This window comes from Eumetopias jubatus, unplaced genomic scaffold (assembly GCF_037043125.1).
Source record: "Eumetopias jubatus isolate StellerSeaLion01/CBP00866 unplaced genomic scaffold, mEumJub1_p1.0 scaffold_14, whole genome shotgun sequence".
NCBI lineage: Eukaryota > Metazoa > Chordata > Mammalia > Carnivora > Otariidae > Eumetopias > Eumetopias jubatus.
The window spans coordinates 35,457,397-35,586,195 of record NW_028274820.1 but is presented as its reverse complement, the minus strand read 5'-3'; the positions used below and the strand labels follow the sequence as shown (position 1 = coordinate 35,586,195).

The 128,799-nt window shown below is 37.2% G+C and overlaps 3 protein-coding genes across 5 annotated transcripts; 1 reads left to right on the top strand and 2 right to left on the bottom strand.

The window, feature by feature from the left end:
- The first annotated feature begins 36,898 nt into the window (after positions 1-36,898).
- On the top strand, positions 36,899-37,747 carry FAM237B (family with sequence similarity 237 member B). Its single transcript, XM_088018694.1, has 2 exons — positions 36,899-37,289; positions 37,713-37,747. Exons 1-2 carry the CDS (start codon positions 36,899-36,901, stop codon positions 37,745-37,747), a joined length of 426 nt encoding a protein of 141 aa, XP_087874820.1.
- Positions 37,748-44,359: 6,612 nt separating this feature from the next.
- CFAP69 (cilia and flagella associated protein 69) lies at positions 44,360-98,305 on the bottom strand. 3 transcript variants are annotated; one of them, XM_028120110.1, is made up of 23 exons: positions 98,186-98,305; positions 84,055-84,114; positions 82,196-82,261; positions 79,487-79,596; positions 77,129-77,205; positions 74,607-74,705; positions 73,482-73,631; positions 73,205-73,382; positions 71,436-71,559; positions 68,798-68,846; positions 68,579-68,700; positions 66,204-66,420; positions 63,301-63,465; positions 61,355-61,473; positions 59,530-59,648; positions 55,683-55,764; positions 52,618-52,810; positions 50,334-50,471; positions 49,770-49,846; positions 48,248-48,445; positions 46,279-46,365; positions 44,852-44,956; positions 44,360-44,530 (listed from the first exon to the last, which is right to left on the bottom strand). In XM_028120110.1, exons 1-23 carry the CDS (start codon positions 98,303-98,305, stop codon positions 44,360-44,362), a joined length of 2,826 nt encoding a protein of 941 aa, XP_027975911.1. The 3 variants fall into 3 exon arrangements, with proteins under 3 accessions (XP_027975911.1, XP_027975921.1, XP_027975928.1); XM_028120120.1 differs by having other exon boundaries at positions 74,661-74,705; XM_028120127.1 differs by lacking the exon at positions 48,248-48,445.
- Positions 98,306-110,330: 12,025 nt separating this feature from the next.
- Positions 110,331-119,097, bottom strand: STEAP2 (STEAP2 metalloreductase). Its single transcript, XM_028119891.2, has 4 exons — positions 118,606-119,097; positions 115,368-115,895; positions 112,770-112,934; positions 110,331-110,845 (listed from the first exon to the last, which is right to left on the bottom strand). Exons 1-4 carry the CDS (start codon positions 119,095-119,097, stop codon positions 110,558-110,560), a joined length of 1,473 nt encoding a protein of 490 aa, XP_027975692.1. The 3' UTR covers positions 110,331-110,557.
- Between the last annotated feature and the right edge of the window lie 9,702 nt (positions 119,098-128,799).

Here is a 128,799-nt window from a genome sequence, read left to right as displayed (position 1 = left end):
CCCCAACAACAAAATGTTGAAATGATAGTTTGTTTTTAGTGTTCTTAAGCTTCCTTTTCTGCATCTGCACACTGTAATTACTTTTGCTATAGGTACTAAGTACCCTTCTGCTTTCCTCTCACAGTGCCCATCAAAACTTGATCTCAGGCATGAATACGATACCTGTATTTTACAAGCTGACATGATTTTAACTCGGTGCATTAATTCCTTGGGGCATTTACTTTTAGTTTTTATCTCTATTTGTGAAATGAACAAAAGGTCCTAACTTCTAAAAGAATTTCAAGCTTTAGTGTGGGAGATCCTCCAGTGGGGGAATATGTGGAAAAAGGAAGGTTTCTTGGTGTCCTCAGTGTAACAGAAGGTGGGAGCTTACACTGCTTCTCTAAGATTCATTCTAATCTTAATTATTTTGTTGATTCTATAATGCATTATCATCAGGCTTCACTAGTTTTCATATACAGAGAAAATAATGTAACCCAAAGGTCTTCTTCACTGTAACCATTTATCCATTGATCTCCAGATGTGTTTTTTTCCCTCTTAAACTTATGCATTTGATCATATCAGTGTATTCAAGATCCCCTTATGCTCTCAGAATGACTGCTGTATTTCCAGCCATCATATCCATGTTCCAGGTGGGAACATAAAGTTGCTTTCTTGGAAGTTTCATTCTTACGTCTCATTGCCACCTCAATCTTGAAATGATTTTTTAAAAAAATAAACTGGCTACATTGTCATCTCCAACTATTTAGATGTCTACATCTTATACTTTTTAATATTTCCTAACAGGGTCCATCTGGCTTAGGCCTCAGACTCAATATATACTCCCTGAATATTTGTAATTAATTTATTCTTAAGAAAGACAGTGGCTAGATTTCTAACTCCTATGATATATGAATCACCTGAAGTGGGGCACGGAGTTATTCTCACTTGTTAGCCTTATAATCTCCAAAATTAACATAAATTCTTTTAGTTTCTTGCAGTTAAAAATATTGTTACTCTGAAAATGATTATTAATTGGGGTCTTACACTCAGTGATTAAATCAAGTTCTCCTAGGTAATAAAGGTAAATAGATTGAACAAATTAGAGCCATATACCTGCTAAACTTTATCTCTCTAGATTAAAATGTCGCATTATCAAAGTGAGGGCCTCAGGCCATATAATTGTTACCCTGAAACAAAACCTATGTGAAGAAAAACAGTAGATTTATTGCCTTTCTTCCTAGGGATTTATGGTTTGTTCATTCCTTCATTCATTTAACAATTACTGAGTTCCTAATTTATCCTACATACTCAGATATGGGCTAAGACACTGCCATAGTTACTGGAATAACTAAGCAAGAATAATTAAGCAGAGTAGTTGTGTTAATGAAAGCAAGGAATAAATTCTATTATTTCTGATACCTGAACTCATAGTGAGTGGAGAAACTTACTCCTAATGAGCATGGTTTTGCTTTGCTTTTCATGCACCCTGTTTTTAATTTGAGGAATGTCATCAAAAAGGTTATTTTCTGAGAAATATTTATAGAAATCCTAAGAATTGGTTGAATCATGTTTTTAAGACCCCCATTGTCAACTACTTGTACTAGAGGGACAAAAGTATTTTAAGGGGCTTCTACTATACTATGAGTCATTGCTCTCTTTTTAATATTTTCCTTTAATCATCTACAGCTATAAGAATGGTGGTGGAATTATCAGAAGGACCTTTGATAATGCTGCTTCCTGCCTGTCCAAAACAAGAGTGAGCACTCTTACAGCAGGAAATTCAGTAATGTATTCGGGATTCTCATTTACCTAACCCATTTTCTTGGTTGCTTGTTACTGATACTCCATAAAGCAAACTCCACCCACAATAAAATAGAATTCTTAGATAATTTGAATAATAATTCCAGATAAGGAAATGAATGTTTATATTAACATATTCATGTATTATTTTAAGTCTTTATTACTACTTCATCATAAATTAATCATCTAAAATATTCTCTCCTAGAAGTGGTATTGTAAGAACATGTAAGTCATTGTCCTATTGTTACCGAAACCCCAAGTTTGGCTGCCTGTCACTCAAAAGGCCACTACTCAAGAGATGAGTTTTGATTGGAAAGGAATATGAACTTTATTCAGGAAGCCAGCTGCCTGGGGAGAAGGGGGACTCTTGTCCAAAGGCCAACTCCGAGGTTTCTGCCTGGCCCAGATATTTATTTTTTTATTTTTTTTAAGATTTTATTTATTATTTGAGAGAGAATGAGAGAGCGAGAGAGCCCGAGAGGGGGGAGGATCAGAGGGAGAAGCAGACTCCCCACCGAGCAGGGAGCCTGATGCAGGACTCGATCCTGGGACTCCAGGATCATGACCTGAGCTGAAGCCAGTCGCTTATTAACCAACTGAGCCACCCAGGCACCTGGCCCAGAGATTTTTAAGTGGTTTTAATTGGTTAAAGGAGTACAGTGGTCTGTGACACTTCTTGATCACATGGAGACTCGATGATGCCAGCTACAGAGTTACCTTGGTAATCAGAAATTGTGCAAGAAGGTCTGGTTCCTTGGTACCAGGGGGTGGTTGTGCAGGAGTACTCTGTTCTTTCTGCAAAGGAGGGTAAGCGCTATAGATGTGCAGAGGTCAGTAAAGTCATTTGTGTGACCTTAAAAAGAAAAAAAATTTTGCTAGAAGATTGCTGGGCTAATCAGAAAGCCAAGGTGGCTTCAAGCCGACTTGCTGGCCTCTGTGGCTTGGGAGTTTTGGTCCCTTATTCCCCAAGGTCAGTGATCTACAAATCTCAAAGAAGGCAAATTAGTTCTGTTACAGATCAAGGACCTTAAGTGAGCAGGCAAGGAGCATGTTAACTTGAAGCAAGTTAGCCCTTAAGACCAGCTGGAGCGCTGTCACACTACGCATGTGTGTGTTAGACTATCACTCCATACACAGTAAGCTACAGCTTTAGAGTGGAAAAGCATTTGTGTACATTGCACCCATTATGTAGTCTGCATAGGACACATGGCAGAGATTATACTCTGAGAAGGTGAAGAACACACAACTTACTAGAGGATATGGTTGTGTGAACAGAAGTGAAATTAAGAACTTATTTTGTTCAAGAGTTGTAGAGAACATAAAAAATATATAGTTTTTTTTAATCTTTCCTAAGGACCCAATACACTTCAAAGAGATAATTTTAAAAAATTGGATTTGTAATAATTCTGGTTGGATTTTAAATTTATTTATTCATTCCATCTAACTCTCCCAACAGCACTAAATTTCTCACTTATTTATTTTTTTAAAGATTTTATTTATTTATTTGACAGAGAGAGACAGAGCAAGAACAGGAACACAAGCAGGGGGAGTGGGAGAAGGAGAAACAGGCTCCCTGCAGAGCAGGGAGCCCGATGTGGGGCTCAATCCCAGGACCTGAGCTCAATCATGACCTGAGCTGAAGGCAGACGCTTAACGACTGAGCCACCCAGGTGCCCCTAAATTTCTCGTTTAGTTATGTAGAGCTCCCAGAAATTTTGGTATTCATTTTTTTTTTAAGATTTTATTTATTTATTTGACAGAGAGAGACACAGCGAGAGAGGGACCACAAGCAGGCGGAGGGGCAGAGGGAAAGGGAGAAACAGACTCTTTGCTGAGCAGGGAGCCTGATGTGGGGCCCGATCCCAGGACCCTGAGATCATGACCTGAGCCGAAGGCAGACGCTTAAGGACTGAGCCACCCAGGCGCCCCTTGGTATTCATTTCTGGTATCAGTTTCCCTATCTCTCTTTGACTCTTCAACCTACTAGAGCTTTATTACTGTTGTTAGTATTTCATTAAAATTATACTCATTAGGTCCTTTTCTCAGTACGTATTTTATTTGATCTGGAAATGTCTATTGGTGAGGCAATTACAGTTATGGGATATTCTCCCATTTTTTGTTGACAAAACTGAATGCTAACAGACAGGAGAGGGAAAAAAATGTAGCTACCAAAAGGTAATCTGGAACTGATTTTATGTAATTCTTTTATATAATTATTAGTAAGAAAAAGTAGGCTTAAACCCCAGTGTGTAGCAAAACTAAGTGGAAAAAAAACCCACAAAGTTTGGCAATTATACATTGGCTCCCCTGAATGCTAAGAAAGTTTCTGATGAGTCAAAAAGAGGTGGCAGTAATTGAACAATGGAAAGGATGAGTCTCTATCTAGGGCAAGTAAACAATAAGTTGTTTACACAGGAGCCTTATAGGGTGGAATTGGTATAAGGCTTATGTGTGAGTGATTTTTTTTAAATTACTTTTACATTGAACAAGCCCTAAGCATAAGACCTAATAAAACACATTTTTTTTTTTTTTTTTTTTTGCTTCCCATTATCTCTTTAAATCTTTCCAATGGTGGGAGTTTTCCCCCACTATTGAATTAGAGTTCCAAGCTTTTCTTTTCTTTCTTTCTTTCTTTTTTTTTAAGATTCACTTATTTTAGAGGGAGAGAGAGAGCACGAGTCAGGGGAGGTGCATAGGGAGAGAGAGAAGGGGAAGCGGACTCCCACAGAGCAAAGAACCCTATGCAGGGCTTGATATCAAAACCCTGAGATCATGACCTGAGCTGAAACCAAGAGTTGAAGGCTTAACCAACTGAGCCACCCAGGCACCCCCCCCAACACCCCAAGGTTTTCTACTCACTCTTAGGTGATAAACATACCTTAAAAACATTTTAAGGCCCCAAACAGTCTGGATTCATAAATTAGGAGTGTTGGTTCTTGTATAATAATCTAAATTCTGCTTTTAACTGAAAGTTACATCTTTCACCCCTTCTTTCAGGTTGTGCTGATTTTAGGTGCCATTTTGCTAACCTTGGCTTCAGGTCGTTCTAGATTTGGAGCATGAGAAGCAGGAAGAAAAAGATGATAAGTGTATTTTTACTTGAACTTGACTTTGGCGGGCTAGATTTGAGTTCCTGGGATTGGCAGATATTTAGGGCTAACTCTTTTATGGATGCTTTTGTGGGTACTTGAAAGAGTCCCACCACTGGGGTCTCTCACCTCTGGTTCCCTGATAGATAAATTTGTGTTTGAATGCTGCCTTGATCTTTCCACCCTTGCTACCTCTAGACATAAGGGATTCACTTAGATCCTATCCTTGTGGATAGACCCCTTGATCCCTTTCAGTAGCTCCATCGAACTGAATCCAAGGTGAGCTCTTCTTCATATATGGCCCACATCCAGCTATGGGAAACCCTCATGTACGGCAAATTTGAGAGTGCAGGCCAATCTCCAAACAATAGAACCTCTTCTCCTTTAGCACCACAGCATTTGGTAAGCTGATCTCTTGACTTCTTAATTTCTCTGGATGGGAATCAGACTAGTCATAAGCCTCACCACTGCAGGGATAAGACAGTGTGCTTTCTCAGTAGGCTTTTTGGAGGCCCCTGCATATCCAAATGAAAGTGAGGAGAGGGAACAGGCGTCTCCTATTCCCTACCGTTTGGGGATGGAGGACCTGAGAGGTCCAAGAGTTTTGTTATCATTTCCTTTAAAATCTGAACTTGTTCACTGAATTGTGCACCTAAAACTAATATAACACTGTATGTTAATTATACTGGAATTAAAAATCATAATAAAAATGTCTGAATTTGGCTCTGGAGCCTTACTTTAGTATGAAGCTTCCACTTTGTCTTGATGTGTCAGCTATAACTTGTCAATGTCCCGAGATATTCCTTTTTTGGGAAATATGAAATTTGGGGCTAGAACTGAATTTGACTAAGACATGAATATATTATTTTCAATTCCTCTCTGCATGAACTTTGGTCATTTCTCAGTTCATTAATAATTTAGCTATGGGGAACTGAAGACTGTGTTAATATGAATTTTTTTCTCTTTATAACTTTTCTATTATAATAACTGATATTTATTTGGGGATGATATTTACCTCCTCTTTTATCATTTTGCCCCCCCTTCTGAAATGTAAAGGAATTAACAATCCTTCAAGTAAACCTCTATGGGCTGATCTTGGACAGTGAGAACTGCTCTCTTGTATGCCATTAATTTCAAATTTGGACTTCTCTTTGCCTACTGTGTAAATTATGTCTCCAACAGTTAGGAATGATTGCATCTCTTCATTAAGGAAATCATCTCTCATATGAAAAGTCATCTTAGAAAAAAATTTCAATATTGTCATTTGTCTTGCCATGTAAGATTTCTGACAGAAAATTCTCTCATAGATAAAAGGTACTTTATTTTTTTATCAAAGAAAAATGGTGTCTTATAGCTGATAAACACATTTCTTTCTAAAGATTTTATTTTTTTATTTATTTGAGAGAGAGAGGGAGAGCAGAGAGGAAGAGTGAGAGGGTAAGGCAGACTCGCCCTGAGCAGAGAGCCCAATATGGGACTTGATCAAAGGACCCTGAGATCATGACCTGAGCCAAAGGCAGACGCTTAAACAACTGAGCCACCCAGGCGCCTAAACACATTTTTAAAAATTCATTTTTGAGAGGGAGAGAGAGCACGAGTACCTGAGCAGGGGGAGGGGCAGAGGGAGACGCAGACTTCTGATGAGCAGGGAGCCTGATGCGGGACTTGATCCCAGGACCCTGATATTATGATCTGAGTCCAAGGCAAACACTTAACCTACTGAGCCACCCAGGCGCCCCAAACACATTTTGTTAAAAGAAGATGAGATCTGTCATGTTTGGAAATTATGGCTCAAAGGGGAAAGAAAACAATAAGTACATCAATTTCCTATTACTTCCTTATAAGACATTGAAGTGTTGCAACAAGAAAGCAAAGATTACTATTTATAAAACATTACCCTGAAGCCAGATATAAAAGGCTGTAGCAGAATTAGAGAGGACATGAAATTGAGTAATCTTGACCCATTTTATTTACATAGGCACATAGGAATTATGACTGAGTCAAAGCTGTGAGCCACCCAGGCCAACATTTTACTAACAACAGTAGCCCAAATTTATGAAAACTGTTATGCAAGTGCTAGTCCTAATGTCTGAGAATTTCAGATGAAATGGTAGGGTGGCTAGGACAAGAAAGTTGAGTTCATTGAATTATTTTGTCCCATCACATTTTGTAAGTTTTAAATACATCCAGCCTCACTCCATGCCATGATTGGGGTTGAGGTGAATTACTGTCTTCTTTCTCATGGTATTTTGGTGAACAGCACGACTGATAATTTCATAGTGTGTCAATTCAGCTGTAACTATGGTTTCTAGAATTTCTTTCCCGTTAGTAGTTTCAGTTTAGAGCTGGCCGTTAGAGAAATTTGCATGAGATTTGGAAGGGAGAAACAGCAGCCATTATGTTCAGAGGGTTGATGCCGGGCCTCAGGCACACTGCTCAGTACACGCTTGTGTCCTCACACATGCACGAGCTTGTGTGTGTGTGTGTGTGTGTGTGTGTGTGTGTGTGTGTGTGTGTGTGTGTGTGTGTGTGGTTACTGATGTTCTGGCTCACCTTGTTCACATGGATGAGCACCCAGGCCCACAGCTTCTCTAGCTCCCATCAGGCAGCACTGCTCAGTACACGCTTGTGTCCTTGCACATGCACGAGCTTGTGTGTGTGTGTGTGTGTGTGGTTACTGATGTTCTGGCTCACCTTGTTCATATGGATTAGCACCCAGGCCCACAGCTTCTCTAGCTCCCATAAGGTCACCTCCTTTAACTTTTCCAGTTCCTGGGCCTGTAGCATGTATTGCAAGATGGTCAAAGGCAGCAACTTTTTCTGTGGGCCCAAGGCCTGCTTCCTTGGAGTTTGACATAATGAGTGACCAGTACATGTTCCAGTTCGTACTTGTGGAAGAAAAACGTGTCCTTGCTTTACCCTAATGTCTGTCCAGCTTCTCTTCCTGATTCTTCCTGACCTGCTGATTTACAATAACTTCAGGCCCACCACTAGATACAAAGGCAGCAGCCTTCCACAGAGTCTTTCACAAGTCCTTTTGTGGTCCTTTGTAAGTGATTTTTCTCTAATCCTCCAACTATTCACATTCAGATCTTTCTGTCCTCAGCTTCTCTCACAATTGTGTTAATTCTTTTTTTCTTTTTTAGATTTTTTTTTTAAAGATTTTATTTATTTATTTGACAGAGACAGCGAGAGAGGGAACACAAGCAGGGGGAGTGGGAGAGGCAGAAGCGGGCTTCTTGCAGAGCAGAGAGCCCGATGTGGGGCTCGATCCCAGGACCCTGGGATCATGACCTGAGCTGAAAGCAGATGCTTAACGACTGAGCCACCCAGGAGCCCCCTTTTTAAAGATTTTATTTATTTATTTGACAGAGAGAGAGAGAGAGCACAAGCAGGCAAAGCAGCAGGCAGAGGGAGAGGGAGAAGCAGTCTTCTCACTGAGTGGGGAGCTCAACATGGGCTCGATCCCAGGATCCTGAGATCATGGCCTGAGTTGAAGGCTTAACCGAGTCACCCAGGTGCCCCAATTGTATTGATTCTAATACCTATAATAAGTCCCTTATTCCATACTATTCATAGTGTTCTGTTTTCTTGATTCAACCCAACTAATGTAATGCCTATTTATAGAAAGGATTATAAGAGATACTCTCAGTTATACCTCAGTGGGAGAGCTCAAAAAACCCGAGGTAAAAAATATCCCTTGGACATGGCAAAGAAAATGTATGTTTAGGGGAGACCAGGAAGGCCAGAGCATAGCCTATTCCAAGGAATGCCAAAAGATCTTGAATATACAAGGAAATTAAAGAGGAATCCAGAAGTATTTTTAGGTCTATCCTGTATATATTTATATTCTCAATGAAGTAAAAAAGACCAACTCTCAAAATGTGTCCTTTTCTTTACATATATTTTAAATTCTCTAATAACAACTTTGATCTTTCTTGTCTACTTTCACATAATTGTAAACACAAAGGAAAGGAAAAAGAAAAAGAAAAGCCAAAAGGCAAGATGTTAAGAAGTGCCTGTCTTTACTTTCCAAAGTTAACTTTTCAAATTCTCTTAAGAATATAACGAAACTTTTGCATATTCCCCCTTAAAGTCCGTGTGAACATATCCACAAAATTTTCATTCCATTTAAGGATATTCAAGGATCTTTCTGCAAAGCCCATCCATGTAAGTATAGGGAGTTTTTGTACCCCCTTCCTATTACTTCTGTGACATCATCTTTTCTCAGTCATCCCTTTCTTGGTTATTAGCATAATCATTCACATAACTGATAAAACCAAAAACCTCAGTCAATCTTGTTTCCACTCTTCCTGGCTTCTCACATCCAATCCATCAGTGAATCTATTTGACCAAACCTCCTAAATATTTCCCAATTCCAGTAACCTCTCACCACCTTCACTCTTACCCTTATTTAACTTCTTGGACTGTAGTAAAAGCCTCCTAATTGATAACCCTACTTCTACTCTTGGCCCCTTTGGTCCATCTTCCACAGAGTGGTCTATGGGAGCCTTTGAAAATGTAAATCAGATCATTTTCTTTTCTAGCTTAAAATTCGCCAGTATCTGCCCATTGTAATGAGAGTAAAATCCAAAGTTTTAAGGTCCCACATGACTTGGCCACTAACAATTTGTTTATGATACTCTCTTGAACACACTCAACATGTACCCAAATTAAGGCCATTTTGCTAGCTGTCCCTCTGTTTGGCATGTTCTAAAATAGTCAGTTCTTATCTTCTTGGCCAACTCTATCATTTCAGTACCAGCATAAAATGTCATCTTTTCAAAATGAAACAAGACGAAACCAGAGAGGGAGACAAACCATAAGAGACTCTTAATCTTGGGAAAAAAACTGAGGGTTGCTGGAGTGGAGGGGGGTGGGAGGGATGGAGTAGCTGGGTGATAGACATTGGGTAGGGTATGTGTTGTGGTGAGGGCTGTGTATTGTGTAAGACTGATGAATCACAGACCTGTACCCCTGAAACAAATAATACATTATATGTTAATATTTTAAAAATTTTTAAAAATGTCATCTTTTCAGAGATATCTTCTGAAACCACCATCTCCAAGATAGCACTCACCTCTCAGTCCCTTTCTATTTTATTATCTTTATAACACTTGCCACTATCCACAACAATCCCTTTTATTTATACATTTGTTTACCTGTTTGTTGTCTGTCTCCCTCCTCTAGGGCCTTGTTTACTTGTTTACCGCTGCAACTCCAAAACTTAGCTCAGCACCTGACAACAAGTGCTCATCAAATGACAAGAAGTGCTCATCAAATACTTGTTGAATGAAGAGTGTGGTGATTTTCCTTTATAAAAAATTATGAAATGTGTTGATATTGTCACAGTTATAGTCCTAGTTTTTATAACATATACTTGTAGAAACTTACAGAAACCTATACGTATTTACTGTGAAGACCTATATTACCTGACTAGATTGTAATGTGAATCTGGATTGTTTAGAATCACAGTGATTACAAATGACAATAATCTGTAATTCCCTTTTCCAACTGCTCTCTTAGTGTCTCCTATACCAGCATTCATTCCTTCTGTAATTGTCCTCTTCAGTAAGCTGGTCCATCATTATGGTAAACATCTAAACCCTTGAACCCTAAAACTGTCCTTTAGCTTTTCTTTTTTTAAAAAAAGATTTTATTTATTTATTTGACAGAGAGAGAGAGCACAAGTAGGCAGAGCGGCAGACAGAGGGAAAGGGAGAAGCAGACTCCCTGCCGAGTAGGGGGAGCCTGATGTGGGGCTTGATCCCAGAACCCTGGGATCATGACCTGAGCCAAAGGCAGCCACTTAACCAAGCCACCCAGGCACCCCTGTTCTTTAGTTTTTCTACCCTTAAATTCACCATGGTGTTGCCTGGCCCATAGTAATCCCCGATTAGTCATGCTTTATTTTTTACTGCCTGTGTTCTTGATGATGTCCAATCTGCTTTGGGTCTTTTAAATGGTAACACTCCCAAACAACTAGATATAGGGAGCTGAATGTGCTACATTACTCATGGATTCTAGCTAAAAATTAACATAAGATATGGGTTTTAAAACATATTTCCTCTAATCTAAAAAGGGCTAGGCATCAAGTTGTTCTCTATCTCCACCCAGCAGAGTTTAGAGGAACTCAATAGTTGTAGTCTATAAAATAGTTCCAGAAAGCTTCTCTGTATCTATTTCAGAATTTACAAATGGATCTAGATCCCAATCACCCCTAACAAAATCTGCCACATCTAATAGGGAAACTCCAAAATACAGTGTACTCTTCTTATTATTTGTAATAGAGATAAAATTATTAATTGTATGGGGTAGTCATAATTACCGATTTGTGAACATTCATGGTCTCTCTCTTCTCCTTGAACATCCCCTACACATAAGAGAAAGGATTTTTTTTTTTTTGGTCCCTTGGGGCTATCATTTGGTCTCCTAAATTCAAGTGTGGGTCTAAATAAATACACAAGGTAAAACAAATGAAACCAGAAAAGCTATGTGAAGCTACATAATAAAAAGCTACAGAAGAAAGAAAGAGAGAAGGTGGAAAGAAAAGACATATGAAGAAGTTGTCAGAGAAGTTTTGGGGGGCAGGGAGCTCAGAATGGAGAAGAATTAGAGTTTCTGGGAATAGCTACAGTGTTAGAGAATAGTAAAAGGAATGATGATGGGCTAAGAAGGTAGTTTATTAAGGTGTGTTGTTTATTAAGAAAGCACTCCCTCCCTTTGGCATTTCCTGTCAGAAGACCTACAATACTGGCCACTGAATGTGTATCTTAGTCTGGGTTGGGTGGAGTGCCAGATGACCTAATCCAACCTCAATAAAGTTGTATTCATGTTATGCTGGTTTGCCTTTTGACTTTGTAGAACAGTTTTTCTTTATGCCTGGCATCTTCTTCTGGTCTGGGCCTTGTTTTTTAGTATTTTGCATTCTTCTTCCTTCTCTCTGGTTTCTGGTATACAGCCTTCTCTTGCTTCTGCACTGTGGACCTATGCAGAGTGTGCACAAAGGGAGCTGTAACCCTCAGAGTACAGAAGCTTCACATCCTAGAATACTGGTTGATGCACTCTATTTTCAACCTCTAGAATTCTAAAGAGATTTAGCAGCAGTGTGGCTCAGAAGATTGTTTTATTCTTGTACAGTATTTGTACTTTCTTAGACATTTTGCCTGATAATCCCATCTACTTCTTATTATGTTTCTTGTTTTTAGTTAAAATAATTATGTTTCAACTACATTTTATAAATGAGCCCTTTACTGCCCAGAATTCTATATCCAATCATGTTGGGAAATAATCCAAATTTCTGATTTTCTTTAAATATGGGCATAAATTTACTTGTTTCATACTGAACCTAGCACTGAGTTGAATTTTCCAGTAGAAAGGAAATTTCATAATTGTGATAAATATGGAGATGTAGCACCAGGAGCCCTTCAAGGAAGAACATGTTGCCTCACCTGCTGAGAATGATGTCCACAAATAGCCTTTGGCTGTAAGCCCCTTCAAGGATTGTTTAAGCTGCAAAAGCCATTTTGGCCAAGGTTGTATCCATTCAGGCATGGTCTTCCAATGACTAACGGCTGGGGGCGGTGCAGGGGGTACTTAAAAAGGCTGACCAGTTTGACTCAACAGGGTAACTTTGATGGGCAATTTCACCTTCAGCACTTCCCATGGAGTTCACTGATAACTTCATTGAAAATGCATTACAGCTCAACTTCTCCCTCTGCCCAATCCTGCTTCCTTTCCCTCCATCCTACAGGTGTTGATCCCAAAAGCACTCCCTAACAAACATCCTGCCTCCAAAATGCTATCACAGCACCTGCTTCCTGGAGAAGCCAAACTGTGACAGTAATTCTTCTTTTTTTAAGATTTATTTTTATTTTTAAGTAATCTCTACACCCAATGTGGGGCTCGAACTTACATGTGACGGTTGTTCTTAAAGCTCAAAAAATATTCTCCTCATTGGGAAGAAATGTAAAGCTTAAATTTTTCTTCAAAATCTAGAAATCTTTGTTAACTTTTAAGTACAAGTAGAAGGTTAAAAGTTTACTACTAATGCAGATCTTTGCTTTCAAAACATCTGCTTGGGATGCTTGAGTGGCTCAGTTGGTTGAGTCTTCCTTCGGCTTAGGTCATGATCCCAGGATCCTGCATCAGGCTCCTTGCTCAGCAGGGAGCCTGCTTCTCCCTCTGCCTGCCTCTCCCCCTGCTAGTGCTCTCTCTGTTTCTCTCTTTCTCTGCTTATGTTTACATTATCATGAATATTTTTCTTACATATAACAATTTTTCCTTTAAAAATTAAGCATTTTAATCCTTTCACTAAAAAATTTTATGGTATAAGGACATAAGTTTATGAGGAAATTAATTGCAAATAACTCAGATATTTGCTTTTATTTTAGTATAATATTCAGTGGAGCCCATGCTAATTTAGAATTTCTAGTGATATGGATGCAGCATTAATTGCACAGTCTATGAGAAAAGCATGGATAGAATTTTAAAATGCTTTAGGGGCATTTGGTTGGTTCAGTCAGTACAGCATGCAATTCTTGATCCTGAGGTTGTGAGTTCAAGCCCAATGTTGAGCAAGAAGCCTACTTAAAAAAAAAATAAATAAGAATTTTAAAATGCTTTATTATGAATAAAATTTAGAATGTATTCCATTTTAAAAATCACTTTTTTTCTGATTACAAAGCAATATAGCTCAAAATATTACAAACAAAAGGAAAAAATACTCTAAATTCTATAATCCAGAAAAGTAAGAATAATTGTTTATTTTTTTAAAGATTTTATTTATATATTTGAGAGAGAAAGACAGGGGGAGGGGCAGAGGGAAAGGGAGAAGCAGACTCCCCGCTAAGCAGGGAGTCTGACACGGGACTCCATTCCAGGACCCTGGGATCATGACCTGAGCCGAAGGCTGGTGCTTAATCAACTGAGCCACCCAGGCTGTATATGTTATGCTACTTTAACTTTTGAAATAAACATTCATATTAGGTGATCTGTTTGCATATATATAGGTATGCTAATTTCAGTTTTAGGATACTTAATAAATCATTATCTTTTAAGAACCTCCACTTTTAGCACTTTGCTAGCAAATTCCTTAAAATATAATGAAAAGTCAAAGCATTTCTTTTACATTATTTTATAATACAGAATTTTGACTAACACTGGGTGTCACTCCAATGAATTCAAACTAGTGGTATTTATTACACTTAAGGAAATTGCCCTATAACCTCTATCTTACTACAACTCCACTCTCATGGTGACAAACCCCAATTCCAGTGAACAAGGAAACACCTCTGTTTCTGTTTTCATAACCTACAAAGTAAGCGCCATAGAGGAGTGCTGGCATGAGTTGTTCTTGTGAGACTAATCCTCCTACACATAACAAAGATAAACTCTAAGCGAAAGATAAAGAACAAATAACTTGAAGACACTGGCATTGGAGAATAACCAAAAGGGCAGTTGACATTTGTAAGAAGAGAGGTACTCAGAATTCTGTTTTCACAGTTTCTGACATAAGGGCAGGCCTCAATTTGCTCCCTGCAAGTTGGCGAAAAGTCATACAAAACATGTTTTATGGGGGCACCTGGGTGGCTCAGTCGTTAAGCATCTGCCTTTGGCTCAGGTCATGATCCCGGGGTCCTGGGATCGAGCCCCACATCGGGCTCCCTGCCTGGCAGGAAGCCTGCTTCTCCCTCTCCCACTCCCCCTGTTTGTGTTCCCTCTCTCTCTGTGTCTCTCTCTCTCTGTCAAATAAATAAAATCTTAAAAACAAACAAACAAATATGTTTTATGGCTTCAAGTTTTTCTGGCTTGAAGAGTAAGAGAACAGAGTTTGGGGTAAGTACAATTGCTAGAAAGTAAAAGGGAAATCAAAGGAAAAAGGGAGCCAGAGAAGGGATTCTTTAAATTCTTTTTATAAATCTCTTGTTGACTCCCGAACAGTGCCTGAATAGGACAAATTTCAGGAAGTCAAGCCCTGTCTAAAAGAACTAACCTGATATTTGAGCCCAGTCAATTCAGTTGCATGCTAACCAAACAAAACAAACAAAAAACCTAACATTCTTTAGGTATTGAAAGTATGAAAATGTAACTCATTTTTGAGAGAAAAAACAATCAACAGAGATCAACTCAGAAATGCCCCAGATGTTGGAATTAGCAGACAAAGATTGAAAGTATTTATTATCAATGTATTTAAGGACATAAAAGAAAATATATGCATCATGAATTAAATACATGAAATATAGCAGAGAAATAGAAACTTTCAAAAAGAAACAGAAATTCTAGAACTAAAAAAATGTAATACCTGAAATGAAAATTCACCAGTTGAACTTAACAGCAGAATGCAGATGACAAAACAGTCAGCAATCTTGAAGATAAGTCAAGAGAACCTGACTCTAATCTGAAGAACACAAAAAATGTTGAAAATAAACAAGGCCTCGAGGACCATATAAAAAAAGTCTAAGATAGGGCGCCTGGGTAGCTCAGTCGGTTAAGCATCTGCCTTTCGCTCAGGTCATGATCCCAGGGTCCTGGGATGGAGTCCGACATTGGGGTCCTTGCTCAGTGGGGGGCCTGCTTCTCCCTCTGCCTGCCGCTCCCCCTGCTTGTGCTCTCATGCTCTCTCTCTCTCTGACAAATAAAAAATAAAATCTTTAAGGAAAACACTAAGATATATGTAATTAGAGTCCCAGAAGAGATGAGAGAGGGGAAGAATGGGGAGAAACACTATCTAAGGAAAACATGGCTGAATAGTTTCTAAATTTGGTGAAAGATATAAATTTACACATTCAAGGAACACAACAAACCCAAATAGTATAGATACAAAGAAAACCACACTGTTATAAAGAATTGACTGGCCTTTGTCCCTAGTTTCTAGGAGATAACCTCTAAATCTTTGGAATTTCTTGGAATGACAGGAATATCTTCATTATTTATAATGGGACCCTGGGACCATACCTGAGTTTATGCTAATAAGATGACTCAGGATGGGGGCTGGCCACCCCAGAATGACTAACCATGTAATTTATGGGGTTGGGGCTTTGAGTTATGTGATGTGAGCCCAGCATCTGGAGAGGGCAGGGTCGACTGGAAATTGAATTCAATCATGTGGCCAGTGATTCAATCACTCATGCTTATATAATGAAACTCCAGTAAAAATTCTGGGGACTAAGGTGAGATTCCCTGGTTGGTAATTAGACATAGTGTACCTGGAAGGTGAGGTGTTCAGAGGACACAAAAACTTTGCTTTGGGGACCCTCTGAGACCTTACTCTTTGGATCTCTGGTTAGTCCTTTATAATAAAACTACAATTATAGAGCTTTCCTGAGTTCTATGAGTCATTCTAGTGAATTATAGAATTTTAGGGGGTAATGGGAACCCTTGAATTTAGAGCTAGTTATTCGGAAGCATCGGTGGCCTAGGAACCCTGGAATTGTACCTAATTTCTGAAGTGAGGGGAGGATTGTGCCCTTAACTTGTGAAATCTGACCTAAATCTGGCTAGTTACCATCAGAGTTGCATTACACACACCTGGGTACATTATCATCAAATTTCAGAGAAGTAACAATATTTTGCAGGCTGACAGAAAACAATGATGCATTGCATATCAGGGATCTATGATCTGAATGATTGTCAACGTCTCATCATAGAAACAATAGAGACCAGAAGACAGTAGAACAACATCTTTAAAGTGCTGGAGGGGCGAAGTAAACAAAACCATATCAACTCAGAATTTCTACATCCAGTGAAAATGATCTTACAAGAATAAAGGTGAAATAAAATACATCTTCAGATAAAGAAAACTAAAAGAATATGTTGACAGTGGGCATGTTCTACAAGAAATATTAAGGAAGGAAGAGTCCAAGATGGTGGAGGAGTAGGAGACCTTAGTTTTGTCTGGTCCCAGAAATTTAGCAAGATAGTTATGAAATCATTCTGAATGCCTGCGAACTCAACTGGAGATCTAAGAAACCAATTGCTGCTATCCTACAAATAGAAAAGCAACCACTTTCTGCAAGAAATGCAACATGAAAAAACTCACCTCAAAAAAGAGAAAGAGGTAGTACTGACTGCCGGGGACCTAATCAGTGCAGACATAAGTAAGATGTCAGAAATAGAGTTCAGAATAATGATTCCAAACATACTAGCTGGGCTTGAAAGAAGTATAGAAGACACTAGTGAATCCCTTTCTGGAGAAATAAAAGAACCAAATCCGAATCAAGTTGAAATTTAAAAGGCTATTAATGAGATGCAATAAAAAATGGAGGCTCTAACTGCTAGGATAAATGAGGCAAAAGAGAGAATTAGTGATATAGAAGACAAAATGATGGAGAATAAGGAAGCTGTGAAAAAGAGAGATAAACTGGATCATGAGAGGAGAATTGGAGAGATAAATGATACCATAAAGTGAAAGAATATTAGAATAATTGGGATCCCAGAACAAGAGGAAAGAGTAAGAGGGGCAGAAGGTATAATGGAGCAAATTATACCTGAGAACTTCCCTAATCTGGGGAAGTCCTGGGTATTTATTACACTTAAGGAAATTGCCCTATAACCTCTATCTTACTACAACTCCACTCTCATGGTGACAAACCCCAATTCCAGTGAACAAGGAAACACCTCTGTTTCTGTTTTCATAACCTACAAAGTAAGCGCCATAGAGGAGTGCTGGCATGAGTTGTTCTTGTGAGACTAATCCTCCTACACATAACAAAGATAAACTCTAAGCGAAAGATAAAGAACAAATAACTTGAAGACACTGGCATTGGAGAATAACCAAAAGGGCAGTTGACATTTGTAAGAAGAGAGGTACTCAGAATTCTGTTTTCACAGTTTCTGACATAAGGGCAGGCCTCAATTTGCTCCCTGCAAGTTGGCGAAAAGTCATACAAAACATGTTTTATGGGGGCACCTGGGTGGCTCAGTCGTTAAGCATCTGCCTTTGGCTCAGGTCATGATCCCGGGGTCCTGGGATCGAGCCCCACATTGGGCTCCCTGCTCGGCAGAAGCCTGCTTCTCCCTCTCCCACTCCCCCTGCTTGTGTTCCCTCTCTCACTGTGTCTTTCTCTGTCAAATAAATAAAATCTTTAAAAAAAAATAGGTCAACACCTCGACATATAATAGTGAAGCTTGCAAATCTCAAAGACAAAGAGAAAATACTGAAAGCAGCTCAGGACAAGAGGTCTGTAACGTACAGGGGTGGAAACATTAGAATGGCAGAAGACCTATCCACAGAGACCTGGCAGGCCAGAAAAGACTGGCATGATACATTCAGGGTGCTAAATGAGAAAAATATGCAGCCAAAAATGCTTTATCCAGCAAGGCTGTCATTCAAAATACATGGAGAGATAAAAAGCTTCCATGACAAACAGAACCTAAAAGAATTTGTGATCACTAAACTAGCCCGGCAAGAAATATTAAAAGGGTTCCTTTGAGTGAAGAGAGAGCCCAAAAGTAACATAGATCAGAAAGGAACAGAGACAATATAAAGTAACAGTGACTTTACAGGTAATACAATGGCACTAAATTCATATCTTAGAATTTCTAGTGATATGGATGCAGCATGTCTATAGTTACTCTGAATGTAAATGGACTAAATGCCCCAATCAAAAGACACAGAGTAACAGACCCATTGATATGCTGTCTGCAAGAGACTTGTTTTAGACCCAAAGTCACCTCCAGATTTAACGTGAGGGGGTGGAGAACCATTTATCATGCTAATGGACACCAAAAAAAGCTGGGGTGGCAATCTTTTTATCAGATAAATTAGATTTTAAACCAAAGACTGTATTTAGAGATGAGGAAGGACACTCTATCATAATTAAAGTGTCTGTACAACAAGAAGATCTAACAATTGTAAATATTTATGCCCCTAATATGGGAGAGGCCAGTTATATAAACCAATTACTAACAAAATTAAAGAAGCACATCAATAATAATACAGTAATAGTAGGGGACTTTATCACCCCCCTCACTGCAATGGACAGATCATCCAAGCTGAAGATCAACAAGGAAGCTAAGGCTTTCAATGACACACAGGACCAGATGGGCTTCACAGATACATTCAGAGCATTCCATCCTAAAGAAACAGAATACACATTCTTCTTGAGAGTACAGAAAACATCCTCCAGAATGGATCACATCCTGGGTCACAAATCCAGTCTCAGTTGGTACCAAAAGATTAGGATCATTCTTTGCATATTTTCAGACCACAGTGCTTTGAAACTTGAACTTAATCACAAGAGGAAATTTGGAAAGTACTCAAATACAAGGAGGTTAAAGAGCATCCTACTAAAGAATGAATGGGTCACCCAGGAAATTAAAGAAGAATTTTAAAAATTCATGGAAACAAATGAAAAGGAAAACAGAACTATTCAAAACCTTTGGGATGCAGCAAAGGCGGTCCTAAGAAGGAAGTATATAGCAATACAGACCTTTCTCAAGAAACAAGAAAAGTCTCAAATACACAAGCTAACCTTATACCTAAAGGAGCTGGAGAAAGAATAGCAAATAAAGCCTAAACCCAGCAGGAGAAGAGAATTAATAAAGATTAGAACAGGAATCAGTGAAATAGAAACCAAAGGAACAATAGAACAGATCAATGAAACTAGGAGCTGGTTCTTTGAAAGAATTAAGACTGATAAACCTCTAGCCAGACTTATCCAAAAGAAAAAAGACCCAAATTAATAAAATCATAAATGAAACCAACATTGAAGAAATAGAAACAATTATAAGAACATATTATGAGCAACCATATGCCAATAAATTAGGCAATCTGAAAGAAATAGATGCATTCCTAGGGATGTATAAAGTACCAGAACTGAACCAGGAAGAAATAAAAAACCTGAACAGATGGATAACAAGCAAGGAAATTGAAGCAGTAATCAAAAATCTCCCAACAAACAAGAGCCCAGGGCCAGATGGCTTCCCAGGGAAATTCTACCAAACAATTAAAGAAGAATTAATACTATTCTGCTGAAACTGTTTCAAAAAATAGAAATGGAAGGAAAACTTCCAAACTCTTTCTATGAGGCCAGCATTACCTTGATCCCAAAACCAAAGACTCCACCCAAAAGGGGAACTACAGACCAGTATCTATGATGAACATGAATGCCAAAATTCTCACCAAGATATTAGCCAATATAATCCAACAGTACATGAAAAGAATTATTCACCACAACCAAGTGGGATTTTTTCCTGTGCTGCAAGGATGGTTCAACATCTGCAAATCAAACATTGTGATACTCTACATTAATAAAAGGAAGGGCAAGAACCAAATGATCCTCTTAATAGACGTAGAAAAAGCATTTGATAAAGTACAGAATTCTTTCTTGATTGAAACTCTTTACAGTACAGGGATAGAGGGAACATACCTCAATATCATAATAGCCATCTATGAAAAGCCCTCAGCGAATATCATACTCAATGGGGAAAAACTGAGAGCTTTTCCCCTAAGGTCAGGAACACAACAGGCATGTCCACTCTCATCACTGTTGTTCAAAATAGTACTGGAAGTTCTAGCTGCAGCAATTGGACAACAAAAAGAAATAAAAGGCATCCGAATTGGCAAAGAAATGAAACTCTCCCTCTTGCAATGACATGATACTTTATGTGGGAAAACCCAAAAGACTCCACCCCAAAATTGCTAGAACTCATACAGGAATTCAGCAAAGTGGCAAGATATAAAATCAATGCACAGAAATCTGTTGCATTTCTATACACTAATAATGAGACAGAAGAAAGAGAAATTAAGGAGTCAATCCCATTTACAATTGCACCAAAAACCATAAGATACCTAGGGATAAACCTAACCAAAGAGGCAAAGGATCTGTACTCAGAAAACTGTAGAACACTCATGAAAGAAATTGAAGATGAAAGAAAGAAATGGAAAAACATTCCATGCTCATGAATTGGAAGAACAAATATTATTAAAATGTCTATGCCACCTAAAGCAATCTATACATTCAATACAATCCCTATCAAAATACCATCAGTTTTCACAGAACTGGAACAAATAATCCTAAAATTTGTAGGGAACCAGAAAAGACCCTACAGAGCCAGAAGAATGTTGAAAAAGCAAAGCAAAGCTGGTGGCATCACAATTCCAGACTTCAAGCTCTATTACAAAGCTGTAATCATCAAGACAATATGGTACTGGCACAAAAACAGACACATAGATCAATGGAACAGAATAGAGAGCCCAGAAATGGACCCTCAACTCTGGTCAATGAATCTTTGACAAAGCAGGAAAGAATATCCAGTGGAAAAAAGACAGTCTCCTCAACAAATGGTGTTGGAAAATTGGACAGCCACATGTAGAAGAATGAAACTAGACCATTTTCTTACACCATACACAAAAATAGACTCAAAATGGATGAAAGACCTAAATGTGAGACAGGAATCCATGAAAATCCTAGAGACGAATACAGGCAGCAACCTCTGTGACCTCGGCCACAGCAACTTCTTGTTGGACATGTCTCTAAAGGCAAGGGAGGCAAGGGCAAAAATGAACTATTGGGACTTCATCAAGATAAAGAGCTTTTGCACAGCAAACAGTCAACAGAACCCAAAGACAACTAACAGAATGGGAGAAGATATTTGCAAATGTCTTATTGGATAAAGGGCTATTATCCAAAATCTATAAAGAACTTATCAAACTCAACACCCAAAGAACAAATAATCCAGTCAAGAAATGGGCAGAAGACATGAACAGGTATCTCTCCAAAGAAGACATCTAAATGGCCAACAGACACATGAAAAAATGCTCAACATCACTGGGCATCAGGGAAATCCAAATCAAAACTACAATGAGATACCACCTCACACCAGTCAGAATGGCTAAAATTAATAAGTCAGGAAATGACAGATGTTGGCGAGGGTGCAGAGAAAGGGAACCCCTCTTACACTGTGGGTGGAAATGCAAGCTGGTGCAGCCACTCTGGAAATCAGTATGGAGGTTCCTCAAAAAGTTGAAAATAGAGCTACCCTATGACCCAGCAATTGGACTACTAGGTATTTACCCCAAAGATACAAATGTAGTGATCCAAAGGGGCACCTGTACCCCAAAGTTTATAGCAGCAATGTCCACATTAGCGAAACTATGGAAAGAGCCCAGATGTCCACAGACAGATGAATAGATAAAGAAGATGTGGTGTATATATATATACAATGTAATACTACTCAGCCATCAAAAAAATATGAAATTTTGTCCTTTGCAATGATGTGGATGGAACTATAGGGTATTATGCTAAGTGAAATAAGTCAGTCAGAGAAAGATAATTATCATATGATCTCACTGATATGAGGAATCTGAGAAACAAGACAGAGGATCATAGGGGAAGGGAGGGAAAAAATGAACAAGATGAAATCAGAGAGGGAGACAAACCATAAGAGACTCTTAACCGGAGGAAACAAACTGAGGGTTGCTGGAGGGGAGAGGGGTGGGGGGGATGGGGTAACTGAGTGATGGACATTAAGGAGGGCACATGATATAATGAGCACTGGGCATTATATAAGACTGGTAAATCACTGAACTCTACCTCTGAAACTAATAATACACTATATGTTAATTAATTGAATTTAAATTTAAAAATTTGAAAAAATAAATATTAAGAAAGTTCTTCAGGGTTAAGAGAAATAAAAACATGGAAATTCAGATCTTGGTAGAGGGAGGAGGAATGAAGAACAATGGAAATTATAATATATCATCTAATGTATGTAGATATAATACCTTTGACAACTTCAGCAAAAAGGATGCAAAGGTGAGTAAGTGAACTCATAGTTTGCAAGATTTCTACATTTTACATGAATCGATTCAACATTAACCCTAACTTTCCTGTGAAAAGTTAAGATTATATATTGTGATCCTTAAAGCAACCAGGACAAAATAATACAAAGAGGTACAATTAGGATCCTGGAATACATGATATTTATACACTTTCTATGTTTTGGCTAAACTTAAGATAAAGTAAACCTAAGATACACTTTTATTTCTTGTTCCTCTTAAACAATGTCAAGAAAATATTTTCTACTAATTTTTTGGCAAGGGTAAGGATTAACGATCTTTTTTCAACTTCTCTCCTGAACTTTTTCTTTTTCTCTTGTCTCCAGAGACATTTTGTTCATCTTTGTCTCGGTATTCCTGAAAAAGTTATGCCTTCTTTCCCTTCAATTAGTCACAGTCAAGCAGTGCTTGTTTTCTCTGCAGGGTACTTACTTGTTTCAACTTCATTTCCTGCTCTTTCTCCCCAAGGTCATTGAATCACATTTTGATAAATACGTTGTTATTAAGGTTTACTAGAGGCAATTGCAATTGTAGATGTTTCAAATTGTCTTTCACTATAATGAGTCAGAAAATCAATGAATTGAAAAATTATTCTTTTTGTAGGTATTCAGCATTAGTCAGTCACCATGTCCTTGCCATGTGTGGAGTGCTCTTCTAAATTCTGTGGGTTGTGATGATGGCAGTGTTTCTTGGAGAAGCATGCTGTATAAAATAGAAACAGGATAACCCAAGTGTGACAGAACTGCAACTCAGTGATTGGAAGGTAGGAAGAAGCACGGTGGTGTTGGGGGGAATGAATAGGCCACTGGCCTGACTCAACCAGGCAATCCTCACAGACAACACTAGAGTTCTGAAATACTTAGTGTGCCTTGTGGAAAAGCTGACACATCTTCCTACATGGATGGAATATTATGGATATGAAGAAGAAATCAGCTAAAAATATTTCTTGAGTGCCCATTGTATCATATGCCAGTCACTAGGAAAAAAAAACATGAAATATAGTATTTTTATAAACTAGTAGGGAAGATAACACATTTTCATAGAAAAAAGATGACATAGGTAATATAGGTGCCAAATACAAATATGAATAGATGCCAAGTAATGTAGTGAAAATGATCACCTAATTGCAGAAGTAAGACTGAATTAAGTAGAAGGGACTTTGAAGTAGGTTAGGACCTAAAGTGACAGAAAGGGAGAGATGCTTTCAATACAACTCAGAGATGGAGTTTCTGAATGATGGGGATATGCCAGCAACAGGATGCTCATGATAGGATGGCGATGAATATACTGCTGGAAGTAACAATGATTTTAATTAAAATAATGCCTGCTGGGAAAACATATCTGCTTAGTTAGAGGTTTTATTTTAGATATAATGATAACTTAGGTGATTAGTTGACTTGGCATTACAGACATTGACTGTTAAATCTAAACTTCTTGCATGAATTTATCATAGCTATTTTAAAATGTATTTGTGTGGTTTTGAGTTTCACCACTGCACCTTCTTTTTGCCAGATGAAAAATGGTATTTCAAGACCCAGTTCTAGCCTTCTCTAAAGTGTTTGACCTACTGCAGCCTTCTGATTCTTGAAATATATCCTCGGGGCGCCTGGGTAGCTCAGATAGTTAAGCGTCTGCCTTCGGCTTGGGTCATGATCTCAGGGTCCTGGGATTGAGTCCTGCGTTGGGCTTCTTGCTCGGCGGGAAGCCTGCTTCTCCCTCTGCCTGCCACTCCCCCTGCTTGTACTCCCTCTCTCTCTCTCTCTCTGGCAAATAAATAAATAAAACTTAAAAAAGAAAAAAGAAATATATCCTCTGTTTTAGTCTGTTTGGGATGCTATAATAAAATACAAAAGACTGGGTAATTTATAAACAACAGAAATTTATTTCTCACAGTTCTGAAGATTGAAGTCCAAGATCAGGGTGCTAGCATAGTTGGGTTCTAGTGAAGGCTCTCTTCTGGGTTGCAGACTGCCTAATTCTTAACTGTGTCCTCACGTGGTAGAAGGCACTAGGGATCTCTCTGGAACCTGTTTTATAAAACACTAATCCCATTCATAAGGGTTCGACCCTCAATGACTTAAGCATTCCTCCAAATCTCTACTTTCTAATGCCATCACGTTTAGGGAGTTAGGTGTTCAACAGATAAATTTTGGGAGGGACACAGACATTCAGACGGTAAAATCCTCCCTTTGGTTCTGTGACATTATACTACCCTAGAGCTTGTATAGACTGAATATTCTTTCTCTCCTTCCTTCATTGATTACATTTGCAACTCAAGGACCCCTAAATTTAGGCATAGTCCTCCATCTTCATCTCAGCTGTATTTTATCATTGTATATTCTCAAAGCAGTAATTAGTTTTATGTCAAAATAGAGACCTCTCAACTTAGTTATATTTCTAGCTAAATGTTAGATACTCTGGAAAATTCAAAGTCAATTCTAATGCAGTAAATACTAAATCAAATCCATCCTCCCCACTAATCATCTTCCTTTCCGTTTTTCATATTTATTATTGTCACCCCCATAAGCAGGTAAGCTAAAAACATGAGTTCTCTTTTATTTCCATTTCAAATCATTGTGACCAGTCAGCCAGCTTTGTCTTTCTGTATTTGAAATATATTATTCTGTACTATCCTAACACTTTTATTATGCATTTTCCATAGTAGGAAAGAACATACCTAACATATATATGTTGGAAACCATAATCATAAATGACTAGTGAATCCACCATTCATTGAAGTTCTTTATACATTCTTTCTAGATCTCATTCCCTTGTATACCCAAACCTAACCATTCTCCTGAATTTCATGCTAATCACTTTCTTACTATTAAAATTATTTTATCATATATATGTATTTGTAAAGAACATATGGTTTCATTTTGCTTGTCTTTGAAATTTATAAAAATGGTATTTTCTGCAAATTGCTTTTTTTCATCTATAAAGAGTATAGCTGGAGCCTATTCATTTTCTTTTTTTTTTAAGATTTTATTTATTTATTTGAGAGAGCTTGAGAGAGAGAGCATGAGAGAGAGAGAGAGAGAGAGAGCACAAGACGGGGGCAGAGGGAGAGGGAGAAGCAGACTCCCCACTGAGCAGGGAGCCCAGTGCAGGGTTCGATCCCAGGACCCTGGGATCATGACCTGAGCAGAAGGCAGATGCTTAACGACTGAGCCACCCAGGCGCCCCTGGAGTCCATTCATTTTCACTACTGAATAACATCCCAGTATGAGAACATATCAGTTAATTTATCCATTCTCCTGTTAATGGTCATTTTGATTATTTCCACGTTTTCTGCGTTTATGAACGGTGCTAACAACATTCCATTCTAGTGTAAGTTTCTTGGTGCCCACATGTAAGACTTTCTTCAAGATATACTCTTGGAGTGAAAAGATTTTAAATTATGTGCTTGTTCAAATTTAGAAGATAGTACCAGTTTGTGTTCTAGACTAATTGAATGAATTTGTGCTCCTCTTAGCTGTGTAAGGGTCCCTGTTGCTACATGTGATGGTTAACTATATGAGTAAGCTTGACTGGGACATTGGGTACCCAGAAATTTGGTCAAATGGAATTTCTGGGTGAGTCTATTAGGGTGTTCTTAGATGAGATAAACATTTGACTTGGTAAACTGAGCAGAGAAGGTTGCCTTCTCCAGAGTGGGTGGAGATCTCTTGGGGACCTAAATAGAACAAAAAGGCCTGGTGAGGGAGAATTTACTCTCTCTGCCTGACTTATTGAGATGAGACATCGGTTTTTTTCTTTCCCTTGGACTGGGGCTTACCCACATTGGCTCTCCTGGTTCTCAGGCCTCTGGACTTGGACTGAAACTACATCACCAGATTTCCTGGGTCACCAGCTTGTAGACAGCAGGTCAAGAGACTTCCAACCCTCCATAATCACATGAGCTAATTCCTTATAATAAATTTTTAAATATGTAAAGTTACACACACACACACACACATATCTCTTTTTTCCCATGTTTTGCTGGAGGACCCTGACTAAGATATTTTATATGATTACCGGTACTTGATGTTGCTAGACTTCTTTAGGTTCTATAGGTATTAGTTCATATCTGATTGTGGTCTTAATTTGCACTTCCCTGCTTGTATTGAGGTTATGAGTATATTTATGCATTCATTCATTATGCTTTCTTATTTATGAAATGCCTCTTTATGCCTTTTGCTAGGTTTTCTATTATGGTATTTGTACTTATTGATTTCATGGAAGACTCTTAGATCTTGGATCCTATTTCTAATCTATTTGTAGTTTTATGTAGTGTAATTATCTTCTCCTGATTATAGTTATCTTTTATCTTTGCTTATGATGTGTTGTGATTAACAGAACAGTAATTTTAATGTAGTTAAATGTATTAATTTTTTTATGGTTAGCACTACTTGTATTTTGTATAAGAAATCCTTGCCAACCTCAAGATCAGAAAGATACTCTTCTGAATTTCTCTTAAAGTTAGAATGCTTTGCTTTTCACACTTGAATTCTTAATTTACCTGGGATTAATTTTTGTGATAAAATGAGGTAGGAATCCACTTTTATTTTTTCCATATGGATAACCAACTGTCCTAGCCTTATTTACTGGAAAAGCCACTGTTTTCCTACAGATCTACAAAACTGATTATGTTACATACGCAGTCTCATAAATGTGTAGGGTCTGTTTTGAGGCTCTTTAATCTACTCCACTGGTTGATTTATTTATTCCTGAGCCAGGAACACCCTGTTTAATTACTAGTGAGTCTCTCTCCTTCTTGTGGTTCTTTAGGAAAATCTTAGTTATCTTGGATCTTTGCATTATCATACAACTTTCAGAATAACTTTTCATTAACCTTGTTGATTTTGATTGAATTTTATATATTACTCAGGGAAGATGGATATCTTTATACACCATATATTAGCATTATTTTTATTTAGATTCTTCAATATCTTTCAAATTTTTAAAAATTTCCATAAACGGGGCGCCTGGGTGGCTCAGTTGGTTAAGCGACTGCCTTCGGCTTGGGTCATGATCCTGGAGTCCCGGGATCGAGTCCCACATCGGGCTCCCTGCTCGGCGGGGAGTCTGCTTCTCCCTCTGACCCTCTTCCCTCTCGTGCTCTCTATCTCTCATTCTCTCTCTCTCAGATAGATAAATAAAATCTTAAAAAAAAAATTTCCATAAACGATGTATATGCCCTTGTTAAATTTATTTCTAAATGCCTTATATTTTTGTTGCTATTGTAAATAGCACCTGTTTTTCTAATTTATATATATATTTTTTAAAGATTTTATTTATTTATTTGACAGAGAGAGACACAGCTAGAGAGGGAACACAAGCAGGGGGAGTGGGAGAGGGAGAAGCAGGCTTCCTGCTGAGCAGGGAGCACGATGCGGGGCTCGATCCCAGGACCCTGAGATCACGACCTGAGCCGAAGGCAGACGCTTAACAACTGAGCCACCCAGGCACCCCTCTATCTGATTTATATTTTCTGTGTGTTGCTCATATATTGAGATGCATTGGATTTTTGTAGATTGATCCTATATCCAGCAATCTTACAGAACCTTACAAAATTCTCTTGTTAATTTAATTTGTCTGTGGATATAATTTATTATTTTTTTAAACAAAAGCTTATATATAGCGTGGTTACTATGTGCTAGGCACTGTTCCAAACACTTTATAAATATTTAATTATCTAAACAGCCCTATGAAGCAGGTTTGTTTTACATCCCCGTTTTACAAATAAGGAAACAGTGTCACAAAGACATTAAGTAACTTGCCCAAGCCACAAATTGTCATTTTAACCTAGAAGGTGGGATTTTTATTAAATTTTTTATTGTTTTATTAATCACCATACATTACATCGTTAGTTTTTGATGTAGTGTTCAATGATTCATTGTTTGTATATAACACCCAGTGCTCCATGCAGAACGTGCCCTCTTTAATACCCATCACCAGGCTAACCCATCCCCCCACCCCCCTCCCTTCTAGAACCCTCAGTTTGTTTTTCAGAGTCCATTGTCTCTCATGGTTTGTATCCCCCTCCGATTTCCCCCCCTTCATTCTGCCCCTCCTGCTATCTTCTTTTATTTTTTTATGTATATTGTATTATTTCTTTGTCTAGTTCCTAATTTTTTTTCTAAAGATTTTATTATTTATTTGACAGAGAGAGAGAGATAGCGAGAGCAGGAACACAAGCAGGGGGAGTGGGAGAGGGAGAAGCAGGCTTCCTGCTGAGCAGTAAGCCCGATGCAGGGCTCGATCCCAGGATTCTGGGATCATGACCTGAGCCGAAGGCAGATGCTTAATGACTGAGCCGCCCAGGCGCCCCTAGTTCCGAATTTTTTTTAAAGATTTATTTATTTCAGTGAGAGAGAGAGAGAGGGCGAGCACAGGGGGAGGGGCAAAGGAAGAGGGAGAGAGAAACCCAAGCAGACTCCACACTGAGGGAGGAGCCCCATGGGCTTGATCTCACAACCCTGAGCTTAGACTTTAGCCCAAACTAGACCCTTAACCGACTGTGCCCCCAGGTGCCCCTAATTCCTGCTTTAAAAGAGAATGTTTTTAATGTTTTACCGTAAGAAAGATACTTGTTTTAGGGTTTTGGTGGATATGAGGTTAAGGAAATTTCCTTCTATTCTTAGTTTGCTAAGAGTTATTTCATTTCATTTTGTTTTGTTTTTTAATCTTGAATGTGTGTTGAATTTTATCAAGTGGTTTCTTCCTTTAATTTGTTTATATGGTGAATACAGTAATTGATTTTTCATATGTGGAATTACTTTTGCAACCCTAGGATAATCCTAGCTTGATACTGGTACGTGTCTTTATAAATCCTGCTGAATTTGGTTTGCTAGTATTTTGTTTAGGATTTTTTCTTTTTAAGAGTTTTAAGTAATCTCTGTACCCAATGTGGGGCTCAAACTTATAACCCAGGATATCAAGATTCCCATGCTGTACCAACTGAGGCAACGAGGGGTTTCTGGGATTTTTTATCTATACTTATTGGTGAGATGGGCTTGTGCCTTTACTCTTGTTCACACAATGTTCTCACTTTGGTATATTAAAATGAATTTAGCGGTTTTATCATTTTTTTAATTTTCGGGAAATATTTGATCCTTGAAAGTTGAGTGTAAAATCATATGGGCTTGATTTTTTTTTTCCAATGGGAAGATTCAAGGTCTTTAAATGTCATTGACTATTCAGGTTTTGCATTCTTTTTTTAATTATTATTTTTTTCATTATTATGTTATGTTAATCACCATACATCACATCATTAGTTTTTGATGTAGTGTTCCACAATTCATTATTTGCATATAACACCCAGTGCTCCATGCAGAATGTGCCCTCTTTAATACCCATCACCAGGCTAACCCATCCTTCCACGCCCTCCCCTCTAGAACCCTCAGTTTGTTTTTCAGAGTCCATCGTCTCTCATGGTTCATCTCTCCCTCTGATTTCTCCCCCTTCATTCTTCCCCTCCTGCTATCTTCTTCTTTTTTTTTTTTAACATATAATGTATTATTTGTTTCAGAGGCACAGGTCTGTGATTCAACAGTCTTGCACAATTCACAGCGCTCACCATAGCACATACCCTCCCCAATGTCTATCACCCAGCCGCCCCATCCCTCCCACCCCTCTCAGGTTTTGCATTCTTATATGAATTTTACAAATATATTTTTCTAAGGATATATTAATTTCATTTATGTTTTCAAATTTATGGTATATCATGTTTCTTCATGGTCACATATCTTTTTAATCCCTTTTTATATGTATAGATAAGATATATACCATTTTTCTCCCAATATTATTCGTACCTTCTTTCATTTTTTTCTTGATCAGTCTCAACAGAGGTTGTCTATTTTATTATTCTTTCTAAAAAGAATCAACTGTTTTTTTCCCTAGCTCATTAATGTGTAGTTTTATAAAATCTCTTATCCTTTGGGGGTCTTTATTCTGTTATTTCTCTTAGAACTGTTAAATTTAGTTCCTTGTATCATCAATTCACAGCCTGTTTTCCTTTTTTGCCACAAGAATTTAAAGATGTAAATTTCCTTCTAAGGATGATTTTAATGACTTCTCACAGGTTTTGATATGCCATATTTTTATTATTATACAGTTCTAAATATTTTATGGTTGCCATTATAATTTATTTTTATTTTTTAAAGATTTATTTATTTTAAAGAGAAAGAGAGTGCAAGAGTAGGGGGAAGTGTAGAGGGAGAGGGAAAGAATCTTGAAGCAGACTGCTTCCTGAATGCAGAGCTGTATGCAGAGCTTGATCCCAGGACCCTGAACTGAAATCAAAAGCCATCTAGGCACCCCTGTAATTTATTTTAAAATTTATTATTAAATAAGATTATTGTATAAATAAAAACATTGTTGTCTAAATTTCTAAACATATGGAAATTTATGTTTTTGCTTTTATTTGTAAACTTTCTATATCATGATCAGGTAACAAAATTTGAATGATAACAGTTTTTGAAATCTGTTGAGACTTGCTTTATGTCCATGAGACTTACTTTATTTTCTATTGAGAGTGTTCTCTAACTGTATGTTTCATGGTTCTATATAAAATTGTTAACTGTGTTGTTCAAATCATCTATACTTTTAGTAATTATTTGTTTTTCTAACCTAAAGTTTGTTGAATTTTTCATTATGATGGTGAGTTTCTCCAATTTTCCCTCTACTTCTGTCAATTTTTGCATTATGTATTTTGTGGCTATGTTGAACTGTATGTAAATTTAGAATATTTGTATCTTCTTCCTGAATTGCATCTTCTATCATTATACAGTATTCCTTTTTTCTCCTTTATCATTTCTTTTATTTTTTTTAATAAAATTGTATCAGTTAAAAAAATTAACATTTGCATGGTATATCTATTTCTGTTCTTTTCAAGTTTCCCTGTCCTTATTTTTTTGTGTATCTTGTCTTAACAGCATATAGCAGAATTTTAAAATCTAACCATATTGTTCCTCTTTTAATTGACAAGTTCAGACCATGTGAATTTATTGTGATTATTGATTTAGTTCTTCTATCTTAAATATGCTTTCTACTTGTCATTTTTCTCTATGCTTTCCCCCCCTCTGTTCTTGCCTTCTGAATTGAGTTCCTATTTGCTAATCCCTTTTTCTTTCTTTTTAAAAAATATATATTCAATTTTATTTCACGAGAAAAATTCATTTACGCCACACAGTAGCCATCATTCCATGTCCTGAGCAGGCTTTGCTGTTCTATTGCCCCCTTCAGACCAATATATGCACATATACACTATGTTGAAGAAAGGACTTTGACATGTGAAACATAAGAATTGCATACTAACTACTCCATCATACCCCTTTCTACAGCCAACCTACACATTGCTTCAACTGTTATCTGCACACAGACAAGTTCTCATGGAAGAGACGCTGAACACCAAATAAAGTGACAATAAGACACCCAAGTATGAAGGAACTCTTGGCAGATGTTGAGGAAGCAAGGATGAAAATGACACCATCTTCCAGCAGCTAAACGTGAAGCACAAACCCCCATCTAAGAGCCAAGACATCAGAGCCAACGTCCAGTTGCCAAGGACAGCAAAGCATACAGCAGAACCTAAGGAGAAGAGTGACATCACTCCATCCCGCAGTTATAGGCAACCCACTCACATGTGTGTATTAAACAGGCTCTTCATCCAGGACAAGGAACATCCAGATGGAGAAGACCTTCAAGTTCTGATAACACTTACGCTCTGAATTTGCCTGCCCAGGATTCTGACACCTGGCTGGACATGCTTAGTGCCGTGTTCCAAGGTTATAGCTGGTGGAGGGAGATCTTATCCACACCCTTCTAGATGGATGGTCTGGAAGGTGTTTGGGGGCTCTGCGCTAGCCAGTTGACTTTTGGTGGTCCAGGAGCTCCCAGGCAATGGGCTCTCCACTAAGCCCCCCAGGGACTCCGTCAGTCTAATAAAGACAAGAGAGCAGAGTCAGCACCATACCTAAGGGGTAGGGGTTCAACAATAGGCTTTGTGGCTGAAAAGATCCCACTCCTCTGTAGAGCAGTAGAGCTGCCTTCTACGTCTGGAAGTTCTCTGGATCCTCCAGGAGGAAGGGCCCGGAGTGGCCAGCTCACTGTAACAGTGGGCTGTGTTAGAATCAGGAGAAGAATCATCCAACCCCACATGACTCAGAGGACAAAATTGCAGCCTGCAGCGAAGCACAGAGCAAGACCACCTACACTGCTCACATATCAATCTGTTTTTCTTATTCAGTTTTTATTTTCTACCTGTTCAAAAGTTGTGTTCCTTATTTCTGTCATTTAGAAATTACCCAAGAAATTTTACCATACATATTGAACAACTTTACAAAGTGTAAATTCAATATCTATTATCTCACTTTTTACCATATGTATTTATCAATTAACAAATTCCAAGTTTACTATCCATATCTCACTTTTTTAGGCTCCTGTTTTTCTCCTCTTTCCCCTTTTCCTTACTCTGATTCTTCTTCTTTCTCCTCTCTTACCTTCTTTCCTTGGAGGTTTCATTTTCTGGATTTAAATCATTTTTAAATCATTTAAACCATTTAAAATGATTTAAAGAATACATTTGTCATCATTTAGACAGGTTCTATTTATAATGTAGCAGTGGACCCTGGAGAGAAATCAATCGTATAGTGGATATTTTCTGTCATTGACTTGATGGTAGACACTAAGAGTGGAATTTCTGGATCATTTTCAGATTGAAAAAAGTATGCCAGTTTTCTTCCATGGTGATTATACTCACTAGCTGACACTCTTCTCAAAAGCATATGAAAGTGTTCATTTTCTCAAAAATTTGCTAATGTATAATATCAAATGCTTCAATTTTTGTTAAACTTTAATTAGAGAAAACAATGTATTATTTCCTTGAAGGCAAACATCTTTTCTCATATATACTGGATTTTGGTTATTACTCTTCTATGAATTACTAGTTTGTGTCCTTTGCTTGTTTTATAGGAATGGAGTGCCCAAGGTCAAGTCAAATTGGACAACAGCTTTGGTGGGTGGGGAATTCTTTGGGAGAGGGAGGGGTTCAAGTTTCAGATGGGATGTTGGATGTTGGATTAGGTCATTTTTAATGTCTCTGCTAATTTTAAGAGTCCATGATTAATAGTGGACTGAAATGCCTGGAAACCTAGAGCTGAAGAAAATCTGCTGTGAGATGGATTTGTGTGCATTCTACCTAATCAGGGTAAATGAATCACTTCTCAGTTCTGTTTTGTGGAAGAGCTGGTCCTGATGTTGGGAGGGACATGAAAAGGCATTCAGGGCAGGACTAATGATGGCTGCACTGATGATGAGGAGGGCAGGGTGGAGCTTTGAATAGCTGTAGGGCTGGGAGAAGTGGACTTTAGGGAGGACAGCTGCTGGGAGATGGGGCTGTTGGGTTTGACCACAGTCTCACCATCCCTGCTGAAGAACCCATGAGGAAAGGGTGACCTGCCTAAGGGTAAGTGGGGATAAGGCAACTAGCTTTGGGTTGATTTCCCATACAGCTCCTGTGATGATTGCTATTGGGATTTGGGCACAGACTTAAACACAGAGGTAGTCCAAATGATGTGTCAAGGCTGAGACTGATGCACAATATACAGATAGATATTTAAGGGACTTGAGCCGAGTCTTCATTCTACCAAAGGTTAAGGAAAACTCTCTTCTCAGCGTTAAACACTAGTTAGGTAGAAGGGAAGATACGTTGCAACTGTGTATGTGTTAGTATTACTAATTTAAATGGCACTTAGCTAGAGGTTAGAACTCATCAAGGAGGTTAATTTTAATAGAGTCCATAGCCTTAGGAAAGTTCTTCTCTGGATAGCAGAATTGGGAGGAAGGCTGGGTGGGTGGAGGGAGGAAATACCCTTGGTATGTAGTAGACTGACTGCTGTGCTGGATTTTCTCACAGAAAGGCAGAAAGAGGAAGGGAAAGAGCGAGGAATACCTGAGCCGCTGTAATTTCGAGAAATTCGGAGGAGTACAAGACGGGAGCAGCGACCCAGTGCAGGGCGTGGCGGGCCCAGTGGGTCTCCAGTCAGGGAAGGTGGGCGAGACGAGGGCTGGGTCTCGGGAGCGTGGCCACCCACTCTTTGCCGCCTCTTTCTCTAGAAAAGGAGCGTGGTTCGGGCTGCGGGGCTGACCACCGCGCCACTCGCGAGGTTCGCTGCAGAGCCCGAAGCTCCGCCCTCGGCGAGCCTCCCAGCCCCGGAGCGCCGCGGGGCCGACACACTTCAGCAGGGCGAGTTCGAGGCGCTCTGGGCGCCCGCGGAGGACGGCTTCCCGCCTTTCGACTGCCGCCGGGGGTGGGTCCGGCTGGGCTGGGGGTTGGGGCCGGAAGGTCCGGGAGTCGTCCGGTGCCCGCGCTGAGACCTCTTGTTCCTCCCAGGTAGGAGCCGCCCGAGACCCCGAGCGAGCTGAGCGCACGGGAGCACCGCGCTGGACGCGCGCCTCGGCGCGGAAGAGAGGTACTCCATTAGCGCTCGCGTTCCCTCTCCCGAGCCCGGACGACCGACCCGGAGGAGGGCACTGGTCAGGAGTGTAACCTGAAATTCTTGTGGAAGAAAATTCTCAGGCCCCACCCAGTCCTTTTCTTTTAGAACTCGTATCATAAATTGGCAGTCTCAGCTCATTTGGGGGAATCTGCAGTTTTCGACAATGTGAAACGACCGGAATAACCTAAGTTTAAATGTGTTTCTTTTGATTTGTTTCTTTATCCTAACTTATTTTAAGGGAGGTGTCAGACAGCGGTATATCAGTAAGGAGGTGGTGAGTCTTCTGGATCTGTCACATCCCACCCCCCCCCCGGCTGTCAAGGTTGTGTCAGGGACATTTCCAATGTTAGCCTGGAATAGTAGCTCCGTGGCAATTCAAAGCCAATTTAGCCCTCGATGTCCACTTATGTAGCCAATTTACTGAGTGATCAGTTGGCAGGGAAACTTGAGCAAAGAACCATTAGAAAATGCCAAGATTTTGCCGAATGTCATTGACCCTGCACTATATCATATTAGATCATATTACCTTTACTGTCTTCGTGCTCCTTCAGGTGTGTATGTTAATCTTCTCCAAACAGATCCTGAACAACCTGAGAGAAGCCAGGGATGTACCAGGCATCAGTGCATAACAAATATTTTTCGATGAATAAATGTAAGAAGCATCAGTAACTTTGAAAATTGGTGCTTGAGCATCCAACACCATTTGGGTTAATAGACTGGTGACATCTAAATTAAATAAATAAATGAACACCTTTTTCTCATGGCTCCACATAGAATGGACGGTATTCTGATCCCCTTAGTTGGAATGTGTTGTGGTAGGAGTCTTGGATAGGGTGACCGGAGACCTGAGAACTTGCTGAGACATATCAGGGGAATTTTTCTAATTTGTAAAGGGAGAAGGTTGGAGCACGTGCTTTTAAAGATTTCTTTCAGCTCTAAAAGTCTGTGATGAAATGAATCCATCACATCTTCATAAACATGTTTTGGATTTCAGTGGCTCCTGAAGACTTTATCAGAAGGTTGGTAAACAAATTGTAACTATTTTTTTCAAAGGAAGGTCCCAGAGTCGGCAACTTAGAGGAAAACCAACAAATACATAGAAGGCAAATTTGGCTTGATCAAAACCAAATACGTATGTATTTACAAATTTTTAGGTTTAAACAGATCATTAAGTAATTGAATAAATTTTTTATTTTTATTTATTTTTTTAAAGATTTTATTTATTTATTTGTCAGAGAGAGAGCACAAACAAGGGGAGCGGCAGGCAGAGAGAGAAGCAGGCTCCCCGCTGAGCAAGGAGCCTGAAGCGGGACTCGATCCCAGGACTCTGGGATCATGACCTGAGCCAAAGGCAGACACTTAATAGACTGAGCCACCCAAGCGTCCCGAATAATTTTCTTTTTAACTTAAAAATATATTCCCTCTTTTTTTTTTTTAGAGAAACAAAATAGATGAACATTGGGGAGGGAAAGGAAAAATAAAATAAAATAAAAACAGAGAGAGAGGCAAACCATAAGAGACTCTTAAATACAGAGAACAAACCGAAGGTTGCTGGTGGGCAGGTGGGTAGGAGGATGGGCTAAATGGGTGATGGACAATAAGGAGGGCACTTGTTGGGACGAGCAACGTCTGGGTGATGAATCACTGGGTTCTGCTCCTGAAACCGGTGTAGCATTGTATGTTAACTAACTTGAATTTAAATATAAAAATAAAAACTTAAAAAAATATATTCCTTGTTTTTTTTTCCCCCTTCTGTATAGAATATGGGTTTTGTCACAAGAAGATGGTTCTGCCTACCACTGGGCTGCATGATGCTAATCAATCTGATTAATGCTGATTTTGAATTCCAAAAGGGGGTGCTTGCCAGCATCAGCCCAGGCATCACAGAAGATATTGATTTCCAGTGTTGGAATGCTTGCTCTTTGACCATGATAGATCTCAAGGAACTCAAGATACAGCACAATGTGGATGCTTTCTGGAATTTCATGTTGTTCTTGCAAAAATCTCAGCGGCCCAAACATTACAATGTCTTCTTAAGTATAGCTCAGGATTTCTGGGACATGTATGTAGACTGCTTGCTTTCACGATCTCATGGAATGGGCAGAAGACAGGTGATGCCTCCCAAGTATGATTTTCCACAGAAGATAACAGGAGGTAATTTAAATGTGTACTTATGAGAACAGCAGTTTAGTGGTCTTAAAAATTCAATATTTAATCCTTATTTGCCAAAAAGCTAGCAAATTTGCCTTATTTTTTCCTAATATGATTGACTTTGATTTTCATTTTTACTAATTTTGTATTTAGAACCTGCGGGAGCTCTGATATGCAGAGATCTGAATGACCTTGAGACATAATACATTTGGTAGACCATTAAAATTATTACCTTATTTTCCCCATGAATAGTTCATAAGAAAGCTATTTAACACTATAATTATTCCTATTACATTTATTGAAGAAATTTTAAACATAGGACATGTAGTTAGGTTTTAAAAGTTTTTTCAATAGGGTTATTTGAAAGTAAGAAATCTTAAGAGTCACATTAGAGTGACAATTAACTTCTCCTCTCTAATATTATAGGACTGGATTTTACAAAACATGAGTTTTACGTATAAGAGAAAGAACATGGAAAAGACCTCAAGCAAGGTGACATCAACCTGAAAGTTTAATTCTGTCAGTATTTCTGAGGTCAAATATTTCCTGTAGTATTTATCAAAATTGTTATTTCTGATTCTTTAATATTTATGAAAGTTGTATTTTTGTTGATGTGTAAATGCTCTAGGGCTATTGAATTAGCATTTCTGTGTTTTCAGGTAACTTGTCAATAATTTTTTATTTGGAAGGCATCTTTGTAAAGCATCTTTATCTTAAAGAAAACATTTAAAATTCAAATGCAATATATTTTTAAATACAGCAGTCAATGGAGTAATGCTGTAACTAATTTTATAAGGTATCTTATACATAATGTTGACTTTAAAACTGTGCCAAAATTAATACCAGTATTGTCCTAAAAAATAATATTTAATCTTGATGTAGTGTACTGAGTGGCTTCTGAAATGTGCATTTCATCACCAAGCCATCCTATATATTAAAGTGTTTTTCCATGCATTAAGGACTAACTTTTTTTTATGTTCTCACTTTTATTGTCTTCATTTTTTAAAAAAAGAATAACAAACAGAAAGGTAATGAGAAATTTTGTTTTAGTAAAGTGAAGTCTGGTAGAATTTTTGTCTTTAGTTATAAGCTCGGTTTTCTTCTTTTTTAAATATATTTCCTATTTACATCTCACATCTTATTCCAAAAAGGATATGAACTTTTAAAAATATATACCAAACAATAGGATAACATGAAGTAGATGAGAAAATTGAGATGATGGGAAATGAAGACAGGAAACTAATAATATGTAGTTGTAGTTTAGATTAATACTTTCAAATGCATGTTGCAAAAGCCTATACATTTGATAAAAGGGTAGCTGTAAATTGGTCTGAGTTTCCTACTTCTCAAGGTGAAGAACTCATGAGCAGTTTCAAGATTCACACCGTTGATAAGAAAAACCAAACAACATGTTTAGGAGAAGCCCAGTCTTTGCTAGGACTAAGAACCAATAAAAATCATAGGTTTTTATAATGGCTACCATGGTATACAGCACTGTGTTTTCAAGTTCCTGGCAATGTCAGATTCCCTTCAATGCAAGCTGATGCCTGCAGACCCAAACTCAATTACATATAATTTTAAAAGCCCCCCAAATAATACTCAACAAATGTGTAACTGTCTGATGGTTTGACTTGATTCAAGAATAAACTTTAAAGGGTGGAATGGGGGCTGACATTCTTTGAGTTATGGACCACTTTGAAATTCTGATGAAGCTATAGACACTTTACTAAGAGTTGTATGTACAGAGTGTCCAACATTTGTGTATGATTTTGGGGGGAGGGGTCATGAACCCCAAGTTAATCTCCAATATATTTTTTAATTTTAATTTTTTGCTTCATTTTTTAAAAGAATCCCCAATATTAAAGAATAAATGGATCACATAGCTTTCAAGTTTTATTTTACCAATATTTCACATAACCCAGTTTTATATAATAACTGGTTGCAGATAATATGAGGTTTTAAGTCTAATGAATTTCTACATTGAAAATATTTTATCTTGCCAATTAAGGACAGATCGCTAAGCTCATAAAATCAACTGGTTGGAGGGTTGGTCTTACTTTCTCTTATTCAAATGACCAGAAAGATACACAAGAAGTTGCCTAATTAATTTCCTACAGGTAGAGGCACAGGGTCATGATTTTCCTTAGAGATTATCTCTCTTTTACCTGTGAGCAAATTTTTGAAGCTCAAAAGTTCAATGGCATAAAGCAAAACCAGATTAATTTTAGCCTAAAAAATGGTTCAACCAGTTTTCATCACCATAGTTGTCATAAAAATTTCTATTGCAGCAATGATGAACTTTTTAGTGTTAATTAAACTTGTTAGCCTTCCAAAATAGGTCAATTGCAAATTGGTTTCTAGTTCTCCTAATTGAATTTACAGGCTACATTGGATTATTAAACATAGGAAAAATAAGGACATTTGCCAAAATGGGTATTCTGGTTTTAGAGCAGTTCATCTTAAGCCTTTTTCCTGGCACTTAGATATCATGTTCTGTTAAAAATCCCCTCCCCACCCCGCAATTTTTGGTACAAATCATGTCATTTGTATATAGAAAAATTTATTATTTTTTTCATCATTCATTCATTCAATAAAAACTCATTGAGCTTAGAAGTACGCTGCTAAATAATCCTTGACTCACAGAGCTGTCACTGCAGTGGGACAAAGGTAGAGTAGGAAATAATACAATAATTCAGAAGTAGTTTTATGATACCAAAATATAAGTTAAAAAAAAGAGAAATGGTGGTCGAAATGTGGTTGAGTGGGGAATAATGTGTATTTCTCTTTTGCCCTATTCAATCATCTGACTAGATGAGTCAAAAGATCATTTTTTAAACTTTAAATACAATTTTTATTTTAGAATAGTTTTAAGTTTGCAGAAAATTTGCAAGGATGGTACAGAGAAATCGTGTATACTCCACCAATTTTTTCCTGTTGTTAACATCTTACATTAGTATGGTATGTTTGTCATAACTAATGATCTACTAGTGATAAATTATTAACCATACTTCATATTTTATTTGGATTTTACTAGTTTTTCCCTGATGTCTTTTTCTGTTCCAGGATCCCATCCAGGACACCATCTTACATTGAGTTATCTTGTCTCCTTAGGTCTAAGAAGATGTTTTCAATGACCTTGACAATTTTGAGCACTGGTCAGGTATGTTGCAGAATATCTAATTTGGGTTTGCCTGATTGTATTTCTCATGGTTAGACTGACTTTATAGATTTTATGGATGAAGACCTCAAAAGTATTATTCTCAATACTTCAGATCAAGGGTATATGCCATCAACATGAGTTATCACCGATGTTTAACCTTGGCTACATTAGTATATACCAGGTTTCTCCACTGTAATGTTATTTTCTCTTTTCTTTCTATACTGTATTCTTCAGAAGCAAGTCACTAAGCATAACCCACACCTAAGGGAATGGGCAGTTATGTCCCACCTACTGGAGGAGGGAATATCTACATAAATTATCTGGAATTCTTTATATTGGGAGATTTGTCTACCCTCACTCCCTCCCCCTCTTCCGCTTTCTTCATTCCTGTTCTTTCATTATTTACTTCTATCAGTAGGGACTTATAGACTTTTACTTATACTTTGGGTTATAATCCAGCACTACTACATTATTTATTTTGTTGCTGAAATTGTTCCAGCTTTGGTCATTAGGAACTCTATAGGATGCTCCAGACTCATCTTGTGTATTTCCACCCATCCCTGGAACCGGCCATTTCTTCAAAGAGACCTGGTTTCTTTTATTGGAGAATATTAATTAGAAATCAAGATCTGGGCAATGGGTTTTTCTGTAGAATTTTGACCTGATAGTATTGGGCCAGTTCCTGAATGTCAGGGGCTGCCTTTTTCTTTCTCAAAAAGCATCCTTGACTGGAAAGTTAATACAAGCAGTTATGAAACATAATTGCTAATGAAACTAACGTAAGCGTAGGCTATGTTGGCAGAAAGTGTGCAAAAATGAGGAAGACTAGTTTCAGTATATCCTTCATGGGTCCTACTACACCTGGAAATCTTTTTCAGTTTGGTCACAGTTTAGAGGAATATTAACAAATTGTGGCCCTTCAGAAGGGGCTGGCCAGATATAATGTCTGGAATGATTAAGTAAGAATGATTACAGAAAATGGATATTTGACCTGAAAAGATTTAGGCTGAACATGAAAGGTTTTTTTCCTGTGACATAAAATGTACCTTGTGTTCCAGAGGATGAGATGAATGAGTTATTCACCTGATTATTCACTGGTTTTCCTCCAATATAAGCAACAACTGGCTAACAGTTTAACCAAGGAATGAGCTCCCTCATGTGGTAAACATCTCATTACTGAAGTGTGTCGAAACCACTTCATCTGTATGCATTAAACTCCATTTTTATTCTTTTGACTCTATTTGCATTTAGCTTATTAGCAGAAGTTTCAATTTGAGAGCTTGAAATTTTGTCTCAACTGACTCGTGGAAGGGAAATATATTGTCTGCATTTCAGTCAGACTGGTTAGGCTAAGTGGACTCAGGGGTGCCTTGGAAGCACTGGATGTGAGGAGAGACAGAGACCTATTATAGTTAGTGATATCATCAGACCGATTCACTTGCTCACTGCAAGGGTGGCTGGAATTGTAATCTGCAAACTTGATGCATGTCTGTCTACCAAGGGCAAGTGTCTGGATTAAGCAACGCTACGCTTCATCCACCTACATTTCTTCAGCTGTTAAATTTGCTGCCAGGTAACAACCTGCCCTATTTTAACTTTCCTCTTCCTGATGGGTAAGATCTACACAGCAAGGGGGAAAGGTCCACAGATATCACAGATTATTTTGATTGTAGTCAGTCCTAATTAGTTTGGAGATACCAAGTTGTACTACATACAAAAATTATATCCAACCAAGTGATATCAGTTCTATTTCTACACATTGGTTGTGTCATAGTATCGGTTAATGGAATAGTATTTCTGTCTCATCATTTTAGAGAAAGTCTATCACTGTTAGGGAGTAAATGCATTTGAACTACTTTAATAATGTTTGTGGTTAGCCTTGCGTGTATAGTATTTTATTGGATGAATTTTCCTTTTGAGCTCAGGACTTTGTTGCCCTTGCGGAGCTCAAGCGAAAGGCTGCCAGGAGCTGAGGCCGCCATCACACTTATTTAGCAATTTACTTACTGATGTGTTTCAATGATGAATGAAATGTGGTTTCTACCTTGTCCTTAGGGAGCTTAGCACCTGAGAAAGGAGCTTATGGTCTACAAAATGAGGTAGAGATTTATTGTTCTTAGCCGTGGGCTCTTCATCTTGGTTTTGTATCTGATATACTTGAGGTATATCTGTGCTTTCCGTATGGTCATCTCATCATTGCATGTCCTGTCTATGTCCGTTCTTGTCTCAGGATCCCAGTAACTACTCTTTGATGGAATCTTTGTGCTTAGGGCTTCCTGTGTGAAGAGGAGGAACAAATTATGCCTTCTAATATCTTGTTGTTGGTGGTGATAATAGAAAAAAGGATTCAGGAGAGGCAAAGTTCTCTGGTAAGCTGATGTACATTATCTACTCTTATGGGCCACAAGAATGGGCAGCTGGGCCAGGATGAGAAGCTGCTGGCTAATGGTGTACTATCAACTCATTCGAATTAGAACATTAACAACAGTTGCAGTTTCTCCCTTCATTGCAGATTCTACTAACTTCACAGATGGGGATAATGGAAAATTCCTGGAGGAATGTGAGTTGGGGGAAGAAGGGGAGGATGAAGGAGGAAGTAGGAGAAGGTGAGCCCAAGGGGGCGATGGAGCCCTCTCTTATTTGATAAAGTAGATTTTATGCAGGTCTTCCCAACTTTGCATTCAGTAGGATCATGTTAGTAGCTTGTAATTGGTCACAGTGGGAGTATTTACACCATCCAAATTGGCAAACACTACAAATTAGGGCCTTTTCCCCCTTGAAGAGCTGATTGTTACACATTTACCAGTACACTGCTGAGTGTGCCTATGGGCCTAGAATTTAGACTCAAATTCCAGTGTATTTCCCAATTTAAGAAAAGAGGTTCTTGTCTCTCCCAGTGCTGGACATGATTTTGTGGCTTCTTGGGTGGGGTTGATGGGCATGGAGACAGGCTATGGAAATCTTTTAATAGCATACGGGGGCACTTTGCTCTACACCCAGCATTAAGGCATCTATCTCCTATTTTTTGGCAAAACACCTTCACCACCAAAGGAGGGAAAACATTTCCTCACTCTCCCCTTCCCTTCCCCATTAAAGAAGAAAAGTAGTAGCTTTAGAGTTTGCTTCGCATATTTATATATTAAGAGTAAAGCCGTCTATATTTTTATTTTTTATTTTTATTGTTTAGCTGATGACTGATATTTACTTTTTATAACAGAGATAACTTATTTTACTTTGACCAACAAATTTGTTGCAAATGTTTTTGCTGCCCGGTATTTATATATACGTAGGATAACAATATCCTGATTCCCCACTCCATCCATATATTTTGGTTGGAGTTGGCCTACTTTTGGTTCTGGGACTAGGCATTACCCAGATCTGGCCAAAGTCATGGTGAATGGCTCAGCAGTGGGCATGTGGCCAATCAAGGGTCCCAAGATGCAGAGGCAGTTGCAGACTGTTGAAAAACAGGCATGTATTCTTCTCTACTGGGTATCAACTCGGGAGAATATAATCCAGGAACTGCTAGGGAAGGAGAAGATCCTACTCACAGAATTTCAGTCCCTAGATCCAACAATGCCTGCAGTCTTAATTACTCCTACATTTGATGGCTACAGAGCCTGTAAAAGTTTTTATTGGCTTAAACCAGATGGAGTAGTTCACATGCAACCAAAGGAGTTGAACTGACACAGCATGTTTTACAATTTCAGTTAAGGGAATTAGTGATCTATCCAAAGAAATTAAAGACAGCTCTTCTGATGCTATAGGTAGATATTTTCCATACAAACAAATTACATGTGCTTACTTATATTTTTTCATAGTATTTTACTAAATTATTTGCTTTATGTTTATAAAGATATATATAACTAAAAAATTATAAGCAAACTTTTTTTCAAAATGTCTGTAGATTATTTTATGTAGGAACACTCTTCTTTGACTCATTCACAGTTTTCACTGCTTTCACCTTTTGTAGGGCTCCTCCTCGAATAGGCAGTTTTTTAAGAGCAATATCTGTATCAGCCAGAGGTCCTCCCAATAATCGGGCAGGAGTGCTTTCCACTGTTACTACCAGACCGGAAGGCACCTGACAAAGCAAAAGGTATATATAAGAGTTCATTGACAAAATTTTTCAATAAGAGAAAAACCCATTCATCCTTCAGCTGACTTTAGAAAAGATACAAACTTATAGCTGTTTCTTGGGAATCCTGGAGGGCTGATCGGGTCTAAACCAGTACTGGGTGAGAGTAAAGGTATGTTGAATATAAATATGGCTTAACTATGTGAAATTTGACCAAAGAAAAAGAAGAAATATGAGGAAAAACCCCCATGGAAATAACATTCTATGGAGACTAAATTCAGTATCTACTAAGAAAAATTATGAAGCAAAACAAACAAAAAAACTTACCGTTGTGTTAAGGCCTTTAATATCTGTCCTGTGAAATATTGCGTTTGGTGGATGCTCACCATATCTAGAGGATTCTATAGCTTTTTCCTGAAGTCTTTTTGCTTTCTGAAGATTTTTAAATTAGAAAGAAAGTAATATGAATTGCTATTAAAGCATTAACTATCATACTTGCAATGAAGCATGTGAAGTACATTTAATTGTGCCCGATTTCTACTTGAACTGTTTATTAAGTAGCACTGTAACCTGTACTTACTCACTTAGGCTATGAAGATAGTTATTAGTAAGTTACATCTTTTATACATTGCAGAAGACACCAGTCACCTGAGAACATTACTGAGATTTCCAGAGGTATCACTCATATATGACTAAGGAATAAAGCAGGTCCTATGGAAATCACATTTTAGCCCATAATTTAATAAAATTACTAAATTTACCTCAGGTGATACATGTTTTCAAAATATTTTGCATAAATACTAATTCAGAACACTTAATTATTTTCAGAGTAATATAAATTGTATAATTTGTTGCACTTTTGTTCAAACTCAGTAGTTGAGGCACGTTTAGAACATGTAAAATTTGCGGTAACAATCTGCATGGAATGGCTGATTTTCATTAGTTATTCCTTCAAAGTACAGGCAGTTGTGAGGATATTTTTTAAGCAGAGATGGGAAGAATTTTTAGTGAGAAGGGGGAGACACAGTACCTCAAGTGAGCTTTTGTTCTTAACTTTGGTTTCACTACCTTAATGTGGTTTCACTGTTTTCATGGACTAATTTAACATTCAACAATTTCATATCTAGCCAAAGAATTGTAACATTACATAAAAACATATCCAAATTATTAGTGGAAAAAGTGGGAAAAGCAATGAGGTTTTGAAAATACATGGTGCTTCTCACATATTTCTAGTGAACAATCAACATTATAAAATTTGTAGATGAGTTTCCAGCTTATTCCTCAAGCAGCTTATCACCTTTTCCCAAAGGGATGTTTATCCCCAGTTCTCATTTAAGTGTTAATATAATGTTTCTTTTGGTGGTCACAGAGGGGAAATACCCTTGGGGGAGAGGGTAACCCAGACAGTTGTTTTTTCTGTTCTTCACTCTGCTTCTTACAGAAATGATCAATGACACAAAGTGGAAAGTAGGAGCACATTTCTCCTGCTTATTCCTGGCTAATGATCATCTCCTTTAGGCAAGCCAGGAACATCACCCTTGCTTCCCACTGCTAGAGCAAAAAAACTCAAAGTAGCATCTTCTGAAACTACAAAAATGCATAGTTATCATCCTACATTACTTATAAGGATCTAACAGTGTTGGTATTCTATAGAAAGGTCAGCAGAAAAGGTGACTGAATATTTATTCCTGAAAAAATCTTCCTGTCAGAATTGTCTATTTGTTGTGGATACCACAATATTTTTAAAATCCTACCTTTAAAGTTTTAGCATTTGATGTTCTGGCCAAGAAATTTTCCCATGATTTATTAGCCAATTCTCTTTGCTTGTGTGTGGCTTGTATCTGAAATGAGAAAGATAATTAAGGGTTCTAGTTCCTATGAAAGGATAACAAAGGGCGTTTTTAAAGCCCTTATTTTGAAGGAAGACCTAGATTTTACCAATGTTAATTTTAGGGCTGACTAGCAAAAGGATTAGAGTAAAATCCTTCCTGCATTATGTGGCTAAGATTTGAACTGCGCTCCATTAAATGTGATGTAAAACTGTTGTTATGAAAATATTAAAAATAAAAATAACAATAATCATTCTCAGCAAGACTGATTGCTTTGTGATTATCACTTGTGAAGACAGATTATAATCCAGAACAAGCTATATAAATGACCCAACAGCAAATTCACAGGAGAAAATAAAGAGATTCCTGCTGCCACTGATAATAGTTTATGGAAGGTTATATTGGTAAAACTACTAATTTATGACTGTAGCAGTTTAAGATAAGCAGTTTTGTGAGAGTGCTGAGTTGGTTGTGGTGATGCAGTCTAGGGAGATAACCGCTAACAAACTGCAAAGACTATATAGTTCTCTAAATATATAATCAGAGAACACATGCCCTTGGTTAGTAAATAATATGTTATTAAATATAGATTATGAACCTAAGAGTATTTAATTAAACAACTGCTTAAAAATAAGTGGGGTCAAAGCCATACAAATCAACGAAAACCAACAAATCAACAATAGCTCGTCCACACAGCAGACATTCTGCCGTTCAACAGACTAATGAGGCAGAACTTCCAATAGGGCTATCCCACTTGAAAACAAATAAATTACTTAAATGGCAGCATCTATGCAATAAAAACTCTTAAATAAAACTTTCAAGCAAATTGGTGTCTAAGATGGAGTGGAATTCACAGATGGACACAGACAGAATTCCTACTAGGCTGTAGATATTAACATTTAATAGACTATGTGAAAGATCAGGCAATAGAAAACACTTTGGAAATCACCTTAAAGAGTTTTAAACATTTTATTGTAATCATAAAGGGTCACCAAGCAGAAATGGGGAATCTGCATTGTCTTTGTATTTGGGGGACAAGCTAGAGCCACTTAAAAGACCCATTTGCTCAAAAACTTCTGTTGTGTTCAGTTTCCGACTGAACACAAAGCTTTAGGAAAATGGCTTATATTTTCCTGGCAGGCTTTTTCCTGATTAGTTAAAGTTAGAGACCAGCTTACCTCTGGATCTATAGATAGAACATTCATTGTAAGTTTTATGGCACTGAAGTGAAGATTGAAGCTTTTATCAATATGCCTATGGTTGGCATACCAGTAAGGACCTATCACAGAATGAGGGATGGAGGGTCAACTTTCTCAGTGAGGTTATACATATATAGTCACAGAGATACACGGTCAGATAGAATTTGCTAAACATATACACTTAAATAGACCACAATTTTGGAACTCTGACATTTCAAAAAAGGTGTCTCAGGTGTCTGTTAACTTTTTTTTTTAAAGATTTTATTTATTTATTTGAGAGAGAGAGAGCATTAACAGAGGGGAGGGGCAGAGGGAGAGGGAGAAATTGGCTCTCCACTGAGCAGGGAGCCTGACACGGGGCTCAATCCCAGGACCCCATCATGACCTGAGGCGAAGGCAGACGCTTGACCGACTGAGCCACCCAGGAGCTCCACGTATCTGTTTACTTTTTAAAATGTAAGCCTACAGAAATCAAATCATAATGCCACAAACCCATACTGAAGATAGTAATTGAATCTCAGGCTGTTAATTCCATGGTTTCTTTAAAAATTGCACAGAAACACTGAAAATAATTGTAAGAAAAACTACAATATAACTCTAAGTGCTGGAACATTCACAGGTAAGGCAAATATATCCTATGGTAAGCTTGTTTATTGAAATTATTATTTCCTGCCTTAATGGTATATGTGACTTACTTTTGTATATACTTTCTGTTCATTTTGCACATCTTGGTTTGCTTGGCTTTCAATCATCTCACTTTGAAGAGAAGCAACCATCTTTCCAATATTTTCTGATGCTGTTGTAATAACTTCCAAAATTTTTTTATCTGTATTGACTGGTCTTAATTTTTCTAATTTTATTTCTTCACATATTTCATTCCATATTTCTCCAATCTGTTATAACAAAGTTTAAGTTTAAAAAGTTAAATTAACCAAAAATAAATGATGTAATTTTGGGTAATCCTTTATTTGGGTGGTTGTTCCAAAGTTAACACTTACTGAACCACCTCTCCCCATCTTCCTACATGGGAATAAGTGCACTGGGAATGATTTGCGGCACCAGTTACAGTTGAGTATTCGGAAGTAATTTCTCAAATGTTTTACAATGATGAGGTATGCGTGGATGAGGCTCTACTACCTAGGTTTAGTTCACTACCATTGTCACTGCCCTCTGGTTTATAGTCACACCGTTCTCACAGCTGCAGAAACCGCTGCTTTAGTTATATCCTTTTGAACTACTGATGGATTCCTCCCAAAAGCCCTGTATTAATAGCTAGGTTGAGGGGGTGCCTGGGTAGCTCAGTCCATAGAGCATGCAACTCTTGATCTTGGGGTGTCATGAGTTAGAGCCCCACATTGGGTATGGAGCCTACTTAAAAAAATTAAAAACAAATAAAAAAAAGAATAGGAATGCTTTTAAAAAATAAATCAAAGTTAGGTCAAGCTGAACTTGTAGGGCAATTAACATGGGGATAACTGGGGTTCCAGAGCACTGTCCCCTGCCCCTTACCTTCTAGCTCAGAAAGGAACTGAATCTCAAGCTCTTAACTCCATGGTTTCATCATACTCACAGCTCCATCTCATATTCTTGGTTGTCTGTAAATTAATGTGCTTGAGTATGCTTATATTTATAGAAAAATTTATATATCCAGGCCTGGGATGAAACTGAGCTTTGTTTTCATTTGAAAATAGAGACTTATTCATTTATAACATTCAAATACATAGTACTAATATCAGAAGAGAATGTACTTAAAAAGACTTTGCTGAAACTTCAAAAGTATTCATTTGCCAATAAAAATATAACCAACAGGGTGAGAAACCTAATATCCTTTAACTGATATTTGATCATCATATAAATTAAGGATAAAATAATCTTTAATAAATATTAATAATTTGTTAATAAGCAATAATTCATTTAACTATAGTTCCTAATGCTCTCTAAAGAGAAGAAACTATATTTTTTAAAAATTCTGTTAAGCTTCTGAATAGTTCTGTCAGTAACATCCATCTCCTTTTGTAAACTAATAGTAAGATAAAATCATATCCTATGGAAGATACCCAATCAATTGTAGGTTTCTTGAACAGTACCAGATGCAAAATGGAAAATAAAAACTATATAGTACATGGATGATTGCTTACAACTATGAATAGATCTTTTATTTCCCATTTGATTTTTTTGTCATATTAGAGTTTAATAGATTATTAAGAAGGTACTCACTTTAAAATCAAGGTATCTATGTATGATACAAAGAGTGACAAAATCTTCAGCAGATAGGCCAGGTAAATTTTCAAAATCTAAACAAAGTTTATAAAGAAAGAATTACTGTAACAAAGCAAGTGATTCCAAAATGTATGTATCTATCATAAAAACTAATGCCAAGAGTTAGTTTTTATTTCATCTTGATTATGAAAAAGTTAGTTCTGTGAGCCTCTGGCTTGCTGAAGAGTGTTTGACAACTTTTTTCCTTAATAGGAAGCAAGGACTTTAAAAACTCAGGTATTTCAGAATTCTAATGTTTAAGCCTAATCATCTAAACTAACCACCTTTAATCCTGGAACTGCCTGGGGAGCTTTGAAGGATGCTGATGCCTGGGCCCCAAACCCAGAGATTCTGATTTTAATTGATCAAGGGCATAGCTTGGGCATTGGGGTAACAATGGAACACACACTTATCTGTATAAAGGGACTTTTTATCATCATGTTTGAAAAGACTCCAAAGCAAAATCACCTTGCAAACTCAGCAAAACAGAGTCTCTTGAGAATTTGACAAGTAGCTTCTTACCCAGTTTGCCCAGCACAGCATAAATTTTTGCTCTGATATTCTCGGCAACATCCATAACTGCAAGAGTCGGGCAGTTTGCAGGCAATGGCATGAGTTTTTGCTCTTCTTGGAAACTGGTAAATAGAGGTTTCTTTGTATCTAATCGTTGCATATCATGAAAACAGAAAGGACAGATAAAAATGTAGTAAATTAATATCTAATTTTGAAATTTTAGTCCAGACATAGAATATATAAAAATATTAGAATAAAATAGTACATTGTATATGGTTATTCTTTTGAAAGCATTAGTAATCAGTTATTCCTCATTCTGTGGCAAAACCTAAAGCTTTCATTTTAATTATACATAAAATATGGAAATTTTACAAAATAACTTTTTAAAAAGTGAAACTCTTATGTAAATAACTTTTCTAATTTTGAGATCCAAATATGAATGATGATGAATGATGAATAATGTCAGTTTAACAAATTTGTAATCTCCTTTGCTTTTGAGTTCTATATATTATGCTATAAATATAAAAAAAAATTTTATGATGTTACAGATCAAAACTCGGAAATAATAAATAGAAATAGAAATCAGAAGTTAAAGGGGGAGTATTTTCATTTAAAAATTAACAATATTAACAGTTTAGATGAAAAGAAACTTAAGAGGCTTAGAAAATGTACTCTAGCATTGTAGATTGCTGGTAATTAAAATTTATGAACATTTGATTTATTTTTACTTAGAAAACAATTTCTTCTGAGGCTCCTGGGTGGCTCAGTTGGTTAAGTATCTGCCTTTGGCTCAGGTCATGATCCCAGGGTCCTGGGATCGAGCCCCACATGGGGCTCCCTGCTCAGCGATGAGTCTGTTTCTCCCTCTCCCTCTGCCCCTCTGCCTGCTTGTGCGCGCTCTCTCTCTTTCTCCCCCTCCCAGATAAGTAAATAAAATCTCTATTTTATTTTTAAAGATTTTATTTATTTGACACAGAGAGACACAGCGAGAGAAGGAACACAAGCAGGGGGAGTGGGAGAGGGAGAAGCAGGCTTCCCGCAGAACAGGGATCCCGATGCGGGGCTCGATCCCAGGACCCTGGGACCATCACCGGAGCTCAAGGCAGACGCTTAACGACTGAGCCACCCAGGTGCCCCAATAAATAAAATCTTTAAAAAAAAAGAAAGAAAACAATTTCTTCTTTTATATAAAAAGTAAACTTGCTTCATGAATATGAATCAACAGAAATGTACAAAATACTATAAAAATTGTTTTCAGGCACTCTATTTACATCCCTAATTTAATTGGTAGATGAAACATTACTGAATCTATTTGTAAAAGCAAGTAACTCAACGAACTTCTTTAGGACATGATGTTAGGTTTTTTGTTTTTTGTTTTTTTTTTGAGTTAAACAATATAATATCACTTCCTGAAATATTTTATAAAAATATGAACCTGCTACTAATTTACTTAGTTTTCTTCCATTCATTCAGAATTTGATAGCAAGTTCTACAAACTCTTGTGAAAAGAACTTTAAACAAAGGGGTGGAAGTCCTCATACTTCCCTAGTATCTTTTAAAGATCTCTTTTTAAAAATATGGGTGGGGGCGCCTGGGTGGCTCAGTTGTTTAAGCGATTGCCCTCGGCTCAGGTCATGATCCTGGAGTCCCGGGATCGAGTCTCACATCGGGCTCCCTGCTCAGCAGGGAGTCTGCTTCTCCCTCTGACCCTCTTCCCTCTCATGCTCTCTATCACTCTCTCTCTCTCAATAAGTAAATAAAAATCTTTAAAAAAAATATGGGTGAATGATGAATAAGTCCTGGGGATATAATGAACAGGGTGGTGACTACAGTTAACAGTACTTTATTGTACATTTGAAAGTTGCTAAGAAAGTAGATTTTAGGGGCGCCTGGGTGGCTCAGTTGTTAAGCATCTGCCTTCGGCTCAGGTCGTGATCCCAGATTCCTGAGATCGAGCCCCGCATCGGGCTCCCTGCTCAGCGGAGAGCCTGCTTCTCCCTCTCCCACTCCCCCTGCTTGTGTTCCCTCTCTCGCTGTGTCTCTCTCTGTCAAATAAATAAAATCTTTAAAAAAAAGAAAAAGTAGATTTTAAAAGTTAGATCACAAGAAAAAAAATTGTAACTGTGTGGTGATGGATGCTAACTAAACTTATTGTGGTAATCATTTTGTAATATGTACATATATCAAATCGTTATATTGTATGCCTAAAACTAGTGCAATGTTATATGTCAATTATATCTCAATTAAAAATATGCATCTAATTTCTACTACTAACAGTTATAAATACACTTACCAATGATCATCCCATGTTTATCCCGTTTTACTCCCAGTTCTTTTTCTTCCTTTCTCCACAATTTAATTAAAAGACTAGCAGCTGTCTGGTCTTTCTTTCCTCGCCAAGCATTGACATGAGCCGCAGTTTTGGGATTATCACAAAATTCAACCATTATTCCAAGTATTAGATTACAGAATTTTTTTTGGTTCAACTTTTGCAAGGAAATGGAAAAGGAAAAGAGTTGCAATAAATTTTAAGAATTATTGCCTTAAAAAAAAAACCCTAAGAAACACTTTTATTAACCAGTAACTTTCTTCTAAATGACTCCCTTAAAAAATTCACACTCTACTTAAGTATGACTTGGGACAATCTCATTAAAAAGTATGTTTTCAGACATTAAGAGTTAGAAAGGATAAAAAGAAGAAGATTCAATATAATTCTGATATAGTCATAAATATGTCATGACCAAAAATTTAATTGATTTGGTTCAGTCCAGAAAAAGAGAGATTATAAAAATAAGTGAAGATGTTCATTTTAAGTGGAGCAGGTAAACAGTACTATACATAGTTCACTGTAATTATAGGATCTTTCCAATTTACATGCTTTATTAAGGTTGGTAAAGACTCATAATGACTACAACCTTGTAACTAAGAAAATAACTGATGGTAACTGCAAGTGGCAGTCACATTTGAAAAAAAATCAAAATGAGATGTAATTTTGTATTTTGCAAAGTAAGCATTTAAGAAAAATTATCAAGCATATTTCCTTTGTTTTGCTACTAGCTTTCAGCAAACCAAAATTTAGGTATAGAAAAGTCCATCTAGAGTTATATTCTCCACACAGTAATAATTTGTGTCTGGAATATTTTTTGTTGATTAACTCATAGTATACCACTAATAGAATATAGCACAGGAAACCTGTAACCTGTTGTTTTAACTGCAAACATTATCAGTTTCCTCTTTTATAAAGTGAAGGATAATATTACCTGCTTTAGAGAGTTATTATGATGAATTATACAAGACTGCCTGGCACATAGAAAGCTCTAAATAATATTTAACATTATTAGCAATTATTATCATTGCACACTGAATAAATATTTTAGCAGATTGTATTAAACAGAGCCTCAACTGGGTTTTTTATTCCTATACTTCACTTTCAGGAGAAAAAGGCAAATTTCAAGGGTTGGAGTTGATTAAAAAAAACTTCATTAAATAATATTTGTAATCTGTAATTAATTTAATTGGTTTAATCCACCTTAAGCACAATCTAATAATTATATTCATAAAAATAGAAAACACTTAAATGGCAAAAATATGTGCCAGGAACTATTCCAAATACTGTATATATGTGTGTGATATATATATATGTGTGTGTGTGTGTGTGCATGTGTGCACATGCACAGTCACTCTTAGAATTCTCCTAGCAGTGCATGGGATAGATACTGTTGTTATCTCTGTTTTACAGATGAAGAAACATATAACAGATGTTAAATACTTGTCCAAGTTACCCAGCTAACAAGTATTGGAGGCCTCAGTCAGACTGATTGCAGCCTATGCTCATAACCACTGTGCTATATGGCTTCTCCTACCAGTCTTCTTTATGCCTTTCCATCAGAGAAACCCTAGTGGTGAAGGAGAGTGAACACAAGTGAGAAATGTCTTTGAAGTCTTTTATATAACCTTAAATATTCACATAGAATTTAATTATTTAGAATATACATGTTTAATATAACTCCCCATTTCCTAGTCTTTAACTAAAAACAAGATTCTAGGAAGACGTGCCAAATTAATTCTCTGACTTTGAGAATTTCCTGACAAATCACCACGGGTCTCTGGGCATATTTGTACTCTTATCAGAGAAACATGGTGAGATATAGATCATTTAGTAAAGCCACACATATATCTTTCTGTATTATGTCCAATTTTCTGAACCTTCCAAGGGCTTCTGGTTATGACTCACTCCTGTTTATCAAAATGGGTTATTATTATTTATTTATTTTTTGTTTGTAATGTTTTATATCTAATGAGTTTGCTCTCCTATATGTAATGCCAACTAATTTTCTTTCAGATAGATGAAGGGACACAGATAACTTTAGTACCTTTGCTAAATCCAAGTAGGTTTGTTATTCTGGTTTGTTTTCTTTTTTAAGATTTTATTTTAATTTATTTGAGAAAAAGAGAGAGAGAGAGCATGAGAAGGGGGAGAAGCAGGCTCTCTGCTGAGCAGGGAGCTCGATGCGGGGCTCCATCTCAGGACCCTGAGATCACGACCTAAGCTGAAGGCAGACGCTTAACCGACTGAGCCACCCAGGTGCCCCGTGGTTATTCTGTTAATAAAATCATGAATGGTGGCAGTCAAGGCAGTGACATAGGTAGGACTCTACATGAGAATATCTCTCAAAGTTTTTTTTTTCTCTCAAAGTTTTATTGAAACCAAATTACACTTTTCCTCCCACATCATCTTGACATCTTGACCTACTTAGAATTGAGGCCAGTAGGGAATTACTTTGAGGATAATTGAGCGTCATTGCCATTCTTTGTTGGTGTTGGAATAGCAACTGTCTTTTCTGGCAAACTTAATATACTCATTCCTGCTCATTCTGTAAAATGATCTAAGACACACTCGATTCTTCACATTACCTACAAACTATTCAGTTCTTTAAAAATGCTGATCTTTACTCCTTTGTCTAATGTGGCCCTTAACTTTTAATACTAAGAGAAGAAGCTAGACGTTATTAATAATGCTTATGGGTTTTGATGTTGTCTAGCATTTCACAAACTATTTCTTTAAAGGTGGTTGGGAAAAATCCCATAAAACAAACTATCTGCTGTTAGGTGTTTGGGAGTGCTGACCTAAGTAAATAGGTTTCGTCACAGGAGGAATTTTCAGAGCCTTTATTATGCCAATGCAAATTATGGATCTCCCAAGTGAGATTTTGTTTTTTAAAACAAACATTTAAACAATTTGTGGGCATATTTAATTATAGAATAGTGTTCTGTGGTACTTAGTTTTGGAAAGAGTTAATAAAAACATTTATTTATTTATTTGTTTGTTTGTTTACAATTATTAACAATCATACTTACTGCCAGTAAGTCCAAAAGGAGAAAAATGCCTTCCTTTTCAAGAAAGTAATCTTCTGAGGGATAACACCCCAAAATACAGCACCTTAAATAAAAAGGAAGTTACTCACTTAACAAGGATCCTACTGTCTCTATACTATTGTCTACTTCTATATTTTCGAGTGTCTTAGATGCCTCATGTAACAGAAATAATGTATAAGAGATAGTCTTCTGTCTCACATTTAGACAGAAAAAAAAAGAGATAGTCTTCCGTGACTGACTTATTTCACTTAGTGTAGTGTCTTCCAGGTCCATCCATGTTATAAATGGTAGGATTTTCTTCTTTTTTAAGGCTGAGTAATATTCCATTATATGTATATACCATATTTTCTTTCTTTATCCATTCATCTGTTGATGGACATTTGGGTTGTTTCCATATCTTGACTATTGTGAATAATGCTGCAGTGAACATGGGAGTGCAGCTATTTCTTCAAGATCCTGATTTCAATTCTTTTGGATATATACCCAGAAGTGGGATTGTTGGATTATATGGTAATTCTATTTTTAATTTTTTTGAGGAATCTCCATACTGTTTTCCACAGTGGCTGCACAATTTGCATTCCCACCAAAATCAAGAGTTCTCTTTTCTCCACAACCTCACCAACACATATCTTTTTTTTTTTAATAATAATCATTCCATCAGGTATAAGGTGATAACTCACTGTGGCTTTGGTTTGCATTTCCCTGATGATTAGTGGTTCCATAGGAATCTTAGCATTGTTTTTCTATTTCTGTAAAAAAATATCTTTAGGATTTAATAGGGATTGCATGAAGCTGTACATCACTTTGGCTAGTATGACATTTAAGCAATATTAATTATTCCAGTCCAAGAACACAGGATATCCTTCCATTTATTTGTGTCTGCTTTAATTTCTTTTATCAGTGTTTTACAGTTTTCACTGCATAAGGTTTTTACTTCCTTGGTTACATTTCTTCCTAAGTACTTTATTCTTTTTGGTTCTATTGCAAGTGTGATTGTTTTCTTAATTTTCTTTTTGCACAGTTCATAATAGTGTGAATAGAAATGTGTCTAGAAATGCAACTGATTTTTATTATTATGTTATGTTAATCACCATACATTACATCATTAGTTTTGATGTAGTGTTCCATGATTCATTGTTTGCGTATAACACCCAGTGCTCCACGCAGAACATGCCCTCTTTAATACCCATCACCAGGCTAACCCATTGTCCCACCCCCTTCCCCTCTAGAACCCTGTTTGTTTTTCAGAGTCCATAGTCTCTCATGGTTCATCTCCCCGCCAACTGATTTTTGTATTTGATTTTGTATCTTGCAACTTTATTGAATTCATTTATTCTAACAGTTTTTTTGGTGGCGTCTTTAGGGCTTTCTACATAAAAGATCCTGTCATCTGCAAACAGAGATGATTTTACTTCTTTTCTGATTTGGATGCCTTTTATTTCTTTTTCTTGCCTAATTGCTCTGGCTAGGACTTATAGTACTGAGTAGAAATGGTGAGAGTGGGCACTTTTGCCTTGTTAGAGATCTTAGAGGAAAAGCTTTTAGCTTTTTACCATTGAGTGTGATGTTAGATGTGGAATTTTCATCTATGACATTTACTGTGTTTGTTTCTTCTCTACTTAATTTGTTGAGAGTTTTTATCATGAAAGGCTGTTGAATTTTGTCAAATGCTTTTTTCTGCAACTACTGAGATGATTATGTGATTTTTGTCCTTCGTTCTGTTAATGTGGTATATCACATTGATTTGCTTATATTGAACAATTCTTGCATCCCAGGGATAAATCCCACTTGGTCATGGGGTGTATGATCCTTTTAACGTGTTGTTGAATTTGGTTTGTTAATATTTCCTATAGGATTTTTGCTTACATGTTCCTCAGGACTGGCCTCATAAAATGAATTTGGAAGTGTTCCCTTTTCTATATTTTGGAAAAGTTTAAGAAGGATCGGTATTAATTCTTTAAATGTTTGGTAAAATTCACCTGTGAAGCTATTGGGTCCTGGGCTTTTTTGTTGGGAGGTTTTTGATTACTGATTCAATCTCCTTATTGTAATTGGTTTGTTTGGGCTTTCTATTGCTTCTTGATTCAATCTTGATTGTATGTTTCTAGGAATCTATTTATTCTCTATTGTCCAATTTGTTGGCATATAGTTGTTCACAGTAATCCATTATGATCTTTTTTATTTCTGTGGCATCTGTTGTGATGTGTTCTATTTCATTTATTTCATTTAACATAATTTTGAGTCTTTTTCCTTCTCTTAGTCTAGCTAATGGCTTGTAGACTTTGATGTCTTTTTAAAACAAACCATTTTTTTTCTATTCCCTCATTTATTTCTGTTTTAATCTTTATTATTTCCTTTATTTTGCTAACTTTGGACTTAGTTTATTTTTCATTTGCTAGTTACTTTAGGTTTAAAGTTAGGTTGTTTATTTGAATCATTCTTTTTTTTATGTTTATTTATTTATTTTGGGGGGAGGGGCAGAGGGAGAACAGACTCCCCACTGAGCAAGGAGCCCTACATGAGGCTGATCTCAGGACCCATGAGATCATGACCTGAGCTAAAACCAAGAGTCTAACACTTAACCAGCTGAGCCACCCAGGCACCCCCATTCTTCTTTATGCTTATCCCTCTCCCTCTGCACTGCCCCCCACTCATGCTCTGTCTCTCTCTAATAAACAAATAAATAAAATCTTTTAAAAAATTACCTCATTAACATAAACTCAGATGTGGCTGAAAGGGGCTTGTTATGAATAAAAAAAGACACTACCTTCATAGTTATTACTCTGAAGCTAATAAAGGAACTGAGAATAAAAGACCAAATACTGTAACAAAAGATGTTCTCATTGCTCTTAATGGTTAGGAAATGACAAAAGTTTTAGGAGCTTTGTACTAGGAATGGACCAAATATATATTTCTTAATATAAAGCACAATAACATAGCACTTAAAAAGAATGTGTATTCTGCTGATATTGAGTGGAATATTCTGCATCCCCCCAAATATGTTGCAGTGTGGCTTTTATGAATCCCACCCAAATAGGACAAAAGAAATGTGTTAAGTGTTAATGATACATGAAACCCAAGTAATTTTGTCCAAGACAAAATTTTATAAATTAATGTTAAGAAAAGCAGTATGTGTGTATGTATATATGTATGATTTATTTTTTGCCCTTTAGGAATGCTAAAAAGTTTGAGAAAAAATATTGCTTAGGAAATACCTAATCAATAGGTTTTCAGCTCTTTGAAGAGGAGATGAATGAGGAATTCAACTGTCTTCAGGTATAAGAACACTGTATAAGAGTAGATGCTTGTGTTTTCCCAGACGAGGCCAAAATAGAATGGGTTCAAATAATAAAAACAAGGATTTAAATTTAGATACAAGAATGGTTTTATAAATGAGCTATGGACAAGATTACTTTCCAAAGGACATTGGTAAGTGTCATTTCTGGACTATTGAAAAAGGTATTGGAAGAGTTATCTTTCTGGTGTGGTTTTGAGGGAAGAACCTTTTTTTATGAATTAAGCAAACTTTTACTGAAGCTTAAATTATGGTACAGAAATACATTTTAACTGATCTAAGTCCAACACCATGAAGAAATTATAGCACCAAAATTTTCCCTTCTCTATCATGCATACTAGGATTAATTTTATTTCTATTCAATCTACAGTTTTAATTTTTCTAGGCTTTACTTCATACAAATTTGTGTAGTTTTTCAAAATTAGATAGAAATCTTAAATCTATCAGGAAAAAAAAATCAGACCTTAAGCCAACAAATACCATAGAAGTAATTTTCTTGTATTGAGGTTCTAACTAGGGTACAGTAATACTCACCAAATGCTGTCCAATGTACTAAAAAGAAGTACATTATAGCCTAATCCAGTCTGTAACTTTGTGGGGTCTGTTTTCATTACACGAAGAATTATATCCACTCCTTCAGTTCCAAAAATTTCCTGAGAGATTTATTTAAAATTATTTTATGAAATAATCTAATTCTTTCCTGTTTCATCCTGTCCCCTAAAACTTTTTATACCAGAAAAACAGAACATTGTTAGTTTTATACAAATATTTTTTTTTCAAATTTGCACTCATTCTCAGGAATTTAAGGCAAATTATTATAAAGCTAATCATTTTTAGAAATGGCATCAATCAATATGTCAGCTTAATGTCCCTTTCTATTTTTTGTTTTTTCCCTCTTTTTAAAAAAAATGAACCATAAGCTTGCCCCATGATTTTCTTCTGCATTATAATGTAGTCTAGTATCCTGTCAGATGAATACTAGATAGCAAAAACTAATTTAAGAGGCTAAAATTCTATCATGGAAGACTTTTTAATACTCCCAAGAGAGAAATAAACATTTAAATGGTAGTTAAAATCTTTAATAATTTATATTGAGTTATTACCACTTATTATTTGTTGCTTACCAATTACCTTTCTCATTGTTTTGTTGTTCAGTTCTGGTACCCAGTAAGCAAGACTATGAGTATTTTTCCAGAAGAACACAGGCACAGGGTGGCAGAATATAAGAAAAAATTGCATCAAAGCTCAGAGCTGGTATGCATTCACTGTTCTTGTTGCCTCTCACTAGAATCCCTCTATTGGAAACTTCATAATTTAAAATTTTTATCTTTCCAATTCTGTCTTTTGCTATTTAAGTTATTAATCTTAGAGACTCAGTTTGTTACAAAATTTAAAAGATCAAAGGGAATTAAACTCTTTTTTCTAAGTTTTAGTTCTACGTATGAACCCAATTTTTTTCTTTAAGTTTTTATTTAAATTCCAGCTAGTTAACATACAGTGTAATATTAGTTTCAGGTGTAAAATTTAGTGATTCATCCCTTATATACAACACTCAGTGCTCATCACATACCCATCACCCTGAATCCAATTTAAACTCAAAACAGCATTTATAATGTGATAGCCACTTTGGAAGAACTGTTTGCCAGTTTCTTAAAAACATATACCTACTTTATGAACATTAATTGCACTCCCAGGTATTTACCTAGGAGAAATGGAAGCATTAGGTACACAGAAAGACTACTACAAAAATGTTCCACTGAAGGTTTTTACATAATAGTCCCAAATGGATACAACCTAAGTGTTTATCAATAGGGGAATGGAGAAAAAAAAATTGGGTATATTCAAACAATGAAATACTATTCAGCAATAAAAAGGAATGAACTGCTAATACTTGCAATAATGTGGATATATTTGAGAAATATGATGACAGGACCAGATATAAAAGAGTAAATCACATTTATCTGTGATTCATATAAAGCACATTTATATGAATGTGATTCCATTCATATAAAGTAAAAGAATAGGCAATACTAATTTATGGGGACAGAAATCAGGATAGTGGTCACCTGAAGGCAAATAGGGGGATGGCCACTAAGGGGCATGAAATAATTTCAAAGAGAATAACAATCATCTCTGTTTTAATTGAGGTATTGGTTAAATGGGTGTATACATTCATCAAAACCTATCAAATTTACACTTTATATATACTTTATTGTATATAATTATACTCTCCTTATAAAAAAGAATACTAAATTAAATCCTCACAAGATTAAAAAAACACCAACATTTATGGACACCAAGAAACAGTTCATCTGGATTGGAAGATCTGAACAAAACTTCGATTCACAGGCATACATACCTTCCTAGGAATATGATGTTCACAAAGACCAGATAAGATAAGTAATATATCAGACTGAATTTCCAAAACAATGGCTTCTTCTTTGTCATTAGCCTTGCTTATTGTATTTTTAAAAACTCCTGGTGTGAAAAAATTGAAAGAATGTAAACTTAGTGGACATTGTATTTTTATTTTGATCAATTACTGTTTTGAAATCCCTTCTTAAAAAAATCTCTTATAAAATTTCAGTTAGAGAAACTATTTTAAAAGGAGCTATTTTAATTGCACAGTTATGTAGAAGCTGTAGACAGAAGATGATAAGTGGATTCTTTGAGCTCTGAATACAATCAGTAGCCCCGTATATATAGCATTTCTAGTACAGAATTAATGGAGTGTTATTAAAAGATGCCCTAACAACCTGGTACTTTGCACAACAAACAGAAAAACAGAACTGTTTATAGAAATATGCAGTGTCATGAGGCAGAGATGAGTGCCTTTGCAAATATATGACCAAAATGCCTCATCACAACTGGCTCATCTCCTCATGGTTAACAGGGTCAATTTAGGCAAAGGTAGAAGACCTCTCTAAGTATGTTTTCTCTTCCTGTTACTTCTTTCTGCATTCTCTCCTTATGCTTACCTGGAGGTATCTTCAATAACTTTAAGTAGCAGTATTCCCATGTCCTTTGAAATATCTCCCCTGCTTCTAATCAAAATTTAGAAAGACTGGAAAATAGCCACTTACACTGATGGAATGACAGTCACAATAAAATTTTGCCTCAAAAAGGAATTTTCCTTTAAGCTTTAAATGAGGAACAAAAATCACTGCTTCTCTATTAAAGGGGTCCTTGGCCCTACCAGGAAGGGGTGGACTTATGTTCCAAAGTAAGAGGGACAGGGAAATCACAACTTATTTCCTGGCCCTGAAGGGATGATTCTTGGTCCTGTTAGGATGCATGACAGGTGCAGGATCAGTCCCTAGCAGAGCTAGTTGAGCATGCTGGAGGCTCAGTTCAGGAGCATGCCAGGAACAGATTGGCCTATTCTCCTTTATTAGGAACATCTAGGAATCCAACCTGGTTGGCCACAGGTCTGCTTCTCCTTTCTAGGTGATCTCATTTTCCTTCCTACGTGAGTGCAGGCATGCCAGTTTCTCTGTTGTCTGTAACACATGCTATGTTTTGAATTATTTCCTTCATATTTCAGTATCCTTTAGCTCCCTGCCTTTACCCTCTCCTTGTTCTGTTCCAAGTCATCTGATAATTTCTTCCAGATTCCTTTTCCTAAAACAGCACTATACATATAACTTCCCTGATCAAAACCACTAATGGCTCCCCACATCGAAAGAGGATGCTATTTAAAACTCTTCCTAGCTTGGCTCCTGACTAGACATATTATATCTCATATTACTTGTTTTCAAGACTATTTATTTCTTAATTAACAAAGGTAAAAAGCTTTTGTTTCGGGTTCTGAATTTTATTCTGAGCTCACATGTATGTATTTTGGGGATAAGGTGATTCTCTATAGTCAATTCTAAACTGAAAATCAAGGATATTCTGCTATATCATAACAGAAAAGAATCTCCTGTGTACATTTCTGTGTATCCCAGCATACTAGTGTTCTGGTATGTCAGATGCACTGTAATGTTATCCTCTTTTAAATGACTTCAAAAGCCTGGCCAAAAAGTGGTCATCTTATTACTAGAAAAATGAAGATAACAGTAGCCCATTAAAAAAAAAAAGATAATCCTAAATGAAATAGTATCTGGAGTAAACAGATGTTTACAGAATGAGTGATCATGTTTTAGTAATGACAAACTGATTTATAGCAACAATATGAAACAAAAATCAAGAGAATATTCAGGAGTTTCTTAGCTAGAATGATAAAATAAATTTGTAAAAAGCATTTTAAACAAAACCTCTAATTTATAAGTATTCTACTTTCATAAGTACACAAACATGTTTTACCTATAAGTTGCTGAATTGCTCCCTTTTCACAAAGATCACTGTTTATAGTCTCATCCTCAAGGTAGACCATGGCTCTCAAGAGTCTTAAACTGTAACGCATCTGGGCAAACTTGTTGCCACGGCCACCTGTACCATGAAAACTATTACCATGGCTGAAGAAAGAATCTGTGGAGAAATATTAATAATTTAATACGTTACATCAAGAAATTTAAAGCAAAAACATTTCAAATAAAACAGAATATATCAGATACCGTCTATATCTACCCTTAAGTTTAAGCAGATGTTAAAATTTTGTCATACTTGCTTTAGTTTTTTTTTTTAGAGGAATAAATATTATCCTTTCCCCTTCTCCTATTCCCAGAATAGAAATATGCTTTAAAAGTTTACTCAAATGTGTCATATTGTATCTTTTGTAACTTGCTACTATTACTAAATATTATGCTTTTTAAAGTATTTACATTGTCACAAGCAGATCTAAATCATTTAATTGCTTTCAGCATTCATTTTATTTGTTTTAGAGAGAGAGAGAGAGAGTGGTGGATGGGCAGAGAGGGAGGGAGAGAGAATCTTAAGCAGGCTTCCCGCCCAGCGTGGAGCCTCATGTGGGGCTCAATCTCACAACCCTGAGACCATGACCTGAGCCGAAATTAAGAGTCCGATGCTTAACCGACTGAACCACCTAGGCGCCCCTTGGCAATCATTTTATAAATAAATCACGTTTATCCATTCACTAGGACAAACTGCCACAATGAGCATTCTGGTTCATGTCCTCTTATTCCCACTGAGAAAGGTTTTGCCATGTGACACCAGAATTATATAGAGTACACCCAGACTGAATTTCACTAAAGTTCCTAAATTGCTTCTCAAAGTGGTTATACGGACACAATGTACAAGACTAAAAGATTTTCCTAATCTGTTAAATGGGAAATGACAGTTCATTATTATCTTAATTTGTGTTTCTCTGATTACCAATAAGGCTGAACATCTTTTAATGTTAATTTAAATTTGAAATTTTGTCTGTGACTTGGCAGTCTCTATTCTTTGTCTACTTCTTTGCAGAATTATTTTCTTTTTTGAGTTCTTTATGAGCCTGGCTTCTAATCCTTTATTAGTCACAGGGGTGGAAAATGTATTCTCTCAATTTGAGGTTGTTATTTTATTCACATTTAGTCATACAGCATTTCTAAATTTTACATTATTAAATGCATTAATCTTCTGTATAGTTTAAGTTCTGGTTTTTCAAAGTCTTTTCCTACCCTGTTATCATAAAGATATTTTCCCATGTTTTCTTCTAAGATTTTTACAGTTTAACTTTTCATATTTAGGATTTAATTCATTTTGCACTTGATCTTTTTTAACAAGGTGAAAGAACCGAATTTTTATTTTCATTGAAGGCAATAACATCTTTGTTAATGCCAGCCTCCCACATATTCTATTTCATTGGTCTATTCCTTGTTTAGTACCATACAGTTTAAATTATTATAGCTTTATGGTAGGTCTTGATAAACAGCAAGGCAAGTTCTCCTTTCTTTTTTACAAAAAATATACATTCTTTCAAAGGTTCTTTTATGTTTAAAGCTAAAAAAAATTTAAAAACACTGTTCTGAGTATTGTGTATGGGTTAAAAATGTAGGTTCTAGAGCTAGACTGCCTGTACTAAACCCTGGATCTGACACTTCCTGTGTGACCAAGAACATGTTATTTAACTTTTCTGATTGAGTTCTACCCATCGGACCAACAGGGATAGTAATGGTACCTTCAACCTCTGGATTTGTTAGGACTAAATGAGTTAATACTTATAAGGTGTTTAAGTCCTACCACACAGTAGGTACTCAATAATTGTTAGCTATCAGTCTTCCCCATGTTAGGCAGCATTTCCTCTTTTGCAGACATAAATGATATAAAGGATAGACAGAATAATTGTTTTATTTAATGCACAGCAACTTAACAAGAATAAATTTAGTAATTCTGCATATTAGAAACTAGAGAATAAAAAAAATCAGCTATAATTTTTTCCTTCCTCATGGATATATGATTTTCTTGATCTACTGAAAATGTATCATATAAAATTATTTCCAAAGCAAAATAACTACCAGAAAAAAAAATGCAGTATCTCCCTTATAAACATTTTTTTAAAAAGAAAGTCTTTCTTATTTCCTAAGAATGATGAGAATTGAAATAAAGTATTTGTACAAATTGGTAGTCTGCTAATTTGGTAGACTGCATGTGGAATCATTACTTCTGGCTGGGGATTTTAAGCTCCATGAAGGTAGGGATTTTATTTATTTTGAATATAAATGTATCTTTAGCAGCTAAAACAATCTAGTACCTAGTAGGCATTCAACAAACATTTGTTGAATGAATAATTAAAATATTTCCAGGACTTAGTATAATTGTTTTTTTTTTTTTAAAGTCTTTTTTTTTTTTTTAAGATTTTATTTATTTATTCATGAGAGACGGAGAGAGAGAGGGAGAGAGAGACAGAGAAGCAGAGGGAGAAGCAGGCTCCCAAGGAGCAGGGAGCCCGATGTGGGACTCGATCCCAGGACCCCGGGATCATGACCTGAGCCGAAGGCAGATGCTTAACCATCTGAGCCACCCAGGCGCCCCAGGACTTAGTATAATTGTTGGATAAGCCTAATGATACAAAAATTTAAATCAGGTTATATGAATGATTTCTTTTACTGAGAGGTATGCATCAGTTATAGTTACGATAATTACTAATGTGTCCAACCTTAAATCAAATCTCAGATTTTTTTTAAAACAACATGTAAACACATGAAAATCAAAGGGAAATCAGATCTATATTTTTATTTCTCTTTTCTTTAATTTTATTTTTTCTATGCATATATTGAGAGTTAAATTGAAATATGTAAATTAGAATTTTGACAGGTATCACTCACCTTCACTCTCACACCATTCTAGAAATGCAAGGACTTGAGCATTACCCTGACACAACATATACTCTTCTGTTAATAAAGGAGCCACTGATGACAAAGTGACAATTGCATGCAGTTGTAATTCTTCATACTGTGCCGCAGACCATTCAACTATTTTGTGTTTCTCAGGCTTTTTAACATAGGTAAACAAAGCCAAGATAACTTTGCCATCAATTAATAGCTATAAGGAAGGGCAAAAAGCACTTTGTTAGAAACATAATTAAAACAACTTTAATCTAAGAAAATTAAAGATTTCCAGTGTGATGTTTTATTAGGAATTTTTAAAAATTTCCTTCCTAAAGATCCCAACCTACAGTAAGTACCAAAAACAAAACAAAACAAAACCAAAAACAACAACCAGTTGGCTATGATCCCCTTATCTCGGATATGCACTCTCTAGCTAACAATAATATAAATAAGTGTTAATTTTTTTGTCTATGCTTATATATATAATTTAACTCCTGCTTATGATCAAACCACAAGAGCAGAAAATTTGGGGCAAATAAACTGCTGGCATTTCTCTCTTCCCTTCAGTTTTTGAAAAAGAAACATTTCACAGACTTTATACTATAAAAATATCAATTTTTCCAAAATAATGACTGTGGCTAATTTTTTTATTTTATTTTTTTCAAAGATTTTATTTATTTATTTGACAGAGAGAGAGAGACACAGCAAGAGAGGGAACACAAGCAGGGGCAGTGGGAGTGGGAGAGGGAGAAGCAAGCTTCCCGGTGAGCAGGGAGCCTCATGCAGGGCTCGATCCCAGGACCCTGGGATTATGACCTGAGCAGAAGGCAGACGCTTAACGACTGAGCCACGCGGGCGCCCCATCTGTGGCTAATTTTTAAGCACTTGCAACAGAACTTATACAAATATTCTAGTCAACCAATGCCACTCAGGTCACAAGCCATATTTATAATTACATGCCTAGAATTTTAAAATTGTACTGAATCCATGATTTCAATAAAACAGAAAAATGCATAGCTATTATAATATGACAATGTAGTTAATATTATGGCTGATTCTGATTGATGCTTACATATGGTTCACAAGATAGCAGCAGACAATGTGCCATCTTCTATTCAATTTTCTTTTCATTTGGCATTATTTTATAAAGACTTTTTCACAATAACATCTATGAACTTCTCTAAATTTTCTACTAGTCCACTGGGAATGAACACAAGATTTAGAATTGAGAAAGCAGGAATAAGAACAACAGCTAGTTCTAGCATTACTATAAATGTTAAGTGGAAATGTTTTCAAAATACTCCATGAACTACAAATAACAGTACACATATTCATCATCACTACAATTACTGGGCCACAAACATATGACATAAAAAAAAATTAGTTGATTCCACCTCTCACATAGTGCTTTAAGAAGCTCACCATAGTCTTTATGCCATTTGACTCTGTTGTCAACTAAAGTGGTTTATAAACTGTGGTGTGTACATTTTGTCTCCATAGAGATTTTAATAGTTATATAATACTTCACTGTACTAATAAAACCATATTTTATGTAATGATATTCTATTTGGCATTTCCGAAAATACATTTAGATTCTATAGAGTATATATTTTTGATGTAAATAATAAAGTTGTAACTGTAAAGACAATTTTTTTCTTCTCTGAGCATATTTTAGTGCATATATATGTGTGTGTTCCTCAAAGTGGTATTACCAAAAAAATTCTGAGCTCCTTTAACTCTCATAATAATTCCATGAGATAGGTGTTATCCTCATTTTGAAATTAAGATATCTGGGATTGGGGGACCTGGGTGGCTCAGTTGGTTAAGCATCTGCCTTCAGCTCAGGTCATGATCCCAGGGCTCCCTGCTCAGCAGGGAGCCGGCTTCTCCCTCTCTCTTGGCCTGCTGCTCTCCCTGCTTGTGCTCTCTCTCTCTCAAATAAATAAACAAAATCTTAAAAAAAAAAAAGATATCTGGGATTTACAGAAACTAAACAGCCTATTCAGGATCACATTGCTGAAAAATGACAGCACTACATTCCGCCTGACTAAAGCCTTAACCATAATATGGTCAGAGGTAGACTATTAGGCTGGATGGGCCTATATGGATTTTTTTTCATTTTATGTTTTCTTATTCAGGAGATCTAAATACATAAAAAATTCTCTAAGATTCTCCTGCCTTTTTTTGTTTATGTGGTTTAAATTTGGTGAATTCACTGTTTATTAACAGATAAGCAAAAGAAATTTTGAGAAGATGAAATTCTGGCCAATAAGAGTTACTTTCTATGGTAAACGTATGGGTTAATGAAAGAATTGTCATCATGACTTTAAAAAAGTTATACTACAAAGTGAGACACTTTAGTTATTTTTTACCTGTATAGTAGGTAAATCTTTACATAAGATCACAATTATATTGAATAGCAATTTCTTCAATTCAAAATCTTCATAGGAATTAGAAAGCTTAAGACCTTTTACCAAAGGATTTTGACTTTTAACTGTGAGAGGGGGAAAAAAAATAAGATAAAGTAAAAGCTAAAATAATGTATAAGACTCATCAAGATAATTATAGGTTGAAAGTTTTATGGTTTTTACCTTCATTAAAAGTTGCAAATAGTATCAAATCCTTGGTAAAGCCACATTCCTAATATAAATACACAGAAGGATAGTTTAATTAGATGGAAATTACAGATGCCAAATTTACCTAATATTTATCTTTATCAGATTCCCCTTGTCATTCATTTGAATTTATAAAGTACTAATAATAGAAAGGGATGAAAGCAGGAAACATATAGCCCAATAAACTTGTAATTAATATAAACTGTTGGTTCTAAGAAGTATTTTTACAGTAGTCTACGAATATCTTATAAGATGCTGTTTAAAATTTGGTAATTACCCAAAATGTATTAAGACTACAAATTACTTATCTAATTCATTATCTATACCTCTAAGTGACAAAATAAGGGTGAAAGATATTTTCGACAGCTTTTCTTCCTAAACAAACCCCCTTCCCACCTTGACCCCAACCACTCTCATGTGAAAAGTTTTGTCAAGAGATAACATAACAGTTCCTACTTAACATGAAAAGCCCTGAAGAATAACCAGAATTCCAAACATTTCAGCATGAGAGAACCTATTCCTGCCAGGGATATCCTAATTGGACTTTTATTTAATTAGGGAGAGTTTACAGGGGCAGACCCCTAGGCTTTTGAGCTTGCAGTGTTATGGTGCTACTGCTTTAGGATCCATATCTCTTCTTTAAATGTGAAGATGTTATTTGACTCATAAAACTCACCTGAATGTTTGCAAGGATGCTAATGAGAATTTATTAACTAACTGGAAACCAGGGGCTTCCAAAGAAACATGGGTTTACCCAAACATTGCAGCCTTGACCAGAAAGCTAGGTAGGATTGTTGCCCCCATTTACGCATATAAATTCTATGACTGTTCTTTGTTGGGATCATTTGATAACCAATAATCATTTGATAATCATTTGATAACCATTGGGATTGAGGACTTCATTCCCAAATTTCCTTTAAATACAACTTAGAAAGTTTGTGGCTATGTGAATATCATTGCCAAAGATCTCTACTCTGGGATGTCAATCATTCAGTGATTTCTACATTATAAAATATGGGGAGGCTCAGCTTCTAGGATGGCAGAGTAGCTTCTATAAGAAACCTTCCTACAGGTAACAACTGTAAACTCTGAACAAAATATAAAAACAACTGTCTTGTGACCAAAACCAAGTAAATACTGTAGGGGAGTCAGAACTTTGAAGAAGGAGATGGTACTGCATGAGTCTCCCTTTTTTAAAAAATGGCTTTTAGATTGAAGCCAGGCCCTAGTCCACACCATGTGTGGATGCTACAACTCAGGATAAAGCTGTTATCTTAGTGGTTTGAACACTCAGAGGGCAGAGGTAATCTCAGGGCAACTATTGCTCCTGGAAAGTGAAGGGAGAAATCCCATAAGGGAGAGAGCAGCGGAAAGGGAACTTCAACTTCCGTGTATAAACTGCCAAGTCTCTGGCTAATGCCTGAATCATGCCAGGGCAGGGACTACTCAAGCATCCTAGGTAAGGCTAAAAGAAATGAACTGAGATTTGACCTGCCATTCACCGTAGGGATGAGGAGCCCAAACTAAATGCCTATTAATATAAAAGAATAAGTATTTTTCAGAAGAGTACACCAGAATCCATGGTAAAGATGCTCATATTAAACAGAAAGACAAGAACTCTCAGCAGAGAAATAGAAACTATAAAAAGGAAACAAAAATTCAAAAACTGAAAAAGACAACATCTGAAATAAAAAGGCACTGGATAGGATTAATAACAGAATGAAGATGACAGGGAAAACAAGTCAGTGAATTTAGATATATAGACCAATACAAATGATCAAATCTGAAGTATAGAGAGAAAAATGACTGAAAAAAGTGAACAGAGCCTCACGACAGACATGCATGTAATCTGAATTACAGAAGAGGGGAGAGAGAGAATGGGGCTGATAAAATATTTGAAGAACAATGACAAAAATCCTCCAAATTTAGTCAATTTACATACTCAGGAAGCTCTATGAATGAATCTCAAGCAGGATAAATACAAAGAAAATCACATCTCGGCACATCATAGTAAAACTGCTGAAAACCAAAGATAGAGTGAAAATCTTGAAAAACAGCCACAAAGCAAAGTGATACATTGTCCATGGGGAAACAACTTGAAATAATACTTCTGATCAGAAACATGAGGCCAGGAGACAGTGGAACAATGGCTTCAAAGTGCCAAAAGATAAAAATGTTCAACTTAGAATTCTATATTCTATGAACACAGACCTCAATAATTAAGCTGAATTAAAGATATTTTCAGATAAAAGAAATTAAGAAAATTTGTTGCCAGCAGCCAGCAGATCTGCATCATATGAAATGGGAAAGGAAATTCTTCAGGTGAAAGAGAGATGATGCCAGATATAAACTCGTATCATCAGCAAGGAAAGAAATACATCATAAATGGTAAATATGTAAGCGAATTATAAAATATGAAAGAGAATCTCATTTCCGAAAGGTTGTAAAGAACTGGCAGAACTACTGGTGACCATAATGACATTATAACATAACTTGCTATCACAACAAAGTTCATAAATTTTACAACGTTGTTTAGGACTCCTTCCCCCCACACCAAATTTATCAAATTTGATTGTTCCACAATCAAAATTAATGCAGTTTGACTCATACTTACGATCATTGGTGCTCCGGGATTTTGAGCTATAATTGTAGTGATTACTAATATATCATTTCTAAGCTGACGATCGTAATGACTAAAACCTCTCATAAACAGATTTTTAAATACTTCCTTCAAAGCCCTAGAAAGTAAAATCAGATCTTTAAAACCGTATTTCTATACAAATGCCACTTAAGTGTCTATCAACAAAATCCCCTTTTTTATATTATACTATTCATTTCAAAGTATTTCTGATCTTTTCTACATTTCCAAATATGCCATAGGATTCAAGTCTGTATCAGATAAGAATCCATCAATCCAAATCTATACCTGTGGGCAAAGTGACTGCTCTAAAGTAAAGATAATTCATATCATTTTCCTTTTTAAACTACTTAAAGGTTTTTCTTTAAGATTAAAAAGTCCTACCTTCTTACCAAGCCTTATCAAGCCTTTCATGTTATGGTCCCTGCTAACACTGTTAGCTTCATCTTTCACGATTCTATTTTCTGCTCCCAATATATTGAATATCTTCCAGTTTTTTATTTTGCTAAATTCTATTTTCACTTCTGTTCCTCTGTCTAGGATGCTCTCTGAATGCAAAACTCTTCTGTGTTGTCAGTTTGTATTTATCATTCAGATACCAAATTAGTGTTCATCAGGTTCATCATTTTTTTTAAGATTTTATTTTTTTAAGTAATCTCTAAACCCAGGGTAGGGCTTGAACTCACAACACTGAGATTAAGAGTCGCATGCTCTACAGATTGAGCCAGCTAGGTGCCCCTTATTTGCCCTTCTTATAGTAGTACCCTTATTTTTATTTAGGCGTTTACTCTTTTGGTCTTGCGAAGTTGCCTTCAACTTCCTTTTAGCCAGAGCATTTCTCTGTCACTAGTAGTTCATTCTGGGATGGCATATGGCCATCCTAGACCACTCAGGATCAACAGAGACTCAATTCAAAGAATTTTCTTTGGCCTTTCAGAAGAGGAAGTCTTCTCTTCTGCTTGATTTGGGGTTGTAATTATGTGAACCTAAACTTCCTTTAGGTCTCACCATGTGGAGCTAGGGAATAAAGCTAACACCATGGAAGACTGTAGAGGGATGATGAAGGTCACATCCTGTTATTTGCTGAGGACATGAAACCAGTTTTATCCTTGACCTTGTAGTTATATAAGCCCATAAGTATCCTATGTGGTTTAAATCAGTTGGGTTGGGTGTGTGCTGAATCACTCTTTTCTAGACAACATGTAGCACCTGTGATAGTCTCTTTCATAGCATTTAGTTGCCTGTTTACTTGTCCATCTTCTAACATAATGCAAATTCCTTGGAAGCAGAGATCATGTCTGCATTGTTTTCGTTTGTATTCCTACGGCCTAGTACTGAAGTTGGCACAGAGCAGACAATAATTATTTGATGAATAAATGAATAACTTAAAGGCTCGCTTATATTTTATTGCTAATGCTTATTGCAATATCCAGAAGAGAGTATTTAAAAATAAGTTATTGAATGAACAAACGAAATAGTTCTTTTAAATGTCTAATTTATTTTATACTTCTTCAAAGACATAATTTAGTTTTGTTAACAAGCTACTTTAAAATCTTTCCAAATAGAAAAAAATGGCTTGCTATTGCACAGATGCATTCCTACCACAGCATAAAAATGATGTCCTGAAACATAGTCATTATATGACTCAAAAGCCTAATTGAAAACAAATTCAAACAAAGACATTAGTTATGTTATTGGTTGTCATTTTAAGGTTAAAAAACATTCCTACGTAACCATTTACTTACAGCAAACATTCCAAGTTACTAAGCTGTTGTATGATTTCTTCTTTTGGAGATTTTTCCAATAAATTCCAAAGTATTTCTGATGAACGAAACAGAAGCTGTCCAGAGGGATCTGGGTCATTGAGGTGAGCACAGATTCCACTGGCTGCTTGTGCTTTCATCATTAAAGTGCAATTAACTTCTGAAAATTAAAAATTATTTACATTGTACAGTCTTGACACCATTAAACAGAAACAAAAATAGTTCAGAAAGAAGTATTTAAATTTAATAATATACAAACCAGAAGTTGAGAGATGTTGCAGAGCTTTAAGTACCCAAAGTTTCTCAACAAGTTGATTTTCAAGTAAGGCCAATGATTGGACCATTGTTTTTGCCAGTCCTCCGACCTCAGCCATCTTAATCTTGTATGATGAACTTGCTTGCTGGTAACCTAACAACAATTAGTTAATAAATATGTAAGTTACCTCACATAGTAATCATCTATGTTCAGACAAAGGAATGAGTAATATTATTAAACAACAGCAATAACAACTTAAAAAAAAAGTATGGCATTTTACAGTGGTATTGAACAGGGATAGGCAAATTTTTTTCTTTTTACTTTTAAGGATTTTATTTATTTATTTGACAGAGAGACAGCGAGAGAGGGAACACAAGCAGGGGGAGTGGGAGAGGGAGAAGCAGGCTTCCCGCTGAGCAGAGAGCCAAATGATGCAGACTTGATCCTGGGACTTCAGGATCATGACCTGAGCTGAAGGCAGACGCCCAACAACTGAGCCACCCAGGCGCCCCTGGGCAAAATTTTTTCTATAAAAGGCCAGGTAATGAGTCAACTCAAAAATTTAAAATTAAATTTAATATATATATTATATATATAATATAATGATGTATGTCCTCCTTATAAAGGTCAAGGATTTAATTATTTCTTTGGAGTCTTCCAGAATAGACAATATCTAAAGAATAACTGGGCAGAGTCATCATAAACATTTTCCAAGAATATTGACTCATCAAGACACCTGGCTCGAGGGCATATTGGAGACACCTATTGTTTCTGGGAGCCTGAGAAGACAGGTGCACCTGACCATAATCCTCAATAAAAACCACAGGCCCCAAGCAAGGACAAGACTCACTCTTCTTTCCTTTCTGAGTCTTCCGGACACTCTGTCCATATCTACACTCTCTCTATGTCTTTGGTAATCTCTGCTCTCATTTCCACTTGGCTTGTGTTTGATTCCTATCCTGCACAGAACCAACGACCCTCTTGGTTGGTCCAGTGGGAACCCCTCTGGGTCCTCGGACCTAGCCAGCCTGCATCAATCCCACTGTGTCTTTCCAAGTTCAAAGAGAATGAGAAAGAATATTATTTTACAGACGTTAGTTATTACTAAAAGATCATTGAAAACTTCACCTGTAATATGCTTCTTTGGTGGTTCTGCATGATAAAAGTCAACAATACACTTACAAATTTGTATCCTCAATTCAGAATTTGGTATTTTCATTAATTCACCTGCCAGAAAGAGAAATGACTGCTATTTAATAACATTGTCATGTTTACTTGCAAATTTAAATGTGTTAGTAATATGATTAAAAATATCCTCACTAGAAGTTCAAACTGGACCATGTAATTTTATACATGCACACATGCATACATGAAATATCTTGGACCTATCCTTATAATATTTGGCTCCTCAATCAACTCAGCCTTTCCTTCCCGGGAAGAAAGGAAGAAAATATGGTTAATAACATAAATAATGGAACCAGACTGTTTAAGATTAAATACTGGCTCTGTCACTTACTACCTATGTGAGCTTGTGTCTTACTTTTCTCATCTATAAAATGTGTATAATGATAGTTACTACTTTAAAGATTGCTGTGGGAATTAATATGATAAAAAGCTGAGAATAACATTTGGCATATAGTAAGTTACTATTATTATTCTGGCAAGATATGGGTTAGCATTTTTCTCTTTAACTAGAGAATCAGTAATTTGTTGCCTCTAATAATGCATCCTTTGCTTAGCGAAGTTCCAAGTGAGCTCTGCTTTTCAATTTGCAGACAGACTGGAAAACAGTGAGTTTCTAGGCAATCTTTGCCCTACATATAATAGTTTCATGTTCATGTTATCTTGGTGGAGATGAAGGATTGGGAAGTTTCCTTTTCAGGTCTATCTATATTACTTCTGAACTGGCTTCAGCCTGTACTTCAAACTGGATTGTTCTTGCTCTGATGAACTACAAGTTATGATCCCTAAGAGAATCTGAAAATGATCTGTGGGATTCTGGAACTATTCCATGTCCTCTGCATGCCTGGGATGACTGGAGTTGGGAGAATCAGCTTCAGGGCTGAACCAGATGTGAGTGGATTCCGTGAGGGAAACAGATAATGAGGTGTTCCTGAAACACTCCTGTTTTGCATTAGGATTTGCATAATGTTCTGGAAATGATCAGTGAGTGGGGATGCAAATGGACAGAAGGAGGAAGCACATAGGAAAATCTCACCCTTGCTTTAGGAGAATCTATCTGCAAAAGATACCACTAAAAAAAGAAGAAGAAAAGAAGACAGTTTCAAGATGATTCCCTTAATTTTTTTTTGAACACTTCCTCTGATGTTGAAAAAAATCACTATGTTTTGGAAAAATTTATTCAATAGGAACAACTAAAATTTTCCAACAAAACTAAACAAATGTTCAAGTTTATGGGAAATTCTAAGGTTTCTCGTCTGCTTCTCTACCCTTTTAGTTCTTTTAAGTTTAGATTATTTCTCACAGTTTCCTATTTCATAATCTCAGGACAGAGTACCAACTTTTTCCCTCATACATTTCCAAAATCCTACTCTTGAATCAGAAATAACTATTGCTTGAAAGAAAAAGTAATATGATTTAATACTACATAGTAGAAACTGGAAGTTATTAGTAAAAATGAACAGCTTTGTTCAACCCTTTATAATCTATACAATTATTTTAGTTTAAACTCATGTTTCCAGCTATTAAAAAACAAGGGACAGAACAGTAGCACTGGCAGTCAACAATCAGTGAAGGGAGCTCATTTTAAGCTGAGTTCATACTTCCTTCAAGTGTTTGAAGACAGGCAAGCAGTTATTCAGCAAAGAGCAGACTGACACAGTAAGAAAGAGCCATGTATTTATCATACAAATGCCTACCAATACTCTTAGAGACAACATTTAAAAATAAGGGTAACAGAGGCATTTTTTTAATGTTATCAACCAAACCTACATCTTTTATCTGTTAATATTATGATTAATGACCATTAATGATAATGGGTTGGCTTCCCTGTGTAAATTTCGATGCTAGAGATTCACAGAATTAAAGTTTCCTGTTAGTTTCCAACCTGGTTGTTCCTTGTGGTCACCTTATCTAACTCCCCATGTTTATTCTAATTTCCTTGATGCCTTTATCCACTCTAGGCCATAATAATTTCTCCCAGAATATCTACCGTTAAGACTATGAAACTTACTTAGATATAAAAGGATTAATGTTTCCCTATTTTATGATTTTATTTAAAATTTTAGATTATTTAATGAATAATTTGGATCTCAGTGATTCTAGCAATTAAATTTTAGCAATTATTAGAGTTTAATTTGAAAACATTTTTGTGATTATTGAGAGGTACATATACTTCAGATTTACAAAAAAGTTAAATATTTCAACAAACTAAATAACATCAAGACAAATAAGCATCTGCCAGTCCTTCAATTAAGGAACACAGAATCTTGTTGGTATCATAAAACGCCTCAGTGGAAAACAATACAAAAATTATCATCAAGCACACTATGATTAATTCCCAATCGGAAACAAGAAAAGGACCTACATTTGAAAGAGTATTCTAAAACTTAGTGACTAAGACATTTCTTTCTTGTCAGGAGGGCCTGTCATATACTACACCCCTCGATCTTGAAGAAATCTTAACTTACCCAGAAGCGCGATTGAATTAGCAGTATCTTCAGCATATGTTATTTCATCTGATACTTTCTTTTTCAAAAATGGCAAGCTTCAATAAGAATGAAGAATGCAGGAGTTATGTTTAACGAAGTCCTTAATTGAACCATCATTGGCAAAGTAGGGGAAAATCCTTTCTAAAGAATTAAATGAGGATAATATCCTATTCTGTAGCCCTGGGAGAATTGGCAACTATCAAAAAATTTTTGTGTTTCTAACTGACCAAATAGAAGATAGAATAGGTTTATGAAAATGAAGAGAGATGAACATAAAAGGCAAGGGTTAAGAAAGCCATCTTGCAACACTGTATAAATAAAAAATTTAAGAATTTATATTAATTATATAAAAACATAACAAATATTAATGATATTAGAATTATACTTCACCGCTACTATAACCAAAGTTACTTGAAAATAATTTATTTAAAAATCATAAAAGACAGGGCATTCAAACCTAGGTCATTAGTCTAAATGTCAAAGGAGAAAAAATTATTTCTTAAATACAAAATATGAACTCTTTTGGTATTTCATGAGTTCAAAATTTGAACCTCATGTGCTATATAAAAGTATAATATATCCTCTCTATAGGACTTTTAATTCAAGTTTTTCAAGAAAAAATTTCAAGATATTTCAAGGGCAAGCTATGAAAGGAAAATTTTATAAATGCCACAGAGGTTCATTTTTTAGTGTTTATTAGAATTTTTCATTTGAAATCAATAACTTATTGTTATCCAGCTCAAGCTGGATCTCTAAAGTGAAGAAGTCTAAAATTACTTCTTGTCCTCAAACTTCCTTTTCTACCAGAGGAAACAATCTATAAGATAAAGCACTAGAAGAGTTTCCCCCTCAAAAGGTTATAAAAATAATATGCATTATACTTCTGATGTAGTGAGAAAACATATTACATAGAAGCCAAAACAGAAAGGCTAGGTTTTATTTTTTATTTTCAATGTTTTTATCCCCCAAAATTGTCTTGAGAAGGGGATCAAGTGAGGGTGAGGTGTGGAGAAATACACAGGATGAAAACAGAAATTAGGAAAGGAGAAAAAAATTAAATAATGTGAATAATTATGAAATCTGAGGGAAAGTAAAGAGTGTAATTCCAAAGTCTTGTCATTTTATGTGAGGAAACATTCAATCACAGCTTTCACAGAGAACCAGTTCTTGGTGGAGCTCTTCACTGGCATTGCTCAAAGTAATGCTTATAGGCCTGGTATTCTAGGACTTGCAGAACCTTGAAATTTGAAATAACAATATAATCTCACATCAATATAATAATAATTTCCAATTAGTACATAAAATTTCCTTGAAAGCACCAGAGCAGTAGTTTATTTCTTTATTTTTCACAGTCTGTATTAAAAAGTAAGCCCTGGTAAAGGCATTCAGTAAATTATTTTTTATGATTTTGTTCAGATATCAAAAAAAATGAAGTGTATATAGTTATAAAATTTTTAAATGTTATTGCTACTAAGAGTAAGAGTTGAAACTCCCATGTATACATACTACTACTACTACTATTTGTATACTAAAAGAAACATGCTATTTAAAAAGTTAAATTGGTAGAAAGATTTAGAAGGTTAAATTTATGGAAAGGTTTATTCCTACTTTAAGAAATCTCCTCTACAATATTATATTGAAAACTAAAAATGGATATTTTAATGTATATCTGGATTAGCTACTGTGTGGCAGCAAACAAGCTGAAGATACTACTAGTTCCCCCAAATGGTTGGAGAAACAATAATATGGAGGACAGGATATATTAATCTTATAATGCTGACCTCTAATTTACATTTTAAAAATTATATTTATGTAATTTACATTTACATAAACAAATTTAAAATTGGTTTTATAATGCTCACCTCTAATTTACATAAAAAATATATACCAGAAATGACTGGTGATATTTTATTCTTCATTCAAATTTGAAAAATCAATAAAAATCAATAAAACATGACTCAGAAATTAATATATCTTGGAGAGTCAAATTTTCTAAAAAGAGAAAAAAACTAGACAAACTATTTAGCAGTGTTCATAAATTTTCTCAAAAATTCTCTAAAAAGTCACAATTTCTTGCTTTCACCTTACATTTATTGCTCTCTTGAGAACAACTTATTATGACAAAACATTTTAATATACTTACAGTTTAATCTTTTGTGGCTAGCTATCTCAGACTACAATAAAAGTGACTACCTTTGAAATATCAACTGGAATCAAGTGATCAAGTGAAGTTTTCTGAGTTACCTCTTTACTATACCATACTGTATATCTTTGTAATACAAAATAAAACATAATAAAATACTGCATGCTAATGTAAATTAAAGAAAAGAGACTTACCCACATAATTTTAGGATATTTAATGCAGATTCTATAAAGTGGGGCTGGTTTTCAATTTTTTCTGCACACAGATTCAAAATTTTAAATATTTGTGCTAAATCCCTTAGGGGCTTTAATACTTTTAGTTAAGAAATAAAATTAAGATTAATATTTATCAGCATAGTCTATAGATTTCTGTCAAGAAAATCTATAGAATTCCATCTGTTTTGTTAAATGTGGTTGACAATGTTTTAATTATACTAATTTTGAACTGTAAATAGGAAAACTTAGAACCATATTTTTTTCAGGAACATTATTTAATTTTTGTCTCAGTAACCTCTTATTCAAAATATTGTTTTCTCTTCTCACCACATCTTTAGAATTTGATTACTAACTATTATACCATGGATTCAGCTGATCAATAACTATTGACAATAAGTAATAAAAATTGAAAACAGTTAATGACTCACTTTTATCCTTCATCTTTTCCCCACTCACACACAAAACATACACTGCTCCAGAATAAACAACCCAACCCTACCTTTTCTTTATTTTATTAATGTTATTCAGATGCATTTTCTTGCTTTTAAGGTATAAGTTGAGATTTTATTTCATTTAAAACTAGTATAAAAGCAGAATTTACTTCTTCTAAATCTTGAAGTAACAGCACTTTTTATCTATTTAAAAAACTCAAGCGGTACATAAACAAATTTCACGGATATTCTTTTAAAGCCAAGGAAACATGATAGTTGTGACATACTTCTGTGGTTGAGTCCTATCACTTCTAGTCTCTTTCTAGGATCTTCTTAGGAAAAGATGGGAAAGCTGGATATACTGGAAGTACAAACCTCTGTACCTATGGAAGTGACCAAGATACTTCTCTTATTTTTGCTTTATGTTTTATCATATATAAAGGCAGCCTATGAAAGGCCTTCAGAGATAGAGCCATTTGGGGGCACCTTGCCGGCTCACTCGGTTAACCAAGTCTGACTCTTGATCTCTATCTCAGGGTTGTAAGTTCAAGCCCTAGTGTGGAGTCTACTTAAAAAAAAAAAAAAAAAAAAATAGAGCCATTTGCCCCTAACTCTCTAACTTGAAGAAGAAAAAAATGATGGAGGGCACCTGGGTGGCTCAGTTGGTTAAGCGACTGCCTTCGGCTCAGGTCATGATCCTGGAATCCCGGGATCGAGTCCCGCATCGGGCTTCCTGCTCAGCAGGGAGTCTGCTTCTCCCTCTGACCCTCTTCCCTCTCGTGCTTTCTATCTCTCATTCTCTCTCTCTCTCAAATAAATAAATAAAATCTTTTAAAAAAAAATGATGGAGGTGTTGAGGTATCCGGATAAGACAGGGAAAGAAATCACTTGCTAGTAGACTTTTTTGGCTACCAGTAAATAATGCTTGATATCCACAAGCCCTCAGGTAACTGATGGACTCAACAAATCCATATAAAAGGAGGCTAAAATAAGGCAATAAAAGAATTAAAATAAAATTTTAAGGCACATTTCCCTGAATGGGAGGCTTAAGATGTTTGAAACACTGAAACAAGCTAATATTAGAGACTTACATCTTTAGAGAATTTTTGGAGGTTGTGGAGATCACTACCACTGAAGGGGTGCTCTATGGACCACTGCCAGTTCTGAAATTCTCTGTTACCAGTCTGTGGTAAGACGACTACAGAAGGTGAGAGTTTCCTGTGACAACTGTATTGCCTTCTGTAATAGCTAATACATGCAAAGCTTATAACAATAACAACAACAACCTAACAATAAACTGGTTCTTGAGCACAGACAGTTCTGAGTTGCACTGGTTTCCATATATTCCAATCAGGTGATATATACAATGGGGATAACATATTTATATAATATTTTACTGGTTATCAAGCACTTGCATGTACATTATCTCATCTAGTCTTCCTAGCAACCTCATGGGGTGCTGTTATCCCCATTTTATGAGGGTGGAGAAATTAAGAAGTTTATCAAAATTACAACTAATCAAGTATATTGGTAGAAATAAGACTTTGACTTGGCCCTCCTAACTATATCCACTGTCTCTCTGAGTCTATAAAAACTGCCATTATCTGCACAGAATTAAGTACATTAATCTGTTTTTTCAATTTTATATTCTGAAAAACAAAAAGTATAATTCTGTGAAAAACACAAAATGTTAGATACTTTCTGTGGTAGACAGAATAATGGCCTGCCCAAAGATGATCACATCCTAAGTCCCAGGACTTGTGAATATATTACCTTACATGGCAAAGGGACTTTTCACATGTGATTAAATTAAAAATCTTGAGATGGGAAAGTTATCCCAGATTATCCACATAGGCCCACAGTAATCAGAGGGATCTTACCTGGGAAAAAGAGAGGCAGGAGAGGATCAGAGAAGATGGGACCACAGAAACAGAGGTGAGAGTGGTGCTACTTTGAGGAAGGGGCCATGAGCCAAGGAATACTGACCACCTTAGAAGCTGGGAAGAGCAAGGATGGGCATCCACCTCGAGAGCATTCAGAAGGAAACCAGCCCCGCCAACATCTTGACTTTAGCCCAGTGACGCTGATTTCGGATTTCTGACTTCCAGAACCGTAAGATAAAAGCTTTAAGCTGTTTTATGGCACTAAGTTTGTGGTAATTTGTTACAGCAGCAAGAGGAAAATAATATATTTTCTAATAAAAATTCTCTCATTTCAGGATAAATGAAACAAGCATACATATATATGTAAAGGATACAAATCCATTCTGATAACACTGCACCAGTTTCTTGACAGATTTAAGTTGTTTTTCTTCTAAATCATCCTAAAACAAGTTATCTATTTTAGTTCTTTTGTGCTGTTAAATCTGTTGAGATTTTTAAAATTTTAATATAAAAAGTAGACATTAAATTTATCAAATAATTCTTAAATTACTATATTATAATGTAAGCATTATGTTTCCTGAAACAGTGAGGGGAAAAATAAACATATTTAAATTTGATTAGGCAACTGAGAATAAAAACTAAGTTAATATAAAAGCAGCATTTGTTTTCTTTTTCTTTTTTTTTTAAGATTTTATTTATTTATTTGACAGAGAGACACAGTGAGAGAGGGAATACAAGCAGGAGGAGTGGGAGAGGGAGAAGCAGGCTTCCTGCAGAGCAGGGAGACCGATGTGGGGCTCGATCCCAGGACCCTGGGACCATGTCCTGTGCCGAGGGTAGACACTTAACGACTGAGCCACCCAGGCACCCCAGCAGCATTTGTTTTCAGAAATAATATTAACAATACTTGAATTTGCTGAGCATTTTTCTATGCCATGCACCATATATGTACTATAGATACATGTTATTTCATTAATTTTTAAAACAACCCTATTAGGAAGGTGCCATTACTATCTCTCTTTTCCAGAATAGGAAACTCAAGCAAAACACTCATTTGTCCAAAATCAGCTAGCTGATAAGTGGTGGTGTTAGAAGTCAGATTTGGCAATCTGTCTGCAGAAATTGTATTTTTAACCTCTAAATTATGCCCAGTATACTGGCACAAACATCTTCAGCCAGTTAAAACAAAACAAAAATCAATACAGTGATGTGTTTGTTTACATAACTGAATCACTCTGTCCTTTTAAAGTTTTTAAATCCTTCATGAGAAGCTGTGGCATTTTTTTATACTTTTTTTTTGTTTTGGTCTACCCTTATTTAACAACTAGTAGGAGCTCTATGTGGTTGAGTTTTCTTTTTTTAAAATGCAGATATATTCAAAATTAAAAATAACTTTTACAACAAACACAGCCAGCAAGAAAAAAAGCTTTTTTTCTATGTTAAAATGTAGAAACTAAAAAATGTTAAGATAATAAGTAAATTTTTGTGCCTACTAATCCCTAGACATTGTTTGGTTTTGATTGGCTCTACCAAGATCAACACATTTCCCACATATTAAAAGTATGCAATCTTCATTCTGTAGTAATTTTATACTTTGTGTTGGCTTTTAGGTACTCTGTGGATTCTTGGGTAATGCCAGGAGAGTGTGGTGTGTAAGCATGCATTAAATGCATTTATTATCTTTTCTCCCAATGCCTAAACTCTCCACTTTGAATCTTATACCTGAAATAATTTCATTTCCATTTCCGTATAAGATTCTTCTCAAAATAGATTACTTATGAGTATGTATGAGTATGTATGTATGTGTGTATATATATCTCCAGATTTCATATCAGAAAATTTTAAGTAGTACATCATGATATGCTTTTTCTACCCTTGCTCCCCACATCCTACTTGGTAATTAATAAATAAGTTAATAAAGCAATTAATAAAGGCTACAAGAGTCTTCCTCTACTCTTTGGATACCTTCTGTTTATATCCACCATTGATTTGTCCATCCCACAAAACCAAATGTAATCTCCTCCTCCAGCCTCCCTACCAGGTTAAATACATTCATTATACATTCATAAATACATTCTTATTTAAACAGTCCTTGAATATAAGACACTTACTAGTTGAAACCTTTTCAACAAAAAGAAAGAAACAAGACTTATTTTGGGGGAATACATGTTACCTTTCAGGGAAATCATAGTTTATAAGTGATATAGCAGAGAAATGTTCTCTCAAAGCTTACTTTATCAGTCTCTTCAAGGAGGTTGCTGACACGATTTAGGTCCATGGTCTTGAAAGCACCCTAAAAGCACACACAACTCTTAGAATTTGTGTCATGAGAATCAAGAAATCACATCAAACACTATTTTTATATGATATCCCTTGGCAACTTAAAAATATCGTACAGAAAAAGATAGGGGAAGGGGATGATGGAGGGATGGACAAGATGGGTGAAGGGGAGTGAGAGATATAGACTTCCAGTTATGGAAAGAATATCATAGGGATGAAAGGTACCGACAGCACAGGAAATATAGTCAATGGCATGTAATAGTGTCTGGTGACAGATGGGAGCTACACTTGTGGTGAGCACAGCGTAACTATAGATTTGTGGAATGACTATGTTGTACATCTGAATCTAATGTAACATTATGTGTCAACTATACTTCAATTAAAAAAAGGGGGGAGAATGAAAAGCTTATAAGAGTAAATCAATTTTGAGTTAAAAAAAAACAAACGCAGAAATATTGAAAGGCATCCTCTAAGCAAAGAGAGAGCCTAAAAGTAACACAGACCAGAAAGGAACAGAGACAATATACAGTAACAGTCACCTTACAGGAAATACAATGGCACTAAATTCATATCTTTCAATAGCTACCCTGAGTGTAAATGGGCTAAATGCCCCAATCAAAATACACAGGGTATCAGATTGGATAAAAAAACAAGACCCATCAATATGCTGCCTGCAAGAGACTCATTTTATTTTTTTTATTTATTTTTAAAGATTTTATTTATTTATCAGAGAGAGAGAGAGACAGAGGCAGGCAGAGGGAGAAGCAGGCTCCTTGCTCAGCAAGGAGCCGGATGTAGGACTTGATCCCAGGACCCTGGGATCATGACCTGAGCCGAAGGCAGACGCTTAAGCGCCTGAGCCACCCAGGCATCCCGAGACTCATTTTAGACTCAAAGACACCTCCAGATTGAAAATGAGGGGGTGGAAAACCATTTACTATGCTAATGGACACCAAAAGAAAGCTGGGGTGGCAATCCTTATATCAGACAAATTAGATTTTAAAGCAGAGACTATAATAAGAGATGAAGAAGGACACCATGTCCTACTTAAAGGGTCTATCCAACAAGAAGTTTTAACAATTGTAAGTATCTATGCCCCTAACATGGAAGCAGCCAATTATATAAGCCAATTAATAACAAAAGCAAAGAAACACATTGACAACAATACAATAATAGTAGGGGACTTTAACACCCCCCTCACTGAAATGGACAGGTCATCTAAGCAAAAGATCAACAAGGAAATAAAGACTTTAAATGACACACTGGACTAAATGGACTTCACAGACATATTCAGAACATTCCATCCCAAAGCAACAGAATACACATCCTTCTCTAGTACCCATCGAACGTTCTCCAGAATAGATCACATCCTTGGTCACAAATCAGGTCTCAACTGGTACCAAAAGATTGGGATCATTCCCTGCATATTTTCAGACCACATGCTTTGAAACTAGAACTCAATCCCAAGAGGAAAGTCAGAAAGAACTCAAATACATGGAGGCTAAAGAGCATCCTACTAAAGAATGAATGGGTCACCCAGGAAATTAAAGAAGAATTAAAAAAATTCATGGAAACCAATGAAAACAAAAACACAACTGTTCAAAATCTTTGGGATGCAGCAAAGGCGGTCCTAACAGGAAAGTATATGGCAATACAAGGCTTTCTCAAGAAACAAGAAAGGTCTCAAATACACAACCTAACCCTACACCTAAAAGAGCTGGAGAAAGAACAGCAAATAAAGCCTAAACCCAGCAGGAGAAGAGAAATAATAAAGATCGGAGCAGAAATCAATGAAATAGAAACCAAAAGAACAGTAGAACAGATCAACGAAACTAGGAGCTGGTTCTTTGAAATTATTAGTAAGATTGATAAAAGAAAAGAGAAATTACACAAATAAAATCATGAATGAAAGAAGAGAGATCACAACCAACACCAAAGAAATACAAACAATTATAAAAACATATTATGAGGGCGCCTGGGTGGCTCAGTTGGTTAAGCGACTGCCTTCGGCTCAGGTCATGATCCTGGAATCCCGGGATTGAGTCCCACATCAGGCTCTGCTCAGCAGGGAGTCTGCTTCTCCCTCTGACCCTCTTCCCTCTCATGCTCTCTATCTCTCATTCTCTCTCTCTCAAATAAATAAATAAGATCTTAAAAAAAAACATATCATGAGCAACTATATGCCAGCAAATTAGATAATCTGGAAGAAATGGATGCATTCCTAGAGATGTATAAACTACCAAAACTGAAGGAGGAAGAAATAGAAAACCTGAACAAGACCCATGACCACTAAGGAAATTGAAGCAGTAATCAAAAATCTCCCAACAAACAAGAGCCCAGGGCCAGATGGCTTTCCAGGGGAATTCTACCAAACATTTAAAGAAGAATTAATATCTTTTCTTCTGAAACCATTCCAAAAAATAGAAATGGAAGGAAAACTTCCAAACTCATTTTATGAGGCCAGCATTACCTTGATCCCAAAACCAGACAAAGACCCCATCAAAAAGGAGAATTACAGACCAATATCCTTGATGAACATGGATGCAAAAATTCTCACTAAAATACTAGCCAATAGGATCCAACAGTACATTAAAAGGATTATTCACCATGACCAAGTGGGATTTATCCCTGGGCTGCAAGGTTGGTTCAACATCCGCAAATCAATCAACGTGATAGAATACATTACTAAAAGAAAGAACAAGAACCATATGATCCTCTCAATAGATGCAGAAAAAGCATTTGACAAAGTACAGCATCCTTTCTTGATCAAAACTCTTCAGAGTGTAGGGACAGAGGGTACATACCTCAATATCATAAAAGCCATCTATGAAAAACCCACAGCAAATATCTTTCTCAATGGGCAAAAACTGAGAGCTTTCCCCCTAAGGTCAGGAACACGGCAGGGATGTCCACTATCACCACTGCTATTCAACATATTATTAGAAGTCCTAGCCACAGCAATCAGACAACAAAAAGAAATCAAAGGCATCTGAATTGGCAAAGAAGAAATCAAACTCTCGCTCTTTGCAGATGATATGATACTTTATGTGGAAAACCCAAAAGACTCCATCCCAAAACTGCTAGAACTCAGAGGAACTCAGTCAAGTGGCAGGATATAAAATCAATGCACAGAAATCAGTGGCATTCCTATACACCAACAAGACAGAAGAGAGACAAATCAAAGAGTCGATCCCATTTACAATTACACCCAAAACCATAAGATACCTAGGAATAAATCTAACCAAAGAGGCAAAGGACCTGTACTCAGAAAACTATAAAATACTCATGAAAGAAATTGGGGAAGACACAAAGAAAAGGAAAAACATTCCATGCTCATGGACTGGAAGAACAAATATTGTGACAATGTCAATGCTACCTAGAGCAATCCACACATTTAAAGCAATCCCTATCAAAATACCATCCACTTTTTTCAAAGAAATGGAACAAATAATCCTAAAATTTGTATGGAACCAGAAAAGACCCCGAATAGCCAGAGGAATGTTGAAAAAGAAAAGCAACGCTGGCGGCATCACAATTCCGGACTTCCAGCTCTATTACAAAGCTGTCATCATCAAGACAGTATGGTACTGGCACAAAAACAGACACATAGATCAATGGAACAGAATAGAGAGCCCAGAAATGGACCCTCAACTCTATGGTCAACTAATCTTCAACAAAGCAGGAAAGAATGTCCCATGGAAAAAAGACAGTTTCTTCAACAAATGATGTTAGAAAAATTGGACAGCCACATGCAGAAGAATGAAACTGGACCATTTCCTTACACCACACACAAAAATAGACTAAAAATGGATGAAAGACCTAAATGTGAGACAGGAGTCCATCAAAATCCTAGAGGAGGACACAAGCAGCAACCTCTTCGACCTCAGCCGCAACAACCTCTTCCTAGAAACATCACCAAAGGCAAGGGAAGCAAGGGCGAAAATGAACTATTGGGACTTCATCAAGATAAAAAGCTTTTGCACAGCAAAGGAAACAGTCAACAAAACCAAAAGACAACTGACAGAATGGGAGAAGATATTTACAAATGACATATCAGATAAAGGGCTAGTATCCAAAATCTATAAAGAACTAATCAAACTCAACAACCAGAGAACAAATAATCCAATCAAGAAATGGGCAGAAGACATGAACAGACATTTTTCCAAAGAAGACATCAAATGGCCAACAGACACATGAAAAAGTGCTCAACATCGCTTGGCATCAGGGAAATCCAAATCAAAACCTCAATGAGATACCACCACACACCAGTCAGAATGGCTAAAATTAACAAGTCTGGAAATGACACATGTTGGTGAGGATGTGGAGCAAGGGGAAGCCTCCTACATTGCTGGTGGGAATGCAAGCTGGTGTAGCCACTCTGGAAAACAGTATGGCGGTTCCTCAAAAAGTTGAAAATAGAGTTACCATACGACCCAGCAATTGCACTACTGGGTATTTATCCTGAAGACACAAATGTAGTGATCTGAAGGGGTACATGCACCCTGATGTTTATAGCAACAATGTCCACAATAGCCAAACTATGGGAAGAGCCAAGATGTCCATCAATAGATGAATGAATAAAGAAGACGTGGTGTGTGTGTGTGTGTGTGTGTGTGTGTGTGTGTGTGTGTGTGTATAATGGAATATTATGCAGCCATCAAAAAACCCCCCAAAATCTTGCAATTTGCAACGACATGGATGGAACTAGAGGGTATTATGCTAAGCAAAATAAGTCAATCAGAGAAAGACATGTATCATATGATCTCACTGATATAAGGAATTCTTAATCTCAGGAAACAAACTGAGTGTTGCTGGAATGGTGGGGGGTGGGAGGGATGGGGTGGCTGGGTGATAGACATTGGGGTGGGTATGTGCTATGGTGAGAGCTGTGAATTGTGTAAGACTGATGAATCACAGACCTGTACCTCTGAAACAAATAATACATTATATGTTTAAAAAGAAAAAGAAGATAGTAGGAAGGGAAAAATGAAGGGGGGGAAATCGGAGGGGGAGAAGAACCATAAGAGACTACGGACTCTGAGAAACAAACTGAAGGTTCTAGAGGGGAGGGGGTGGGGGGATGGGTTAACCTGGAGATGGGTATTAAAGAGGGCATGTATTTAATAGAGCACTGGGTATTATATGCAAACAGTGAATCATGGAACACTACATCAAAAACTAACGATGTAATGTATGGTGATTAATATAATATAATAAAATAAAAATTAAAAATAAAACACACCTCTCGAATTCTAGTATTGTCTTATAATTTTACTGTCTTTAAATTTTATTAGCCCTGAAAGGCCCAAGAATGCATCTGGAATAATAGCACTTCCATACTTTGGAAAGTGAAATGATCCGGTACGTAGATATTACACGTCCCAAGCATGCAAATTACACTGAGTTTGCCTATGCAGATATACATAAGACTTGCCTCTAAACCACAGGTAGGAGATTACCTTCCTGAACAAGGAAGGTTATCCCCTCTCTCAGTTAGTACCAGCATTCTTACAGTCATCCGCATTAGAAAACAGAATGTCGGGGCTCCTGGGTGGCTCAGTCGGTTAAGCATCTGCTTTCGACTCAGACTCAGGTCATGATCACGGAGTCTGGGGATCCAGCCCCCTATGGGGCTCCCTGCTCAGCAGGGAGTCTGTTTCTCCCTCCCTCTCCCCCACCATGCCCCCTGCTTGTGCACACTCTCTCTCAAATAAATAAATATAATCTTAAAAAAAAAACAGAATGTCCAAGGTCTATAAATTTTATATCTTAAATATTTCTTGAGCCCATGCCATCTTACTGATTTATTCAGTTCTCATCTCTCACTCAGTTGGGGTTTCCCTGTTGTTCTTCCTGCCTCTACTCTTGCACCGTTCAACATGGTCTTCTACTCTATGGTTTGGATAATAAAACTCAAATCTGAACATAACTCATCTAAATCATTCAATGATTCTCCATTAATGCCCCCACCCCTCCTATATTATCATTTGTTGTGATAATCCTATTGCTCTCCTTGGTTAACCCCCACATGTGCTTCAAAACTCAGCTCAGGTGTTGCTTCCCCAAGTGAAGAAGTATAGAACAAATATCCTTCCTTTGTGTTCCCATAGCACTCTACGGACATACCCATTACAATTCCCATCATAGTTCTAAAATGATTTGCATGTTCATCCCCTACCACACCCTGCCCCAAAGCTCATTTGAAGACAAAGACTTGTTCTCTGGCATCCCCAGCACCAAAAACTGGGCCTGGCATATAAAGTTATTTGTAGGTAAGTGGAGAAGGAAACAGAAGGTGCTATCATCCCAAATTTAAGTAGTTACACAAAAATTTTTTATATACTATTTTCTCTTTGTGTTTACATGTATAAATACATGTATTTATATACTATTTTCTTATTATTTACATGTGTAAAAACCTAATTTCACTTAGTGTTAACACCATTGTATTTTCTGATTTTTAAATCTATAATACACACATTTCTATATTTCTACATAGATATTATTCCATTGCCTCTTAAATCTAGAATTTTCTTTCCTTTCACAATTACAAACTCATATTCTGATTTCAGGCAATGTCTTTCAAAAACAATTTTGAGCTAGGTATTCTAATTTTAAGTCTGTAGAATAAGTAATTGGGTGAGTTTATTAACTCAAAATGATTTTTCTTAAAAAATTAATCAAAAATGATATACTAAATACTGATCTATACCTGGTATTATGGTTATCCTTAAAAACTGTTACATTTTACTGTTAACTATTTAAATGATTACATTTATTGTTACCAAAAAATTTGTTGAATACAATTTTGCCTTCTAAGATTTGGGGATTTAACAGTGCCATCTACCACTACCTCAGTTGTCTTCTTTTTTCCTCTTGTGTTCTCTGAGAAATATATATAGTGAGTTTTTATTTTCAGATTTTCTGAAATATTGGCTTTGAGGCCTGGAAAGCATATTGAAATGAAAAGTCAATGCAAAATTTTCTTTTTAATACCTGCATGTATTATCAGAATGGTTCTCCTCAAATGAGCAGGTATAACTTTTATTAAAAAACAGCGAGTAGTAAAGATTAGAGCATAGGTTACTCTTAGATTTCTGTTGCATTATTACTTGATGCTACTCTGTGTTTTACTTCCTTGGCATATATCATATTTTTAAGATTTCTCCTTCACTCCCTCCGTTAGCCTTTTTCTCCTTCCACCAATATTTATAAGCAGCTTCTATGTTTCAGAAACTGTGCTAGGTATGCGGAACAACACTGCTCTGACTTCAAGTAGCTATCAGTCTGGAATGGAATACAATACAGATAACATGCTACAAAATGCTCCACGGATGCTGAAAAGTGTACTCTGGAAGCATACAGACTAGGCACAGAAAGGCATAGGTCAACTTTCGGAAGAAGTAATCTGCAGGCAGAGGTGAGATGGAGTGGGATTTGTGAGATGAACCGAAGGTTTGAGAGATGGAGATGCAGGAGAAGCATGTGTGAGGGCCTGGAGGAAGAGAAAATAAGGCATTGAGAGGATGGAGAGGAGCTTGCTAGGTTGGAGAAGATACCACAGGGAATAGTGGCTATAAATGATGCTAATTAGGTAAGGAGAGGTCAAATAGATGTGAGAAACAAAGGTAAAAGAAAGCTTAAATTTCCTTACTACTTACAGCCCAATCCCAAATTCTGGAAACAGGCAGAGTGACATTCCTCTAGGGACTCAGCTGCCTCAATGTTAATACTTTGCTAAGGGCAAAAGGCTATCTTAGCCCAACCCCCAGGATCCTGTAAGTCTACTTTAGCATATAAAAATTCTTTTGGAGACTTCCTTTCTCTCACTCCCTCCCCTCCAAGATACATGTTGGCAATCATCCTCCAAGCATATGACCCACCAATATATATCTGAAGAATCTCATAACTGAGTTTTTACTAAACAGTAATAAATGACCTTTTCCTAACAATAGCTAGCCCCCTCAGGATCCTGGAAAACTTGTTTCCAAAAACACCTGGGAGGCTTATACTATCCCTAATATGTATATATGTAGTTAGCCCACCTCCAGCTTCCCCATGGCAACAACCTCCAACCAGAGCATACCAGAAGCGTTCCCTTTTTTTCACTTCAAAGCTTCCCTGCCTACCTTGGAGTCTCTGCCAAATTAATGATGGCTGACTCTCTTTCTATAGTAAGCTCTGAATATTAAATAGTCCCTGCTTATTCTCATTAAGGTGGTCTTTGTTTATTTCCACAGGGTTTAACCAGAGGAGCATAACAATAAAAAGGGTAATTTAGTTTGCTGAGTAGAGACTGAACTAGAAAGGTCTAGAATGAACTGGAAAGGAGGTGGGAGACATCTGTAAAGGGCCTTGACTAAGGTACTGGCATAGACAAAAGGGAATGGAATGAAAAATATCAAGGAGGTAGAATCAGTGGGACCTAAGGAGTGATTTGATTTCATGGGAGAGAGAAGCAAAGGTGATGATGACTCCTGGGCTCGAGGAATTATAGAAGTATTGGCAACCTTTGCTGAGACAGGAAAGTCTGGACGAACAGGCTTGTGTTGAGGCTGGAAATAAGTTAAATTGGGGGGCAGAGATTTCCAAATCAGAGGCTTAAAGTAATAATTGGAAGAGTTTGGGTAAATGAGAGCACAGAGCAGAGTGAAGCAAAAGAGGATATACAGAAGTAAGTATCAAAATAATTGCTGTTATCATATTCATGGAGAATTGTAAAAACATTTAACAAAACCTTTTAAAATCAAAAGTTTAATAAGCTGTTTTGAAGAAAATTAAACCTTCACTTACAGGTATAGGATGAACTTATTTTCCCATTTTACCAAGAGACATGTCAAAGGGGAGAAATCCTGCTCATTTGATATATAGTTATAGGAAAAGGAATTAACATTTACTATGGTCCTTTTATATATCTGGCAATTTATGTCTTTTTTTTATGTGTCTGGCACTTTATATCCTTCCTTCCTTCCTTTCTTTCTTTCTTTCTTTCTTTCTTTCTTTCTTTCTTTCTTTTCTTTTCTTTTCTTTCTTTCTCTTTCTTTCTTTCTCTCTCTCTTTCTCTTTCTCTAGTAGGTAGGTTCCATGCTCAACGTGGGACTTGAACTCATGACCCTGAGATCAATAGTTGCATCCTCTACCAATGGAGCCAGCAGGTACCACCTCCCCTCCTTTTTTTTAGCTTTATATCTTAATTAGTCCTCAATTTTACCATATATACTTAGTATTATTATCCTGTTGAAACTGGGACCTTGCCCGTTAAGATCACAAAGCTAGTAACTGGGCCAGCAGGTCTGACTGATGCAGGAGTGCTGGTTCTTTGCACCTTAGTTCTCTGCCTGACTTCTCAATTGAACACAGAGATTATTTCTAGCAATTACTCCAAAACCATGGTAGGCAATTTTAATGACACAGTCCATGGCAGCATTACAGACAGTAGCAGGATAGGACATCAACTAGAAAATTGTGGAGGTTTTCAGAGGGAGAGCAAATTTGGGCAAGGAAGCTCAGCTGTGATACCTATGCAAGTCAAGTAATCACAATTTACTTATTCTACAAGTATTTTTTGAGGGCTTATGCTGTGTCAGACATTGTTCTAGATGCTAAAGATGCGGTATTGAATGAAACATACAAAATCTCCTGCTTTCATATAGAATCAATATATTTTGTACAGTGAAGAAAACCATCAAGAAAACAAAAAGACAACCTACTGAATGGGAAAAGATATTTGCAAATGACATATCTGATAAGGGGTTAATATCCAAAATATATAAAGAACTTACATAACTCAACACCAAACCCCCCACAAACAATCCAATTAAAAAATGTGCAGAGGACATAAATTGATATTTTTCCAAAGAAGACATATAGAGGGCCAACAGACACATGAAAACAACAACATTACTAACAATCAGGGAAATGCAAACCAAAATCACAGTGAGATATCACCTTATACCTGTCAGAATGGCTAAAATAAAAAAGATAAGAAATAACAAGTGTTGGTGAGGATGTAGAGAAAAAGGAATCTCGTACACTGTTGGTAGAATGTAAATTGGTGCATCCACTATGGAAAACAGTATGGAGGTTCCTCAAAAAGTTAAAAAGTAGAACTATCATATGACCCAATAATACCATCCCTGGATGTTTACCCCAAAGAAAACAAAAACACTAATTCCAAAAGATATATGCACCCCTATGCTTATTGCACCATTATTTACAATAGCCAAGATATGGAAGCGACCAAAGTGTTCAATGATATATGAATGGGCAAGGAAGATGTAATATATACATACTTTGGGATATTACACAGCCATAAAAAAAGATGAGATTGTGCCATTTGTGACAACATGGATGGACCTAGAGGGTATTATGCTAAGTGAAATAAATCAAACTGAGAAAGATAAATACCATATGATTTCACTCATATGTGGAATCTAACAAAAAAAACTAATGAATAAACAAACAAAAAGCAGAATAAGACCTATAAATACAGAGAACAAACTGATGGTTGCTAGAGGGGAGGGAATGGTGGGGTTGGGCAAAATGGGTGAAGGGCAATAGGAGATACAGGCTTCCAGTTATGGAATGAATAAGTCACAGGGATGAGAGGTACAGCATAGAGAATACAGTCAATGATATTATAACAGCACTGTATGGTGACAGATGGTAGCTATGCTTGTGGTGAGCAGAGCAGGATGTACAAACCTGTGAAATCACCGTGTTGTACAGTTGGAACCTGCTAGCCCAGTTACTAGCTTTGTGACTTTAACACATAAGGCCCCAGTTTCAGCAACAGTATAATAATACTAAGTTTATATGGTAAAGTCGAAGACTAAGTAAGACATAATGTTTAAAAAAATTTTTACTCCGAGCTCAGAGTCACGGGGGAGAAGGACACATAGGCATTAAGATAAATTTCCTACACTTAAGGAACCCATATTCTAGGGGCAGAGACAAAATTTAGGCAAATGAAACAGGTGCGAACATAACACAAGTGATAATTAGGGGAGAAATGGTATGACTCAGACCTAGGACTATGCTCATTTATGAGAGGATTTGTGAGGGTGAAGATAAATGGGAAGTGCTTCCTATTGGGAGAGTACTTTATGTCAGAGAGGCAGGATCTGGACGTAGGGTAAGGTTTAAATTCAGAAAAAAGGGGAGGGCATTCATTCAGTAAATATTTAACATCACCTCTTGAGTACCAGATATTGTGCTGGGTGCTACTGGGGAATCCTGGGAGATTATGGGAGGACACTACAGGAAAAAACTACCAGCAAGAATTCTGCCCTTGTGGCACTGAACAGAGCATCCAGTACAGATGAGTTCAGATTGTGCATTGGGAAACCCTGAAAACACAGCAGAATAGACCTGAGGCACTTTAGGGATGGCAGAGACCTTGGATATCATCTAGTTCAGTGGTTTTGAGGCTAAAAATCACTTGAGAGAGCTCTTTAAAAAGTCCCAGACTCCACACCGGGGATTATGATTCAGTAGATGTGAGTTAGGGCCCAGTTATGTACAGTTTTTTGAACTCCTCAGAAAACTGTGATGGTCACCCAGGTTTGGGGAACACTCATCTAACACAGGCTTGTTTTATAGAAAAAGGAACAAAGCCTAGAGAATTAAGTGATTTGGTCAGTGTAATTATATATGGTGAGGTAAGCAATAAGAAGCTACTGTGGAATCCTAAAGAGAGTGGGGCTCAGAGGGAGAAAGGAAGACAATAAAGTGGTATTTACGGGAAACAGATTGGGAAGAGAGGGAGAGGTGCTAACTAGGATGTGACATTAATCCAAGATTGACTGAAACCTTGTGGTGACAAGAAAAGAGATCCATATGAAACTACCTCCTACAGCTTTCCAGGTATTACCTATGAAATTCTGTAGCACTCTTCATACCCTACTGCAGTTATAATACACTAAGCATTGCTACTTAGAGTGGGAAATGGGGTCTTCCAACCAGTAGCAATGGCATCATCACCTGGAAATCTGTTAGAAAGGCAGAATCCAGTGCTCCTCCCCAGCCCTACAGAATTATAATCTGTATTTTAATAAGATCCCCAGGCGTTCCAAATGCACACTAAAGTTTGAGAAGCGCTGCTCTAAAGGGCTTCCAATTCTTTAGAATGAGAGCAACATTAAAATAAAGAGGAAATAAAGAAAGGTAAACAATTTGTGATTTCAAGCATAGGATGGAGCTGGCTTAATGAACCGAGTTAGACTCTCCAAAGTCACTTTTAGCTACCGGATATACTGTATCTCAAGTGTTCCAAGAGTTCTAAGAATCTTTCCTCTACTGGTCTGAGGCAAAAGTCTAAAAGTCTATCATTTTAATGATGGCAAAGACTGCTAGACCCCACTTGAGTAAAGAAACTGAGTAACTCTGTTAACTTCTCATGGCCTTAGGGTCCTCATTTGTAAAAATAACCAAACAAAACCCAAAAATGCTGAATGATCATTTCTCCCGGCTCTAAAAAGTTTTTAATTTATTTCATTTCTTTTGAGAGAAACTGCCTTCTTCTGCTCCAGTAATTTTAAAAATATTAATGCTTCTACAAATAGTTATTAATAAGCCAAGAACTCTAATAGAAATTGATTTCTTCCTGGATGACAATCCAAGGCTCTGTAAGGAGGGGTAATAATGAAAGAAGAGGAAAAAAGAAAGGGAAGGGAGAAAATACACACACATACACACAGGTTTACTTGTTTTGCTTTACTTGATATGTTGTAGACTATTTTGGCAATGGCTTGTTAAAAGTTACTTCCCGTTTTTTTCTTTTTAACCGGTACTAGCCTACCTCATATAACCTTGCCACTGCCCCACCCTTCGGCTCTCGTCCCCCCCCCCCCCACCTTTTTTACACCGAGTGAAGGAACAAGGAGAGCCGTCAGATACCAAATTCACCTACTTCTCAGTTGTGCTGTGTCTGGGAGAATGGCGGTAGAGTTGAGACCCCCTGCAGCCTTGCGAGTGGAGAGCTGCTGTTCCTGAAAGTCCTTCTCCCCGTCAGATTGGAATACTTCCACAAAACTGATTAGGTCAGTTCCCCTAGGACCAGCTCCTCCTCATGAAAAGTGTTGTTGCTCCGCAGGTTACTACAGTGTAAATGTCAGACAGTACTCAGAGAGCTCTTTATTCCCAAAGAAGAGGTCCCCAGTCAACTGGCCACTCCCAAGGAACTCTCCAAGGTTCCAGGATGTGGACGTAGGAGACAGGGTTCCTGACGCAGCCTGAGACTAGCAAAACCTCAACAGGAATTCCCATAGTGACCCCATCAAGTGTGAGGAGGCAGAGCAGGATTCCTCCATAGTATTCACGTTTTAGGGTTTGATCAATACTCTCTAGGGAGGAGCAATGGAACTCTAGCGTGTTAACGACTTAGAGTCTCTAAACACCTCCGCCACCAGTGGAGATCCAGCCGAGGGTTCCGAAGTTAAATATCTCAACAGACCGACTTGGAAGAATTAATATTGTATTCATAATAAAAGTAAACTCAAAACCAAATACAAGTACAGTAAAATATATAAGGTCTGCTCTCTCTCGATTCACTCCGACTCCATCACCAGCTTTCTATTTCATATGAAAACGAGGCTAATTTCTAATTTTAACAGCGTTTTCTTCCCCTCTAGGTGCAGGTTTTAAAGTAGCAGCAAATTTAAACACGAGAGAATTTACGCCTATATCAAGAACATCACTTGATAACAGGTATCTACATATAAGCCCAGTGCAAACAAAATGGTCATCAACTCCTTTTTTTTTCCCCCACTAAAAACGTTTCACTGCCTTCCAGACCTTCGTGGTCACACTTTACGAAGAAGAGCGGCAAAACCTCGCTTACTCTGTTTAGAGAGACGCTCCGGGAGAAGCTCGCGCCCCAAGTCCCCAGACAGGTTGGTTGACGACAGCCAACCCCTCCCTCAGGCGGCGCAGTTCTCGGAGGCATCAGCTCCGCACCTGGAACCTCGGTCCCGCGGGTTCCGAGAGTTTCCATTCCGGCTCCCATTTCCGCTCTTGCTGCCCCCAGATCTCAACGTCCCCCCCCACACACACACACTTCCCAAAACACAGACACCCGTCCATACCTGCGCTTCCTCGTCCTCCGTCACCACCCCGACCACCGGGATGTGGCGAGTGCTGCTGCACCTGAGCTTGCCTCCGGGTTCCTGGACCTCGGCCGTCGCACCGGCCCCCGCTGTCCACATGGCTGCAGCGGCGGAGTGAGGGGTGGGAGGGAGGGTCCTTCTGTCCTACCCTGTTCCCTTTAGCTGCAGGACCCAAAGAGACCCCGCCACCGAAAAGGGAAGGCCGCCTGAGAGCCGCTAGAGTCGTGAAAAGCCCCGGGGGTCCGACAGTGGCCCCCGCCGCAGCCCACCGGCCTACTTTGGCTCTAGCCGGCTGGCCGGTTGTTAACAAGCCAGCGCGTTGCTAGGGGCGGGGCCGGGGCTGCAGAAGCGCAGGTTCTTACGGAAGCCCGGGTAGCCAAACTACCCCAAACCCTAATGGGTGTCTCCACGCTCGCAGTGGCTGGGTTTGCTCGCGCGCGGGAAGGAGGAGGCAGTGGAAGACTTCGGTACGTAGCAGTGGAGTGTTGCCTTGGCGTTATGTGTCTCAGTCTTGCTAGTTTGCGCTGGGCCTTCTTAAATCTCCCCTGCTAGAACCTCCAAACAAGCTCTCAAGGGCCTTCTTCAGTCAGTCATGAGCGGGTGGAGAGATGAGAGGTGGATGTCGGACACGAAGAGTGCTGGATGATGGATACATAGTGGTAGAAGCGGGGCAGTTTATCATCGCGGAGAAGTGACCAGTGTCACCGACATTCCCTGCCTGTTATCTCTTTTGTACTTTAGTGGCTCTACCAGACAGTTAAATAACAAACAAGGTATTGTATACAGTGTTTTTGAGTCAAATCATGGAATCTGGAGCAAATTAACCCAAGGAAGCCCCACTTTCCCCACTTTTCTCGTCAATTTTTCACTTTTCTTACCAATAGGATTGCTGTGAGAGGGTAGAATGACATGGTAGTTTTGTAAATCGGTGCTTGGCATATAATAAGTACCCAGGTAAATGGTCAGGATTGTCATTATCTTTATTATTACTGTGTTATCTATCCATCGTATCCTGAGTAATGACACAAGAAGGGTCAAGACTTTAATGGAAAGCTGCTCATGATAATCATCAGTATAACTTAATCACCCCCAAAGCCGTGGCTATGAAAACTTATCTTAAAATCCTTTAAACCTTTCAGTCTTTTTTTTTTTTTTAGGCTTCAGAAACTCTTCAAGATTTAAACGTGAATATATTGTCTATAAAGGTTATAGCCTTAAAAATTACACATAACAAACTTTGTAAAAATAAATTTCACTTCACCTCCCAGCATTTCTCTCATTTGTAGAATGAGCTGGTTGGCTGGTGATTTCTAAGGTTCCTTAACCAGTTCAAACATCTGACATTTGACTGAATGACATTTCTGGCGATACAAATAAAAAGAAACAGAAAAACTATATTGGGCATGGAAGCACTTGATGTAAATCATAGCCAAAGAAACCAAGCTTTTTTGAAAGAGAATTGAGCATTTCTAGTAACTATTCCCTCACTTATGTTCATTCTTCCACTTTCCTCATCCCAGTTTCCTTGAAACTGCCCTGAGGTCACCTACACTTGTGGTCAAGGTCTGTGGACACTTTCCTGTCCTTATCTTGCTCTACTTAATCTCTAGTATTTTACCCTATTGACCACTCTCCCCTTCTTGTAACTCCCTTGCCTCGACTTCAGCATTCTTTTTTTCTTATCTTTACAGCTACTCATTGGTATTTTTATTTTTATTTTATTTTTATTTTTTTTAAAGATTTTATTTATTTATTTGAGAGAGAGAGAATGAGAGATAGAGAGCACGAGAGGGAAGAGGGTCAGAGGGAGAAGCAGACTCCCTGCTGAGCAGGGAGCCCGATGCGGGACTCAATCCCGGGACTCTAGGATCATGACCTGAGCTGAAGGCAGTCGCTTAACCAACTGAGCCACCCAGGCTCCCTCATTGGTATTTTTAGAGCTCCTCTCAGACCTTACACCTAGAAGTGGGTTCAGGAGGTTTAAGGTTGCTATTACTCCAGGAGAGTGTAAAGGGTGTGTCAAGTGTATTAACGTCAGCTAAATTGCTGTTGTACATTCTGAGTATACCACATCAAAAGGAGACTGACATCACTTGAATAAACACAATGAAATTCTGTGAGAATGGCACCCAAATACAGTATAGTAATGGAGCCTGACAAGTGGATGATTTGGTTGTCCTTTGTGTGTTGAGCCTGGCATCTCAGAAGGAAAGACGCAGAGGAGGGACTGTGAAGAAATATTTTCCACTTAAAGCAGAGCTTATCTGGGGGTTATCAACTGACTATTGTGTTTCATCACAATAGGGTGATTCTGATAAGGGTCCATAAACCTCAGTGGCTGGAAAGTCACACTCTTCTCATTGGACTTGATTGCACTTTCTTGACACACGAGCACAAGGATATTTACTTCATTTGTTTACAAACCTATATATTCATTCTGTCCTATATCCAGAACCCGTTTCCAATGCTTAATTAGCATAACTCCCATGAGCTTCCCCTTTCTAGCACTTAAAAACTCTTCTCCGTCTCAGTGAAATTCTTCATAGAAATGGGTTCCCTTACATGGGAAATTAAAAGATCCCAGTTGTGTGTGTGTGTGTGTGTGTGTGTGTGTGTGTGTGTGTGTTTAGCTCTAATGGTATTTGTTTTACTCTGAGAGAGGCAACCAGGTGAGAAGCAACCAACACTCCACATTCAAGCCATCTTGAATGAATTATTTGTTTTACGAAGCTACCAAACTTCTTCCTGCCTTACCTTTGCATATGTTGTACATGGGACTGTCTGCAGATGTCTAGCTCCCTATGAAACTCAGCTCATGTGACTTTGGGGCGGGGGAACCTTCTTTACATCCCCTGTTAGATACCACTTTGTCATTTAGTTTTGTACTCACCACATACTTAGTGGTATTTATTGACTCAGCTGCCCAACCCCTTCCTACTAGAGACTTTTGAAAGCAAGGAGAACCTCTTATCCAGATTTGCACCCCAAACCCTCAGCACAGTATCTAGAGTAGTGTTTCTCAAAATTTAGCATGCATCAGAATCTTCTGGAAAGCTAATTAAAACCAACACCTGAGCCCCACCTCCAGAGCCAGCTTCAGTTAAGTCTGGGGTCCAAGGGTTCGCACGTGTAACAAGTTGCTGGGTGATGTTTTGCTCCTGGTCTGGCGAATGGTACTCAGTAAATGTTCATTAAATTATAAATTCGTTTTTAAATTTGATTTGAAGCCAAATTAAAGCATTTCATAAGCTACCCAGAGTAAGGTAAACACTAAATCCTTGTTACTCAAAATGGGGTCCTTGAACTACCTACATAGGCATTACCTAGGTGCTTGCTAGGAATGTGTAAGTTCTGGCCCCAGGAGGGACCGAGTGAAGCAGAATCTCCATTTTAACTAGATTGTCAGGTGATTAGTATGCACATTAAAATTGAGAAGCACTGGTCTAGTGTGTATGTACATGTGTTTTCATTAGTATTATTTTGGAGTTTTTTTTAAGATTTTAATTATCTATTTGAGAGAGAGAGACAGAGCATGAGTGGGGTTTAGAAGGAGAGGGAGAAGCAGACTCTCCACTGACTGGGGAGCTCTTCATGGGGCTCGGTCCCAAGACCCAGAAATCATAACTCGAGCCAAAGGCAGATGCCCAACCGACTTAACTTTTTAAGTGCACCAGTTAAGCTTTTAAAAAGCTTTAAGTGGGGGCACCTGGGTGGCTCAGTTGGTTAAGTGACTCTTGGTTTTAGCTCAGATCATGATCTCGTGGTTGTGTTTGGAGTTCCACGTCCGGCTTTGTGCTACTGCGGAGTCTGCTTCGGATTCTCTCTCCCTCTTCCTTTCTCTCTCTCTCTTTCTCTCAGGTTCTCTCTCCCTCCCTCCCTCTCAAGTGAATAAAATATATACATATATAAAAAGCCTTAAGTGTTTAAATTAGGTAGTGGATTTAAGTTTAATCATTATTCATGGAACCTTCTTTAATACAGATTTCTGAAGGCTCTAAGTCAAGAGCACAGGACATTTTCCAGACACCAGAACACAAAAGGATGTAAAGGTAAAATGGCTAACTATTGAAATGGTAAATTCTGTCAACAAAAAGATAATAGTAAAGAAACATATGAGAATTAAAATTAAAGAATAGAAATGCTTCACTCTGATAACAAGTGTGCAGAATTTAACATCTCTTAAGTTACAAATTGCAATTTCTTAAAAGCTGTAGATTGAAGATTAGACATTTTAATGATGTTGATGTATATACATTTATTTATTTTATTTAAATTTAATTAGCCAACATATATTACATCATGAGTTCTACATTTTTAACTTTTAAAATAAAGTATTTTTAACATGAGTGTAATATTAAGAAATAACATTGTCCTTCTGATATTTTTTCTGATACTTATTTGCACACTGCCTAATTAGCAATGTTTAGTAAAATTATAATTATGCATTAGTACAACTTAATGTTTCTATTAAGTATTTTAGATTACATATGAATTTGGTAGTCTCTAAACTCATGCCAGATGTTCCAAATGTTCAAGCAAATGTTATTCCTTTGTGAGTCAGAGTAATCTATTTTAAACAGAGAATTTTTATAGCACATAAGAAAATGTAATTAGAGTATAGTCTTAGTAGGTTAGCTTTAGGGGAATTATGTAACAGAAAGAACACATATACTGGGGCGCCTGGGTGGCTCAGTCGGTTAAGCGGCTGCCTTCGGCTCAGGTCATGATCCTGGGGTCCTGGGATCGAGCCCCACGTCCGGCTCCCTGCTTGGTAGAGAGCCTGCTTCTCTCTCTCCCTCTGCCTGCCACTCTGCCTACTTGTGCTCTTTCTCTATCTCTGTCAAATAAATAAAATCTTTAAAAAAAAAAAAGAAAGAACACATATAAAGCTGGAATTTCATCTACTTTAGTGTTTTAAAAAAATCTTTCAGGTTGTTACAGAAACAAAGCCTAAGAGAGAAACAAAAGTAATTGCTTCTTTCCAACAGAATCATTGGTTCAAATCTGGGAGTAAGAAGTACATGCAACAGAAAACAAAAGTAAAAGAACAGCCACCTCTGAAGTTAACCATTCTAATACAAAATGTACTAATCCAAATTGCAAGTGATTTTTTAAATAGGAATGTGGAGGAGCTATTCATGCTTAATGGAGAAACTAAATCAATGGTAATATGTAAATGAAACAAATTTATGGAGCACTTCTTACCTGATCAAAGCTTCAGTCCCATGACATAGGAATATTCCATGAAATGAAAATGCTCTCAAGCTTTTAAAACTAAAAACTATTGTATTTACATGGTGGGAGGTTATAGGTAGTACCCCCAGGATAGAACCGTCTTTATTGTGGAGCAGGATTAAACAGATAAGTTTATTCCAATGACATTAATTATTCAAGGTCATTAACTGACTTGACCTGCTCTGATTCCACAGGTTCTATATTAATTTGCTAGGGCTGCCAAAATAATTACCACAGACTAGGTGGCTTACACAACAGAAATTTTATTTCCTCACAATCTGGAGGCTAGAACCCCATGATTAAGATGTCCAAGATTGGTTCCATTCTTGAGGCCTCTCTCCTTGGCTTATAGATGGCCATTTTCTCCTTTTGTCATAACATGGTCTTCCCTCTGTGTCTTTATCTCCTCTTGTAAGGACGCCAGTCATCCTTGGATTAGGGCCTACCCACATGACCTCATTTTAACTTAATTACCTCTTTAAAGGCCCTATGAACTAATATGAATTCTTGGGAGATATAATTCAGTCCGTAACAGATCCCAGCATACTTTGGGTTATAATATAAATTCTTATGAAGAACAAATTAAAGAATAGAATATGCTTAGTTAAGGCAATGCTGGTATCCTTACCTATAGGACATTGATTATTTCTCACAGTGGTGATAAACAGCTATTCTGATTTAACAATCACTGTACATTTGATCAACGTGAATCTGCCCTTGGGAGATGTAGCCACTCTGAGCTCTCAACCGATCTGAATTTTGAGCCTACAGTGCCTGGCTTTGTCAAAATCATCATTTATGTCATGTTTCATTTTCTATTTGAAGAATCCACTACCAAAGTTAATTTGCCAACCTAGGTTCTCTAGAGCCTACCATAAACAAATGACAAACATTTACCTGCTGCCACTTTAATGGGTGGCACTCTGGGAAGCACGTCAGGAAAAGGTAGAAGTTGAGGCAGGCAAATATAGGTTTTACTGAGCTGGCCATAGCTTTGGAACAAGTGCAGTTTAATTAACTGCTCAGTCTTTTATGATATTTTCATGGGGGCCTTAAGAATTACTGCACTAAGGAACAGCTTATCTGGGGGAAAGGAAGGGAGAATTTATCCACCAGCTCCCTCTTGTGCCACATCTCTTTGGTCAAAGATCACCCTCAGGTCGTGTTGCCAGATTTAGCAAACACAAAAAAAGTCCCATGCAATATTTGTAATAGAATTACATAAAAAATTATTCATTGTTTGTCTGCATTTCCTAATAACTGAGTGTCCTGTATTTTACCTGGCAACCCTACTCTCAGGATATTAACACCCATGCATTTTCTGGCAGCTGTGGGGGAAGCTAGAGCTTTCCCCGGATCCCGTGCACAGACCCCAATGTCCGTTTCTCCTCAATTCAGTGTGGTGACGGTGGTGATGATGGCCAGCAGGCAAGGCAAGAGGTAGAGACAATGATGGGGAGGGGTGCGGGCAGGAGGATGCAGGCACAGCTGCATGAATGTAGGGTGATAAATAACATAATTTTCTCTAAAGATGAGTCAACATTGATTATCTCATTAGTATCTGTAGAACCATCCTGCATTAGACACTGGGAATATATTAGTGAATGAGATACATTTTTTTTGCTATCAGGGAGCTTAGAAAATATAGCTTGACTATTATATGTTGAGCCCTGGTTTAAAGATACTTAATGCTAGTAAAATGAAATAAAATTTTTTAAAGATTTTATTTTTAAGTACTCTCTGCACCCAATGTGGGGCTCAAGCTCACAATCCCGAGATCAAGAGTTGCATACTCCACGGACTAAGCCATCCAGGTGCCCCTGAAATAATTTTTAAAATACTGCCTCATTCGATGGATATTTTCCTAAATGACTATCTTGGCAAAAACAAACAAAACCTCCAAAACCCCAAAACTATTACATGTATTGCTTTCTAGATCCTTCTACAAAGAAATAGATGGTCTCCATCAAATATTGAATTATTATTCAGTAAGAAAGAAAAATCCATTTGTATATAACATTTCAAAAGAGAAGTCAAAACACATTAAATAATACTTTTTATTTAGATGTTCATAAGGCATATCTATGAGAATGATATAAAAACATGGCATGTAATTTGATAGCAATATTTTGGAGATTACAGAGTTTTAGCAAATACCCATTACACAGTCATAAAGAAGATGGTATTTTTCCAAGCAGGTACAAAATATCTAAGGAAAGATCAAGGCAAGAAAATGAGTATAATTAACAGTGGAAAATAAATTCTAATGTGAATTGCACATTATCCTTTAAAAACTTTTAAAGGTAAGATTTACTGCAATCTAGTTCATTTCAAACAGTGTTAAACAGTATCACAACAAAGAACTGAAGGCCAGAATGGATTTGTTTTGACTTCATATAAAGAAACCCAAATATACAGTGGGTCAAATATAGGAAAAGGGAGTCGAATAGTGAAGGGGTCAAGATCTTTCTAGTTTCTAACTGGCATTCCTTAGCGTGTGGCCTTTGTCGTCTGGGACATTTGCCAGGCCTCCTGTTGTATCCACAATTCCGGCGGCAAGATGGAGGAATGAGATAAAGAACACATGCTGCTTTTCTTTGAAGAGACTTCTAAGAAGTTACCCATACGTCCCCCTACATCTCACTGGCCCTCAGTCCCACTGGGACACCTAACTGCAAGGGCAGTTGAGTAATGTGATGGGCAGCAGCTTTTAAAGAAGTAGGGTAACCAGACATTGGGAGACAACTTCCAGTTCCTGTGCAGGCTGGATACCTGCAAAGCTATGAAGGACCTTCAAGGAAAATCTTAAGAGGATACTTCCTTGAAGCTGGCAACTTGAAAATCATACAAAAGCACCTGTTTTGGTGATTTAATTTAGCCTATCCAGCCACTGGGAGAATCCTCTATGTATAGCCTGCCCTAATTTTGGATGACTGCATGATGGAAGGCCAAGGGGATTTGGAAAATTAAAAAAAATCTCAGAATGTATGTGTGTTAGGCTGAACTAAATATTGTTTTGGACAGAATCTCTGAATATTAGCACTTTATAATTTTCTTGCATTAAAAAAACTGAAGAACCCATTCATTCCTGTAAAATTCACTGTTCAAAGGTAAGAACAGACTGTGTTTCCACTAAAATCAGTACAGGTTCATTTAGAGCAATTACATATACTGAATATTTACCATAATCCATTTTACTGACTTCTGAACAATTGAGGGTAGAGCATCTATCTCCTTTTCATGACAACACATCACAAGTAGAAATCTTAACACAACTGAGGCATGTTATACTATGTGTAGCAATACTTTAAGTCAGGAATTGACAAAATAATTTCAACATCAAATTTTAGGCTGTTTGAATACTTATTTCAAAACAGAGATTCTATAGACTGACGCAGGTTCAATGTTTAAAGTATTCCTAAAGAAATAGTTATGAGTTACATTTATGGGTCCTTTATTTAAAATATCACATAAGAAACCTGACATTTCACAAATAAACCTCTATTTGGGGGCAAAACTCTTCGTACAGAATTTATTATGAAACAGTTTAATGGCAAAAGGCAATTAAAAACAATTAAAATTTTATATTACATAAGATAAACAATACAAAAATCGGATATGATACATTCTTGAAGCCCTTTTACACAAATAATTTTCATAATTTGTGAGTATGAATATACCTTAAATTACTATTATCAAATTAATTTTGAAAGTAAAATTCCTTAATCAAGTCAAGATTAGGCTAATTTATAAGAAATTAATCAGGTAGTTTAATACTGGAGCTCACTAGCCAATCCTGTATGTAGCACAAAATAATTATCTCCGATAAATACCTATAAATATAATTTCTTCATACTTTAAAATATTTTAAAATTTAAATAAAAATCTCTACATGTAGACAATCTGGGCTAAATTTCCATATATGCTTTGAAAAATATATGTTAGCATGAATATAATCTTATTTAAACATGGTTTTAAATATTCTTAATAAAGGAGACATATGAAATCTGCACACAAACGCTAAATAGCATGATTCAGCCCATGATTATTTTCCTCTTAGGAAAAAATTACTTCGTTTTTTTGCATAGGATTAAGACTGGGCATATTTTCTACATTCTTATAATTTTCTCAGGGGCACTTCTCATAATACACATCAGGAAACAAACTGCACTACTTGAAAGTTCCCACCACTTTCTCACACCTAGCAAGAGCAGAATTCAGTCCTACTTCTGAGGCCAGAGTAATGACTTAAAAAAAAGTGATTACGAGAAATAATGACTAAGAAAAATAATCTGGTAGAAAATGGTAAAATAAAGCAATAAAAGTCAAATAAATAAAAGTCAATATTTCTGTATTTTTAGAAAGGCTTTTAAACATTTAGAATTATAATGAATATATTACATTTATTCTAAAACTTCAAAATTATTTCATCTTTGTAGTACTAAAAAGGAGATATTATCATTTGAAACAAAAGCTTCATCCTATATACATTTTCATAAATTTTGTTTTTATTTTCACATTTTCAAAGGCCCCATTTATCTGTAGTAGTGATGTTATTTATATTATTGGCTACTTAATATACACATGCAACAATATAATTCAATAGTCATCTAACTTTTAAGAATATTTCATTGTATTTTCACATTAACTGGTGAAAGCATGGTCTTGAGAGTGAAACTTGAGGAGCAAATATTGAAAATATGCTGTTAACTTCAGTAATGCCCTACAACAGTTTATGGGTATTTCCCTTTAAAAGTTATCACCCAACTGAATTCCTACTAAAAACTAGCAAGTAAGTGATTATCAAGAGGGAAAGAACAGAATTAAAATAAAGAAAATGGAGAGCTCAATTAAGAAGTACAAGATACTTAAATTCACCAAGAAAAGAACACCAGAGACTCATGAGTGATTTACCAAATTGACAGCCAATGGTGGGGAAGGTAGCTTCCAACTAGATAAAACTCCTTCTATGGATGCCTGGGTGGCTCACTTGGTTAGTTGTCCGACTCCTGATCTTGGCTCAGGTCATGAGATCAAGCCCCCCATTGGGCCCCTGGGTGAGCAGCCTGCTTAAGATTCTCTCTCTCCCTCTGCCCCCACACCAAAACTCCTTTTATTTTGGCTGGATTCAGTAGTACCTCAGTGGGTAAGTTTAGAAAAGTTATAATTTCAGGATATATAATTACATAATGCATATACTTGTATCTTATCTGCAACTTTCTAGTTTAATAAGGAAAGAACAAATGGGAAAAAAATGTCGGGCATTCTAATCAAGGTTTGAACAAAATGCAATTTTAATGTGGAATGTCAGCACTAAAAAATTTTATGAATAATATGTATGATTATTATATCTCTAGAGATTTATAATTAACCACTTTTTAAAATATTTTATTTATTTATTTGACAAGAGACACAGTGAAAGAGGGAACACAAGCAGGGGGAGTGGGAGAGGGAGAAGCAGGCCTCCCGCGGAGCAGGGAGCCCGATGCGGGGCTCGATCCCAGGACCCTGGGATCACGACCTGAGCAGAAGGCAGACGCTTAATGACTGAGCCACCCAGGCGCCCCTAACCACTTTTCTTAATATCCTTAATGCTTGCAAACTGCTCCCTAATGAACGGTTGAACAGGCAGGAGGACTTCTCAGGAAGAGAAAAAATTCTACAGGGATTTTTAAAGATTCTGTAGGACCTCAGCCATTCATTAAAACTGCTATGGTCCTATCTCTGCTGGAGTCCCTCACTGCATAGGGAATCATATTGGACCACCATGGGTCTCCAAGGTCATGTCCCAGACAAGATCCTCCTGCAAGGTAAGGAACTGTAGTTTATCCCACAAGCAATCATAAATTTATGACTGTAATATTTTCATAAATTTTTGATACCCACAACACACTGTAAAGAATGTCAATGCCTTTACTGACCAAAGAGGAAGCATCCAGATTGGCATCATGATGGTAACGCATGGGGATGGAGCAGGGACCATCAGCCTGGTGGTTAAAACTGGAGCCTCTGAAATGGGACTGCCTCGACTTGCATGCTGGCTCTGCCTCTTACTAACTGCATGACCTTGGGCAAATTACTCTTCTATCCTTCTGTTTTCTCATACGTAAAATGAGAATAGTAACTACCTCTGTCGTGGAGTTGTTGTAAATATCAACATGGGATAATATAAGTAAAGTTGCTTAGAACAGTGCCTGGCATGTTACCATCCCTCAGCGAATGTCAGTAAAATCTTATAGCAGATAAAAGTGGGGTCTGACCAACGTGCAACAACGTAGATCAGCTGACAAACAACTATTGGTGGGTAAACTTCACACCTTCCCTCTAAGTGAAAACAACTGTAAGATTCCCAGGCTTGGTACCACATTAGAAAAATCACTTTTGGAAGCCAAATATCATGGTCTTCTCCCTAACCAACATAATAACAGGCAAATGAAACTGCTCTGTAACAAGATAAGGAATAAAATCTTTCATGAGGTACATATTATCAGTATGCATTTCATGTCTCCATTGCATTTCAAATATCAGATTCTATTTTTTTTAATTTGTGTTTGTTCACAGATCACACTGGTTCATACAATTACATTCTTCAAAATCGATCTTATGAGAAAAATATGGGAATGTTACCATTTACCCCTGCCTAGATGCTAATGTAATGTGACCTTTCTTAAAGTTAATGTGTGATTATGCATTTCTATTTCTTGAGCTGGATAACAATTAAAACCTTAAGTAAGCTTCAGAAAAAAAAATATATATCCATTAAATTATACTAAAACTTAAAATTCTGCTGGTTTTCTTTTTAACATTATGTTGTATCTATATTATTAACCAGAAATATCTTTGCCTGATTATGGAATACAGTTTGTTAAAACGACAGGAGTGTTATGGTTGTGCAAAACAAAATGGACAAGTTGACAACAAAAATTCACATTGCCAAAATATGACATCTGTGAAAATTAATTTCAAGAAACTCCTACCACTAATTTGGTTGAGATCTTACTGGACAGATTTCAGCCCACATCAATTTGACAGTGCACTTGCAAATGACATAAAGAAAGTCATAAAAACAATGGCATGAGTGGAACTCTACATGGCATCAATGAGCACCATTTATCATCACATTACTGTAACCCTCTCTGGTGAGAGATGAGGGACTGCTCCTCCAATACCTTCTTCTAGAAATTGGCTTTTTTCCCAACCTTTTTTAATTCTCTTTAGCTTTCGGCTTACACATGGAAGGAGTAAAATGATCTTACCCAGAATTACAATTGAGGGCAAAACAAGAGCAAGAACGAAGTTTGGTGGGGTGTAAAACCGGTAGTACTCTTCTTCAAAAGCTCGTTTCCATCCATAAATTAAAACATGGAAAGTACTTATGAGCAGAGCGACATATCCAAGTGTAGACTTGAGTAGAGGAGGAAGAAAAACAGAGAATAAGGAACAAATTATTCAAACTCATAAATTAACCTGTCCAGCTACACCATACTTATAGTGTGCTAAAACTATTTTATCTTAAATTACTGAGCTACTCTTTGTTCTCTACTGAATTAAACAATTTTAATATTTCCATAAATTACATATTTGTTTGCACATCTTATTTTATACAAATAAAGCCACACTGCATATAGTTTAATACTCTATTATATCAAGAACCTTTTCCTCATGTCATTAAATATGAAAACATGACTCAAATGCTATGTAATATTCTATTGAATGGATGTGTTATAAATTACTTAATCATTCCTTTTTTGTTGATCATTTACTCTGTTTCCAACTTTCCTCCACTATAAGCTCTTTTCTATATTTTGGTTTATTTTCTTAGAACTTATTTCTAATAGGGGGATTACTGGTCAAAACATCTGGGTTTTCCTTAAGGGTACTGATGAAAACTGCAAAACTTCTTGACAAAGGTTATCCACATTTCCACCAGTTACGTGTATTAAAAAATATGTAAATATATATATGTATATATATATTCACACACATATACATATATAATAAAAGTAAGTGCTGAAAAGCATTCTCATGGGTATACACTCCCCCCACACCCTGCCCCACATATATATACTAGCTGAAGGTAAATATGAAAAATTTTATAGTATTAGTATGTAATATGAATAACATTTCAAACATGTGGTTTTACTGACCACATTAAATGAAATTATTAAGAGTACTTCCATTAAGCAGTTCATAGGTAAAAATCTAAAAGGTCAGCATTCTGGGCTCCCTAAATTACTACGTTTGATTGCTTAATTTGAGAAGCGGTCTTGGTAACATTACATCAGTCTAATGATGTAAAGTCTAACTTCACTGGGAAAGGATCGACTCTCTAGCAGAAAGCTGTTGTTTTGCAGTTACTCATCTCAGTTTAATGATCACTTGCACCCATCTAACACCTTTTACCAGAGGGCCGACAGTCAGAAAAGTATGTTTTCTTTCCTTCAAAAAGGAAAAATGAATTCGACAGGGAGATGCCCTGAACTTGAATGAGCTCTTTAGATGACTTGAAAAGAAAAAAAAGTTCAAGCAAATAGACAAACAAAACAAAACAGAATTGAGTGTACCACCAAATGAGAGTCACCCACATATTGTGCTATAAACTATTTGGATACAACCAATACTGACTTTGTAATAATATAGGTGGGGTCTAAGTTTGAATTACATATTTTATAAATATGTACATTTATTAAGGAACTCTTACTGGAGAAGGTGAATGTTTATTAAAGAACACAGTGCTGTTTTGAAACCCTTTTGTATATACTCATAGACACATATATACAACTAATACACGAAATACATATACGAACAAGATTCATAAGGGTGGTTGCTTGTCGCAATCCATCAGCCCAGTCACCTGATTTGCCACTATTTGTGTCTGTTTGTTTACATACACATTTCTTTTACAATGACCAGACTGACCTCCCCACTTGAATTCAAATTAATGAGATTTTTCTAGCCAGATGAGAGTGACTCAAAATATAAAGAAATTCTTCACCCATTGGTTGAGTAACAAATTGACTTTTGGCACTGAACTTGATCTAAGCTTACCCATCCCCCACCTTCATTTTTTTTCTTTTTAAAACAAACTTTATCCATAATACAGTAGGCAGTGCTATCAAAGTCTTCTAGTAGAATCCTGTACTGGTCTTTTGCTTTACTAAACCAGAATGGTCCTAGGCCAGCTTCCAGCAATTGTCGTTCTTGAGCTAGATACATAAATGCAGCCCCAAACGCACTCTTTAAAAAAAAAAAAGCATATTTAAAATTAAACTGTACTTAACACTTAAATTCTGTGCCGCCCAACCTCTCACCAAAAAAACCCACGTACCTGAATAAAACTGAATTCCCTCCAGTTTAAAGCATTGCTCACTGACGGGATAGAGGTGACTGCCAGGAGGGACAGTAAGCCAAGGCTCATTATGCCAAAGGAGATATACATTTCAATTCTCCAAACTTCTTCCTCGTTCCAAGAGTTTTCAATATTTGCATGAACCTAATGAGAGTAAATGTGAATTTCCTCTATTTGGCAGAATATTCACAGATTCAGCACAGTTCACTCTTGGCATAAGAATACATCATATATAGAGATATTTAAGCTGTAGTTTTTCAATTTAACAGACTGGGATGGAGAACCTATTACCGGATGGTATTGTGCCAGATGTGGGGAGAAGAGAAGAGAGAGTTAAATAAAAGGAGGACTAAGTCTCTCTTTCCTTGCATACATGCGAGGCGGTGGGTAAATCTGCCACCTACACTGTCATACATCACAGTTACAGGGAGTCTGGAGTCCCAAGACCAGGAATGCCAAGTGGTTGGTTCCAAGGTGACATAAAAAAAGTACTGGCAGTTAGACTTAGTTTTGAGGTACTTTTCTAAGTTGGTTTAAACTCGGTTGACTATTTTGGGTACATCCTGGCTTTGGATCAACTTAGAATCCAGGAAGAGAATTTCTAAATTATGCATCTCTCTTTCTCACTTGAAGAATATTTGTATGTAATTTATTTCTTTTTTCTTACTTTCTTTTCCTCAGGAAGCTGAGATTTCCCTATGGATAAAGTCAGACTGAACGCAAATATTTAGTCTCTTGAATTGCCTCACTGATAAACTTTTCCAACTGTCCTACTGCCTCATTCCTCTATAGTACTTTTCCAAATGTCTTTTCCTTACATTGATAATACCTATATAATCAAGTCAGACTTGATTAACTCTGAATGTGTGGTATTCTCTATAGGGACTACTTTCAGAATTGTCTGTTTACATGTAAACAATATAATTAGAGTATAAATCAAAGGTTGGACTCCCTGGGCTAAAGCTTTGATTTAAATAAGTATCTACTCATAGCTAACAGATTCTAACTTAACACAGTTTAACTCTGTCCAGTTCCAGTTAACCAAACAAACTTGGAATTTAAAAAAAAAGAAAAGCTAGCTCTGAGCCTTAGGCCCCTGGAACAATCATACCAACATCCCGTAAAAAGCCACAGAGCTCCTCTGTGGAAAAAGGCTCTTATTATCTTGTTTCATGTCTATACAACAATACAGAACAGCAACATACCTCGGTAGACCCAGAACTTACAACCTGCACCGACCCGGCCTCCCAGTTCGTTCATTCATCCCACAGATACACTTTGTGAGTGCCTTACTAGGTGCCAGGCACAGTTCTAGGCATTAGGCATCTATCGGTGAACAAAGCAGACAAAGGTCCCTCCTCTCATGAACTTACATTCTGATGAACTTATTGCTGATAAGCCATGTTGAGAAACAAGTCTCTCTCTGACCTTCTCACTGGTAAGCAGTTTATTGTACATACAATAAACAAGGAAAACATAAAGTGTATCAATCAGGAGGTGGTAAACGCTATTGAAAAAAGTGAAAGAAGAGCACAGTAGGAGGGCCTCAGGGAGGGGGAGGGTAAGGGTTGAGGTGGAAGCAGCTTGAAGAATTTAAAATGGTGTCCAGGCTCGTCTTCCGTGAGGAGCTGAGATCTGCGCAAACAACTTCACGCCCAGTGAGGGAGCTGGTGGAGCAGTTATCAAAGCCTTAGTATTCAGTTAAGAGAAGAAGGGTTTTACAGAGACAATGGCTTAAAGAACATCAATTTACTAATTTTTTTCACATTATTCTAGGTTGAAACTGTTGAAACAGGCCAAAGTTCCAAGCACTACATACTTGGATCATGATGCCTTGGTTCCTTATGAAATGCAAAAGCTCCCATTTGTTTTGGTGCAGTGTCCTCGCTGTCACTGGTAAATGCTACATCAAACAGCATCAGTGAAACCCCTCATGTTACATTTGCTGAATGGGAATTTTTTTTTTTTTTTTTGAATGGGAATTATTGAGGAAACTCATACTCGGCTCCATTATCAAGCTCCTTGCATGGAGCTTTGTGAGATTTTCTTTCAGAGCTGAGTGCTATAAAGGTTCACATGAGGGAACTAAAGCTTCACCTGAGTAATTTCCTCCTCTTTTTGATAACAAAAGCCTTGTAAATGTATGCCTCCTGATCTTGGCTTCCTATTCTGTTTTGTATTTTCAGTGGTTCTAATTTTATCGCATGTTTACTGAGAACGTTATCATTTCACAGAACATGGCCAAATTAAACACTGAAATAACTGTTTAATGCTAAAAGCAATCATTGCAGTCATAACATAAAAAAAAGAATGAAAAAACCTACTAGCCCTTTATTTCTGTTCTTACTCTTCAAAGAAAGGTATAGTAGCAGCTTTTAGCCTAAATGATTTTGAATCGGCCACATAATTCTTATACAGAAACATCGTATAAAGAACAATTCTTTCCCCTCCCTAAATATGCCAAAATTTCTATCACAAGGTCTGTAAAATTTGACACTATTTTAAATCTCACATTTTACAGATTATACTGATAAGGTATTTTACTAGTATCTGATGAATAACAAGCATGTTCCATACCTGCTGATAAGCCATGTTGAGAAACAAGTATCTCTCTGACCTTCTCATTGGTAAGCAGAGGCTGTAGGCAACATGGACCGAAGCGAAGAAAAAACTTAGTAATCCAAGCTGCTTTCTGCACTGTAACCAGGTCTCCAACCAAGGCGGAAATTTCCTATACTTGGTGCCATAATAAAGCTGATAAGCAGCTCCCAGGAGACCTGCTAGGTATACCAGGGACAGCAAAGTAATTGCAACTATGGGCAAGGTTTTATTCACAATCTCAATAGGAATCTTGTAAAAATCACTCTGCTGGTTTCTAGCATATGGATGTATCACATCTCTGACGAAGGAATAAAGAAAGAAAAACGTGGCTAGGCTTATGGCGACCACCACTGGCCCTCTCCAGAGAGTAAAGAGTCGCAGGGGTAAATTTTCAATCTCCCTGGCTGATGATAATGATCCCAAGTCAACAGGAATGAAATTCAGCTGGCGGGCAAGTTCAATAACCTGTTGTCGAGCTTGAATATTGTTGCTGCATATATAGACCTGTGGCAAAAACAAAAGACTCATCATTACTATTGTTTATAAAAATGGTGACGTTCACAAGCTCCACTTCACGTATGGAGCATGTGATAACCTCGAGTGATGCAAAAAAGTTGAGATAAAGCATTTATTAACATATTAATCTATTTATTAATAGGTTAAAACTGTGTCATAGAAACAACAAAGTCCTTGCTACCTGTGATGACATGAAAATAAAATGCAGGAAAAACCTGCTGGAACCTGGGATCGGGGCATCCACAGGGGAAGGAAGGAGGAGGAAAGAAAGGTTTCTAGAATGTGTGGTTCAGTAGTGGCAAGGTAAGGTCTAGGTGGAGTTTAGGGTAGGGCGGGCTCCCCAGGCTTCCGAGGACAATATCTAGTTCTAAGACTACAGTGATTCTGTCTAGCAGAGGGATTACAAGCACTGTCCTTTACATTCAGCAAGAGAGAAGATGGGCATGGACTTTGGATGGTTGAATTTGCAATTAAAAATCTCTAACTTATGTCACAATGCTGTACTATTTGTAAAATTTATCTTTGGCTTAGAAGCCGATTCACCAAGTTATCTGAAAAACCATGAATAATCTCAAGTTATTATTATATTGCTTCATTGATCAGAATATGAAATTCTTTCATCTGTAAATAAGGATACTATACCTGTGTGGGGAAAAAATGGTTATTATAAGGCTTAATTTAAATGGTAAAGCAACTGCCATTATCTAAGATTAAGGTGTTACTTCTATATAATGAAGTGACGGGTGGGGGTGAGGTTGGACTTTCAAACTACCTAAACCTCTTAGAAATATTACTGTAGTTGAGAATTCAACAAATACTTGTTCAGCACATGAGCCACTATTACTTATGGGTAGGTCATCTCACTCAGGGCTAGCAAAATATTGCCGTAAAATCTCTGGGTAATGTTTGGGGAAAACAAATTCCTAAATATATTCCTGAAGATGTTTATATAAGGTCTCTGGAACAGACCGCACGGAAATATTTGCATGCTAAAATCTGCACTATGCTGACAATGTAGAGCTCTTTGGATTATTAATCTTACCTAACGTTAGCCAGATGAATAACAAAGTCTATATTATTACACAAATTTTCATGAATTTCTAAAGTGGAGTGGGGAAGAATACCTATATTCCAAAGAAATAAAGAAAAGCATTCTAAATTAATTTATTACAGCTGTGACAATGCTGACCTTTTTATTTCTTGTAAAAAAAACAAACCCTGTAATAAAATTTAACTATAAATATAACCTATAAACTTTAACATTTAAATTTAAATAAATTTAAAATTCATTTAATTACAAGCCTAAATGTATAAATCAAACATTCATAACAAAGGCAGGACTATGGAATACAAATGAAACTATTTCTGTAGCTCACTTTGAATTCAATTCCATATTTTTTGTAGTTTGTATTTTTTGTAGTTGTTAAAGAATTAAAATTACCACAATTATGGGCAAAGGATTAAATTTAGGTTTATCCCTAGTTTGTTTGGTATGTATCCATTCCTAAACTTTGATGGATATCCAAAAGAAAAAAGGATTTAGAAAGTGTATAATCTTTTACTAGTCTTCCAAATTAAAGACTTGAAAGTGAATGGTTATCATGGTGATACTTGAATTCATTTTCTAAGGCATTGAATCTAAGGCATGAACTGTCTTTATGAACAAAAATAATGAAAGTACTTTATCATCATGCTCATCTATAATGCATAACTACACCTTTAAAAAATATTTAAGGTACACTATTTTATGTGTTTACTTTTAAAAGGTCTTGTTCCATAAAGGCATTGATGGAGCTCCCCATCTGCTTTATTCTCAAGTTGAACTAGATAGAACCCATACCCTAAAAAAGAACCTAAGAAATCCAATCTACCTCCCCACACAGATTAAAATCTACACTTTAAATAAAATGAACTGCACTATTTTAAATTCTAACAAATAATCGTCATAAAATAAAAAGGTACTTCTAAAGCATTCTTCTTGAGGATCATACTAAATAGTGTTTCATACACAGATGGAATACTGTTACCAAATAGCTGCCAGGAAGGGGGGGGGGGCGAGAGGGAGGGAAGAGGTGAGTTGGGGAGATAGAGAGAGGTGGAAAAAAGACCTGTTTCTTATTGTTTCTATTTTTGAGGAAGCCCAGAGAGACCCAACGCAGTGCAATGTGTCCCATTATTCGTCAGCCAACTTTGCCCTTTCCTGAATTAGCTGGTTATGACAGGGAAGTCCAAGTAATTTTCTCAACTATCCACATTATTTTATAGGGATAGGGATATAGGACCTTACAAGGTCAGGGCATGAATTTTCAGGGGCTCATACACGGTTTTCAAAATGATAATCACTGGAGAGTGTCAGAATGTGGTTTTTAAATGTATGACATTTGTTTCACTATGTAAATACAAAATACCAGATAAATACCAATAAAATTGGGGATTAAGAAGTACAAACTTCCAGTTATAAAATAAGTAAGCCACGGAGATGAAAAGTACGGCAGAGGGAACACAGTCAATAGTATTGTAATAATGTTGTGCGCTGACAGATGGTGATTGCACTTCTCGTGGTGAGCACCGAGTGACGTACAGAATTGTTGAACCACGATCTTACATACCTGAAACTAATAACACTGTATGTCAACTCCACTTCAATAATTAAATAAGAAGAAATTAAAATTTTAAAAATTAAAAAAAAACTACATACCTGCCGGCTGGCGTCCTTAGGTCCTAACTGAAGTGCCCAAGCCGAGACAACATTAAAGCCTTTGACAATCAGGGAATCCGGGAATAATGAAGCCAAATATTCAGCATTGGATTCTGGGTATTGGTTTATCCTCATGTTATTGCTCACATCAATCAGGATTTTACCCACAAGCAGATGTCTCAGGTCCCAAAGGGAGGTGTAATGTTCTCTATGTATAGCAACAAATATTATATTTGTTTTTGTGAGAGCATCTTCATGATGAGTGACATCAACCACATGAGGGAAAAATTCGGAAGCAAACTTGGGATTTCTACTTCCTATAACCACATGATAGCCACACCTTATAAGTCGAATCGTCAGCGATTTGGCAAAATCCCCACTTCCAATTACACCCACAGTGACCTTCCTTGCATCTTTGATACCATTTATGCCATTTGGCAAAAAAGTTTCGCTAAGGTTCTTAGGGCTTCCCATCATAGAGATCGATTCCATGATACGGGCTCTTTCAAGATCACCAGAGAAATCCTAGGGGAGAGAAAATAAAATCATCAATTACCTATTACCAAGCATTCATCCACTTCCAGACATTATAATAACACCCCTCATTTCTAGAGGTAAAATATTTTGGCAAGCTATAAAAACCTTGAACCCAGCCAGACACAACTTGTAAGCTAAAAAAGGATGTCAGAGTAGAAAAATGAACTGTCACAAAGTTGATATGCTAAAGTGGGGCTTCTAAAAATTTAATGTACACATGAATCACCCGAGAATCTTGTTAAAATGCAGGTTCTGATTCAGTAGGTCAGGAGTGAGGCCCAAGAGTCTCCCTTTCTAACAAGGTGGTGCCAGTGCTGCTGGTCTCCTGACCTCTCTTCAAGAAGCAGAGCACAAAAGGCAAGAGACTGAAGTTTTCACCTAGGATTTTTTAAAAAACACAGTTCTACCAAGTGATTACCCAGATCAGAGGCAGCCAGTCAGAAATGCCACTAGAGGTGGCGAGGACTGTGCTAGCCTGTGAGGGTATACACGACAACAGCAGACAGAAAAGCCACAAAAAACACCTATTTAAACCTGGCTATTATCATTCGGGGTGGAGTCTATAAATTATCCTAAGTACCTCAATAGCTAACGAGTGACCTTATTATTAAATGAGAGTAAGATAAATCAGTTAATAAAAAATGAACCCCTCCCCGGCATTTAAATATTTTAAGAAAAACAGACTTCAAAATATAACGAAGGATTAATTAAATAGCACTGACTTCTATCATTCATGATAGAAGGGATATTTCTCAAGCAATGATATTCTATCATTTCTTGAGCAAGTTTTCCAGTGAAAATGGGATTCGCAATGTTTTTTTTATGGTCTGAAATTACACAATACTTATGAAATCTTTTTCTTCCCCTTTTATTTGTTGGCTTCATAAAATACGATGCAGTTATTTTTCCTGAAAAAATCTGTCAAATTCTTTTACTTAAGTGACTAACATCTGAAATGTTGATATTTGTAATAACTTGCTCAAGAAGACACATCAGATGGCCATGAATCAGTGTCGCTGTTGGATCTGTACAAAAAATACTCTTCTGTTCCATCCCCATTGTACAATTTCTTTTATGCTTACAGCAGATGTCGGTCACCACAGAGGATTTAATGGATTTTACAGGAACAGATAGAATGCTTCAAAAAACATGTTTTGGGGGTTTTTACAAAATTTAAAATTTGGACTAGACACAGACAAGCTCAACTTTTTACCCTACAAATGGATCACAATGATCACAATGACTCCAAAAAACCTGTGAGTTCATCCTAAACAAAAATATTACCTAATACTCACAAAGCACATTCTGTGTACCAGCTGTTTGTGCTCTTTGTGTTAACAGACTGAACCCCATGACCACTCTATGAGATAGGTGCTAATATTGTCACGCCCATTTAGAAGATGAGGAAACTGAGGCAAGCAGAAGGTAATTGTCCAGGGTGATGAGTGCGAAAGTCGGGGAGCCAGGATTAGAACCCAGGCAGTCCAGCTAAGGCACGTGTCACTTTGGTGCAGGTACAGAATTTAAGAAAGGGCTTTTTCTTTAGGGGGGTGGTGGGGCAAACTGGAACAGTGATGGTTGTGCTCAGGTTAGTATATTCCTCCTTCTCTGGCCGTGGTTCACTCCTCAGCATTAGCTAGTGATCTTAATGTCTAACTCAGATCCTGGGAAAGGAGAAAATGCACTATTTTTGAATCTATTACACGTTTCATTTCACACTTTTCAAGATAGAAGGGGTGGTAATTATCTGCTTCCCATGCACTCAAAAGGCCAAGCAGAGGTCAGAGGTCGTGGAGTAATACAAAACATCAACATCCTCTTGGAGATATCATGGGCTATCTTAGGAATCAAGAGGAGTTAAAGGAACCAAAGTCATTAAATCAGTGCTCATTTCATTCAACAATCCAAGGTGACCTGGCCAACTTACCCCTAATCATATATGTTGCCTAAGGGGGAAAAGAGTTACTAGACTCACACACAGGAACCCAAGTGTCCTGCCTATATCCCAGTCCCGAGTTCTTCTGAGTAGAGATTGTGGCATCTCCCAAATTGCCCCATTGGCTTTCACACACACAAGCAAGAGCGTGAGGCTTGCTGACTCTGCCTGGTGCTCTGGGAATCACAGAGGACCCCATCACTTGAGTAAGTGGAGAGGCAGAACTGTAATCTCAGAGCTACTAAAGCAGTGGTTCTCAGCTCTAGCTGCACACTGAAATGACCTGAGGAACTTTAAAACGCAGTGATACCTAGTCACCTCCACCCAGATTTGTGTTTAATTGCTCTGGAGTCCAGCTTGGGCATCAGGATTTTTTTTTTTTTTAAGATCATCGGGTGTTCTAATGTGGCCACGTTTGAAAACAACTCTATTAAACGATTCAGGATGCAAGCCAATATTTTGTTTGGTATTTGGAAATAACAAATGTGGCTTTTTGATCCTCAATTATGCTCATTTTTGCATTGTTTGTAATAATGAAAAATAACACTAGCCAGAGAGTAACAGTTGCCCCGAATGCAGGAAGCTGAGGAACAGGCGTGCTGCCCCTCCCCCTCTCCTCCTCTGGCAGGAGCAGTGTCAGAAGGACCACTCAATATTTTGCAATATCCCTTTCTCCGCTTTCTGGAAAGGTCAGTACCACTCCTTAAAATGTGTCATCCCACTGCACAGCATACTTTGTTCCTGTTGTTTCATAACATTCAGAATGGTCATAACATCCCAGAATGGTCCAGTGATGGTATGTTTTCTTTCTGTCTGACAAGGGACTCCAGCTCTCCAGGCATCAGAGGCCCTGCTGATTGGAGTGGATGGTTTTCCAAGTGGACTCACTTGCTCTAGAATGCTGCCTACCAAACTTCCATGTGAATATGAGATCTTGTTAAAATGCACATTCTGATTCTCTACGTCTGGTATGAGGCTCAAGATGCTGTTTCTCCCAAGCTCCCAGGTGATGCCCCTGGTCCTAGTGGTTCATGGGCCACACTTTGACTAGCAAGGCCCTAGAGTCTCTCTACCTTTTCATTTAATGCTATTTCCAGGTAATACAGACGAAAGAATTAAGACTATGGCATTGAGGGAAAGTTTTGTTGTTGAGGTATTGAGGAGGAAGGACAGGTTGAGGCTCCTGAAATCTTGTTTTCTGAGTCTGTTTCCTTTGTTACATGGGAAACAAAGAGGTTGTACGTGACTCCTGCAGTCCAATATTAAAACCCTTTTGTTTCCAAGTCTTACAGCTATATAATAATAGTAATATCACTTTATATTTAACACTTTGACACTTCAACTCTATGAGCTTGATTTAAAAGTGTATTTAAGTAGCACAGGGGTTCCTTGAAATTTCAAGGTCACAGTTTTCTTGAATGGCCATCTGACCTGCTGTTTGCATTTAATACTTCAAGTATATCATCAGGGTCAAAGAACTGGATTATAATCAGCTACGTGGCCTCCTAAGATTTTGTTTAGAAGGGTTTCCTTGACATTCCTCTGGCTGAATGGCAGCTGTTATGCTATATAAATAGAACCTAATTTGTTTCACATATAAACATCTAGGGCGTTAATTTGTCCTCAGAGATCTGGATGACATCTACAACCTGATGATTTAGATAGGTTATCAACAAACTGTAATCCCCCAGGGCCCCGAGATGGGGTAGGTGTATTTTTGACTTTGGAAGGCCACATCTGAACCTTTCTTCTCCTCTCCTACAGACACTCAGCTCCTCTGAGGCTCGCGGCACCTCATAAAACCTCCCTCTAAGCACTGTTGTCATCTACAGACTTCTCGCTTACTCTATCACTAGTGACTTTGACAAACATAGTCTACCACACATAGTCTTCCTCTCTGGGCCAACCAACAGCTGTCATCCTTCTCCAGGATGTCTTCATTCAAATGGGTAAGGCGTTCAACCTCATGGCCTCTTGTTTCCATCAGTCATTCATCAAAAACAATGAATCTCTGCTCCACCCCACTGAGTCGTTCACTTTCTGACATCTCCAAACACTATCTCGGAGCCTTCCAATAATCTTAGTCAAAGAGTTGCAGTGATAATTCAAGTCAGCGGAAGAAAGCTGATGCACTGATCACTCTTTTCTCACTCTCCATCAGCCTCCTCCTGGTTTCTCTTTACCCACCCTAGATTCCACAGCATATAGTTATGGTCACTTGCTTAAAAAGATCAACTCTTGTTAAGGACTGAATGCTTCTGTTCCCACCCCTACCCCCCCCGCCCCCCCGCCTGCCACTTCGAATTCTGATACTGAAATCCTAACTCCCAATGGAAAGTATTAGAAAGTGTGGACTTTGGAAGGCGATTAGGTCATGAGGGTAGAACTCTCCTGAATGGAATTAGTGCCCTTATAAAATAGACCTTAGAGAGCTCTTTCTCTCTTTCTGCCAAGTTGAGGACAGCAAGACGATAGTCTATGAACCAGGATGTGGGTCCCCACCAGACACTGAATCAGCCCTGTAAATAAGAATGCAATAAGAATTCTTTGTTGTTGAATGTATCAAAAAAATGTGAGGACCAAAAGAGATGTAACAGGTCTATAGGTCAGATCCCTCTCTTTGCTGATCAAGACATGGCAGCCCAAAGTAAGTGATATGTCAATGTCATGGTTACTGGCTGAGCACAGAATAAACGCCTCTCCTGATGTCCTGATTGTGTCCTTTTTGGAAACTGCAGTCCTACTCTTTCCAACTTCTGAGGTACCCTCTTTCTCACCTTTCTTACTCATTTATGATCCTTTCTTTAAAAGTGTATTTGCCTTCATCTGTGCTACATTTTCAGTATTAAAATATAACTACGCTCATTCACTACAAGTATATTTCCCATGTCACCAGTAAAACAAAAAGTGGCTGGAATACAGCTTTTCATTTCTTTTGTACAATTAGCTCAATTTATCATTGTTTATATTGTCTCAACCCCCCCCCCCCGCAAAGACTGACTAGCTAAGTGAAAGAAACTGCAAACCATTTCTAAATAGCCTGCAAAATATCTAGGATGGGTATTGGTCTTCTGTCAATAGCTTTTAAGCTTGGAAACGAGAGAGGGAGAGATGCAAGGTAAAAAAAATACAGGCTCACTAAAAGAAAAAAATAAACAGAGATCAACACAACCAAGAAATAATAAAAGTGGAAAGACTGTGTGGGGGTGGGGCCGGGCAGGGAGGCCTGGAGGAGGTGTTTTGGAGAGAATTTTCAGGGTTCCCAGGAGTGGGGCTGTTACTAGGACTCAATCTCAATCCTGTAGGTGGGGGAAGGAGCAGGAGTTCAAATTCTACTTCTCCGAATTTCACCCACCACAGTGATGAGTGATAATTAACCATGGCCCGGAATAAGTTTTTCCATCTAAAAAACGAACTGCCTGCGGAGCCAAAACTGACACCAATCCTTCTCCAAGGGGTGGGGAGGATAATAAACGGAAATCTCTGGACAAAATTTTATCTCTGCTCTATTTTAAGAGCAAGATTTTTAGGGCATAATTTTCAACAAGTTTTGGCTGTGGCTGAACACGGGGCTCAAAGATAATTTAGGACACTTCAAAGAAGAGGCCAATTACCTCCTAACACATAATGGCCTTAACACACCAGGGTCGCATAATTGGCTAATAAACAAAATGACTACTAGAAACACTTTTTCGCAAAGCAGCGCTGCATGATATTCTGTGAGATGCGCCGCCTGAACCCCAAGTGGCAGCTAGACTCTCAGGAAGGCGAAGGTAACCTGCCCGTCCTTTTCCTGTGGGGCACATCCTACCTGGGACGGTGTCTCTCCTGGCCTCCTTTCTCCTGGGCCCAGGCTCAGGACTTTCTGGGGAGCTCGCGGAAGACCAAGAGGAGTAGAAGGCGCCATCGATGGAACAGACACCCTTCCCCCGCCTTCCCGCTCCCCACCTCCAGGTGCCAGGAGATGAGGTCGGACGCCCGCAGAGGGCGCGGAATCCGGGGAGGACCCAGGCAGCGTGTGGCGACGACTGCATCTCGACCCTCAACCCCGCCGCCGCCACCTGGTCTCGCGCTCCTCCCCGACCCGCTCACCTCTGCGCCCCCCACGCCGGGCTGGGGCGAGCCTGGCGGCAGCGCCCACTCCCCCAAGGGCCCGCCCGGGCACCAGGGCCTAGGGACCGCGCCTCCGTCGGGCGGCTGCAGAGTGGCTGCCGCGGCTGTCGCGCTCCGGCTGCTTCCCCGCCTCCCCAACCTGGATCGCGTCTTGCGGGAGAGGAGGAGGAGGGGGAGGAGGAGGAGGAGGAGGGAGGTGCGCGGAGGCCGGCCTCGCAGTGACGCGCCGCTAGGGGCTGCGCGCGGGGAGGGCGCCGAACGCCGAGCGGGCCCGGGAACGCCGACTGGAGGGCCGCGCGAGCGGAGGTGGGGAGCGGTGCGGCGCCCGGGAGCTCGGAGGGGTCGGGGGTGGGGCGCGAAGAGAGCTGGGGGAGGGCCGTGAGCGCCGACCCGGGCAAGCAGTGCCGCGGGGACCTCGGCTGCTTCGCTCCAGCTTTGAGTATCCCCCGGCCTGGGAGCTGCGGAGGATCTGCTGCTTGCCTGCGCCCCGCACCCCGCCCTCAGTCTCCGCAAGGCTCCTCCGTGGTTCCTTTTGAAGCAGCTCTAGAAAAATCAAGCCCACTTCTCTATTCCACTGCTTTTGTGCTGCGTAATCGCCTTTCCATTCTACGCTTGGCTTTTTATTACGCCGTGCCCCACCCCCTCCCCATTCCCTCTTCCATACTCTCAGCTCCTGACAAGTCTCCAAGAAACTGCGCTTTTTTTCCTCTACGTGTTCTTTCCCTCACCTCTACCCACCCAAACCATCTTTTGTCTGGATTGTGTCTTTGTAATGAAATGTTTAGACATGCCCTTTCATGAACCATATTTTAAAACTCCCTCAGATAGAAGGATCCTCACAGCCAGCGGACTGCAGATTAGTCTGTTGACTTTGACCTTCACTGTAGCGGGTGCCAAGCCAGCTCCGGAGTTGGGGAACAGAGGGTTAGACCGGGAGTCAGGAGAACTGTGTTCCTGGGAAAGCCACTTCACTCTCAGGCAGGGCCACAATGGCCTTGAATGCCCAGGGGATCTCTGAGCTGTAAGGGCTCTGGCTTTGGGATTCTGTAAATTTTCTCCCTCCAGATTACCAAGTAGTCATGACTCCTTTATCTTTTGCAAGAGATCTTTAATCTCACAATGAAAATCAATTTAGGAAAATTCTCAAATTTGGGTAAAATTTTTTATACGTTAGTAAATTCTTATTTCAGAAATTAAGTTTAAAAATTATCTCTCCCTGGTGGTTTATTAACCAGGAAAAAAAGCCAAGAAGGGGGTCTTGGATCGATCATTGGACAACTGCACTTTCCCCTCTGTAGTCCACTCAGATTAACCTTTGCAAATGCTGCTTTGGAAATACATTCTTTGTTTGACTTGACATTTGCCCCCTCCCCCACCGCCAAATATTATTAAGGTTTCAAATTGAGGCATAAGCTAAGCTTGTGATGTTGAGGTATTGACAGCTGGTGAAATTCTTTCCGTTTTGGTAACTGGAAAAAAAATAGTTAAATTTTATACCAATTTTTATTTTTTTACTTCAATACTACTCTCAAATAATGAAATTAGCTTTTTTTTTAAGCACTTCTGGAGGACAAGTAGAGGAAATTCATGAGTCTTAGTTAATGAAAAGTATGCAGCTTTCTCATTTTTTTAAAACAATACTATTATATAACTTTCACAAAGGTTTATTTAAAAATATAACACTTTCTAACTATCCTAGAACTTAAACATGTAAACCATTTATTTTATTTTAAATTATTATTATTTATTTTTAAAGATTTTAGTTTTTTCAGTAATCTCTACCCACAACTTGGGGTTCCATCTCAGGACCCAGAGATAAAGAGTTGCATGCTTTACCGACTAAGCCAGCCAGGTGCCCCTAAACTGTATATTTTAGATTTTTTTTTAAGATTTTATTTAATTAATTGACACAGAGAGACAGCGGGAGAGGGAACACAAGCAGGGGGAGTGGGAGAGGGAGAGGGAGAAGCAGGCTTCCCGCTGAGCAGGAAGCCTGATGCGGGGCTGGATCCAGAAGGCAGTCGCTTAACCAACTGAGCCACCCAGGCACCCCTATTTTAGATATTTTTAAAAGCTATCTTAACAGTGGGCTATCCCCCTCCACCAAAACAAACCAACCAACAAACAAAAAAACAACAAAAAAGTTCTATACAAAATCACTTAAAAGAGAATCAGTCAATAATTTGCAATTTCCAGAAGGAATATCTGCTTTTCATATTTGAACTATTAAACAAATATCCTTGATGGAAAAATCTCATGTTGCCAAATGCGTCCCCCAAAATTGTTGGCACGGATGCACACACGATTCCTTTCAGCTTATTCCAAGGTAACGGAAATTTTTACTACTGTTTTTGAGTTGGAGTTTTTAGAGTATAAAAATCATTTTTGCAAGCTTTTTCCAGGTCATGATGTGCTCTCTGAGAAATCTCTACAGTTCCCTGAAGTACTAATTGATTCCACTGAAGTGCAGCAGTAATTTCATTAAATGGATCTCTAGTGGCCTAGAGGTGTTAACACATCTTTTTTTCTCTGAAGTTATTATACAATTGAGTAACTTTAGAATGGTAGTTCCCAAAGTGTGTAACTTCAAGCACTAGTCCCTCAAGATGCTCTTCCGATAATTCATTCACTACAAAAATATTTATTGAGCTCCTACTATATCCCCTGGCTGGGGCACTAGAAACAATGGTGAAGAACACAGATACATTTATCCTGTTAGAATTTATAGTTTGGTGGGGAAGATAACTGAACACTAAACAAATCACTAAACAAATGCAAATAAGATTTATACAAATTTGTTTATGCAAGTAAAATAAGTATAAATCATGATGAAAATAACAGACTTTGAGATAAATAATAACTTTTTCATTTTAGAGATTAATGATGAATATTAATGGATTAGAGCCTCAGAATTTCTACCATAAAGACATTTACCTAATCTGTTCCCCCAAATTCCCATATTTGTTTTGGGCACTGAAATTTTACAAAGAATGCTTATTCATAAAATAGAACCATTTTTTGTGAAACTGCTTTTTTGAAACCAAGGGATCCAATTTGTCAATGCACATTCATATATTTTAATAGATTAATAAATATACTTATAATCTGTTCAAAATAGGTTTGTTTGAAGACAGATGACAGAAACATTTATAAGTATTCATATATTTTAATAGATTTATAAGAATATATTTTTATGGATATTGTCTGAAGAAAAAAATGACAGAAATACTTATAAATCTATTAAAGTATATGAATGTGCATTTGTATAAGATAGGTATTTTGTAGTTAACATTGTTTCATGAATATATTTCCATATATCAACATGGTCTAGATACTTATAATTCTTAATTACTACATGGTCCATATACAATCATTTTCTATCCTAAGCTTTAGGAAAATAATTTTATGATGCTTTTACTAGTATAACTAACACTGCTTTAGTTTCTTGGAACAATTTACTTTTGGGGGTAATAAGTGGAGGGAATATTTCTTTATTAAACATTTAAAATGTGTATTTATTTATTTTTGTTTATTTTTTGATGTAGTGTTCCATGATTCATTGTTTGCATATAACACCCAGTGCTCCATTCAGTATGTGCCCTCTTTAA

Excerpts from the sequence above, each read along its gene's own strand:
- STEAP2 (XM_028119891.2), bottom strand. The coding sequence starts at position 119,097 with ATGGAATCGATCTCTATGATGGGAAGCCCTAAGAACCTTAGCGAAACT. Across the intron at positions 115,896-118,605 it reads CTAAGGACGCCAGCCGGCAG|GTCTATATATGCAGCAACAA; the intron begins GTATGTAGTTTT and ends TTTTTGCCACAG. Across the intron at positions 110,846-112,769 it reads GGGAATTCAGTTTTATTCAG|TCTACACTTGGATATGTCGC; the intron begins GTACGTGGGTTT and ends CCTCTACTCAAG.
- FAM237B (XM_088018694.1), top strand. The coding sequence starts at position 36,899 with ATGGGTTTTGTCACAAGAAGATGGTTCTGCCTACCACTGGGCTGCATG. Across the intron at positions 37,290-37,712 it reads TCCACAGAAGATAACAGGAG|GACTGGATTTTACAAAACAT; the intron begins GTAATTTAAATG and ends CTAATATTATAG.
- CFAP69 (XM_028120110.1), bottom strand. The coding sequence starts at position 98,305 with ATGTGGACAGCGGGGGCCGGTGCGACGGCCGAGGTCCAGGAACCCGGA. Across the intron at positions 71,560-73,204 it reads AGTAACTTGGAATGTTTGCT|GGCTTTGAAGGAAGTATTTA; the intron begins GTAAGTAAATGG and ends TTTACTTTCTAG. Across the intron at positions 55,765-59,529 it reads AGTACATTGGACAGCATTTG|GTGCTGTATTTTGGGGTGTT; the intron begins GTGAGTATTACT and ends TTTTTATTTAAG.